The sequence below is a fragment of the Aythya fuligula genome, chromosome 9 (genome assembly GCF_009819795.1).
Source record: "Aythya fuligula isolate bAytFul2 chromosome 9, bAytFul2.pri, whole genome shotgun sequence".
NCBI classification, from domain to species: Eukaryota; Metazoa; Chordata; class Aves; order Anseriformes; family Anatidae; genus Aythya; species Aythya fuligula.
The window spans coordinates 10,189,697-10,292,042 of NC_045567.1; the positions used below are offsets into that span (position 1 = coordinate 10,189,697).

Below are 102,346 nucleotides of genomic sequence, written 5' to 3' on the forward strand. Positions count from 1 at the left end.
GAGAGCCTGGCCTAGGCTTGCAAGAATGTGGTTGTTCACATCTGCAGGTGGATATATATGAACCTTGTGTGGGACACAATGTGATGTCCTAGAAAAGTTCTGGTTGTGTCAGAGTAAAGCAAGTCCTAGCTGCCTCTGGGCATTCAAATCAGCAAAGCACTTTAAACAGCCTTGGCATTGCTTTCCAAGTCCATCAGTCGAACTCATTATTGCAAATTATAATCATCATAAATGAGTTGAACTCATTAACATTCTTGAAACACTATGAGGGTGGTCCTTGCACTGATGATACCTGGAAAAATTACACTTCTTAATTCTGCAGATGTTCGCTGAAAAAATTAGGCTTTGGGTCATATGCTGAACAGGAAAACAGAGGTGTTTGAACAACTCCCCATTCTCTGAGTGCGGTGGGGTGCTGGAGAAACTGTACAGTGTGACCTCTAGTAACGCCTCTGAAAATCTGTAAAAGGCTGGCCGCTTAATTTGCATGGGAATTTCCACTCTTCAAATTCTTTACTTTGCAATTTTAACAGTCCTTTAATGTGTGTTGGTGTTAATTATTGAATAGTAGCTAGCCTTATTGCAACATACTGTGTTCCAGCATAGACAAAATGTATTTAGGATTAATGATACCAACTGAGAAAGTTATTAAGAATCTTAATGGTTCACTATCAGCACAGCAGCAACAAACTGTATTACCAATGTAACAGCAGGGTGATTCTGTAAAGTCGCTTCTTTAAAGAGTCCAAATTTTCAGAACAATTTGTTTAAAAAATACCAAACACTACTAACCCTGGGCTTTCACCCTTTTTTTCTTCTCTTTAAGTCCAGCTCAGCATTTTTAGCATGTCCTGTTGGCACGGTTAGTGTATCGTGTTATTGCTGACACTCGAGTAGCTTGTGCTGATCCTCATTTATTTATTTATTTTCTTTGCAACAAGACCCTGTGAAAATTATTCTTTGTTGCTCTCACATGACCTACTCTTACAGAAACAGGCTGGTCAGCAAAGGAGGTTGCTGGAGTTATTGGAGAGCAGCGTGGTGTTCTAACAGCACAACCAGCCCATGGTGCGGCATCCCACAGCCTGTCACAGGGGTCACTTAGTTCCTGCTTCAAGCAAAGCTGCCTGGAGTGAGGGAGGAAAGAAATTACTAATGGAGGGAGAGAGGGCTTGCAGCTGAGAAGGATGAATGTGTCCCTGGGTTTGGTGAAGGAGTCAGCCTGAATGCTGCTTTCACAGCTGCAGCCTTAGGTGATCCCTCAGCTGCAGCCTCTTGTCTTGCACATCAAAGGACCCAGAAAGCACAGAGTGGTGTCCTGTAGCTAAGATGGAGACTGGGGCACAATAAATGCGGATACACACCACCACCTGGTAGGTTCAGCTGGGAGACTGGTCATTTGGCCATGATGCTGATGCCCTGCCAAGATGCAGAGGCTGTTTCCTCAGTCAGACCCCAGAACAACTTTTGGTCTCTCCGCAAACTGATGCGGGGGTCTGCAAGCAACCAGACTGTTCAAATGGTCACTGCAGCTAAAAGGGGGAGGGCTTGCATTTGCCTGGATGCTCCTCTCCTTTCCATATGCCTTTTCTTCCTTCTAGGACAACTTAGGCCTCTAATCCATTAAACTGTTCCTCGGGGTTAGCTGGCTTGCTGGTGGGTCCCTGAGAGCTGGCGTCCGGTAGTAGCAAGAGCATGTGGGAAGGAGGGGAGGAATAAGAGTTTGGGGGAAGAGTATCTGAGTTCAGCTGACTGCATGGTTTTTCTGAGAGGTCTCGCACCCATGTTCTAGCACAGCTTGGCACTGCGCAGCGGACCAGAGGTGAGAGGATTGCAGTCAGAAGGTTTTTTCTGAAGTGTTCAGATAGCAATAGCTCTGTATGTCTGATGTCTGTCTTACCTGCAAGAATGCAATGATGTGTCCGTATGTTTATAGCTACCTGGTGACTTACTGTTGCTCTTGCTGTTTTTAAATTTTCACACAGACTAACATCAATAGCCAGGAACTCTGGGAAGAAATGCTGTGTCTCAAAGGCCTCATTGGTAAGGGCTTGGTCAACATCTGAGGTTTCTTTTGTTCCATGTTAAAATGACTCCAGTCCTGTCAGGAATTGGTTTCTACTGGTATGCATGTTTCAGTCAAACCCTGTTTCTCTTGCCCTGAGTGGAAAGAACAAATAACACTGTAGATGCAAGACTAGCTGGAGATCAGTTTTTCTGCCTTCTGTGGGACAGTTACCATGAAACAACGGCACCACTGGAGCATGAGCCTCTGGAGTCTCCAGTCCAGCCACCCGCTTGGAGCAGGACTGTCCTGGCTCCCGAGGGTAGGGAGGTTAGAGGGATGATTAGGTAAACCTTGCGTGCTCTTCCTCTGTGCAGCAGGTCTTCCTAGAAAATCTGATACCTCCAGGGGATCAGCCATATAAATATTTCTTCTCAACTCCTCCATACCATTGTTATTAGCTTGATATTTCATAATGTGATTTCACACTCTCATCTAGCAATGGAAACCTTGAAAGAGTACGATAGTTTCTACTTCAGAGTTGAATCCATAGTCTCCTTCTAGGTGCTTTTAAGTGTCATGCCACACTGCAAACACACCTCTGGGAACAACAGCCACAAGCCGTGGCTTGAGGGGTTCAGACAGACCTTAAGCATATCTCCTTCCCTAGGAGGGTGGTGCCACAGGGGTCACTGTGGGGCACCTCAGTTCTCAGAGGCTTTCAAGTTTCTTATTATTGTACTAAAATTCTCAGAGGTTTTCAAGTTTCTAATTATTGTACTAGCAACCTTTTTGTAGTCCCCTTCCAGAAGATTACAGTGCAAAGAGGACAAGTGCACAAGCCAGCCTATTGGTCTAAAAAGGCTGATTTTGACCTTTTTCTTATACATTTTCATGCTTGTAGTTGTTGATGCGTTTCAAGCCTGGTGTGGTCCCTGCAAAGCAGTAGTGGATCTTTTCCGAAAAATAAGGAATGAAGTCAGCAGTGACCTCCTGCATTTTGCTGTGGTAAGATCCAATGTAGCACAGCTTAAAATAACCATTGCCCTGAATTTAGCAGGTAACTAAAGGCTGAAGTAATTTATCTTTCTAATATTCAGCCAGAATGGTAACAGTGCAGAAGTTCCAGCTTGTGTAAGTCTGCTGGATGCAGGCAGTCGGTTACATCAATAACAGCTTATATCATTAAGAATTTTCAGGCTTGAACATTTCTGTACTTGTCTTCTTCTCCTTTGCAGAAGCAATCTGAAAACGTGAAGGCAACTGATCATTTTTTTCCTGTTTTTCATATTTTACCACAGTCTAGCTCTTGCCTTAGCCCTGCCAATAAACTTGCTGTTTTTCTTTGGCAAGATGACACGTTTGTAGGCAGTTGTGTGTTTACTGATGTGGTGAACTTTTCATAGTAATTGCTTCTGCAGTTTGCAGCAAACTGCTTAAGCTAGACAGAATCGGTGGCATATGTATTCCTATGATGTACAGGGGAGAGTCTGAAAGAGCTGGATTTCTTCGCTTTGGAGAAGAAAAGATCTAATAGCTGTCTTCACCTGTCTAATGGAGCGTTATTAGAGAAGGCAGAGACAAATGTTTCTGAATGGTACAGAGTGAAAGAACAAGAGGCAACAAGATCACCTTGCAGCAGGGAAAATTCCAATAGATACAAGGTGAAAAAAGTATTCACAATAGGAGTGGTCAGGACACTGGGACAAGTTCCTGCAGAGGCTGTGGGGCACTGTTTCTTGGAGATGATCAAAACTCCATGTCACGCAGCCTTCAGCAACCTCCAGCTGCTGTGCAAACCACTGCTGGCAAAATCTCCCAGAGACATCTGCCTGCTTCTTGTGTCTCTGATGCTGAGCTGAGAGAACTCGCTCTGACCCCTGTCATTTTAGCCTATAAGACTGGGGCCCAGAGGTGCTTCGCTGTACATAAGGGATGAGAGTAGGCAGTTGAGGATGTTCAGGTCCAGTCTGTTGCATGTGTAGTCCTCTGAAGCAGAAACATTTTTTAGAAACAGCTGTTTTATTTTACATTCCTTTTAGGCTGAAGTTGATTCCATTGATGCTCTGGAAAAATACAGAGGAAAATGCGAGCCTGTCTTTCTGTTTTATGCAGTGAGTGACGATCTTTTTACAGTAGTTGCATAGCAATAAATATGACTTGTCAATGGGAACAACTGTCCCCTTTGAGAGCTGTCCTACCCCAGGACCTCACTCTGTCACATGCTGCTTCAGTTTGCCCTAAGACTGATCAGGAACAACAACGAAGGTTGTTCCAAAGTTTCCCTTCCTTTTGGAGCAGAGCAGCTCAGCCTGGTACACAAAGTGATATGTGATGTTCTCCTCTGATGATTTCCAGAGCTCAGAGAGCTCTGCTGTGAACTAACTTACTGACAGACTTGCTTTTCACACCTTTCAGGGAGGAGAACTGGTAGCTGTTGTAAGAGGAGCGAATGCACCGTTGCTGCAGAAGACCATTCTGGAACAGCTGGCAATGGAAAGGAAGGTTTTAGAACATGGCGGGGAGCGTGTGGTGGTAACCAAGCACTGAATCGTGCTTTTCTCCTCGTGCCGGAGGAAAGGTTCATTATCTAGTGCCAGCATAGCTCTAAAGTAGGGGTACTTCCTTGTCATCCAGCATTTTCCAAGAGAAACTATAGTGTGTTTTGTCTTGACCTGTTCACCCATCCCAAGCGTTAATTTTATTCCTTAAAGCTACCTTCTTGGCTTCTAGTTCTAGAATATCTAACAGGTCTGTTTGTGATGGCATTTCTCAGGCTGTGGTGGACGACACTTCGTTGCAGTCTTAGTCATTTCTGTTCCTTGCTGTGCAGGACCTGCAGCCTGTACGTGGATATCAGTGTGTGCAATCAGTCTGCCTTTCAGCGGCTGGTGTGGTCTGTAGTGTCTGCTGTGCAGCGCTGGGGAGTTTTGTGGCAACTTTTCTCCTCCCTCCAGCAGCAAGCTCTGGTGTCAGAGCCCAGCAAACTGCAGCGACCTCCTGCTGCGAGTGTAGTAGGGAACAGTGTTTCTGAAAAAGTGCCTCCTTTCATTTGATCTCAACTTGCTGTGCAGTGGTAACGGTGAATCCCCTTAGTTCTCATACTGACTCTTACTCCCCAGACACCTTCTCTATGTCACTGATGATTTCCTTAGATAGTTATTAAATCTTTCTTCAGCCTTGAGACCTCTGTTGTCATAAGTGTCACAACCCTGGTTTGGTTCCAGGTTCCTGCTACTGCACTGCTGCTATGGGGTGTGTGCTCGGGGCACCTAGTCCTGGATGGTCCTGGGGGCTGAAACCAGAGGCAGCCGCAGGCCCTCCCCAGCCCAGCTGGTGTGAGGGCAGCCTTCTCGTACATGCTCAAATTGGGCATTTCCAAGGAACAAACCTGACTTTCCTGCCTCTAACCTGCTTGTCTTTGGGCATCTTCAAAATACAGAAGGTGCTGTGTGGGTAACTGCCAGCTCCTTCTGGGGGGGCAGGGCTGTGGTGCTGCTGACCAGCCTGTTTCTTTGAATGATTTTCCCCTGGCTTTTGCCAGACACCTGAGGGAGAAGTGGCGGGGTGATGCTGGGCAGGCAGCTGCTCTGCTCGCACTGCTGCGGATCTGCTGCAGGTGGAGCTGGGGCCCTGCCTGGCAGACACGGCTGGCGCCTAACGAGCCCCTCAGGATGCTCCCTGCTCCTCCGTGTGCTCTTGCTGCTAGGCACAAGACGAAGCCTTCTCCAACCAGGAGGGAAAGGGGGCAGCTTTTCGGGAAGAACAAGGGGAAGGCTGGCTAAGTAAGGCAGGTGCAGCTGCAGGCTGCTCTTCTGGCCCTTGCTACGTGCTTTTGCTGAAGCTGGAACCCAAAACACCCCAGTAGCTGCTGCGGGGACACCAGGGGAACCTTTCTCCGCGTGTAACCGACCAGGCACACGTCTTAAGGAATAAATAAATTAATTAATTAATTAAAAACAAAGTTCCTGCCGGCGCCGCGGCCCCTTTAACGCCGCAGGGGGAGCCGCAGCGCCTGCGCCGCCGCGGGGCGGGGCGCGAGTGGGGCCGCGGGTTCGAGTCCCGGCGGTGCCGGCCCGCTCCCGGCCTGCCGCCGCCCCCGGCCCGCTGCCGCCCATGGACGCGGCTCAGGAGCCGGGATCCTGCCCCCCGGGAGCCGAGGCCGAGCCGGGCGGGCTGCCGGGCCCGGGGCCTCCCGCTCCGCGGCTGAGCGTGGCGGAGCTCGACCGCGAGCTGGACTCCCGCAGCGAGCTGGTGCGGCCCCAACCCTGCGGCACCGCGGTCCCCCCGCGGTCCGTACGGCCCGGTCCTGGTCCTGGTCCCGGTCCCGGTCCCGTCCCTTTCCCCGTTCCGTCCCCGCTGCCCCTGCCCTCCCCTCGGGCAGCCGCGGGGCCCGGCAGGGCGGGGGGGGGCAGCCGGTGGTGCCTCGCTGAGGAGTCCCTCGTGTGCCTTTTTCCGTGCTAAAAACCCGAAATTCCCCCTTCTAACGTCAAATTTCAGGCAGTTAGCTTCAAATCAGGAAATTGCGCATACACGCTGTGTTCGCGCAGAGGTGGATCAGAGGGGTGCGCACTTAGCTGCTTTTTCTTTAGTCAGAAACGAGCTCGGGAGGTGGTGTGGGCAACCTAAAGGCAGCCTGTGCTTTCTGCTGTCCAGATCGATGACAAAGAATTCGACATTCCTCAAGTTGACACCCCTCCGACGCTGGAAAGCATCTTAAACGAGGTGAGTGGCCTAGCAGCCGGCTGCAGCGCGAGGGTGCGCTGAGCTGAGGCACCCTCTGCTCCTTTGGCTGGCCTCGTGTTTTCTTCTGGGAAATAAAGTTGCATAACCCCATAATTTCCTGATATTAATGGCTGACGAAGCATATGTTCGTTCGAGTAATTGCTGCACTGTAAGGCAGAGCTGCATTTTTCAGTTGAAGTACTCCCAGCTGAACCATAAGGGGTTTCCATTGAAATTAACTGTGTTCAGCTGTGGAATTGGACAGAGTCACCTGGAGGCTGTGCTGTCCTTTAAGGTCAGGGGCATCAAAAAACTTTATTTTTAGCTTTAAAATAAACAAACACAACCCAACTCTGCGCAATTTCTTAAGACGTGGGAGGAGATGAGAGCTAGTTTCTTCACAACTCTGTTTACGTAGTCTGTTGCACGTGTTTAGCCCTGTGGTGGGAGTAACAAACTCTCAATGCCTGACGCTGCAGGGGAGGACTGATTTTGCCTCCACCCCAGTTCTGTTTGTGTTTTCCAGTAGCACGGTTTTTAGAAAGGTAAAAGAAGGACGTGGAAGTAAAGGCAAACTCCGAGGAAATAGGCTTTGTAGCAAGTTGAGGGAATTGGTGGTTGGACTTCCAATGAAACCAGTGTAAAGGCAAGGTGTTTGGGACAGGTTACTTCTTTCAAAAAGCTACACTAATAAAGGCATAAAATGTCCCAGACAGTTGGATATAGTCTTGGAACTAGAGGAATATTCATCAGTGACTTGCTGCCCATGCAGAAGGGGATATTGAGTGGTGGTGTGCAGGGGTGCGACCTGTTTTTGTTGATGCCTGTGCTGGTGAAGGCAGGGGGGATGTACTGGATTGGGGTGGTACCAAAGTGGGGGCTGCAGTCACATCCACGTCAGGGCAGTGGAGCTGCGGTCACCCGAAGAAAACATAGGTCAGTGCAGACAAACAGAGTTTTATCCAGTGCTGTTTATCTCAGTGCATACAGGGTGGGAATGACTGCCAAAGGATCTGCTGAAAAGGATTTTAGCGTGGAGCACAACCTGACTGAGCACCTGCTCTGATCTCTCTTTGGCAGTAGGTGGAGTACTGTTTGCGCTCTCTGGCTCCGTGCTTCAAGGGTAATGTGAACCATAAGGAATTTAGAAGACAGTGGGGACAATGGCCATTTAAAAATAACATAAAAACAATTCCAGGCTGAGTAGAGAGAGAACACCAGCAGAAGACCCCAGTCAGAGCACAGTCAGCCCTCCTGCTGGCCACGTTCTTGCTGAGGACCCTGGGCTCATAGCAGCCAGCGGTGCTGGTAGACCCTTAGCCACTGTTTGGGCAACTGCTGGAGGAGCACATGATAACAGCTTTATGCCTTCTCGTGGCAACTGGAGACACTTGAGAACAGCTTACTGAAAAGTCTGTTAAAAGTTTGAAAGAATAAATCATACATGGGGAAGAAAGATTTGTTAAAATCTTTCTATCCAGCCTACATCTGTGAGTATTGAGAGTTCCGAAAACTGGTTCTTCAACGATATCAGTTCAGTGAAATGATAGTTCTGTTTTTCTAAGGCAGACTATCTTATTATCTTCAGCTTCTATTTTTTTTCCCCATGTTATTGATGCTATTTTTCTGTTGTTTCAGTTAGGTTGTTGTGCATTTTGAACATTTACTAAGCTGTGGTGATTCTCTTCCTTCAGACTGATGATGAAGAAGAGTCTTTCATTCTGGAGGATCCCTTTCTCTTGAACATTGATAACACGGATACACATTCCTATGACACATCTTCTGTAGCAAGTTCTGACAGTGGGGACCGGACACACCTGAAAAGGTACCACAGGACTGATTGCCTGGAAGGTTAAATGAATTTTAAAGCAGCACTGCATATATCCATTAGAGTTAGCCTGTTTGAGCAATAAGTGTATTTCGTGGGAATGGAGTATTAAAATTTATTTGAATGTTAATGATGATATTAAAACACTGAACCATATTTACTTTAAAGAAAATCTTTCAAAGATTTGATGGAAGTCTGTTGACTTCCTGAGCCTTTAAGCAGCTGGTCATATTTTTAAAAGGTGAGTGAACTGCTGTTGCTCCTCTAAGTGGAATGTTAATCTTGACATCTAAAAGCAGCCTGGAATGTGGTAGTTAGCTGTAATGCTGCTGACTTGTCTCATTAATTGATGAAATGTGAGGGCTTCATCCACATCCTGAGTCACTCCTATGGCTTTCTTACATGCCATAAGAAGTTGGTGTTTGGTTTCCCTGATGTTATGATTGTTACATGAGTGATTGCATAGGATACAAGGCTATGAGGCAGTGTGTTGTGGTATATGCTGGTGAACTTTTTCAAATAAAATGGGTCCTTAGCCGTAACATAGGCTATTAACAACATGTTTTGCCAACCTACTTGCGAGCCATGCGTTTATGTGCCTCTGGAGAGATAAGAACCAAATGTTTTATGTGTTACTTCTGGAGTTTTGGAAATTTAACTTTCTGGTGGAGTGTGGCAAAAAAAATAAAAATCTAATTTTCATGGGGCATTTCTCTGTACTGTGTGCTATAGTATGCCACAGCTTTTTAGAAGGTACTTTCCCCTGTACACTTGTTCACTTGTTACTTGTTAAAGATATTTTCTCCATAAACACCACCATTTACCTTTCACATAAAATCAGCTGTGTTTGAATCGAATGTTATTCTTTAAGCATACATTTAGTTTTCCCAAGGGTCTGTATTCTGCTAGTGAGCCTTTTTCAACTTTATATTTTCCTCAGATGTTCACCTTTAGAGGCTGGAGCTTCCTGACTCACTAAAAGCTGAATTAAAGAGCAAAAGTGTTGCTTTTGGGCTTTATTAATAAATGCTAAGGTTTGCAGATAAATGCATGAAATTGAATATTTGTTTGAAGGACTTTCTTTTTCCCCAGGAGATGAGTTTAAAACAAATACTTTGCAGGTACAGTGGTACATTGTAAGCTTTGCTAATAATTTCATGTCCATTTGATTCTGGTCATGTGGGCTTCAGGAATAAGAATGCAGGGGTTATGAGTGCGTGCGGAATTTACATATTGGTTTAGCTGTGGGTTAGAAAAAGTTCTAAAGCTGTATTTGGTTTGTTTCTTGTTTTCTTAGGAAGAAAAAACTCCCAGATTCTCTTTCTCTCCATGGATCAGTTATACGACTCTCGCTTCTGAAAGGAATTTCTGCCCAGATTGTATCTGCAGCAGTAAGTGTCTTTTTCTGCTGGTTGCATTCATTAATTAAAATGGCAGCCTGCTCTGTTGTAGAGGGATGTGTGTATTCTCTTCCCTCTCCCCATTAGTTATGGATAATATTGACGTGTTTGCTACTTAAAGTACTGCTAGCAATCTCTAGCTAGGAGTGAATCAGGTATTAGCTGAGATCTTGCAGCAGCAACATAGGTCCTCTTTAACACTAGTTTGTGTTGCTAGATGTTAGTAAAGCTAATGGGAAAAAAATAATATAAAATGATAGCAGTACTATTGTTCTGCTTGCTTAAAGATGCTAGAAGCAGGTTTGCTTAATGCCTGTAGCAGGCACAGAATGCACTCATCCCAGGCTCACATGTTCCTGGGTTTGTGACTGCACTTCAGGCCTGCCTGGAGTTTTTGCTGCCAGGGGAAAACTGACTGAGGCCAGAGTTAAGGCACAGATTTATAAAGCACGTTATTTCTGCAGCACGTATGGTAGGCTTGTTAAAATAAAATACAGGTGACTCATCTGTGTTTTTAGGATGGTTGTGTGACTGGAGTCTGAACGTTAGTGTGCTGTAGCTTGTTTCGTTGAGGGAGGTATGGGTGAGCAACCCAAATGGGAAGCTAATAACGTGTGCTTAAGAGCAAAGTGGTTTTGCATTGGATATCAATGCTGTGTACGTAGAGAATACCAAAAATTGTTATTCAGGTGAGACTGTTTTGAGAACATGACAGCAACTTTCCTATGGAATTACAGGCAGTTCTACTGGCTCTCCATTTCTGTGCACTTTCTCATTCTCTCTGTTTTTTTCTAGCCAGTGGTTCTTTCTGCAGGTTCTGCCCTACTGGAACTGTTAAAATGTGACTTGTGTTGGTTTAATGTGTTCTCTAGCTCAGCTTATTAGAGAGATGCATTGAGCTGGAAGTTCTATGTCTTATTTATAACATGTCCTGTTCTTCTAGGACAAAGTGGATGCTGGCTTGCCCACTGCTATAGTAAGTACTCAAATTCCAAGCACTGTGTAGTTGTTTATAAGTTTGGTAAATTTGAAGCAGTAATTTAATACAGCTGATAAATGCATGCCTAGTCTTATCCTTGCCAAGAATTGTTAAATCAGGGTGGCAGAAGCAACATGATAGATCTAGCTTCTGGGAGCAGAGTTCAACCTTTCCTAAGTGCTCAGCTGCCCCTCTGCTGACCAAGCCCCGTGCTCTCCCCTTTTACATTTCATCACCAGTACTTGCTAGTTGATCACCTAACGTTTCCCCATGATGTAAGTGTTCATCTATGGAACAGTTTGAATTTTCCTACCCATGTCTTATTTGCCAGTCATTGCTTTGACTGCTAACAATGCTTTTAAGACATTTGAAATGAAGTGCTCATAAAGTGATGAGTTCAAAATCTCTGTTGCTCTGATGTAACTGAAATATGATCTTAATGTATAAAATTTCACTAGAAGCCTTTTGAAGGACACTCCTGCTTAGCAATTTGCACTAAATCTCTTGAAGTCAAGCATGCTAGTTAAAATATATCGAAAGTAAAGCTACTCGTAATCAGAGAAATGCTTTAAGTAGGTGAAATACTTAAATATTCCTGTCATTGTGAAATAGGTTTTAATATTTTATGAAGAAAACAAAGATGTACTTGGTCATTTTGACCGTAGTAGCAGCAATCCATAAGAAATTATACTTTTTGATTAAAAAGAAAAACTGGACACTAGGTCTAAGGGTTGCACAGCAAAATTGAAAGCCTGTGTGACTGAGGTACATGTCGGATGAAAAACTGTACTTAAGTACTCCAGACTTTTAAGCACTTTACTTTTTTCATCTGACTTACAGCATTACATCATTTCTAGATCTGCTATGAAGTTTTACTTAGGTGCAGTTTGCAGGCACGATGAAACTCTTGTAGCTGTATGTAGCTCTTCCAGAAGGGAGTTGGAGTCTTTGGGCTTGCTGCACAATGTCTCTTCAATGTCTCTTGGCTCTGCCCAGGATTATAGAAAAGTTCAGATATGGATGTAGCAGCTCAGTGAAGAAAACCCTCTGAATATTTACACTCAGCTACCACACCAAAAGAATGAGGCTGACTTTACAGAGAAGGAACTCACTGTGGGAACACTCTGAGCATTTGAATTTCAAAGAACAGAGGAAAAGGCAGCCCCCTGAACCTGAGAAAATCTGGATTATGATCATACAGGTGTAATACTTTTCCAGCTTTCACGTAGGAAATTTCTGCCACTTGTATGTTAGAAAATGGTTGTACGTAATAACCGTCTAACCTTCTTAAATCTCTCTCTGGTAAACTTTGCATGAGTGTAGTGAGACTTTTAAGTGGTGGATTTGTGGCTGACATTTCTCAATTTTCAATCTTTCTGCATGACTTTTTCAGGCAGCATCAAACCTGATAGCAGTGGGGACTTCTCATGGGTTAGCTCTGATTTTTGGTAAGTTAAAAATAAAGCTTTATTTTTTTTGCACGTTAATGATCTTAAAAACAAACAAAACAAACAATCCCCAAACTAGCTAAAGATACAATTGCAGGGTGGATTTATTTTAATGTATTGTTTGTGCTAACTATAACATTCTTTCAGCAGAGAAATAAAGTACAAGTATTATTTCATTTGTCCCTATTTGCATAGTTCTTGCTTCTGATTTGCTGGGGATTGGCATGTGGATATCAAGGAAGTTAGCTCCTTGGCTGTTGTATAAAGAACCTTTTCTCCATTTTTATATATAACTTACTAAGTTTTGATGTCAAAGAAACCAGAATCCGTATGCATCAGTCTTGTACAGTATTAATCTTCTCCCTTTTGAGATAATAGCTGCTAGGATTAGGAAAATTAAGTGTATTGCTTGAGAAGGGGAGCTTCTACCCATAGCTACCAGCAGACTTGCATCATAGGCTTCACCTTCCCTGGCTTTCTCTTGGACCTGTCACCTCTTCATCCCTTCTTTCTGTTGTTCTTTCTCTTACCACCAACCTGTCTCAAAGTCAATAAAATTAAAAATATCTGAGGTTGTGCCTCTGACTAGCCAGTTCAACAGCTAGGTAAGAGCTGTTCTTGAAGTGCTACCATATATTATGTCTGTGCAGCACCAAATCCTTAACAATTTTAGAAGTGTAATTATGTTTTCTTTCAAAGTTGGCTGAAATTATTCAAGAGACCAAAAGTTGTGGGGGGACAGGGTACAACAGACAGATGGGAAGGACTGTGACAGTGTAAGGCTCGCATCTTGGGAATCTAGAATTTAAACCATTTACTGAATTCAAAATATAAATAATTGCAGGATGTACTTAATCTGAGTGTAACTAACCTCTTTACTACAGTCAGCATATAGTCTTAGTGAGATCTTAGGAGTAGATCATCATGTTTTTTCTAAAATTTGCCCAGTATGTGGAGCTACTACAAAAGATTTTTTTTACTGGGGTTTTCTGATTGCTGGCTTTCTATGTGGACACTTGATGCAGTTGGGAAGCTTTTGAACAAGAAGTTGTTCTCTGCAGATGTCATAAGAGAGATTTTTAGCATTTTACATTCCAGAAAGGGCTCTGGGAGTCTACATAAGCATGCGAAGAGGAAGGGTCGTTCTTTACTTTGTTGTGACTATTTCTGCATCCAGTCCCACTCCAGAGGATTGATCACTGAATGTCAGAGAAGCTTAAAACGCAGTGGTATTTCAGTTTGTATATTTCATAAGGTTTTGTTTTGTTCAGCAGGTGTGTATAGCAAAGTTTTCTTTGTTACACTCTTGATTGGTTTTGGACCAACACATTTACTGTTATTTTCACCATGATCTTCGCACCTTTATATAGTTTGTAGCTTCCGAAGGCAATGTTGTGGCCTGTGGAATAGGTGGCAGAATGCTAGTTTGTTTTTCCTGATTGAAAGGTCCTTGACTGTTACTAAATGTTAATGCTCTAAAAATTTCTCTACATACTTGCAACAAGGGCTTAAAGTTTTTTGATCTATTGAAACCTGTAAAGTTATTGTTTATACAGTCACATACTGGGCTGTATTATTGTAAAGGCTTTCAGCAGGCGGAAGAAAATGATTATTTCCTTCTGCTGTGTACTTGTGTGACCACATCTGAAGACCTGTGTCCAGTGTGGGGCTCTTCAGTGCCAGAGAGGCATGGAGGTACTGGAGTGAGCCCAGCGGAGAGTCACCGAGATGGTTAGGGGACTGAAGCATGTGATGTATAAGGAGAGACCGAGAGAAGGGGCTTTCTTCTTCATGGAGAAAAAGAAGCTAAGGTGATATTGTATTGCTGTCTTCTACCAGCTAATGACAAAGTATAGAAAAGAGAGAACTGGACTTTCTCAAAGATCCATGGTGTTAGGATAAGAAGCAGTGGACTCAGCTTGCAGTATATGAAGCTCTGATTATTATCATTATCTTTTTTTACCATGTAGATGGTTAAGCACTGGAATAGGGGTTGATAGAGGTTGCAGAATCAGCTTCCTTGGGATATGCAAAACTTAGCAGGGCCCTGAGCAAGCTGATCTCATCAACCCTGCTTGGAGCAGCAGAGTTGGGCCAGGGACTGTCATACCTGTCCCTGGCCCATAATAATTTAGGCCATAACTACCTTGCAGCCTAAAATACTCTGTAAGTCTGTGCTACAATTTAAAGGTGGTGAGGAATGGTATGTCATCCAACTTTGTTTCAGACGGAGTCAGGACTGATTCCTGCACACTTCTGTTCTCTTTTTGTCTTTAATTCACTGAACTCAGTTTATAAACTCAGTTTTCCTCAGTGACTACATGCTTTTTAAACCGCTTAGTTTTAGTGCATTAGCTATACCGCAGCATCCTCCCGGGTAACTGAACAAATCAAAAGGCCAAAAGTTACCAAAAGAAAGCACCATCAGCAAAATCCAAAGGTTCTCTGAGGATTATCACATATGCTGTTCTGTACTTCTCTCCTTTCTTTTATATTGATTTCTGGCTTTTTCTTTCCTCTTTTGACCCTTTCTGTGTGGACTGAAAGGAAAAGGTACGGTAATACTGCACTGTGCATGTACCCTGCATGAACAACTCCTGTCCTGCCCGGTTTGCATGTTGATGTGCTAGGTTACTCTCTGCCAGAATTTAAGGTGCCAGATAAGCAGCAAGAAAGAAGGCAGGGCAGTACCAGTCAGTGGACATTACTTCTGGCCGGTCTGGGAACTGGTTCTTGAATGCATGTGTACCAAACGCTTCCAAATTCTCAGGGCAAGAGCAGAGGAACATGTAAATGTGCCATTTTTAATACTTCAGGGCAGGACAGGTCTGTAGCTGCTTGCAAAGGCATCGTTTCAGGGCAGGACAAAGCAGGGCTCTTCCATGAGATCACCGTCTGCCTATTTCTGCCTGACAGCCCTGTGTGGGAGCGCTGCGGATCAGGGACCTGATGCAGGGAGCCACGAGCCAGAAACTGGAACACATGCACACAGACAGCAACTTCTGGGGCACCTGCTTGAGCACCAGGTGTGCAGCTGAGGAGGGAGCAGTGGTAGTCATAGGTGCTGTGCCTTAACCCCTGCTCAGAGTAATCATTTTTATTAGCTCAAGTTGGGCAGGAGGGTTCAGCACACCCTAGTGTAGGGGACAACAGTTGTGTCACTGAGGGAGAAGGTGTCCAAAGCCTATTCCTTTAGCTCACATCTTTTGTCCTCTTGATCCCCAGGCCAAGGGGATACCTCCTGGCAGAGTTTTTTCTGGTACTGTGCTTAATAGAGGTGGGAAGAAAGCATCTCATCTTAAAATTTGTAGAATTTGAGTAATTCTGCTGGAAATAAAGCAAGTCTTTCAAACTCAGGGAAATCATGGATTAAGGAATAGATCTGGTTGAAAACCTGAGCACTCCTGAAGTGATTACTTCTCAGGTGATATGTTTATTCCTATGTCCCAGAAGGTAACTTAGATCATATTCACAAGCTTGTTTTTAATTTTCTACTTGTAGAGCTGTTTTAAAGTGCCTTAGAGCTTTAACCTCAGACTTTGAGAGCAACACCAATAGTTACTGCCAGAAATTTTTCAGATGAGGAACTGCTTTATTTAAATTTCAAAATGAAAAATATTTTCTGGTCAATCGATAGCCATCTTTGTTTCGAGCATGAGGAAAAATGCTTTTTTATCCTTTATCTGCCTTAATTCAAAACTGATAGTCTGGAAAATCATCAGATAACCTTTAATAACCTTCTGCTATCTTTATTTCATGAGTTCATTAATGGGAACTTGCTGATTCAGACACCTTGCTTTGTCTTGGAAGCGATTTAATCTGTTTAATTCGTAATTTTTAAAAATATCCTATCTAATGGGTCCTTCTTGTCTGTCATCGTTTGACTGGCTGAAACAAAGACAAGTCCTGGCATGTGTTTCTCTGGGGTTAGCTTTCCAAGGGATGATTTCTCAATTCTGAAAATGCATCTTGAGCAAGCATTGGCAATTGCTTCTTATAAAGGACTAACTTGAGTCTTACAAAGCATTTAATCTGGGGGTGAGGGTCTTGTTTATTTTGAATCGATATTGTGGTGGAGGGAAGAAGAAAACGGGTTTGGAAGTAGTACACATGTAAAGATGCAAAGCTGGATTTGAAGTAGTGATTCTGAAGCTGCTGCCCTTTTCAGAGAGAAAGCTGTGAAAGATCTTCCTTTTCCATGTTTTACAGGAAACTGTTTATTGATTGACATACCAAGTATACAATGTGCTGACTTACTGGTAGGGTAAGCTGTTGTTAAGCTGAAGTGAAAGACAAAAGAATGCAATTCACCCTTAATAGCGAAAGCTGCAATATTCACATTTTTTAAGCGTATTTTTATGGTTAGCAGATGGCCTCTTCATAAACGAACTGTATTTTCAGAGCTCTGGAAAAGGAATCTCTTTGGGCCTTGAAGGCACCATTTGGGGAATACCTCTCTGGGGAAACTTGTGTTTCAGCTGTAGCTGTTCATCTGCGCTCTCTGAGCTTCCACCAAAACCTTCCGCGAACTTCTGCCTGCTGTGATCTACGCCGCGTGCCCCCTTGCCGCAGTGATGTCAAGGTGTTTTCCAGTAGTGTGGTGGGGTTATTTTCACTTCCACCTCCTCCCAGCAAGGAGAGCTGTGTGCAGGGCAGTGGCCTTGTTTCAGAGGCAGGCTCGTGCTGTGCAGCAGTGGTGGTGGCTGAAACACCGCTTGCACCCTGCCTCTGCCCCTGCTGCAGAAGGAGCAGGGGCTCACTGTGGCCCCAGGGCAGCGGGCTGACCTTCAGAAGGCTCACCCTTGTGCTCCAGTGCAGATGGGATGAATCGCACGGTGCTTTTCTCGTTTCTTGCTTCAGCGATGCTGCTGTAGCTGTGGCTCCATGTTCCTCATGTGCGGAGTGAGGGCAGCAGGTCACAGTACGGTCGCTCAAATTGCGTGCATCCTTATTTAAACGTGAGCATCGGGGCTTGTAAAACTTCCATCTCTAAACAGTGCCTGGTGTGACTGACAGCTTGCAGAGCTGCTTCTGCACACTTTGAACCTTTGTGTTCTCTGTGGCTGTCAGAGGACTTTAAATTGAACAACATCATGCTAATTTAGAAAGTTAATGAAAAGCAATGTTTTATGCTGTTTCTGATTATTGAGCTGTGAAGAATAATCCTCCTCTACCCATAGCTTAACTGGATATCTCTTACAGCAGAGCAGTTTGTTTATGACACGTTTTGAAGCACAAACGAGCAAATGCCTGTTCTCATTTGGAAATGCGACTCTTCTGTGCTGTTTGGCCTATGCCAGACTGGAAAGAAAGAAAGGAGGGGGAGATGCTCCCTTCTTCCTGCAGCTTCCTACTGCTCTGCTGTGCCTCCCAGAGCAAACAAACTGTGTGTGAGCTGCCTGGGCTGCTGTCACATGGTGAACAGATAATGGTTTTCATAGGCACGGCCAGCTGTAGGCTCCTTTCTCTTTTCCTCCCACAGATTTCAAGAGTGGGAGCACCCACTTGATTTTGAGCACCTTTAACGTATGGTGTCCTCTTGACTACTGCTTTCACCATGTTTTAGATCAAAACTGATGTTTTTTCCCCCATTATATCTGAGCTTTTCTTGTATGTTTGCAAGACAGAGCATGACCTTCTCTCTCTCCCACAGGTCCTGTGTCATTTGGTGCGCAGAACAAGTGTTGGTTTTAACATCTTCTCTATCCCTACCCCTCTCTTACTGCTATCCAGATATTGCAAAAAAAGGATTGTTTTTTTTTTATTTTCTTTCAGGCCACTATTTAATAGAGCAGTCAAGCTTATTAAGATAGATGTAAGAAAACAAGCAATAGTGTGGAAAAAGTATTTCAATATGGCCCTAGCCTGTTTTTCCCCACGCTGACAGTGCTTTGGAATAATCCATTGGTTCAGGTGCTCTTCTCGCTAGTGTTTTTCATCCCTCCCACTTCTGTCTCTTCATGCTGGCAGAATTTGAAAGGTGACTCCCACTGTGTGCTAAGCTATCAATCTGTCTGCGTTACAGAGTACTGTTTGGAGGAAATGAGAAATACTTCCATGCTCTATTTCACATCTAGCACATCGCTAATGGTGCTGCAACTCAAATGGAGAAGTGTCCTGTGCCTTGGGCACTACTTCCAGGGGGTTTCTGTAGCCCAGCTGCTGTCTGTTCCCCCAGATCCTGTCCTTTCCCTTCCCTGCTCAAGGTGAAACGCCTGAACACGTCACTGTGGTGCTTCTGATAGATTTCAAATCTCTAGTCTTCATTCCAACAGTCTCCACAAAGCATCTTTTCTTCTTTCCCCATTCATTCAGAAGCAGCACAAAAACAGAGGGGTGTGTAAAACCAGATCCAGACCATATGTTCTCTGAGCTTGTAAGAGCAGTACACCAAAGGCAGAGGGCTATCGTTTGTAACAGCTGAAGTGCAGCATCCGTAGAAAGCAATCTGGGACCTCGTGATGGAAATGCACAAGAGCCCAGCAGGAACAGAGGTGCCAGTTGTTTGTTGTGTTCAGGGGGCAGGCCCAGGACTCGCAGGCAGCGGTACAGTCCCTGGGAGGCTGCGCAGCTACGAGCACCTCAGTTGCAGAAGCCCGTGTCTCCTGGAAGGAAGTTGTGTCACAGCATGTTGGTCATTGCTGCTTCCTTCTAAAGAACGAACTGTGTGCACTAAAGCTCACAGAGCATTTTAACTGCGCAGTTATGTGGGGACACGCAGTCATTTTCTGCCTAGCATCTGGTCTTTATCAACAAAACCAAGGAATAAAAGTTACATAAAACTGCACTTATAAAAAGTCTGTGCTGGGGATTTTTAGTTGATGTCCAAATTGCCATAAAGAAGCATGAGACCAGGAAGGTAGAATTAATTTTGTCATCTTCCTTGCTGCCACTTAAGCTCTGTTGTAGAATAGTAAAAGCAAAGAGAGATATTGCTATGACTTTTCTAATAATTTCTTACTCAGTTTGTAATGCCTCTGCATTCTTATACTCTGTGCCTGTTTTCTACTTTTTAAACAAGTTTTTGTATTTCCCTGCAAGACAGTGTTCTGCGATCTCTGTACAAACAAGTGCTCTGATCTGATCTAAACTCATCATTAGGAACTTAACTATAAGCCTATGAATCATTAATGTACCCCAAGTGAATTGTGTATGTAAATAATTGCGTGGTGTTAAGAAAGAATGGTGATTAAAATGAACTTATTAATTCTTATGCTCTAGACCAAAACCAGGCCCTTCGACTGTGTCTGGGCAGCACTGCTGTGGGGGCCCAGTATGGGGCTATCTCGGCTCTCAGCATCAACAATGACTGTTCGAGGCTCCTGTGTGGCTTTGCGAAAGGACAGGTAATTCCCCTGAGATGAGATGGTCCAGTGCCGTGTCCTTCCTCAGGCAGTTACTGCAGGGTATGGTAGGTGACAGTAGGCCCTGGGTGACAGTAGCTCCAAGCTGAGCACACTCAGTATATAGCTGTTATTTATGCAGAGAAACACCATGCATGGCTTGGCCTGTCCAGAGCTCTTCTGGCTAACCAATTCCTGCAGGCAGTGAGCTGACCTGGATCATTTGGGGTAGGTTTCTGTGTAGGAAATGGAGAATACTCAGAAGATAGTGTAGGATTTAATTAATCGTGGCAGATTGTGGCATAAATTTTCTGCTAAACAGAGATGTGCAATGGTCCACCAGGACAATCAGCTTAGTCTTTCTAGGTCACTTTTTAAGACCTGCACTTTGCAATTAAAGCTAGTTTTCTACTGTGGTGCTAACTTAAAATTATTCAAAGGTACATCTAGCCCCAAAGTTTTGTTGCTTCTGTTGTGTAACAGCAGCATGGCTTCTTGAATGCAAGGGAAAAGGGTTTGAATCTGCTGTTGTAGTTGGACGCCCATCTTTGAACCTGAAAAGAGAGAGCAATTCCTGAGCAAACATCATAGGACTAAAACAAAATAGATCAAAGTTAAGTTGGTAAAATTTAAGACCATGAGATACAAAGAAGGCTGCTTTTGTTTTTCTTTATAGTTCTACATCCCTGTGCGCCGTCAGGTTTCACTTTCATTCTAGAGAAAACATGCTCCAGTGCCTATGATAGGGCTAAATGACACTGTCCAAGACCATATGGGAATACAGATTTGAACAGCAGCCAGTTTTAAATTATACTCAAAAATATTTTAAAGCAGCAGTTTTGAAAAAGTTGGCCTATAAAGCTTTGATGAATGATTTATGGAACTATATGATGTAGTATTTCCAATAAGAAAGTTTGATTCAAATTGTAATCTCAGCTCCTCTGGGCAAAATATTCTTCAATTATGCAGAAAGTAGTTTGGGGCTTCCTGCTTCTTAGTTGAGAAATTGCCTGGTTGTAATATCCAAGAGCAAGCCAAGAAATCCAGGCTGCGTGGTTCTCTCTGACCTGTTAGCTGAGCAAATGCAGGAGGAGAGGAGTGATGATGTTTGTGGCAGGTTCCTCTCTTGTGTGAGAGAGGAGTATTTTGAACCGCTTTGAACAGTGTTGTGTGGTAGCAGACTTACTGTACAGTCTTTAATCTTGTTATCAGGCAGGTACCTGTGTGGTGAGTGAGTTTGGGCAGGTGGTGAGAGCTTGCCAAAAGGACACGGTTCAGAGTTGTGAAGTTGACAACTCAGAAGTTGTCAGTGAGCATATAAGCATGTGGGGTAAACTGCTTGTAAAAACAGGGTGGGAGCAGGGTTCCAGATTACTTTTCTTTGATACGGAGGCATACTAACTGAGGATGGTAATGAGATTATAAAAATTTACTGATGTACAGACACACAAGGTGATGCAGAGAAGCTTATGCTGAGAACAATCTGCTTGCAGATCACAATGTGGGATCTGGCCAGCGGGAAGCTGCTACGATCAATAACAGATGCGCACCCCCCAGGAACAGCTATTTTGCACATTAAGGTAACAAACATTGCATGTACTCCTCTTATACTACCTTTTTTAAAACAAACAAAAGTCAACCACACTCATGTTCAGTCAGGTTTGTTGGCTTTCTTTGCGTAGTGCTTCTAGATTTACAGGTGAGAACAGCTACCTAGGAGGTATGTGGCTGTACTATCCAGAGGTGAGAAAAGTGAGCAGAAATTATTCTTAAAAGAGTGTTTTGAGAGCTGAAATCACAGTATTGGCTGTGAGCTGCAGTATAATGGACTGCTCTAGCTGTTTATGTAAGCAACTGTTGTTTCCTGTAACTCCAATCTCCAATAACAAAAACCGTGAAGAATTGGTTGCTAAAATATATTTATCTGTATCATGCAGTGGTTTGAGCTGGAGACAGTTCAACCAACCTTAAACGTAAGCATATGAAATGTAGAAAATAGATTCTGTCAGCGCTTTTTCAGATCTTCCTCTTTGCCAAGTCCTCTGTTCTTCATGGCTTCCTTTTGTAGCTCGTGACTTGATGGCAGCATTGAGGAGCACTCAGACATTGCTGTCCACTGCTGCTTGTACTGCCAGGTTCTGGGTTACAAAGTCCCCCAGAAGGGTGCCTCAACTGTGGCTGTGGCCCTTTCTTACCTCGATTATTTGGTTTCAGTGGTAGTTATGGATATTTCTGTCTGTTGGTGTGTTCGTGACTCACAGTACATTCATCAGTTCTGGCACCAACTTAGGGTTTCGAGGCTGTGAGCTGTTCCAGTGGTAACACAGGTTTGGTATCCTGCAGTTCTGAGCTCCAATAGAAAGTAATGGGGCTTTGGTAACAAAATCCAGCAAGAACTTGCAGAAGGTATGAGGGCAAAATGTAAAACCTTGCATTTGTTACACACAAAAAAGCCACTAATTGTACTTCATATTGTACGTTAAATGTATTTCTGATAGATATAATGCATGTACTTTTGTATGCTGTTAATACTGTAGCACAGTTTTCTGTCAGTTTTTTTTTGTAATTTATTTTTTAGTGCTGCTTCTAATCCAATTATCTGCTCAGTTTACAGATGATCCAACACTTGCAATTTGCAATGATAGCGGAGGCTCCGTATTTGAACTGTCATTTAAGTAAGTCAATAACTCTTCCTCGTAGAAAGCAGCAATGCAAGCAACTAATGCTGGGTTACTTTACTCTTCTGTAAGATCCCAAGGAGTTCTTGTCTATCCCTGAGTCCCAGTTTGGGACTACGTGTGGTGCTGTTCTAAAGGAATTCCTGGAGCTGTATAAAGGGCTTTTTAAAAACAGTATTTATGAAGGACTGTGCGTAAGATTTCATGAGATTGTTAAGCTTATCTCCTCTTGGACAGCGGGCCACCAGTCTCATTTCTCTTGTTTCCAGGAGGGTTATGGGAGTGAGAACGTGTGAATCTCGATGTCTCTTCAGTGGCTCAAAGGGGGAGGTTTGCTGTATTGAACCACTACACGCAAAAGTTGAGCTGAGAGACCATCCTATCACCCAGTACTCGCTATTGGCCATGGCCTCCCTAACAAAGGTAACCTGCTGCTTGCAAAAAGCTTTGTGTGAGTTGTGTGAGAAATCACCAAGGAATAAAATTCTGCTATATTTACTATATACACAAATGTTTTACTTTGTCTTTATGTTTTTCTTGAAGATACTAGTTATTGGCCTGAAGCCATCTCTGAAAGTGTGGATGACTTTTCCCTATGGTCGTGTGAGTAATGAAGCCAAATGCTTTTTGAATTATGGCCACAAACTGTTCTTAGAGTGAAGGGGATGAGGTCAGGATCAGGTGTTGATATTACTACTTTATCGGCACTCATTAAACTCTGCGTTATGGAATTATAGTGCTCATCTGTTGGTCTGATGTGTGTAAATTGTAGGCAGAGAGAAGTGAAAAGGTTGCTTTCACCTGTACATCTGTGAAGATGCTGACTCCAGTAGTGGGAAGGGAAGAGCTCAAGAGATGCTCAGCTTCTTGTTTTTGCTGCGGAAGCTCCCAGAGATGGGACAGGATTATGGCTACAATCACCTTGCACTGGGGACATTGTACATAAAAACAAACTTAGTCATACAGTAGAACCCCTAACTGCAGGGCAGAAACAGTGTGGGGCTAGAGCACTGAACTGTCTTCTGAGCTCTTGATTATTTGCTTTCACTAGTCACTGGTACAGTTCCTTTTGGAAAAGCAGCTGTGGGGAGACATGGAGTATGTTAGATTGGGAGAACTGAGGACAAGGCTGCTAGCGAGCTGCAGCTTGCACTAGTCCTTCTGTCCACGTGGGACTGGATCTGCACTAAATAGCTAGGACACAAATGTTCAGACTGGCCATCTACTTTGCCAAGAGATGTATGTTGCCTGTAAATCATGGGGTGGAGTGAAGACGACGAGCTACTGCTCAGCTGCCAGTAGACCAGGACATTGCTTTATGGCCTGTATGTATACCTGGCAAAGTTAGTGAGTAGCATCTGAGGAACATCATGTGTTCTGCCTTAAATATCGTTTGTGCTTTTTGTCTTGTAGATGGACCCTTCTAGTGTCCCTCTTCTGGCGTGGCATTTTGTGGCTGTACAGAACTCTGTGAACCCCATGCTTGCATTTTGTCGAGGCGATGTTGTTCATTTTCTTTTGGTAAGCCTCAATGTTTTATACTGCTTTTCAGATAGTTACTTGTTGCTTAGTTGACTGAGCCAGAGTGGAAGTCTAGTATCTGTGCATGCTAGGGATGTCTGCAGCTTGCAACTGGCTTGGGAGAACAAACTGGTTGGTCATTGTTCTTCAGCAAGCAGTGGTGCCCATCCCTGAGAATCTCCTGGGCTGAGTTTTGTGTATTGCAGAAGGAAGTGTTGATCTGGACCTCATTTCGCTTCCCCTGGAGCTGAAATAATGAGTATTGTTTTCAGGAGAGCATGTGAATTTGAGATAGTATTTTATTTTTTCTTTTAAAACATGGGCCTGGAAAACTTGAATAAACTACTAAGAGACAAAAACTTTCAAGTCCTGCTGGCATATGAATTGAGGCATGCCACTGGTAAAGTTATACATGCAGATTATTTTTGTTATTGAAGATGATTTCATGGCGGATTTCGACATGAGGGCAATTCTCAGGTTTCAGAAAATTAAGTACTTTGGCTTTGGACTGCTAGGTTTGGTTCCAAGCTCTGCTGCTATCTTGGACCTTGAGCTTTGCTCAAGCACCAGATGTGATGTATGGATTAAAACCTCTTCCTCCTCTGTCTTCTCTCATGGTAAACTTTTATTTTCTCTGTGGAGAAAGAAAAGGGTGTGGATTTACAATGATCCTGTCTTGCTGGTCATGTTTGTGCATGTAGTAGCACCAGCCTGTGCATAGATACCTAGTTCAGCTATGGCCAGTGGTGCTTCTCTGCTTATAGATCATTAAATGGCAGCCAAGTCAGGTCCCTCTTGCTGCACTTCAAATTGTCAAAGTGTAAAACAAACAAAAACAAACCAAAACAACAACAAAAAACACCCTTGTTTTTCTTTGCACAATGCTTTTCTTCCTTAAATTACAGTGACTTAAAGCCTTGACTGGGAGTTGTCTTTGTAACAGCTCCCTTGAGTTCATTATTCTGGTTGGGGCTGAGCCCATTGGTCATCACTGAATGCAAATTAGTCCTTCAGTGCTCTCTGTACAAGTGCTGGAGTTTTGCACCCATTTTAGAAACTGAATTTCTTTGTACAGTACATGAAGAGGTGAGAGGTATAACCATTCCCTGAGCACATGCACTGCTGCTGGTTTATGGCATACATCTCCTGCATTGCAAACAAATGATTTAAAATTAATCCAGAAGAGGGCATTTATTTTTCTGCTCCCTACTCAGAGCCAGTCCTTTACTGTTTCCACACTTACCTGAGTGTTTTTGGAGGTGGGACGTTACTCTCCATTTCAGAACTGTGTGCACTGTTCCTGCGTGCTCAGCCTGCTTGTCCGAGGAGAGCTGCAGGCTCCTGGTGTTGGTGTGATGTACTCTGGGAATAGAGAGGTTGAGGTGAAGAATGTCTGAGTTTCTCAGCCTTGTCTGACTTCTCTTTCAGGTAAAGAGAGATGATACTGGTGCAATACATGTCACTAAGCAGAAGCAGCTCCATCTACACTATGACCTCATCAACTTCACTGTAAGTTTCAATGCTGTTTTTTTTTTTTTGTTTGTTTCTTTTCACTAGTTCTCTTGTAAATGTGCCTCAGTAGCCCTTAGTTGTATGTAGCTGAAGTACTGGCTGTATTTATCTGGATTTCAATAACTGAAAATAGTCTTAAACTCAGGACTCACTGGAAAACTAGCACATGGAAAATAGCAAGTAGTATTAAAAGGGTAAAAAAAAAAAAAAAAAAAAAAAAGGAATACAAATAAAAATAGTAGCATGTAGGCAAAAATACTGCCCTTTCTGGGGAACGGAGTAGCTTTGTTAAGAAAATACTTTCAAGAGCCAGAGAGAATCTGACAAAACTTTTATTCCTTTATAAAAGAATGCAAACTAACTACACTGTAGTTAGCTTAGTAAAATTGTAGTGTTTCTGCATATGTGTGCTTGCTAAAGCACCATGATTGTTTTATTTCAACAACAAAAATGCTCAACTGTAAAAGACATTTACAGAATACAGAACAAAACATGAGAGGTCAAAATACCAATGTGGGCATCCATACCAGCTGCAATTTCATAGAAGTTAAGTTTAGATCAGACATCAGAAAGCAATGTTTTACTGTGAGGGTGGTGAAGCACTGGAACAGGTCACCCAGAGAAGCTGTAGGTGCCCCATCTCTGGAAGTGTTTGAGGCCAGGTTGCCTTGAAGAAGCAATTTGGAATTTTTAATAAATATGTTAATGTTTAAAAAAATGTAAAAGCAAAAAAAAGAAGTCTTTTTATTTGCTGAGCTTTGATCATAAAAGTAGAGGTTGAAGAACCTGGATGACAGGCTTTGATTTAAACTTGGATGTACTATTTCTGTTTTTAATGCCTCTGGATGCTATATTTAACTCCTAAGGCATTTGAGAACAGGTGTTGTAGTAGTCATGCTTTTGAGACCTTTGGGTAGAAAGTGTGCTAGAGCATAAATATTGCACCTAGAGGACAAGCACTCTGGAGGATTGTCATTTGTCTACTGGTGTTTCTCTGCAAAAATGTCCTTGTAGTTTTTCTCAATGTTAAAGCTGATACTCTAGAAGTAGACGCCCCATCTTCACCTTTGCAGTTACGTGTGGGTGCTGTTGTGATCACGTATAACAGCGAAGTTATTGGTGGTTGTAGACATTCTGGTGTTGATACTGAGGGATATGTCCAGAGCCTGTTTAATTGGTCTCTAATTATCCGTGTGTTGCTGAAACATGCGATTTGTTGCCTTTTCAGTGGATAAACTCACGGACAGCAGTGCTTCTGGACAGTGTGGAGAAGCTGCATGTTATAGATCGTCAGACACAAGAGGAACTGGAGACCATAGAGATTCCAGAAGTTCAGCTGGTCTACAACAGCAGCCACTTCAAATCGCTGGCTACAGGAGGCAATGTCAGCGAAGCACTGGTGGGTGCAAACGGTGCTTGTGGTAGCTCTTTGAGATATGCATTAAGTGGAGGAGCCTGGAGCTTTGGAAAGAAGGATTTTTGAAACCTGATATTACCATTTTCAAGCCAGTCATGTGGCTTGAAAAACTGTTTCTGAATTGTTTTTGCTCCTTCTACACATCTTCCCAAGGAAGGAGCCCCTGTAACTTTCTTGCTACCTGAGGATAGGCACAAAGCACTGCTGGTGGGTCCTTATGACTCCTTTGTGTTTTCTGGGCAGCCAGAGCTCAGCAGCACTTTAAGCTGCATACATGAGCAGGAGGGCATGATAGAAGAGCCTTTTTCTTTACTATTGCCCAGCAGTCTGTGTTATTCTTTCCCAGTCCTCATTATGATTTCTTAATGACAAAATTCAAGTATATATATATATATGTATCTTGGGAAAATTTGCAAAAACAAAAAGCAGTTTGATTTGCATGATGTTCTTCTCTCTGTAGGCGTTGGTTGGAGAGAAAGCTTGCTATCAGTCCATCAGCAGCTGTGGTGGTCAGATCTTTTACCTGGGAACTAAGGTAAATGCAGGGAATTTTTAATGGAAATGCAAGACATTTGCTGTTGATAGTAGCTCATCTTTTGGAGAAAGGCAAGATTTTTTTTTTTTTTTTTTTTTATTCTATGGAGACACAAATCAAGGTTGGGCTCTTTTTGTACTTGCATCATTGGCTTAAAGAAATGGGCAACAGTTTGGTCTTAGCCCAAGGTATGGGCTCAGTAAGGTGGTGTCACAGTTTCACAGTACCTTGGTTCATGCTGTTTCAGGGTAGACTTAGCATGACTTTACTGACATCTCCTCTGTCCTAAGCTTCAATTTCTGTCTTAAATGTGCTAGTGAGTAAACAGAAGAAAATAAGAGGGTAGAGGAAACTCTGCATTGCATGGAACAATAGAAGGATTATCCTCTTTGCTTTTCCTGCCCTACAGTACAGAAAAGGCAGAGAGAGGTGTGCTATAGGATGGCACGTTGAAGTAGAAAAGGAAGTGAGGCTGTGCAAAGGATGATTTCTGTTAAATATAAGCATGTGATTTATCTTGCCTTGCCAAGTTTGAAGGTTGCTTTACTTAGCTTGATTTCTTTGTACCAGCATGCTGTGGTGGGTCTGTGGGATACCACAGGCTGCATGAGCAACTGTAAGTAAATATTTTTTTCTAATTGAGTATTTTTTAAGTAATAAATATATTTTTTTCTTTTTTAGTCTGTTCATGTCATGACACTGAGGAGCTGGAGAGAGGTAGGTTGAGAGAAAAACTGTACAGCTTAGTAGGTTTTAATTGCTGAAATACAGCTTAAGAGGAGGGAGGGAGCTGCAGCATTTGGGAAGCATGATCTGAGCGCTATGTTGAGTACCCCTACACACAGCCAGCACTGTAGGTACTCTGCTTTCCACAGTGGGATGCTATGGGACTGCTGTTTGCATAAACTTGCAGGCTGAATAGACACAGACCTTGTTCTCCCAAGTGAGGCATATAATGCCTTGTGATGTTTCAGCTTCTGCCACTTAGTGTGGCAGAGTTACTGCACTGAATGACTTTGCAGTGCAAGCGTTCTGTCAGCCAGATAAGGATACAGGAATGGAAAGAAATCTAATTCCCTTTATTTTGTTTCCAGCTATTGCAGAAGCTTCATCATGAAACTTATCAAAGGTTACCTAGAAAGTTCATTGGATTTTTAGATCCTTCTTTCTGTTGCTAGAAGCTGTGTTGGATCATTATTTCTCTGGCAGCTGAAATCCTATCTCTTTCCAAATTAAAGTTCGTAGTGATCTGTTTGTCTCTCTGTTGCTGTGCTGTTTTTTTCACTTGAGTTAAATAGCAGTTTTTGCCTCTCTGGGTCATCACTTCACAGTGTACTTAGTATATGCATGTTCTCCCTCAGACTTTGTTTTGCAAGGCTAAGCAAATATTTTATCACCCTCTTGTAAGACTACCTACCCAATTCTTTCTTTTTTTCATAATCACCATTCTCTGCACATCCTCTACGCTCAATTTCTCGAACATATGCAAATAAATTGATGCATATTACTCTGGGTAGGGTTTTGCCACTCCCATAGGCATCCGATTTTTCCCTGTCTGTTAGATATGTTACAACTTGTACGTCACTGGGTCTCACTTTGCTATTTGCTATTTGGCTACATCATGTCAGTGGCTTGTGGCACTCCTGAGATTCACTAGTTCGCAACAGCAAGGCTGATTACTGCTGTAAACTGCTTGTACCATCGGACTGCATTGTACTTCTATTACCTGGCTTTAGGGATTATCCTATCTTCTGTCTTTCTGGTCTGCTGTCCATATTATATGTTGAGAGCTGGTCATCAGCAAAGTTCATTAATAAATTCCGCTTGTGCTGAGTTAGTCTACCAAATCATAATGTGAACGGGGGCTTTCAGGTCACCTCTTTCTACTTTCACAATTTCTGCTCTAAGCAGTGACCATCATTTTTTTGTTTTTTTTTTTTTTTTGCTTACCTGTGTTGCACTTCATGTACTTGTCCACAATTATGAGTTCCTACATGTGACACTGTACCAGGACCTTTAACAAAATACGACCAGTTTGTCTCTATTGAACTTTTATGCAGTTGTTGCACTTAGTTATGATGATCACTCTCCTCTGCTAGTTTTCCCTCCTGCCATTCACTATCACCTCAGCTAGTGAAAAGTCTTGCTTTGAACCACGATTTTTATATACTAGAGTTTTTATGTATTAGATTTTAGTTCCTAAAATTCAAAAGTCAGTCGCAACATACATGTTGTGAACCAAGCTCATTACTATATGGTATCTGTTGTATTCCTCTTTGTTGTAGGGGAGTTACTGAAGTGCTGTCATCAAGTATGTGACATATTAGGGTGTGAAGCTGAGAGTTACTTCATGCCACAGTACAAAGTGCTGGTCTGAGATTCAGGCTCTCTTCTTTCAAACAGTACTTATTAAAATTTTGACTTAACATATCAAGAGTAGTGGTGCTTGACCATATGTATTAACGTTTCCTTAAAGTAGAAAGTACTTGTCACCTACTTCAGTCCTTGTTGATTGTGAGCTCAGAAGAAAATAAAGGGAGTAGGATGTTCATCTTTATGTTGAAAGCATGGCAGAGTTGTGTTGTGTTTAAGTGGTGAGGCAGGGATGGGGAATGGAAAGTTTTGATTCTTAGTGGTTGCAGATGCTTGCTGATGCTGTGTCTCCATCCATCAAGCAGTTGACCTAAAATGTAGCTCTCAGGTTCTCAGTGTACTGGCGCCTGACATTTCTTAGTCCCTTTCAACTGTGCAGCAGAAAACATACATGTGAGAGAATCTTTTTTGAGATACTGGCCTTTACGGCAGTGTATTGACAGCTTCTGAGGTTTCCTGACCCCTTGCTGCCAGCACTCACAACCCACTGCTGGAAAACAATGGTATCACATAGGAAGGGGCAGTCATCTTTTCTTTAATGCTAAGGTCCAATATTACTTGTTATTTTAGAGAGTTGACCACCTTCTGAAACAAGAGCGTCTCACTGATGCCCTGGCTCTTGCTTGGTCCTTTTATGAAGGCAAAGCAAAGGCTGTAGTAGGTAAGTTTGGCTTGTTGTTGCTGTGGGTTTTTTTTAATCTGTTAAAAAAAACAGGCATGTACTGAAATCATTGTTCCAGGGGAAAAAAAATAACAAGGGTAGGGAATTGAAATAAAGATGAGAAAGTAGAATGTGCTGCATTGGGTTTGGCAAAAACAGCACTCTTGATAACGGATTGATTTGGCATTTTTAGAGTCATACCTTTAGCAGCCACCTATTTTCAAATGAAAATCAGACCTGGTCTGTATTGTACCTCCTATCAGTTGTCACTTTGCCATGAAGGAGATGGATCCAAGTGTTGAATCCTAAAATATTTCTGAAGGTCAAGTGTAACCTGTAAGTAACTTTCAGTGATGCTGTCAAGTGGGTACTTTCATTGAGGTTTCCTCTGACTGTATAGCTGACTGAAAGTACTGCTGGGTTTTGGCACCAAATTTCCTATAAGGGACAATGTTTTGTGAGCACTTAGCTTGTTATGAGAAACATGTTAATTTTGCTGGAAACTGCTGCTTGTGTGGTCTGATTTGGACTGGCCACAGAGGATTTTCAGCAAGTAACTTTTGATGGTTTTAACAAATGACTCTGCAGTTCTCAGGATAAGGTCCTTCTGCTGTGAAATTGCTAGTATATGAAGATTGTTTTTGGACAAAATGTAATTAAGCAGATAGTTTTTCAGTTTTCAAAATAATTACTGTCTTCTGAGATGGCTTTTGAGATTTTTTTGTCATTACAGTGCACTAAATTCAGTTTCTTCACATCAGTGCATCCTCCAGCAATTAGTCTGTTATACAGGCTTTGACAGCCTTCCATTAATTGTTCTTTTGACGTTAAACTTGGTTTCTTCTGTCAAACAGCACTCGGATCTGGTCTTGCCATTCCTGTGCTGGAACAGTCTTTAATTTGAGAGAGTAAGACCTTAAGAAGAAGAATGGGCTAAAAGCAGATCACAAAATTGTGTGTCTAGATGCTTGCAGTTCTGTATCTCAAGGGTAGTGGTGTGGACATCTACACTGTGGGATTTACAGTCTCCTTTATGGTACCTTAGATGAGAAATGCTTTCCTCCCCACTCTCCCTCTCCCCTCATTCTTTCTAGGCTTGTCTGGGGACACGAGCAAGCGGAAAGCAGTCATTGCAGACAGGGTGAGTCACTGATCTCTTCCTAACTAGATTTTCATGTATGCTGATATGATGCTAGTTTTGTTCCTGGAAGGAGTGACTTCTGTCCTCCAGAAGTTAATCGTATTAGCTCTAGAAAGTGTGTATGTGCCATTCTTGCTATGATTGTGAGCAGGATTTTATAAGAGATGGGGAAATACCTTTTAGGTTAAGGTGGGAATAAATGCCACAGCATTAGCAAAGCAGAATATGACACTATTATCCAGGCCTTGAGATGTCAAATCCAGTCTCTTGCCCACTCACAGTGGACAGAAACCCTTTTTGCAGGTAATTTCAGAGTTTTCTGATGTTTAGTTGTCAAGTATCCATGGGTATGTAACTTGCTTACCCTCAGGGTGGAAACTTTGATCATGTATATATGGAGTAAACTTTGACAACTGAACAGAATCAGTTGAATAGGGTTGGGTTTCTGAGATGGGTTTTTAAAATAAATGATTATTGCAATATTTACTCAGTCATACTTTATTCTTAATGCACGTTGTATTTGTAGGTAAATAAATTTTGCTATTTAAGATACTGTAAGTTAAGCTTTGGGTTAAAACATGGCCCAGATGAATCCTGTGCTTCAGGATGGGTTCATCTGCCTCAGAATGTGCTGGCAGACTGGCTGTCCAGTGCCTCAGTCAGCTGAAGTTAGTGTAGACTTTCAGTATCCCAGTGAGCTGCTTCTGTGCCATCTCATGCAGTTGTGTCTTGGCAGCTGTGCCCTGAGTACAGTTATTGCCTCTTTCCTCTCTTCGTTACTTCCCACAGTAGTTCATGCCCAAACCGGAACAGAGTTTTCAGTGCTTCCAACCCCAAGTCAGGCTATTAAATGTGCTACCAAGTAGGGCCTCTAGAGTAAGATGAGAGTGAATCTTCATGTTTATTTTAATGCAGATGGTTGAAATCCTTCTCCATTATGCTGATCGGACTTTGAAGAAATGTCCTGACCAAGGAAAAATCCAGGTTATGGAGCAACATTTTCAGGTACGGTGTTCCAGAGGACTCTTGTATATATTTTCTGAAATTTTTGTTCAGACACAGCTTTGCTGTAAAAGTTACTTGTGTAACAGCCGTGACCTGTTGATGAATGCTCATGTGTTGGGTGTGAAAGTGGCAATACGTAAGTGACTTTGTTCCCCTTTCCCAGCAAACTGTGGTTGGAAAAGCTGCAACTGTGCAAGCTACCAGCTGACTCAAAAACTTCATTGATTCTGTGCTGTATTGGCCAGGCTTCATTTTGTGCTGTGCAGGATGCACTGTTTGGCAGGATCTTTGATAGTTGCTACAGCTTTTCTACGTGTGTTTTTTTTTTCCCTACAGGACATGGTGCCTGTCATAGTTGATTACTGCCTCTTACTCCAGCGCACGTAAGTCCAAGTTTGCAAGTGTTTTCTCCCAGGGTAGGCCACTGACCCATGTAGCCCTGAGTGCTGTCTCCTATAATATCGCATGGTTTAGAGAAATCGTATCACAGCACATCATCATCATGTCATATAACACATCTCCATTTAGAGGAATGCTTAAAGACTGATGCTGAAATCAGGGTATTCAGTACTCAAAACAGAAAATCCCTCTTAATTTTTTATAGAGGAAGAAAAAAATGGTTCTAAATTTCCCCCACACCACCTCCTTAACAAAGAATCTGTCTGGATAGATTTTCCTGTCATCGTCATTTCTCCTCTAACAGCGAATTTTCTGCTGCAACATCCATAGCAGGTTTATTCTGTGTAGCTGCCTATGACTTATGTCTGCATGGGAGATGAACGGGGCATTCAGCTGCTGAGCTGAAGAAAAACAGAATAGAGTATAATTTGGAGCCCTCAGAAAGTAGAAGTAATAAGATGTTAATAAGATTATTTGATAACTAAACACTTCTTTCCCCCTAGGGATCTATTATTTAATCAGATATATGATAAGATGAGTGAGAATTCTGTAGCTAAAGGCATCTTTCTGGAGTGCTTGGAGCCATATATCTTGAGTGATAAGCTGATGGGAATCACAGCTCAAGTGATGAAAGACTTGCTGCTTCACTTCCAAGACAAGAACAGGCTGGAAAATATGGAAGCTTGCATTGTGCATATGGATATCACCAGCTTAGACATACAGCAGGTGAGCTACAGTAATGAGTGCTGTATCGAGTTCTTCTGAATAAATGACAATATCCCCTAGTTGCAGAGGCACACTTCTTATGCTTTTAAGCACAAGGTAGCATGTGGAAACAAGGTGCCACCTTTTAATGGAAAACTTTTGTAGTCCAAATCTCTGGTGTCTTTTGGTCACTAACTTGTAATAGAACATAGCTCTGCCTCTCTTCAGGTTGTACTTCTGTGCTGGGAAAACCGTCTCTACGATGCCATGATTTACGTCTACAACAGTGGGATGAATGACTTCATTAGCCCCATGGAGGTAGGAAAGAAGTTCAGTGCTGGAGAGTTTTGTGTGCTTACCATGCACTGTTTGTGACAACCAGCATTTCAAACTAATACATCATCTTCTCATTCAGTGTACAGATGTTCTTGTTCTTTTTCATTCTGAGGGCGAAATCATATATGACTTACAGTTTATCCAACTAGATGCAGTAGAGAAGTAATTTGTAGTTACTGTACTTTAGAGCACAAATTTCCCTTTGGCATTGTAGATGAGGTAGGAATGCTCTGCAAAGTTAGAATGGGAAACTCAGTTGTGTTAATTAAAAAAAACAAACAACAAAAACTGCAGAAGAGAATAACACGATGAATTACAGAGATTGCATTGCAAAACTGTCTTTTAACATGTTTCCAACAGTGAGCCTGGGCAATGTGGCACAATATTCTTAGAAACAAATTTCTGCACAATGGGATTAGTGGGAGCGTAGGTGTGAGAGGTTCTTTGAACACCTCATGCTTTTTTCTTTCATACTGTTCTGCTGACACAGTAGTGTATTAATGCATGGTAAAGAATAATGGAAACAAAGGGTGAATTTATCTGTGTACAGAATTCAGAAAAAAGGCAAAGACTGCTTCTACCATGGAGCTAGGCTTTGTTCTTAGCACTTGTGTGAGGTCAATCAACGGTAAAAACAGGACTATGTAATGCTGTAACTGTTGATACTGCTGATCACGAAGATGTGCCTGATGCACCAATTGCTCTTGGAGCCTCTAGATATAATGTGAAGATGCTTCACTGTGGAAGCACTGTTGCTGTTTTCTCAATAGTGCTAAAATCAAGAGCCTTTTGCATCTGAGTGTGAAAATCTTAAATTGCCCAATTCATAGCAGTTATAATCTCATTAAATTTTCTCAGGAACAAGACTCTTTGGGTGTTCATGATTTTAAAAAGGACTTTTAGAAACCTAGTGCTAGCTGTACAAGTACAAATAACTTTTTTTTTTTGGTTTCCAGGGCTAAGTATTTACACTGGTCCTTGCTCTGTGTTCCCAGACTAAAGGCTCTCTGATGAACCTGCTAGGTAGCCTGAAAGTGGCAGAAGTCTCAGGAGCAGGAAACGGGGCTAGTCAATTATGCTCTGAATGTTACTTCTGGGACTACTGAACATTGTTTTTTTCTTTTTTTTTTTTTTTAAGGGTGGCCTGTCTTTATGGTCAGATCTGATGGTCTGAAAGCTGTTTTTTTTTTTTTTTTTGTCATAACATTAGCCAGAATAAACATCTTTTGACACATCTGGTGTCCTCTTTTCCTGTTAATTGTAAGACATCATGAGAAAGCAGAGCTGCTCTGGGGAAGATGCTCTAGTGATCTCTGCTTTAAAACAAAGCAGAATCTTTGATTTGAGCTTTTACAACTGCATGAGCACTGCTCTCTTTCTTGTTACAGAAACTGTTCAAAGTCATTGCTCCTCCGCTGAATGCTGGGAAGTCTCTCACAGGTACAGAATTATTGCCCTTTATGAGTGTCTAGTTCTGGTGTTCCAAACATCTCCGGTCACTTACAACAGAGAGATTGCGAAAGGGAAATGTGTATGTACTGTCAGGATCTTGGAGAACAGAAAAGTGCTCAAGTACTATGTGGCATTTGTAAAACTGTTCTACTTACTGTGTGTAAAACCGTGTGTGTTAGATGAGATATTTTGCTAACTTTTGTTGGGAAAAACAATTGCATCTCTGTATGTTGCCTTGTGAAGAAAAGGTGACAAATGATTTTTGTTTTGTAGATGAACAGGTGGTAATGGGCAACAAGCTGCTTGTATATATAAGGTAAGGTTGTTTAAGGATATGGGTGGTGTGGCCTAGTGGAACCAGATTTTAACTCATTATATTTGCAAAATGTTATGCTGTATTTCAAGGTCTGAGGTATTTTGTAAAATAGCAATGGCTACTTTATACGGCTGACTTAGTTACAAAGGCTTGTTGCACATCATAGAATATCCCTAGCTGGAAGGGACCTGCAGGGATCACTGAGCCCAACTCCTGGCTCCACACAGGACCACCCAAAAGTCAAGTCATATTTCCGAGAGCGTTGTCCAAACACTTCTTGAATGTTGACAAGCTTGGTGCCTTGACCACATCTCTGGGGAGCCTGTTCCAGTGCCCAACCACCCTCTTGGTGAAGAACCTTTTCCTAATATCCAGTCTGAACTTCCCCTGATGCAGCTTCATGCTGTCTGTTCCCTCGGGTCCTATCCTGTTGAAGAGACGGGTGGGATGAAATCGGATGCTTAGAGCTCAGGTTACTGCAGATGTGCCAAGACAATTCCTTTGTCTTTAGAGTTCGGTTTCTCCATTGTCCTGTGTGCAGCACTGCTCCTCAAACAAGAAGTCAGTAGCCTGAAAAGCTCTATTGTAGCCTTTTGGGATAGCTCTTTTCTGTTGCTGCTTTCTGTATTGCCTTTAATTTGCAGGAGGTCGTTCTGAGATTGCACAATAGTGATTAATGAGTGAGTTCCTCTTTCTGGAATCTATTCAAGATCATAAACTTTTGCTTCTGTGTTGCTTCTGCTTCCTAAACTGCAGATTAAAAGACTTTTTTTTTGTGAGAAATCCTGAGATTTCCTTGTTATTATTCCTGCAGTGCAATGGCAGACTTCAGATGCAAATTTGTGCAGCACATAGGCTTATTGTGTATTAATAGCAGTGCTCTTTGCTGTGCTTGGTCTCATGGCTTACAAAATAAATTTATTTGGTTTGTTTTAAGAGCATCTTGAAAACTAGCTCTGAAAATTAACTGTTTTCCTCAATCTATTTAATGTCAGTAGATATTAAGAGACGATATTAAAAAAACGCCTTTCCCCTCTTTCAATAGTTGCTGCTTGGCAGGCCGTGCGTATCCACTGGGTGATATTCCTGAAGATCTGGTACCTCTGGTTAAAAACCAGGTAAGCAACCTTTTGGAAGGACACTTTTCCATATGAGGTTTTTAGAAAAGAAACCATCGTCTTATTTCATGAGCTTCTGTTTGAAAACTGTTATCAGTCTGATAGCTGATAATGGTTTCATCGTAGATGGAGAGTTTCTACTTAAAATCACAGTGAATTTATGCAAAAGTATGACTAGATATGCAGGTCACGTGTTGTGAAAATTGGCATGGTGACTGCCAAGTAAATCTCTTTTCCTCATTTCCATCAGAGCCTTCAAGCTTGGCTATTTCTTTCTCTTTAAGCTGTGTCAGATGCTTGGCCTAAGGCAAAGCTTAACTCCTCTGGGGAGACATCTCCAAGAATTTCTTAAAATGGAAGATGCTTCTGATCATCATTTTGTACTCATAAAAATATTTCCTGAATTTCTGGTCAGTTTTACCAGTAAAAGAATTTTCTTTTTGCTCCATAGTGTTTTACTCGAATATCAAGGTTTTGAGAAGAGGCAGTGGTTTCTTTTTTGCATTTTCTATTTGCAGTACAGTGGATCAGGTAGATATTTTTGTTGCTAATCCAAAGCTTGTAGCTGTATGTGTGTGGTAGCTCTGGGTTGTTGCAAACCCTTTCCTTACAGGGTCTGCAAGCCAGTCTGCTCCTCTATGCTGGACCAAGCACTGTTGCCCTCTCCCATGGTCCTTACCAGGTTGTCTACTGCATGTGTGCTGGAGCTGGCACAGCACCAGACTGCGGCTCAAGGTCTGAGGACTAAAGGCATACCCAGCAGCAGTGCTGGGGAGGAGCCATCAATGTCTTCTTGTTACAATCTCTGATAGTGTTTGTGAGAGTCTGGCTTAAGCAACACCTTTCTGTCTTGATTCTTGAATCCAGCATTCTAGCTACAGTCTGGTTTTCTTTGTTTTCTGACCAGTTTCTAGATGGCAGGTGCGCATCAGGTTCAAGGAAACCAGGTTACACTAGGGAGGCTGTGCGTTGGAAAGTCAAGCTGCTTAACCCCTCCTGGCTTCACTGCCATTGTGCTAACAGGAAAATTAACTCCGAATAGGAGTAAATGAGAGAACGTGACATTTGCTGAAGGTGCTGTTTTTTCTCCTGAGAATGTGGGGGCAGATTGGCTGGCTCTTCCCAAGGGAACTGCTGACAAGGAGAGGAGCTGTGCCTTGGATAAGGAAGAGCTGCACAGCTTGTGGGGAGAGGTGGCAGGATGGGGAGGGGGTTAATCTAATGACAGACCCTTTGGTCTCCAAGTATGATCCTTAATTTTTGCACAATGATTGACCTCAAGTTGGTTGATGAGCCTAAGGAAGGGAATTTTTTCTCTACTAACAAGCGTCAGGAAACATTGTTCAATAACAAACACTGATGGGCTCCTAAGGTGTTTTAGAGCTTAAGTGCAAAGCAGGTAATGCTGCTGCTTTCCCATGTGCTTGCAATATCAGTTATGTGAAATCCATAGGAAATGTTTGATTTTTTTTCACTGCAGGTCTTTGAATTTCTCATCCGGCTACATTCAACTGAGGGATCTGTGGATGAAGAGGTCTACCCTCACATTCGTACCTTGCTGCACTTCGACACTCGGGAATTCCTTAATGTTCTTGCTCTGGTAAGAGACCACTGATGTCTTCCAAGAAGAAATTTCAAAACCAGTTCTTCCATCATCTTTGTTGTGGTTGCATGATCTGCAAGGTTCTTAGGTAAACCAGCATTTACTGGCTTGATGCAGGAACAGTTTTGACGTGTGTTCTGTAAGATGTCAGAGGAGATCATAATAGTCGTTTATGTCCTTAAATATAAATTGATGAACATCTGACATTACACAGTGAGCACTGCTAACAGGCCATCTAAAACTCAACTAAAACGAGAATAATGTATTTGTAAAGTGTGTTTTAGTACCTACATCTCTCTCCTGCATAGAGGGTCAGCTTTCTGTCTTGAATTTCCTCTGTCTATTTGGGCCTGTTACATTTACCTAAATAAGAAAAAAAAAGTCTTGGTAGTTACAAAAAAGGAAACTATATTGGAACCGTCTGCTTAAGTAACACACACAAAAAGGACTTAAAAACAGCTTTGTGATATGGCTGCTGCTATGTCTTGGCTTGTATTTCTGGGGCTGGCAGCAGAGAGCATTGTTCTCAAGATGTCATTGTTTTGCCTCATGCAGACTTTTGAAGACTTTAAGAATGACAAGCAAGCTGTGGAATATCAACAGCGAATTGTGGACATACTTCTGAAAGTGAGTGTGCCTAAAAATTAACCTGTCTTTACATCTGGCTGCTTATATACAGCTCTGTGCAGTAAAGTGTGTAACTTAGGGGAGGGGGTTCCAGTCCTGCACTGGATGACACCTCTGAGAAGGTGAGCTGAAACTTGGATGCGCCTCAGCAAAGGCTGAGGTTGGATATTTAGAAGTGAAGCTGTGTGACGTTAAACGTGGTGACAGAGAGGTCTCTATTCCTGTCTGTGCTTTCACCTGTGTTGTATTTTGTTGTCAAGCTCCTCCTTTCTGCACTGCTAAGTTCATTTTTATCTGCTTCTCATTTGATTCTGCTCCATCATTCTATCTGAGCAGAAATAATGTCCCAGGAATCTTATGCTTGGCAGGGTGCCAGTGCTCTTCTGCTAAAAGCCCTGCTCCTGTATCTGTAAATGCTGTGTTTGGGATGTAACGTGCCCAGAATGACAGGCCTATCTTTAGTAGATGGGAGCGAAGAGGAATGTCAGAGCTATCAGTCTGGTGCTGTAGAAATCACTTGTCATCTGCAGACTGTGTTCCTTAACAATGTTCTCATTAAAAGCTATTGCTGCCAAATGCCGTTTGGTTTCCCCTTCAAAGCTGTCAGCATTAATAATGAGTAACTCCACTTGGAAGCTGTTTATGTATAAACATATCATAAGTAGTGTTTCCCTGTCACTGTCATCATTGATGGATGAGAGCAAGGGCACCAGTGAGCGAATTCAGGGGCAGAGCTGCCGCAATAGGCTGTGTTTGGTGACCTGAGACATGCTGCTCTGGGGGAACTTCTGTGAGCCTGGCTGAGCAGGCTGTTGCTGTAGGGATGTTAGTTAGCCCTGTGCTGGGTTAGCTCATGCTTTGTGTCTGTAGCTGCTGCCAGCAGGAGGTGGCACACTGCGGCTGTGTTCTGGAGTTACTCAGGGATGTGCTCCTGCAGCACGATGTAGGCTGAGTGAAGTTGCTCACAGCCCTACTTTGTGCTGCAGGACACGTAGCAAATGAATTCCGTCCACCTGCAATAGAACTCAGCCCTGTTTCCTAGGGGAGGAAAGGAGGGCAATTGCTGGGAAGTGCTACAGGAGTGGATGCATCTGCAGGCAAACATCTTGGTCTTATGAGGACTCCATCTCCCTTGGAGAGACTGAATCTCCTCTGGAATCTGCTCTCCTTTTCAATAGATTTAAAAAATCTTGGGACTTTTTATTTAGAAAAAAACATATAAATTTATAAGAATTAAAATTTAGAAGAAGTTTATAATTGGGAAAGAAAGCACTTAAATAGCCATGCTGTTAAAACAGTTCATCTAACGTAAACTTAGCATATCTAAATTTTGTCAAATATATCATCGTTTAGAAAGTATGTGTTTGGCCTGCAGCCTCAGTAAGGTTTCTGTGTTTCAGAGGTCCAGTATTTTCACCTTCACAAAGATTGACAAGGACCGAGCTTGTGAAAAACAAAGCCAAAATGAATAAAATACTCCAATTTTTTTTTTTTGTGAACCATATTTTTAATGCTGTTAGCTAATGTCACTCTTCCAGGCTCCTGTATGAAATAGAGTTTTTAAACAGAAAATGAAGATTGAAAAAGAATGATAGCTTTAGCTGATGTTTCAAACAGCAGGACTAAATCCCTTAATGTGCCTTGCCCGTCTGTCTCCAGTTGTGTAAGATAACTGTTAGCCTCTCATGGGGATCTAGAACTCTGAGTCGCTTTGAGGAATCAATTGCATTTCCCAAGCTTATACTGAATGGAGTTATAAACTGTGAAATGCTCTGTCTCTAGCCTTTGCTAGAGCACCTCTCAGATGTTAGCTGACAGTTGTTCAGGTGATGGATTTCTTCCAGCTAAATTCCCTACTCTTAGAAGGGGGACTCTCCAAACAGGGTCATTTCGCATTCCCTTAGGTTTGGGATTTTTTATGTTTAGAAGCATGAGACATCGCGTCAAGAACATGTCACGCTTTTTTTTACATGCTAGACAGGTGATGAGCACACTCCAGAGGTTTCAAACCCCTTTTGTAGTGTTTTTTCGCTATACAGGTTTTCTGTAATTTCAAGTCAAGTCAGCACAGCCATAAGTTTCTCAAGACATTCGTTGACTAACAACTAATTTAATGTGAGAAAAGAAACTTTTCCCACGCTCATTACATAGTCATTTGATCAGCTCTTCTGCATACCACACCTGAAGTGGGGAGTGCCTGAGGCTTGAAGTCAAAATGTACTTTTTTTCCTCCTATACTTATTCATTTTGTCTTTTTTCATCATGTGATATTTCTGCTCAGAAAATCTGTCACATATCCAGTGATAAACACAGACTACAGAAATGGAGAAAAATGTAGGTTTCCTCACTGCTGTTTGGAGCCCCTTTACACCCCAAAATTTATGAACATGCAAGAAATATTCCTTTCATTATTGGGCAGAGAGGCCCAGCCTCTTCAGCCTTGGGGCAGAGGTGCTTTAGCAAGGTCACATCCTATGTGGCCTGTGTCTTCAGGCCATATAGAGTTAAATGCCGTGGAAGGTAGCTTGTTTTTTGAGCTCTAGGCTCTAGCACCAGGAGATTTCAGGCAGGAGTAGGCATGATGGTTGTACAGTGCTTTCTTGTTGCAGTCTCCTGATTGATTTTGCAGCTGCCTATAGGAAAGTAATCACTTGCATTTCTATTTCTCTCTCTCCTCCTTAATGTTTCTTAGGTGATGGTAGAGAATTCTGACTTCACCCCATCACAGGTTGGCTGTCTCTTTACTTTCCTTGCCCGTCAGCTTGCCAAACCCAACAACACATTGTTTGTGAACAGGACGCTTTTTGACCAGGTAAGCGTTCCTTTGTGTGGAGCGGAAAAAATTGTAATCAGGGTCCAATACCAAAGAAAATGTGTCCAGGTCTGTAGAGTAAAGCAATCCTAGGAGGACTGGTGCATTATAAAGCAGGTAGCATCTTGCTGGGAGTTACGTTTTCAAACAAATGGAACAGGAGAGACCACAGAAGCACAATAAGGTCTGAATTTCAGTCTGCCTGCTGGAATCATGTGAGAAATACGGTTGTAGGAGATGGAGCAACTGTAGTAACACCTCTGCTCTTTTCAATTGAATGGGAGATTCCTGTGGCCGTCAGTATTTGATTTTATGAATTATATGACTTTACTGGATCAAGTAGAGATTAGCTCATAGATGAGTATGTTCAAATCGCACCGTCGTGTTCTGATTTGCTGTTGACATTGCTGGTGCTCACAGTCTGCTCATTTTGAATGCTTCTGGACTTTGGTGCACCTTAATGATCAACTGGTTGCTTGCATGGTTTGGTTATCTATTTCTTTTGAGCATACCAAAGCTATTTTGGAGTTTAGGACAGGTGTTTGATTCTATTTGTTTACTTCTACTGCAGAAGAATTTCACAGGCTAACAGCTATGCTAACCAGGCTTATCTCACTCTGACTTTTACATCCTTGCACAGGTCCTTGAATTTCTGTGTAGTCCAGATGATGACTCCCGCCATTCAGAGAGGCAACAGGTAATTGTCTTCAAGGAAACATACGTTTAAGTGCTAGGTATGGCAATACTGGCCTCACTGGGCACGGATGCTGGCAGAAAAGCATAGGGAAGGTTATATGCCAATAGAGTTACCTAGCATAGGAATGGCAGCCAACAAGGAGTAGTTGGGTAGTGCTGTCCAGAGCAGGAGTGAAGGAGCATCCTTCCCCAGTGTTGCCTCCAGGAGGGGCTTGACAACTGTAAGAAAGAGAGGCAGGGAAAGTTCTGTGTAAATACATTACCTTTGTAGCTAATGGTACAATCAATTAAAAAAAATCTGTAAAATGTGCCCCATGTTAAACACAGTTTAATGGAGCAGGATCGGTGTACTTCTGAATGGCGCTGGCTGTTATACTACTGCTGCAATATAAATAACTGTTCTTCATTATCTACAGGTCCTTTTAGAATTGCTTCAGGCAGGAGGGATAGTACAGTTTGAAGAGAGCCGTCTTATCCAAATGGCAGAAAAAGCTGAATTGTAAGTTGTCATGCACAATATATAAATACTGTCTTTAAAACTCCTCCAAAGCCTTTTTTCCTCCACATGCCATGTTTCTAGTTTGCAGCTTTGTTTGGGATTATTTTCCCTGTGCATTCACATATGCTTCATTTAATATGTTCATATTTAATCTGTCCCAGTCTCTTTCTGCTATCTCACTGGGTGTACTTACCCCATCTTACCTTACCAATGCTTTCTGTAGACTGGTGGGAATATTTAGCATGAAACCCTGTGGGGATTGAGAAATTTTGGCACTTCCTATCCTAGAGCCCAGGCATTGCTCAAAGGTATAGTTGTATATTTGAATGATCTACCACTGACAGATGGAGATTACTTGTTGGGGTGAGGCCCACAGGTGGATTTAAAAGCACACAAGTGTCTGGAGCCACCCCCATGGTACTCATTTTAGAATTGAGTAGGAGAGACAAAATGCAGCGTCTGGAGAGGCTGAAAATTTCCACCATCTCCTTTAGCTGCTTTACCCATCCAGAAAGTGTCTGTTCATGCTTGACTGAGTCAGCCAGGGGGACATCTTCATCCAAGTCTTCAAACTGGATGCTATGTGAGTTAATCCACCATACTATAAAGGAATAGAGGGATAGATAGTGGTGGTGTATGCTACACCTGTTCTCCTGTGTCCTAGAAGGAGTTACTAGACCAAATTTTTCAGCCCTGATGAGACTGAGAAATGCATTGTCAGCACCTGAGAATCAGAACCACAATCAAGCGGATTACTGAATGTCCACATGGAGTTTTTTCTCCTTGATTGAGGGATTTTGAGGGGCCAGAATCACCAGCTCTGCCACTTACGTGAGAGCTAAAAAAAAGTATGGCATGAAGCTATTTAGCAGGCTTTTCACTTCTTTCACCTCAGTTGTACTCATTTTTATCTAAAGTCTTCCTGACTCAAAATATTAAAGGTGTTTATTAAAAACTGAAACTAGAAAGCTGTGTCATACATAACACATTGGTAACTCATATTCAGTGTATTTCTTCAAATCAGGGTTGTAGATTTGCCTAGTTTAAAGCTAACTACATTGTGGAAAAGTGATCTATGAACGGCAGAATTAGTGAAACCTGATTTCTTGTTTTAGTTATCAGATTTGTGAGTTTATGTATGAACGAGAGCTTCGCTATGACAAAATCATTGGCTGTTACCTGCGTGATCCAGTGAGAAAGGTGAGTAATTTTCTTCTCCATAGCAGTGCAGCCAGTCCTGCTGGCAATGGTGTGAAAGAGTGCAACAGTCCTGCTCTCCTGTCATAATCCTCTTATACAATGTCTTTCTTTACAGCTGAGTTTTCTTACAGTTGAGGCTAATGTGCTTATGAGCATGTGTTGCCGATTTTTTTTAAAGCTTTGGAGTTTTTGGTTTCTTTCAATTTAAGCAATACTAATATGTAAAACTTGAGTACAAGGTGTGATTTATTGCAAGTACTGCTAGTGGCAATATTTGTTTCTGTCATCAGTCCCTCCTTTTTGCCTCCCTACCCCACTCCCTGACAGGATCTTTTTGTCTCGATTACCTCTTTGCAATTACCTTCTCTGTTATTATAAGTTGCATATTTGCTGCAGTTTTTATGAGGTGTTCTCTTCCCTACTACCAGCAAAAGCTGGGAGAAGAGTCTGACAAACTTGATCTCACCAGCTCCTTATGAAAACACTATGCTGACAGTTGTGTGGGTGAAACAGTAGGAAGAGATAGGTTATAGTAGTGAGGTGGTCAAAAACGTGGTATTTGAGAGTATCTGTGCTGAGCGCTGTGCAAGAGAACCTGGGGAAGAGACTGATAAATATCAAAGAGCAATTCAAGAATATACTGGGAAAACAAAACTGACCCACCTTCTGGTTAAATATGCCTTTCTTTGCCTATTTCTTTAGTTACAGTCGTGTCCTGTCTTTTTTTCCCTGTAAGCAAGAGGTAGATATTTCTAATAGAGGAGGAACAATTCTCTTTAACCATAGTTCTTAACACTTATAGTGTCAATTCTGGTCTTCTTGGCTCTTTTTTTTTTTTTTTTTTTTTTTCTCCTGGCAGCTCCTCGGGAACTATATTTAGGGATATTTAGGGACATACAATCTCGCCTGCAGATAACTTATCCTGACTTGCTGACTAAGAGAGGACTAGCCCTGAGGTCATCCTAAGACTGTTTGAAGTGTTCTCCTTTAACAAAACCTAATACTGTTAACAGCACTGCAGAACATACTATACCATTTATTGTTTTATGCCTTACAGGAAGAAGTTTTCAACTATATTCACAACATCCTGTCCATGCCTGGCTACAGTACTGAAGAAAAGCAGTCAGTATGGGACAAAGCTTTGGAACACATAAAGGTACAGTGTATCTTACACCCATGATACCTGAGCTCCTGCTAACTCTTGCTGGATCCAGCTGGTGCTGTTCTGTAAGCAGAGGTGTCACAACGGTGAATCAGCACCAAAGGGATGTTTTGGAATTGTTACAAACACCAAGTTCAAAATAGCTACAAACTTTGCCTTGCAGTGTGATATCAAGCACTCCAGGCAGAGTGCTTGTAGCTTTCATGTCTTCATGTGGGTATGAAGGGCATTGATAGGGAAACTGATGCAAATGAAGGAAGGTTATGCCAAGTTGCTTAAAATACGGCAGGCAAAATCAGGAAGTTATGCATCAGTATTGGTCTGACTGTCTCATTGGTCTTAGCTTGGACTTATAGTTAGTGGGATCCTGGAAGTGCAAATTCACTTCCATTTCTTCTCAGCTTTTGGCTTGAACAAAGCAATTAACTCTTTAAGTTGCTTGTGTGGTTTAGCAGTGTCATACATTAATGTAAATGCGTTTCTCAGATTCAGGCTGGCTTCCTTGGTTTCCTGCTTTCAAGTGTTGCTCTTCAGGTAATGGCAATATATCAGGAGATGATGGCTCATGAGTGCTGTGTAACAGGAAAGTGATCTGTGAGCAAGCCTTTTATCTTCTGAGCGTGCAGCAGTAGGAGGTCAGGACATTGATATCGTTGACCTCACAATCTGTGGTATCAAATTCCTCAGATTACAATGATGAGGATAATCAGCTTCAATACCCTGGTATTTCTAACCTGTGGTAAGATGAGGTCATAACGTCTGCTGTAAGACACAGCTTGTTGCTTGACTTAACTCTCTCATAGCTCTTGCCATCTCTTCTGTCTCTCTTTGCTTGAGGGGATGGAGATGTCTGAAACAATTGCCCAGTCTGTAAACATGGGGAACGCATTATATCTCTAGTTATACAAGGTGCTGTCAGTCTCCTCCAGGGTGATCTGGAGATGAGCAGGGAAAATAACTCTTGCCTATAAAACAAGTGGTCATGCTTTTGCCCAGACTGCTTTAGCAGAAAATCACCACAGAAGTCTGCATCCTGCAAGGGGGGCAAAAGAGTACCAGGCACCATTTGGAAGATAGAGAATACTGCTAGTCTCTTCCAGAATTTGAAAGTAGTGGGTGACTAATGAGAAAATGGGCCAAAAGGAAGCTCATTCGGAAGACCAAGAAATGCTGTGAATCCACCTATACGACATGCAACTCACTGAGCTCACATCTACTCTCCAGATGGGCTTTCAGAGCCTATGGGAAGTGCAGGTGGTGATGGTTGTGCTGTGGAGGCCTTGCACAGTACTGTCTTACCAGAGCAAGTGTGGATCCATGCTGGGCTTTCCCAGTTGAACATCTGCTGTCCACTTTGCTGCTTCTGACTGCTTTGTTTTTCTCTCTTACTGAGTTACCCTGCTATTGGTATATACAGCCCAAATTGCTTGGCCTTAAGAGTGAGTGAGCATCCCTTTGTAAGTCTTAGTTTGTGTATCTTTCAAGTGACAAATGTGGCTCCTTGCTGGGTTGATTCAGTCTGAGGCTGTTATGGTTGCTGTTCCATGCTTGGGTGTCTTAGGACAAATCAGAAATGTCCTGGGTTGCCCTTCTTGTTTCCCATAGTGCTGTACTGGTTTTGATAAACTCGTCGTAGGCTAAGACTGCCAGCTTTTTGTCGTGAGTTGTTTGGTTTTGTTTTCTCAGTGTGGTGGAGAAAACAAATTTTATTTTATTCTTTATTATCGTACAGAGCCAGAAATGCCCAGTGCCCCCATTGTCAGAGCTGCATACTTTTTCTGAGTTTGTCAAACCACAGAAAAACACAGAAAATATTCCTCTCAGCTTGTCCATGGCTATCTTTAACAATTCCCTGCCTTAACAATTTCAACAGCCTTGCAGATTCTGTGGCTGCTCTCTTTTAATGACACTCCTTCACAGCTTCCTCCAGAAAGCTGCTGGGCAAATAACCAGTTCTGTGGGGTCACCTTTGTTGGGTGTTGCAACTGGGATCAACAACTCCTTTTTTTGACGTCTTTCTTTTTCAGCGATTGGTGAACAGTATATGCAATTTCCTGTGGCTTAACGGCTTATTGACTGCTATGGCCTTTTGCTCCTTTCCAGTGTATTAATCTTGCTCTCAAACACTCAGAAGACTTAAATAGTAAATTTTACTAGGATAGTACATTTTACTAGGGTGGTGCCATGATTTCAGGTGTTTGAACAACAGTCCTTTTTTCTTCTGAGTTATCAAAATAGCAAGCCAACACCTTCAGTTGAAGCTAGAAGCCTCTAAAGAGGCTTTCCTGTTAGTACTTCTTTCCTGCTGTGTAATAAAAAGTGGGGTTTCTGATCAGTGTCCTTCCTTATTTTTCTCCATCTTCCTACATGGCAATTGTTCATGATGTTTATCTTCAAAATAAAACCTAAGACCTCTTCAATCAGTGTTATTAGTGGCAGTCACTTTCTCTCCTTAGACCCACATGACCCGTGTCAGTATTGTCCCCTCAAGGACTGTCTGCCTAGGAAGTGCCATATTCACAAACTCGTAAACCTGGGAGAGGTTGGAAACACAAGCCTGGAGTCTGGTGCCTGGGGGAAGCTCTGAAGGTCACACTGACCCAAGAGCTGCAGTCCGTTGCTGGAAGGCTGCACCATCGGACTCCAGCCACTCAGTCCTGTACTCAGCATGCCTGGAAACTCCCAGGGAGGTTATGTACAAGAGAGAGAAACAAATTAAGGCTCTCATGCTACGTCCTTTCTGCATGCTTCTCATGGCACTGCTGTGATTAAGATCTTCTGGGTCCTTTGGATTGCTTAGGCTTCTCAGATAAGAGAGTTGTGCTTCTGAGTACTGGGTAAGCAACACAAAGCTGTGGCTTCTGGAATAAAGCTCTGAAATCACCATGGAACTGGTTTACATATAATAAAGTAGGCAAATTTTGCTTAGGAAACCTCACAAAATACATCTTCTATGATAGCTCTTTAAAGAGCTTGGGGAGAGGTCCTTCAGCTCGGAAGAATAGCAATGCTCTTCCCTTATTACTTCCTTTCTTCCTTTTACCATGGTCTGTTGCTGGCATTCACTGAATTTGCTGGCTGCTACATCTGTCTGGGGGCTAAGCTACAGCTGAGCAACTTTTTTTTCTTGCACATACACGTTTATGAAGTTTTTCTTCCATCTCCTATACCAGTTGTTTTTCTTTAATGGCGCAATGTTTTCTCATTTGTAGGCTTAGCAAGGGCTTTTGTGAAGGTTTGCCAACTACCCAATGTTGGTCTGAAGCAGTTGCTTCTCATTTGGAAGAACCAAGAGTGAAAATTCATGTTCTGGGTTCTGTAAGCTTGTATGATATGAAGTCTTTTAGATCAGGCTTGACAGGAGGCAAATCCACAAGCATCTTAAAAGTTTTTTTTCCTTTTATTCTATAAAGAATTTATTTTTTTCCATGTCTGAACAGATAGCAGGGAAATAGTTGTTGCAGGAAACCTGCTGTTAAACCTCTGATTTGGTTCAGTTCGAGCCAGTTAAACACTTGAGAAATGCCCTAGAGTCAACTTACGGCTTTGTTTCCTGTCTCTTGCTGGAACTCTTCCCAGTTGGTACTAGCTGGTCTTGCTGGCATGGAGTCAAGTGGAATTGGCGTGGAGATGGCATGGAATTTCAGAAAAATTGATGAAATCATTTTCTCACCTTAGGACTGAGATATTTTCTTAGCATGTGATGAGTTTTGCATACTTATACGGCCTGTTGTGTAGTAAAATCATCAATCTTCAAAATTGTCGTTTTATAAACTACCCTTTTTTTTTTTTTTTTTCCTTAATCTTTTTTTGTATGATAGCATTTATTTTACAGGCTTCATCTAGGCAAAGATACGGTGTGTTTGAACGGTCTCAGTGATACTGTGTAATTACATTGTTTATAAAATTAAAAGTAATAATTTTTCTTGTGTTTCTCTCTCTAAAGGAATTGCTGCAACTTAGCCCATGTAAAGCAGCTGACTTGGTAGCCATCCACTTCAGTGAGCAGATTGAGAGCATCATTACAAACCTTCAGGTAAGGTGTCAAACTTCATTGGTGTTGGCACTTTACAGCAGTGTTGCCATTCTTGTAAGAAATGATTGCCAAGAGCAATGTTTGGTTGTTGCTGTGTCATAAATGGAGGAAAAGTAGCTCAGCAGATACTCAGCTGCAGGAATTGCTACGTTTGAACTGCTGTACCTGTTAGTGATGTTCTGGCCATAGTAAGGTATGATCTCTGGGTTGCTGTTTGTATCACTTGGTAATGCAGTTTTCACTTGGGAGCGCAGCATGGCTTGTGTTCAGAGATCAGACAGACCAGTTATCAGCAAGCATTCTCAAAGAAAGTAGTACATAATTACTTACCCAAACCATCATCAGCAGTCACCAGCCATGAACAGTATTTTGTTCAATGGATATAATTCAGGAATTGCTGTTTTTATAGCAAATTACTTAAAGTAATAATGTTTTCTCTTCCTGTTGTTCAGGACCAGTTCTTACTCTTCCAGTTTCTAAGGAGTCTGCTTGATCCGAGGTAGGTAAGAAAATTGGACCATTGGCAAACTACATGGGTTAAAACACATTCCTTTGGAACACTACATCAACGTAGTCTACATCCAAGTTTAGGGCTTAGAAAAGGTGACTTGTTCTCCAAACTGCCCAAAGGTGAGAAGGATAGCACAGAAATAACACTTCTCTGGGGAGCGTCCTTTAGTAGAGCCCACGCCTGGCTTCCTAACTGGGAAGTGGTGTGGGCTCCAGTACGTGCAATGTGACGCCTCCCCAGCGTTGGTGGGAGGGCGGTCATTGCCATAACAGCTTCTTTGGGAAGGCTGTGAAATGGTTACCCTGCAAATGAACTGTCACTTCTGTTCTCAGGCACCCACTGGTTTGATTACTTGACCAAGACGCCCAAATTTAGCATAAATAGAGATGTGTTTTGATCTATTGACATTTTTCGTTTCTATCATTTTGGAATTGCTGCTATATTTCACTGCAAACTTCTCCTTAACTAGTTACTTGCTCCATCTGCTCCTGTTCTTTCAGTATTTTAGCACTGAGTGTTCTCTTTCTGTTGAATCGGTTTCAAATGCTGTAAGGCCTTGATTTTATTTATTTATTTTGTAAGACATATATATGCACAGCTCCATTTGCCTTCTAGCAATTGTTAGTGCTATTTAAGGAGAAAGTCTGTTTTTTCAATTAGTTGCAGATTATTGTGCTTTATGAGGAGGAGAAATTGGAAAAGGTAATATCTTAAATTTAGATCTTAAATTTTGATGTGGTGTCAGTGTTTCAGCTCTTGTTGAAGTGAAGTAAAAAACAGTGCTTTAGAAGGTAGCTTGGAAATGATAAATTTTGGATTTTCCTTAGGTTTTACAATCACCTTTGTATGGAAGGGATTAAATCCCATGCCTAATGTGTTACTTAGAGGTCAAAATAAAAACAAATTTTTTCCAAGAAAATATTTTGGTTTGGTTTATGAGAGAGAAATTGGATGATTTAGTTTTTCTGTTGTTGCTTTTAAATAGTAGTTAAGCAGAGATGGTACCCAGCTGGATATTAACTAAGACTTTGTTGTTTGTGCTGTGATATCACTTGCAGCAAGTGAGACCCAGCGAAGGTAGTAATTAACCTGTATTTTAATCTTTTGTGTAGAGTGACTTCCATAATCTCTGAGTAATAAACATATCTGATTTAGCTCTCCCACAGAGCTAAATACAACCGTTTTCCTGTAGTTCTATTCTAATCAAAATCAACATGTATGATATGTTAAATCCAGGTGTAGGAAACAACTTTCTGTATCTGATCCTTCAAAACATTTCTGCTTTTATCTCTGAGACCCCAAGATTCAGCAAGCCATGAAGCCGCATGACTTCTCTCATTGTGCTGTGTATGTTGTAGCAAAATTTGTGGCTGTTCCTTTTCCATCTGTTTCAAAGTCCTCTAATTCTCTGCACTACAGTGTAATGTTCAGCATCCTGAGCAAGGGAGGTAGACCTTGTACTGACTGTGATGTAGTTGCCAGAGTATTCAGTAAGCAAAAGAGAAGCAAGAAAGTTATGCAAAAAAGAACAAAATACTGCTAAATATTATGGCTTGATGTATAGCATCGACTAACCTTAAAGAAGAAAGTCTTATAAGCCCAAAGTTTAACTCATTGTTATTAAACTGTGTTGCCAGGGAGAAGCAGAGATCCTAGATTGCTGGAGGGACTTTTTTATAGCACTCAAGGTTCTGTGGTGTGTTTTCAGTGCTGTGAGGCTGTCTGCTTCAAAGACATATCAAAATGAACTGAACTGTATCAAAATGAACTGTGCCGAGGGAGGCACAGGAGGATGGAGTAATTTTACTTTGCAAGACCTAATCTGCAGATGCACCTCTGCTTTGCACTATTATCTTTACATTAAATAGTGATTAGGTTCTTTTGAAAACATCTCTCTCTCCTGTCAGTCTAAACGTTTATATGCTTTTTCTGAGCAAAATTAATATTAGAATAAAGATTCTAGAGTAGCAAAGGAGCTTTAATGTCTCAAATACGAATGATTCCTTGATCATATGGAGGACAAGACTCATCATACTAGTGTAACTATACTGAGTTGGTGGAATCGCATTAGGGATTTATTTGGCCCATTTAATTTTGCTGGAGATTTATTTTAAAGGAGCTAGAAGGGGGAAGGTAGGAAACAGGGTTAACAGAAATTGCTTAGGGAAATTAAAACCAGATGTCCTTATGGTTCGTATCTTATAAGCAGCCACAAAAACCAGAGAATGTAGTGTATATTGCTCAGTTCATCAATCACAGCCTTTGCCACCCTTCCACTTTAAACTCTTAAGTTCCCTTCTAAAAAAAATTGCAATGAAGCATGTCTGTTTGCAGCACAAATTCATGTGTTGTACCAACACATATTTAACAACACAGTGTTCTGGGTCTATTAACATACTAACAAATGCCAAAACTTGTAGGGTGTTACAGTGGTTCTGCTCACTAACCATGACTCTGGCAAGGCTCAGCTGTGCAAAGTTTTGTGAGAAATCAGCAATGATCTCTTCCTTCCAGAAGATACCATGGCAGAGAAGAGTTTTGCAGAGGAACTGTTTGGCATGGTTATACTGAAGACGAAGCAGGTTGTGTTGAGCTGAGCAGGACCTGCAAGTCTCAGGACAATTGTTTAGTTTTTTATGTTATCAAAATCTTACATTCTTGCTTCTTGTTGCTCTTTTTCCCTTTTTGTGGATTTCTTAAGTGAAATAGTTAAGGAAAAGAGTGGCTTGCTCATAAGCCATGAATAGCGGGTGCCAGAGTTATTTCCAAACTAGAAGTTTGTTCTCATACTGAAATTGTATGACATGCTAGAAATGGCATGACAGAAATCATTTTAGACAAAGTGCTTTTTTTTTTTTTTTTCTCTCTCCAGTGTAGTATCAAAAAGGGTAGAACACTCGTTCTTGCAGGTATGGACAGGGTTTATAGGCTTTGTGTTGTGGAAGGAGTGGATGGTGAGTGCAGGAGGTTATCTGTTGTTTCTTTTTTATTAGATTTTAGGATTCTTTACTTGATGTAAAGAATGATTCTTTACTTGATATCCAAACACAATAGTTTGGATACCAATTTTTGTATAATTGTGTACATATTTTGGACACCGATCCGTCGCTGCGTTAGGCTTTCATTTCTGGGCAAATGCCATTTATTAATCAAGCAGTTGACATTGTGATTACAATAAGCTTCTTTGGGCTTGATAGGGGCATGGAGGTCTTTCTTAGATGATGATAATTCTTGTAGCTCCCAGGAAATTACAGGGTCATGTGGTATGTTAGACCTTTTTCCACCCTGTGGCTGTGGGGTTTGCACATCCACATACCTTCTGATTACGAATTTCTGTTCAGAAAGGTAACAAAGCTAAATATATACCTTGACCTGTTTTCTTTCCTATCACGAGCTTCAGAACAGGCTTATTAATAAATATGCTAACAGAGGATGAACTGTAGTTTCACTGTGTAATGCATCAATCCTAGAATTGCCACGTGAAGTTTATTCCACAGTGGTGGTGAATTGCTGTTCACTTTGAAGGGTTGTAAGTGTTATGTTTGTCTCTAGGAAGGGATCATCTGTATCATTCCAGCTCTTGGAAATCTCTTGCTTCTTGTTTCTCTTTAGAAACAAGATGAGTAGAAAACAGGACACAAGGACAGTCATGGGACTGGTGTCAGGGTTCTGCTCTGTTTCCCCCACATTACAAGTTTACTCAGTAAGCCAAGGGATTGGAAAATTGGAAATTGGAAAACTACATGAACCACCACAGTGCCAACAGCTGCTGCTGGAAAGGATTTAGAGAAATTTATTTTAGAGGAACAGCTTTAATAAATGAGTTTAATTGTGATCTGAGCTTTGCCTACAGAAGTTATCGAGACTAGAATTGGATGGGAAACCCTAGTCTGGCCTTCCGAGCAGCTCAGGCCAGGCAGCATTATCCACAGTCCTAGCCAGAACAGTGCCTGACCATCCTGGCAGTGTCACTTGTGACAGTTAGAGGAGATCAGGGAGGCAGCAAAGGCAGGTAACAGCAGCAATTGGAGATTTTATCTGCTTGTGTTGATTAAACAGGTCCCACGTGGGGAGATGAGGCAGATGTTTTTCCTTCCAGTTTAATATGGTTCTCTGGGGCAGACGATTACGAAACCCTTGAGAGAAGACGCAGCCTCTGGCTTGGTGCTGAACAATGTGCAGGGTCTGGTTTGAAGTCTTACAGTTGGGAAATGTGCTCTACTGATGACTGTAGTGTGCATGGAGTTAGAGTCCATTAGAGCAAGAAAAATTCACTAGTTTTGTTTGGGTTGAGAACTACCACTAAATAAAAACAGGGATGTTTCCCTAAAAGAAGCATGAAGTTATATCTCAGTGAATTAGGAGAGGGGATTGTATTCTAGCAGATGAAACATTAAAATGTGGTAAAGTGGAGCGAAGAACAGTTTCAGAAACAGTAAGCAGAAAGCAGTATTTCTTCAAGAATATTCAGAGAGAGTCTGTAGGAAAAATAGATGATCAGCATCTAAAAAAACCTACTCAAAGACCATAAGGCTGCATCAAAGAAATTACATGACTTCTTTGCATGTCTTTGCTATAGAATTGCTGACGAAGTGTCTGTGCCGGGATCTTGTTTCACAGGGGTCTTTGATAGTCTAATTTATACTGAAGCATCAGTAGAATGCGTTGTGGAACAAATGAAATGCCTCCTAACAGATATCTAGCACTAGTAACTAGTAGAGACAGCATAATTTTTCTCTTACAGACAGATTTTTTACTTGGGTATAAAGTGTAAGAGACAACACACAACTGAGTTAAAAATTCTTTCCAGTCAAACTTCTGAACTAGAATTTGACTTGTCTCCCGTGTCTTTTATTTTCCAGAGAAGGCATCAACCAAGACTTGATTCATTTACCACCCAGCATCACAGAGCAGTTCATTGAGCTGCTGTGTCAGTACAGCCCAGATGAGGTTTTGGAGACGCTTAAAGTTGTGGAATGCTGCAGGCTGGAAGAAACCATCCAGGTAGAAAAGATGTGTAAAGACAGGGGCTAAGGGAAGCATTCATATCAGCTCCTACCGAAGTTATAGATTAGTTCTTAGATATTTGGCCCCCTGAGCTGCTAAACTGCTCTCCTGCACCACTGTTAGCTATACTTAGTCTCCTGTTTCTGAATTTAGTCTCAGGGCTAATAAGAAAAGGCTATTAGTATGCTGAATCTACCGATTAACTGCAGAATACAGATCATCTGAATTAACACTGATTACTATTGAAGGTATCTGAAATAATATAGACTGGGGATTTTGGATAGCAACACTGCCAAAATAGGTATTCCTGCTCCAGCAGGGGGATTGGACTAGATGGTCTTTCAAGATGCCTTCCAATCCCTGATATTCTGTGATTCTGTGAAAATTTGACTGATGTTGGGAGAGTGACTGTTTCTTCACTTTATGAAAATTTTAACTAAACATCTATCCTCGATCTGGATATTTATACGTGTATATATGCAGATTTAAAGATTTTAACACTGGTGGTGGCAATAGAGCAACTTCAGAAACAGCACAGTGTAGACAGGAGTGGTGGGGGCAGGCATCTGACTCAGTGCTTGGACTCGTTAATGTGCCTGTGAACACATGGAGATAAAAATCCTCTCTGACCATCCAGTTGTCCCTGTTTTGTGGAGTAAACAAATGCTGGCAGGTTTCTTGAGATAGATGTTCACTTTTTTTTTTTTTTTTTTTTTTACTTAGATAACCCAGAAACATCAGCTTCATGAAGCTTCCTCATATTTACTGGAGAAGAAGGGAGATATCCATGGTGCCTTTCTGGTTATGCTTGAGGTACTGTATGCTAAAATGCTGAATGTGACATTTTTGCCATGCTCTTGGTCAGCATGGTGTCCTTTGTTGAGGTTTGGGACAGTCATCGCTTCTCAGTTTGTTTCCCACTACAATGCATGGAAGCATTTACCTTCTGTCAAAAAACAGTATGTTGAGTTGTCTGCAGACCATCAGTTCAGTGTATTTTTCTGGCTTGTTGTGAAAGCTGTCTTTAAACATCTAGTAGATAATAGATACTGAAATTTGTTTTTGTGGTTCAAAAATAATGTTTCAGTTTCAGTTTTCCTTTCCACATTTAGAAAAATGTATACTATACTAGTTATATTGGGAAATAAAATAAGGGCGAGCCTTAGTAACCAAGCCCTTTTAAAAACACCTCCATCAAGATTCTGGAAGTTTACTGTTCTGAATTTTCTCTTTCTTTCAGCGATTACAGAGCAAGTTGCTGATGCTTACACAAGATGATGAAAGTAAGAGTTACCAAGTTAAATTCCATTTTTCTTTTGAAAAGAGATAAACATAAAAATGTAAAATTCATGTTTGACAACTGGCATAATGAGATCCTTTTTCAGGTTTCTCAGTATTGCAGTGATATTTTTTAAATTGACATTCATGTAGCTGTGGTAGTTACACTGATAGCACTTCCTTATTCTTTCACTCTAATCTCTACCAAAACTTGTAAAAAACAAACAAACAAACAAACAAAAAACACTCTGATTTTGTGTGTGGTCAGCTGTCCTGTTAACTATTTTGATTGCGACTTTAAGCAAACTTCTCAGAGAATTAAGAATGTTCTGCCTACAGAAAATGAGTATATATGCACAGGTACACTCTTCATCGGCCCCAGGATTCAAAGGTGCACCTAATCAAATGCAGTGTCTGTATTTGTTATTTAATTGTACCCTAAACTACAGCTAAAATCTTCCTTATTTGATTACATGAAAAGTCTTATATGCCCTATTTATTACTGCATTCTGAAAGCGTGCCAAAAATCAGGACCCGTCTTCATAATGCAGTAGCTCACTGTAGGGAACAGCTTTTAGATGAACAGCATGATTTTATTTTGCAGAATGATTGGGAGTTAATGTATCTAGTAATTTCTATAATTGCAATTTATTTTTCCCCAAAAATTTAGGTTCAGAACAACTCCCCTTGCTAGAAAACATTGAAGATACCTTAATGAAAACCATTGCTCTTTGCCAGAGGAATTCACACAACTTAAACCAACAACAGCAAGAGGTAAGGGAGTAAAAGCCATATCACTAAAGTCAATAAAGGCCTCTGCTTCTCCAGAAACTCTCTCTTCACGTGCTTTTTCCTTTCCCCATCTAATCCATACTGATATGTGTCAAGCAGCCATTGTTTTGCTCTGCCTTGTGTTCTTGTTGTGCTGCTTCAGGTTTTAAGCCGATGAGAGAAATCCTCACATGTGAAGCACAAAATAAAGTGTATATTAGTAGTGGAGAAGGAGATGAGATAGCATCCTTTCCCCATTTTTAGCTTTAGTTGAAATTTTGGCTTGAATGTTAATCAGGCACTAAAGAAAGCAAAGGATCATTACTTTTGTAACCTTGCATCAAGCTGTTGGCATACTTAAGTTTGTGTCATCTTTATGCCGGCAGAAAGCTGATGCTACTTCCACTGTGGCTGCAGAATATTGCTGTTCTGAATACTTGAAAAATCCTGAATTTAGTGTTAGCCTGGTCTTGAAGGGGTGGAGACAATACAGCTTGCCTGAGCTCTTGCAGAGAGAACTGGGTATGCCTTGTATTGAGGTTGTGTTTTCATTTTGCTGATGTCAGTGGCATAGAACCTATTTTTAGTCCTAATAGCATGCATAATGTAGGCAACTGAATTCAAAACTGAGATTGTTGTTCCTGTGTCTGAAGAGCTGGCATGTCTGGAAGTCAAGAATTCTCTCACTTTTTCTTAGTGCTGTCCAGTGTAGGAGGTGACCTGCTCAGTTTCTTTTGTGAAATGATTTCATTGTGCAACAGACAACTGCTGTTTTTGTTGAAGAGGTGACTACAAGTGCAGAGTGCTTATGGCCTGCCTAATGGAGTTAGTGTTTGCTCTCACGCTGGGTTCTGTTCCACACAGTGGAATTGCTTTGTTGATGCCTGATAAAGATCAGACTCTGGTCACTGGATGAAGGGCCATCTTCCCACGTACAATATCACGTAAATTCTCCCAACTGGAGAATTTATATGTCTCTATCCATTTGCCGACCTGTGACTGTGCTATCTGTTATGTAAGCAGTCTCTATGTCAGAGAGTTTGCATCTTGCATGTAGTAGCATTTGGGGACTGCGAATGAAGTAAAGTAGATTTCTTATGTTGTCAAAATATTAGGAAAGAAAGAGTGAGAAAGAAGAAGGAACAACAGGAGCCAAAGGTCTTCTCTGTGCTCAGATCCAATCAAACAGTATCTTGCTCTAAGATACAAGCAATCTAGACTGAAAGCAGATCCACAAGTACTTTCTGATTACTTTAATATATTTCAGTTCTGTTCCACTTAAGTGAAAACATAAGAATGTATTTTTGTTTTTCAGAATGTGTAAGTGAGCCTTCAGAAATGGACTTTGATACTAGTCACACCTCATTTTTCATTTTGCTATGTTCTTACTGTTTTTTTTCCTTGCATTCAATTATTTTAGGCACTCTGGTTTCCCCTGCTGGAGGCTATGATGTCCCCACAGAAACTGTCCGGTTCTTCACAGTATCGCTATGCTGAATGTAAGTATTTTGATTCTTTTGTGACTCCAAATATTAATCAAAGCCTGTGTGCTGTCTTTTGTCCTCTGCTGATTGAACAGAAGAAAATCAGTTTCATTACTTGGTTCCTCAATTCCTTGCTCTCGCAGTAGATCTGAATTGCAGTGGCTGTAGAACTGAGCTTGGCTTGGAGCTCAGTTGGGTAGGCTGCAGCTGTCAGGTAGTTTTTGTTTTTAGCTTTGAGCGGAAGACGGACCCTACTACAGCCTCTTCTAATCAGCTGGTTCCATTGAGGTGGTTCTCTATGGGAGAAAAAAAACAAAACAAAACAAAACAACAATGTGCACAGGCTTTCTAGACTGTAAGTAAGTTTGTAAACTTTGGAAACTTCTGATATAACACTGTCATCTTCCCTACCTAGCCTTTTTGTTAGGTATCTCTTCATCTGTCTATTGTATTTAAAACTAGTAGAAAATACGCTAAATTCTCTACTCCAGTTCTACCCCCTGAATCAGTTGTGGGTGTCATTAGCACATCTAAAGTAGTACTCTTGAAAGGGACTTAGATACTAGGATTTTGGGACAGAATAATGCCTTTGCTTGATTACAGCACTGTACTTCGCAGTGATTGTAATCATGCATGGTTAAGGACCCCAACATGTTACAAAAAAATATGATGGTTATCATCCTGTCTGGTCTCCCTCTATTCCTTCCCTTCCAGTGACTATTAGCTATATCTGGATTCATGGGGATAGATTGATAAGCCAAAAATAAAAATCACCCCTCTTCCCTCAACTCATCTTTTCCTCTAAATTTAGAATGCCCTCTTGATTATCCATTTTGAGAGCTGATGCCTGCAGAATAGAGATTATCTGAAGTGATACCAGAAATGGTGAGAATGTAATACACTTGGATCCCACAGAACTGTTTTTGTTTTCATTCCTAATGTGCATATCTCCCAAACTGCCCTAGCTATCTAATTATCCCCACAAAGAAGCTGAATTGCTGGTGTCTGCATATATCAGTTATTGGCTCTTACTTTAGGGAACCAGGAATCGAGGGGGGGGCAAAAGACATTTTATGCAAAGGTTAATGCTAGAAAATCCTAGAGTCAGTGGGATTATAACATGAACTAGGGATGCAGGTTGACTTCTGTTAGCAGTAAGAGTGAATGGCAGTGTTAGAAATAAAGCCTCAAGATGTGAAAGTTTACTGTAGGTAGGAAGTAGGATGGGAGGAGAGGCGTTGTGATATCAACCTTTTATATATATACTTCCTGATGCAAAAAGATGCATGTTCTTAGTAGAAAACATGCACAGAAGTGGTGAAAATGATTTTCATACTAGAAAACACAAACTGAAATAAAACTCTTAGTCTGAAAGATGCCCCTCCTTGAATCCTAATGAATGTTGGTGATATTTATGCATGATATTTCAGCATTGAAGAGTTTGACGATGCAAGTGCTGAACAACATGGCTGCATTTATCGCTCTTCCCTCAATCCTACAGAGAATTCTACAGGTGAGTTTCTGAAAAGAAGAAAAGAGTGCACAAACTTTTACCAAGCTATGCTATTCAGTTATTGGGAACAGCCGAGTGCATTCCTGATGTAACAATTTCTGGGTCACTAAATGTCAGATTGGCTGATTGCCTGGTTCAGAGTACTTCTATAAAAGTTCAGCTGTCAAGAAGTAAGTTGGAAAACTTGATAGAATGACCTGGAGAACTTGGCAATCTGAGGAGACATGGGAACACACAGATCTTTGTGAAGCTAGGTGGTTTCTGCAAACCAAGTAAAATGGTATCTCAGAAGCTGGAATTTGAAGAGAAACTAGCAACTATGGGGTGACAGCATGGTTAAGGTTGGAAGGGATTCTGGAGATCATCTAGTCCAACCCCCGTGCTCAAGCAGGGTCACCTGCAGAGCGTTGCACAGGATCACATCCAGGCAGGTTTAGAATATCTCTGGAGAAGGAGATTTCACAACCTCTCTGGGCAACCTTGTTCCTGCACTCTGTCCTCCTCACAGAAAAGTTTTTCCTCATATTCAGATGGAACTTCCTGTGTTTCAGTATGTACCCGTTGCCTCTTATCCTGTTACTGGACACCACTGAGAATAGTCTGGCCCCATCCTCTTGACACCCTCCCTTAAGTTCTTTGTGTACATTGATACGATTCCCTCTCAGCCTTCTCTTCTTCAGTCTGAAGAGGCCCATCTCTTTCAGCCTTTCCTCATAAGAGGAAACCAGTGGTCTTCTTGGCCACAGGGACACACTGCTGGCTCATGGTTAACTTGTTGTCCACCAGGACTCCCAGGTCCTTCTCTGCAGAGCTGCTTTCCAGCAGGTTTAGGCACTGCTACAGAGGTAAAGCCACTGTGAAGTTCTTAAAACTTGAAGCTAAATATGTTGACAGTCATTTAGATGAAGTGCTGGAGTGGATGGTTATGGAAATGTTAAAATTTGTAGGCTTTGGAGAGAGATATTAAGACTGGGCTATTTTGGTTGATGGTATGATGTACAATTTGGGATTTTTTTTTTAAAGTGAGTAGCAAACCTTTTACAAAAGAGCTGATATCAAATATGTGTCTGGGGTTGAATGATCACAAGCAGATTTGATTTGTTAAATTGTAAAATAGACAAAAGATGAGGTAGGGATTTAATAGCAAACCTTGAGAAATACGGAAGATGAATTAGGGAAATTGTCTGAATTGTGTGGTGGAGCAATTGAAAGGTTGAAAAGGTGCCAAATTACTCTTCAGTTTCTGTTCCAGATGGAAGCAAAAGTGGAAAAGGGGGACAGGCTTCATGGGGTGAAGCCTGTAGCAGCCTATTAGTTTGATCTTAACATTATGCACAATCTCAGGTTTTGGAAAGTCATAATTAAAGACATTGAAAGATGTAAATGAGTGGATAGAAAGGGTGATCAAATAAAATACATTTTTTTCATGGGTAGAAAGTGTCAAGCAAACTTAGTGCCTCTTCAGTAACGTTTCATTCCATTTTAACAGTAGCATTAGTTATGGTTTCCTGTTGAGCTTTGTTTGATGTTTCATGTAGGCAGGAAGTGGTACAGGAGCTGTGAGTGAGTAAGTGGGGAGGTTGGCAGGGGGCTTTCCTGGTGTGTTTTGGGAATTACCAGATTGGAGGGGGTGCAAACCAGTGGCCACTGTGAAGACAGCACAGCTGGGAGGTATCGCAGTGCGGAGGAGGGTCCTGATCCCCCTTGGGAAGACTTGGAAACTCTTGTTTTCAGGTCTTCAAATATTTCATGCCCTTTTCTGTTCTCAGAGTCTCTTCTTAAGCAGAAATAAAACTGTCTGCTAGAGGCTGGAATTCATGTCCTGGAGGCAACAGAAGAGTGAAATGTGTTTCAGTTGTACGGTGAAATGGTTGATGTGATGGCACTATTGCGAAGGGTAGCAGGATGCCTAAGGTGTGTCACGAGAAGTACTGCTACTATGGACAGAAATATCCAAGGCATTATTTAGCATAGCATGTGCAAATCTGGTGACTGGTTTTGGAGGTAGGGGGAAAATTGCTCCTGTTCATCCCATTTCCCTGGTTAGCCTTACAAATTCAGTCTGACAAAACAGGGATTTAAGAGGCAAACATTTCTGTGCAGCTGCAACAAAAAATGGGGAGAGATGATGCTTTATAAACGCATTTTGGGACAGGAACTGAATTCCTGGTAACAAATGTTATTGTAACTTCACAAAGCAGTAGCTAGTAATTAGTACCTTGTAGTTCAAAAGCAGGTTTAGGGAAAATAGTGTTACAAGCCTCAGTATAAGAGCCTGTGGAAGGGAACATGGTACTGATTTATTAGATCTCTGAGTTGATTTTGCCTCTTCTTGCTTGTTCTTTCATAGATTTTATTCACTTACATATTTGTGTATACCTGAGGTGTATGGGAATGAGTGGTCAGACCATGCTCATTTGTGGGCAGCACAGAAGGTGTCAGCTGTCTCCTCCTCACTGCACCTCTGTGGTTCCTCTGTTGATGACTGCTTAGTATTGGGCAGCCTAATGAAATCCTTTAGAAGTTGCTGGCTGTTACAAGGTGGATTTTTACCTCAGAATCTCACTTAAGCTTTTGTAAATCATGGTCTGGATTGCTGCACGTCGTGATTTCTCTGGTTTTCAGTATAGGCTTTAAAGATGTCTGTAGTCTTCTACAGGTGTGTGATATCCTGCAAACTTGTCATCCTCCTCGTGTTAGGATGTAGGGTCTCCTGATAACGTCTGCAGGACTCTGCACAGGTCTGCAGCCTTCTGAGCTTGGCCTAACACCTTCAGCTTTGCAGCTGCAAAGTGTCTTTTGTTACCAAGGCAGACCATTCACTTAAATCTTTGTTCTTGTGCTTAAAAACATGCTTTTCCATTCATGTGACATTCATACCAACCTTTATTTCTGTTAGAGATCTCTAGATGGGATTTTATGAGACTGAGAGGCCAGCGTTGCTGTAGGTCACTTTCATAGAATCAGAATCATTAAGATTGGAAAAGATCTCCAAGATCATCTGGTCCAACCATCCCCTTACTACCCACTAAACCACGTCCCTCTTTCCATAGTGCTGTAGCTGTGTTTTACTAAACTGTTGCTTCAAGGCTTGCAGTGGATGCCTTTGGGAGTTTTCCTTTAGGTGTTATTTCAGCACACAGCTTGGCCCTGGGAAGAAAGGTGCTTTGAACTCAGCTGGGAAGATGATGTGAACAGTGATGAACGTGTCTTACAGCGTGGCCATGTCTTGGGTGCTCAGATATTTTTGAACACTCACTGGGGTTGTTTGGGATCAGGAACAAGACTTCCTCAGTGTTAGACAGTTAGCACTGAATTTTTTTTGCCTCCTTGCATGGTGTGATCTGTCATCTGCTTCCTTGGATTGCTTGAGAATGCCGTTTAAGTGTGCTGCAGGGAAGGTTAACAACACGGCGTACATATATGGTGCTTCCCCGGTACAGCTTTCTGAACTAGAGGTTGTCTCCTTCTTGTTAGCCCTAGGTTGGATATTCCTTTTGCAAAGCTGCCTGGTGGCTCTTGAAGCCACGTGAAATTCTAAAGCTGGGTGCCAAACAGCGCTGCCGTGGCTCTGAGCAGTGTGTAGCTTGGTGAAAGTGTTACCGATGTGCCACCTGAACCGTGATCTTAAGTGAGTGCTTAATCTAGCTCTTCTGGGCCCTCTTTCTCAAGACGTTTCTGTGAAATCCAGAAGTACAAGGGGTGCTTGAAGTCTGAAAACACCCTCAAAAGCTGTTGCAGCAGAGGTCAGGTTTTTGTGGTGGAGCACAAATTGCTGGATCTGCTGGTGTGGAAGGTAGAACAGCTGCCCAGGAGTTACTGTGTTTTTGTAAGGTGGATGACATCAATAAACTGAGGTAGATGATCTTCCCTTTTCTGAAAAGGAATTAGATTATTCCAGTTTTAGTGGACTGTTTTTCTTCTTTTTCTGTGCTCAACTGCCTAGAGATTATACCTTATGCAAATGTTAACTTTGCAAGCAAAATGCTGCACTAAAGGGCACCTTGCAATGAGCTGGGACCAGACTCCACAGCTTTCACAGAAAATCGGTAGATTCGTAGCATCTGTAAAAATATATTGACTCAACTTCATACTATTGAAGTCATATGAAATGAAGATTAATATATTTATGTTCTTGCTCATCCTTAACAAAAACTTTATTTATTAAACAGTCTGAAATAACTGCGATAGGGGTGATGCTAGAGGAATCCTTTTGAGCATTATGAAAAAATTCCATGTCATTACAGATGTGAACGCTGTCTGATGAGGGCTGAAAGGTTGAGTGTTAATTCCCTTACAGAGCTCTAATCCTTCATAAACGTTTTGTAAGTAGATCCAGCTGTTGCATCCTACAAAATAGAGAATTAGAGAAACCAGAAATTTACATCCTACCTGTAGGAACCCCATACTGGGGAGGGAAGGAAGGAAGGAATCTCTAAAATCTGTTAGCGTGGAAGCAGAAAGATTCAAAAAGCCTTTTCTTTATTTTTATTTTTTCCCCATACCTGCTTAGGGTCCTGCCTGTCCTTTTCTTTCCAGCCCTGGAGGTGTCTGGATTAATTTTACGTACAAGAGTTGCTCTGTCCCCTTGCAAATCAGATGAAGCTTCAGCTGCATACGAATGCATTTTCTGAGTTCATAGTGCATTAGCACAGCTCTGTGAGTGCTGTCAGCAAAGAAATTTTTGTTTCCTGGTCCCAGGAAGAAAGGGAAATAGAGGAGACAGAACTGGCTCAGAGGCTGCATGAGCATCTCTGGTTTGCATACCAATACTGGCAGACTTTTCCCGACGTATGTGTTTGTGTAGCCATGCTGGCAGTGAATTTGGCTTTGGCTTACGGTGCTGAGTGGTCCCCGTGCCTGAGGAAATAACCAGCCTGGGGAAAGTAGCTGTGATCTCTTCCTGACTTGGCACAACTCACTTCTAGTAATGGGCCACCCCATACGGTGCATTCAGAGCATGTATAAATCCCAGAGACAAATTTTACAAGGTGGAATTAATGAAACATATTCCTCCATGAAAGTAATTGATCCCATCAGGCTCTTGTGGCTGTAAATTTTGTGGGGGCTGAAAGCAGCAAATTGGAAGAAAGCTTTATAACTTGCTGGGAATGTGGACTTACAGATCTGGATTTCATTCTCAAGGCAGGTAAACAGCTGCAGCCTAGGGCTGTGCAGCACTCTCTTTGATTCCTCTCGTGTTCATGTTTCCTCTTCCTCCTCCTGTACCTTTATAAAGAAAAGAAACAAGTTGCACTGAAAGTGGTGGCTTGCGGCTTGGGAAGTCTTATTTGCTCCATGTAAGTGGTTGACTCTGTACGGTTTGGGTTACCAGCTTGGCTTTCCTTGGCCATGTACTTGAGTTCTTCAGAAAAGTATCAGGTGAATACAGAAAGAACGTGCTCTGTATGCACATGCTGGGCTGGGAGTCCTGCCTTCTCTGTTGCTCTCTATAATTCATACCGTGTCTCAGTGTAGTGCACTTCCTGTGCCGTTGCTTTTAAATTATACATGCAGAAAGAAAGCTTAATGTTGTTTGAGGCCGTACTGTTCACCTAGCAAAAAAAGTAGCCTTTGCAGCATGTCAGGCTCTTCTGTGTATCCCAAATCTACAGCCGTTTTGTACTCAAGTGGTATTACTCAGTGCTTGTTTTATTTAGGCTTGCATGTTGGCATTTCTCCCCATCACATTTCCTGTGAAAGCTGTTGTCCAAAATTGCCTGCCTGCCTCTCTGTCCCTATTTTGGTGTTCTCTCTGGGTGTCTTGCAGTCTAACTTCCATGCTACTTGTCTCTTCTTTGCCAACTTTTCTGCTCTTGATTCTCCTCTCCCTTGCTCTCACTCCCAGCATGGAATATGCTTTATTCCTGCTTTTACTCATTCATCTAATCCAGAACTTGTTTATCTAGGCCCTTCGGTCCCTGTTTCCAGGATGCTTCCATCACTTTTCTACCTTGGTGTTACTTTCCTTATCACATCTTGCCAGTCCATCTCTACTTTTGCCCACGCCCTGCCCGTTCCACCAGTCAGCTGCTTCTCTGCTTTCAGCAGCCTTCCCCGTTTGCCTTTCACTGCCTCCCAGCAGTGCAAAATATTTTTTCCATGTCCAGCTCAATGACTGCCAGTCTCTGGAATTTGTATGCTCTCTGCCCTTCTTTGCTCCCTATTTACGTTAAAGACACAAAGCTCACCCCAGAACGGGAGGCGCACTCTGGGCCAGGATTCCTGTCCTGTGCTGAGTGATGCCTCAGAGGGTGCCAGAGTGGCTGGGGAGGAGGAGGAGAGGTTTGGTTTGGAGCAGGCATAAGGAAGCTGGCTGAGCTGTGCCAGGGCAGTGACTCGTAGCCCAGCCCTTCTCTTGTGCTACAGGGAAATGGAAGTGGAGCTGCTCAGAGCATGTGGAACCAGCCCCAAGTGGCATCGCAGGTGGAGTCGGTTCCTCTGCTCTTGCTGCAGGGTGCTGCTTGTTGCTTCCTCTGATATTCCTCAAGCATTCTCTAGTCAGCTCTTGCACCTCCTGAAGTTTCCAAAGTCACATCTGAAGTCTTTTGACCCAAGTGCCGTAATCAGTATTGATGATGCCATCTACTTGGTTTTGCTAGTCGCCAGTTTTCCCATCGATACGTGTGGTTACTGTGCCTGCCTTGTGTGTGTGCAGTGTCTTTAAATCTGGAGTCGTAACTTCTGTGTGTGATGGCAATCTGGAGGGGAGGAAGAAAAGGGGGGTGTGCAATAATAAATTACCATGTCCTGTGATTCAGCTGCAGATTCTCATTTCTTCACACAGGATCCAGTTTATGGAAAAGGGAAACTTGGAGAAATTCAAGGACTTGTCCTGGGAATGCTGGACACTTTTAACTATGAACAAGTAAGTTGCACATATTTCTATTCTGTCCAACCCTAAATACAGGGATTCTTTTTAGTGTCTAGCCTACTCCTCTCTCTGATTTGCTATTTTTCTCTGCAAGCAAAGTAAATGGGCACGCAAGTGATCTACATTTGTGTGATCTGGGGAAGGGGAATGAGTTTGTGTAGCTTGCAAGCATATTACAAGTGAAGGGACCGACAGGTACGTGGTGATGTGAACACCTCTGTAGTGGAGATTTATGTTAAATGTACTGGAAGCATGAACACCTGCTTTTTTTTCCAACTTATCCTGCAGTTAGGGAGTCAAAGGCACAAAAGCAATATGGTTTGTTTGTTTTTTTTTTTTTTAAACGTGATTTTAAATATGTGCCTTTTAAATTAGTCTGTTTTGCCATTTCCCAGTGGTAACACTGCACTTCCTTTGTCACCCTATTACATTTTATCTGTCTGACTCCTGCCTTTCTCTGTTCAGTTTTAAATCCCAGAGAGTCTCCAACCTTCTACGTTTTCTAAAGGTCATTTTTCCTGAAACAGAATGTGTAGTCTTCCTCCAAACTCGCTGTCTCCTGTTTTTTCTACCATAAGGCGCTACCATTGTAGCTAGTGCTCAGGCCTCCATGCAGCATCATCCAATTTAAAAATAAAATGGGGAATAGCTTTACTGTAGAGGACTAAATGTAAAGAGAGATTCTCTGAGTTTTTGAGGAAGGTCTGCTCTGAGCAGCACAGGCTCTCTGATCTGTTGTTGATAGCAGTTGTCTGGTAAAGGCTGCGTATTCATTATACGGACCAGGCCATTGCCTTTGATTTTTGTCTTTCTAAGGAACCACCAATACAACCTCTGAAGCCTTTGGTGAGTTTGTATCAGAGGGCATCAATAAGTCACAGATCAAAGCACCTATCCCTGATACCTGTTTTGTTGTTGCTTAAGGAAGCACTGGCCTCTAAAAACTAAGGGTGTTTTGCTTTTGGTTCTTAGAAATAAAGCTCTCAGTTGGGAAGAGCTAGCAGATGAGAGAGATGCAGTGTTCTTTCATATTTTAATTGTGATAGTGCATTGGACTTTGATTTTTCTCTGTACATTTCTAATAAAATAGGGGGTTGTATGCAGTAACTTAGCAGGTAGAGGGGAAAAGAAGCCTGATACAGAAGATGACAAGATGAGCTTGCTCTCCCACATCTCTTTTAATGCTCTCAGACAAAAATCAATAAAGCACTTATCTATCTATTTAGGAGTGAAAAGGTATCGTCGGCATTAACTTGTGGTAAAAAGGTAAGTATTTTGAAGACAGCAGCTACAAAATGTAAAAAGAAGCAATTTTGTGTGGTTGGGTTTGTTCTTAGCAATCTGATAAGCCACTTGTTATGAAGAACTGAACATTGTGGATTTTCTGCACTGTGAAGATGACACAATGACTTAGGTACTCTGCATATTGTCTTCCACACAGACCCTTCTAGAGACAACTACGAATCTTTTAAACCATGATCTCCACTGGTCGCTGTGTAACCTAAGAGCTTCTGTCACTAGAGGGCTTACCCCAAAGCAGGATTACTGCTGCATTTGTCTACAGCAGTACAAAAGAAGGCAAGAAACTGCTGATGAAATCATTGTTTTCAGGTAAAGTTAAGAGGATAGATTCACAGATGTGTTCATGTTAGTAGTTTAAAATAAAAAATAATTTTAAAAGCTACTGGTCTTCTCTAAGTAATGGTATGTGTTCCTGTGGGCATGTATCTCCTGTTCCCTCGCACTGTGAATGGGCTGGCCAGTCAAACTGATCAGAGCCTGATTCTTTGCATTTAGCCACCTCTGTCTTAGCTGAAAAAAAAAAAAAATTCCTTACAGTTTTCTGAGAGCAGTTCAGGAAGCTGTCAATTCATGCCAGCTCTTGTGGCAAAGCATGTGTTAGCAGAAGGTGATTCTCTGATGTACATGGACAGCACAGTCCTCATCGATACCCTAAACCACCTGTGAGCCCCTACTGAGCAATGCTGTAAAACAGAGCAGAAACTCTTTGCAGAGCTTCATAACACATAAATGGTCTGAAAACTGGATGCAGCAAGTAAAACCAGGGGCACTGTGTGTTGCTGCCAGCTGACCTACTGCTGTTCTGTGCCAAATACAGTGCTTTGTGCTGGGGAAGTCTTGGGGCCCAATGGATACCTGTTGTCCCAGAACAAATTGCAGCATTGTGGTTTTATTTGCCTGTATTTGTACATCTCAGATCTATTGCAGCCCTGATGATGTGCTCTGGCACCTGTAATATTCCTGTCTGTGGCCAAGTGGCTGTAAAACAGGATCATTATTCCTTTAGTATTGTGATCTGTAACTGCACCAGCAAATGCACATCTGCTGGTACTTTTGCAAGGCTAGAAATCCTGCAGGAGAGTGTGGAGGTATGAAGGGGGTGTACACACTGCTGGTGTATATGCAGCCAAACAGACTTGTTTTCCATTCACCAGAGATTTCCTCCACAAACTGTAGTGCCGATAGGCTGCATTACCCTGCTTTAACAGAAGTTTTCTCCTGCCTTTACAGCTGCGGCCACTTGTACCATTCTCTGTGTCTGCTGAGTAAAGAGTGTGGGGTAGTAACCAAAGGCCTGATGCGGTGGATGTGCTATAAATGCAACTCAAGCAACAAGGGAGGAAAACTGAGTGAGAACTTTTCAGAGCTGAAAAAAGGAAGTGCGACATCCTTGGCGCAGGTAAGGCTTGTAAAACGTTTTCTCTTCAAGTTAACTTCTAGACTTCAGTGCTTTGTTTTCATGCCGTACTCTGCTTCCAGACAAGCCTACAGTCAGTGTCAAACAGTATCTGCAGTTAGCTAGTCACATTTATGAATTTTGTTTTGGTGTGGGTATACAGAGCTGTGCAAGAAAAGATAATGTGTCCATCCAGAAGGTCTGGGAACCACTAGCCAGTGTGAAGGGAAGCTGGATACGTGCAGCTGATTATCTGACAGATGCATCCACTGCTTTGTCTTGTTTGTGAGAGCCTGCGATGGGCCAATGGGGACAATTCCCTTCAAAACATATTTAGCTGTGTTTTATGTAAAACTTTTAGTAAAAGCTGGTGCATTCTTGTGGTTGGACTGTAGAACCTCTGTTCTACCTTCCTAGCCTGGCTCTGGGTAAGGGATCTGGAATTGATTTGACTCGTAAAATGCTAGCACAATGTTTAAAGAAGCTTGCATGTAAACAAGACTGCTGCAGCTGTATTTAGGCAAGAGAACGGATAATTAGTTTGTATTTATTGTCAATATGTGCAAGAAGTTTCACCACGCCTACTTCAAACAGACACTCGGTCTCAATGTGCATGCTGCTGTGTTTTCCCTGGCCCAGTACTGTGGACTGGAAGCAAAAATAGCAGGTAGCTCGTTGGCATGTCTTTGAGAAATCCTGAATGGGGGTGGAGCTGATTTCTGCTGTCCCATGTTCCAGTCAGGGTCACTGATGAGGGTTTGTTCCTAAACGCCTCGAGGTACATGGGACATTGTCACCACCCAAATGGCACGCAAAGCAATGTATTTCCACTTCTGAACGCAGAGTAATTCAATCTGGGAGTACGTTTTTATAGTACTACTTCAGTTTTCTTCTAGCTGATTATTTCAATTTCTGCCAAATCAATTCTGATCAAAAGATAGCTAACAGCATTAGTCAACTTCCATCAGCTTCTGTATTAACAAAAAAAGAAGCTTCCTGTTTGAAGGGAGACTTAGGGGAAAAGCAGTCTCTGAGGAGTGCAGGGAGCACAATGCAATCTTTGCAGTCAGATTGTGTTAGTTTCTAATATGGTGACAGAAAGAAAAGCTTTCCCAGTAGAGACTGTAAATCGACTGCGATCCAGCCTGCGTACAAATGGTTGGCATTTTGTTTCCATCCTGTTCGCAGTGAGATACAGATACTGGCTCTAAAGCTGGGCAGAATCAACAGCTCTGTATTTTACCCCCTACACTTTTGCTCCAGAGGAATGCGTGCCAAGCAGGTGTGCCAGACCAGACTTAGCTTGAAAAGCTAAAGGCAAAATTAAGTGCTAAAACCACGCCAGTCATTAAAGTGCCTGGTGTTTCACAGCACTGCCTCATAACTTTATTATTGCTGGGCTTCTCATGAGCTGGTCAGAGAAGCCCTGTGTCTCCCTGTCAATACTGGCCTAGACACACCTGGGAGCAGAACGAAGCAGAAAATGCTCCAGATGACACAGGAGCGATGAGGGCAGGGAGGAGGTGATGCTGCCCTTTAACGGATCCGTTCGCGGAAGTGAGGGACTGGCCGGGGACTCAGGCCTTAAAGGGAGCCACGTGGAGAGGGACTGGATGGGGAAAAAAAAGGGTAACAGCAGAGATCATCTGATGCTAGGCTAGAAAACATCCATGCCAGGTTACCCGAGTGCTGGATGCTTCCCCGCTGTCTGTCATGTGCTCTTGGCAGGGAAACACATCCTTCCTGCTCCGCGCAGCCGGCCCGGTGCAGCTTGGCTCGGGCTCCTCAGAGCACCAGCACTGCTTCCAGCCCCCCGCCTCCTCCTCCTGATGGCCCAGATCCTCTCCAAGTTTGCGATGTTCATCATATATTTAAATTATAATATTTAACTGTAGCGCTTGCATGTGATTAAACTGTTGTGCAGTCACATCTTTAAAAAGCTGAATATATTTAGACTTGGCGAGACTGAAATCTCTAGCTTCTCCGGGAAGTTTGTTTGCTTAACAATCGCTGCTCTGTAGTGTTAATTAACCCTGTGAAGTAACGATTCAGCTGGCGGGGAGCAGTCTGAGGTACAGAGCAGACTTGTTCTGGGGAGATGCTGGGAGGGTGCAGGGGCTGCACTGAGGCCGACAGCAGCAGGCCGCAGGCAGGCCGGCACTGCGGGGCTGGGTCTCGTGCAAACTCAAATTAATTTAAGCGGAGGTTCTTAGAGAATTACACATGGGAATAGCTAAGCTCAGCAGGGCTTAATCCCCGTGCTTGTTTTGGTGTGGCACTGGTCCATGCAGAAGGCCTGGGGCTGGTGGGAAGGTGGGGCTGGTTCCCCAGCAGCCGGGTGGTGCGGGGTGCTGGAGAGAGGAGCAGACAAGCAGTTTGAGGAGCTGACCCAGAGGTTTGTGCTCATCACGCTGTGCTTGCTTCCACACCTGGCGTTTCTGCAGAGAATGACCAGGACATCCCAGGGAGGTCGCACTGACACACCTGCAGCTTTGGGCCCTGCCTCCCCGCACCCTAGAGAACCAGCTCCGAAGCTCCTGGAATGTTTTGTGTACGAGGCCATGGGGAGACTGTTTCTTTGCAGATCCTGGAAGCGCTGTCTGTCCCCTGATACGAGCTAATGCTGGTGTCTTCTGTAGTGAAATCTTCACTTTAGATACTTATTTTCTTAGTAGGCCTTGAATTAGGAGCAGATTCATACTGAGAGATGCCACCAAGCATCTGGAGTGCATTTCATAGTACCGGTTCTGCTCTGTTGAAACAAAGACTGTCAGTTTGAATTCTGCAATGTTGTAGAGATTTATATGTGAAATGACAGCCCAGCAGACAGTGTTTTCTCTGTCCCTGCTTTGCATGCATGACTTCTGTAGCAATTGCCTTAAAACTGAGGGCGGTGGAGAGGTGCCACAAACCAGCACGGAATCATTATTTAATCCGGCGACGGCTGTATTTACGTGGAGCCTCACTCTGGTAGGGGCTTCAGGCATCTTGCCCCAGCAAAGGAGAGGAATAATGAGAAAAGGCCATAGGGGCTTTCTTTCCCATTCATTTTTCTCACCAAAAGTTGGTGCTTTCTGTGTTATCCCTAACACCTTGCTGTCCTGCCAAGGGTAATCTTCAGTGTCTAAATCCCAATCATCTGTCCTGTCTGCCTTACCTTATCTCTTTCCAGAAATGAAAGTTTGTGCGTGTTGTTTTTCATAATCTCTTTTAAAACCTTCACTGTGGTGTTTTTTTTTTTTTTTTTTGTGTTGTGGTGATTGAAGTTAACTGATGCAGAAGCACAGTAGATAGTCTTTTGCCTAAATACGTAAGTGAAATAGTCTCTGTATCTTAGTCATTGGTCTTCAAAACTAATTTGCCTTGTTACGGTGAGGTAGGTAGCGTTTTCCATTTATTCTGCCGGGCTGCGCAGTAGGGATCAGGGAGAGGAGCACAGGCTTGGTTTTTGGACCATGAATTCTGCAGAAAATGCTGTGAAAGACTAAGCTGAAATGCTCTGGTGCTTCCATGTCTGAGAGCGATGTGAGTTCTGAGGGCACCATTGTTAGAGCTGTCCAGATGGCAGATATGTTTTATTCAGGAGTTTAATCCTGTGAAGTCACGCCAGGACGGACAATGAGAGTGATCCGTGGTTAATCCAGTTTGTTGGACTCTGCGTTTGGGCTCTGCTCTGCAGCCTGTCTCTGGCACCCCTCTGCAGTGCAGCTTTCCTTCCAGCATGGGGGGGTTTGACAGCACCTGAAGAGGTGTTGGTACCATGTTGTATTGCTCGTCTGAGATGTGAAATGTTCCTCTGCAGCACGTCTGTGTGCTTTCTCTTGGGTAAGAATGAGGGTTAGGACTCTTTCCCCCCCCCCCAGTACTTATTTTAGAGCTAGAAAAACGTTACATGACCTCTGTCAACCAGTAGACGGAGCCAATTTTACTGTTCTCAGTGTAATGGCGACCATCAGCCATTACCCTGATTCCAGCAATACCAGAATTTTCCAAGGACTTTTTAACTTTGGAAAGATCCACACGTGAATTTTTCCCCAGATGGCACCAGGCAGATAATGAGCACTGCGTACGGTGACAGGATGGCACGTTCTCCTCAGGGAGCCCTGTCCCTCAGCCTTGGAGATGATGTTGGTGGTGGGTTCCTCAGCTTCTACAACGCTTAGAAAGTCCATGTGAGGAAGGACGGGGAGGCGCTTGGTATTATTGGCTCCTTATCAGCAGAACATCTGTGTTTTAAGATTTCTTCTAATATATTGGAAGCAAAAATGATTTAATAAGAAGAAAACTGAGTGTAGGGGTTTAAATTAGCAGCCAGAAGAGGGCTGGCAGCAAAGTTAAAACCGAAAATAAAATACAAATTTAAAGCAACTAATTTCGGGAAAACAGGCATCCTTTAGCAGCTTCTAAATCAAAATTGACTGTTTTCTTGCACTTTCCATGTCCCTGGGTAGTTTGTTTTGTTGGGATTTTTTTTTTTTTTTAAGAGAAAATCTGACTGAATTGTGATTGCTTCCCCTGGCCTTTCAGATGTAGTAGTCTGCAGTGCAGCAGAAGTTTTTTTCTGCCTGCAACCCAAAGTCATGCCCTCTGGCACCGGAGAGAGGCTGACACCAGGCGCAGACAGCTTACTTCCAGACTGCCTAACGCAAAGACCAAAGCAGCGGGCTGCTCCCCAGGTGTTGTGTCCTCGCTAAGAGAAAGGGTGGCAAAATTTTGGCGTGTAATCTTCTTCGCTTCAAATCTCAGTTTCAGAGAAAATATTCTATGGTTCAGTGGAAATTCCCGTGTTTGAATAAAACATCTCAAATCTAGGAGGGTCTGCAAATCAGGCTCGCAGGAACGCAGTGACAGCTGCGGGGCTGCTGCAGCCTGTCGACGTTCCCACAAGCTGCACCAGTCCCTGCTGCCAGCAGCCCTGTGCAGCTCCACGCCGCTCGACAGTCGTGTGCCTGCTCCCCGAGAACCAGCACTGCTCGCTGCAGGGCTGCAGTGTGACATTGCAGGCTTTCAGCCTGTCTTTGCACATCTGCTGTGGAGCACAGGCAGGAAAGAAACGGCGTGACTTTGTCTGCTAGTGGAGGCTGCTTGTCCAGAGCCAGCGTGGTGCTCGGTGCTCCCGGTGGCTGCTGCTCCCCTGGGCTCTGTGCTCCTCCTGAGCTGAGGAATGAGAAACTGCTAGGGGACAGGAAGGCCCTACAAGACTGTCCGTTCTCCTTGATGCCCCTTCGGAGGGGAGCAAAATAAGCGGGAGCTGAGGTTTTGTTTCACTTTGCAGTCCCCAGGTGGGAGACTATGAGAGGGAATTACGGCCGGGCCAGTGGTGGTGTGGGAGCCAAGGGGTCACTGGCTGTCTTGGGCAGCCTTCAGAAGTACAGGTGGTAGACAAACATCTCTCCCTCAGCAGCAGCAGGTTAATGCACGGGTGGCAGGGGCTTTGAAGGGGACAGATAGCAGAGGTGTCTGCATTTTCATGGAGGGTTGGGGTCACGTTATCAACCAGCCCCTGACACGAGGCCTTAGCGAATCCTTCTCACCCCGGGTAGAACTTCTCTCCTCTGCACCTCGTCCTTCCCTTTCTTGCCCTGAAGTCCTGCCACTGAGAGGACACCGCACCTCTTTAGTCTTCTGTGCCCAGCTCTTGTGGAACACTGTCAAGCAGCCTCCATAGCTCATGTTTAGAAAGTGAATTATTTGTCTCGCGTGATGCTTTTACTATCTTGGGTTTGGGCACCGAACTGGGATCAGACCGAGCACAGGTAGTTGGGCAACATTTAATGTGGTGTTTATTCCACACGCTGCCGTGCTTCCCCTGGAGCCTGCTACATTATTTATAAATGCTTTGTCTGCTGGGCCACAGTGTCCAGTGAGGATGCTCATAGTGAGGCTGTGTGGTTTTTGTTTATCTAATTAATCCCGAGCAGCGTTGTTGCTCCTTTGGCTGAAGGCAGCAGCAGAAGTCCTTGGGAATATTCCAGCAGTGCCTGGCGTGAGCGTGAGCTGCTGAGCACAGGGAGAACAGGGATGCCAGTGTGCTTTCTGGATATTCCATACAGACAGCTCTCCTTCCTCCCCCCTCCTCAGTCGCTGCAGTACCTCACATGGCAGCAGCAGCGGGGCCACCAGTGCACTGCTAAGCCTCTCCTCTCCCTTGCCTCGAGTGGGAGCTCTGCTCCTGAAGTTCAGCGAAGTTCAGCTGGGACCAAGAGACACCTGCCCTCCCCGTCCTGCTCCCAAGGAGATCGGAGGAGGGCTGTGGTGAGGCAGTGCTTCAGTTCCCTGCAGCTGCTGCTCGAGCGCTGCCAGCCCCGAGGGGCTGGCGCGATGCCCATGGCTGGAGCCCTGCACGTGCTGGTGGAGGTGGGTGCCGACACTAAGCAGCACCTCGTGCTGCTGTGGTGGCCCCAGGCCGTCCTCCCAGCAAAGATGTTGCTTGCTTGCAGCACTGCCTGGCGTGGCCTGCAGGGCCGGGTGCCCCGCTCCAAGGGGATCGCCTGGGCTGCGTCTGTCCTGTACCAGGGGCGTGGATCCGCAGCGACACATCTTTGTTCTGTGAGGAGTTGCCTGAGGTTTTCTGGAGTTAACAATTCTCTAATGACTGTGGGTCAGAGCAGCAGCCTGCCTGCTTTGCTGTCCTTTCATGTGATTGTTCCATGGCTCTGGGAGCACCGTGAGAACAGCAGGTCCTAATCCTGGGCAAGAGCAGCAGATTTCCTTAGCCTTGTGTGAAGTGGCTCATCCCACATTAAAAAACTCCAGGCGGGTACCGCTCTGTAAGGCTGCTTACTGGGGGCATGGAGAAGTTCACGTCCTGTCGCTGCAGGGGAGGGCTGGCAGGAGGCAGGTTTGGTGGCCGGTGCCGATGGACTCAGCTCTTTAAAAGAGGGAGCCAGGTGTTGCTTTTATTCCTAGGAATCCTGAAACCTTCCCCAGGACTTCTGGCTGCATCTGTCCTGTGTTAGGAAGCGGCCCTCCAAGGTAATGCGGTGCAGTAACACGCTGTCAGATGGATGTAGCAATGTCTTGTGTGGGAGCTGTGGCTCCGAGAGGCAGCACTTAGATGGCTCTCTTGGTGTGACTGTTATCGGTGCCTCTGCTTACAACTGCGGCATGATCTGCTTTGCTTAGGCACGAGCTGATGATGGATTTTGTAGCTGTTAAATTAAAGATAATTGCAGGCTTAGGAGGGTGGTGTGGTGACTACCAGAGGGGGGTGGAATACGTGCATGCAAAATGTGCTACGAGAGATTAGCATTATAGTGGTGGGATCTCAGTACGACAAAAAGGCACCTTTCGGGTTGCTGGCCCAGCATCTCAGGGGGATAAAGCGAGTCTCTTGGATTCTGCATCGAGTCTGAGACCTTCCTGAGGCGGTGCGAGGGTTGGGCTGGAAAGGGCTCGGAGGAGCTGAAGCGATTCAGAGCTGATGTAGCCCATAATGAGCTGAGTGGCCCCGGGGTAGTGCTGGAGGCCGTGGCTGCGTTGGGGGGTGAGCGGAGGAGCTGAGCAGATTCCACTAACGCCTGAGTGCTGATGCTGGACTCTGAGAGCCTGCCTGTAGCTCTTGAATGGAAACATGCCTTTAGTGACACGGTTAAAAAAGGAAGAGGCCTGACAGCAGCCGTTCCCATGACAACAGCGAGAGTTGCCTGCAATATTTCAGCTCATCAGCCTGGAGAACAGCCTGATTGATAGTTACATACGCGTGGTAGAGAGATAACAGAAGAGGGGAGGCCAATTATATTGCATTTTCCTTGTCCTTGAATGCCTGTGGCCACACAGCAAATGCGGAGGGCAGTTTTTCCTTGTTCTTCTGTTGATAGTATTTTCTTTTCTTTTTTTTTTTTTTTTTTTTTTTTTTCCCCCAAGTAGGAATGACCTGCATGGCCCTTGGGAGTGCCTCTACGCCCTGTCAGCTGCAGGTGTGTGACCCTTACGGTCACAGGCTCTCTGGTTCAAAGCCTATGCCATCTGCGCAGGGACTATCAACATTTAGCTCCTTGATTGGTGGTTACAAATAGTTATTTACAATATAAATAATGTAATGTAAGGGGAAGAAATGAGTTTAAGCACAAGCTCCTAGCATGAGCGAGCTGTAGTCAGGACTTTGTTCATCTCAAACCACTTGATGAGCATCAAAGGTACAGTGTACGGGGCTTCAAGAGTAACAACCTACTTAGGTTTCAGGAAACGTGTGGCAGGTTGGGTGCATTCCCTCTGAGCACTGCCATGCCCTCCAGCTCTGCAGCATTTCCAGGACATTCATGTGGTGAAGAGGCAGGCGGATGCATGCCAAGCTTCTGCCCAGGCTGGGCTTTGCTCAGAGCTCAGTAGGAATGGGGGCACGTGAGGGAGGAGATGCCAGAAGATAGGGGCAGGTAAAGGTGCTATTGGGGAGTAAACAACCCCACCAAGGCTCTGAATGAACCATTCCCAGATGGAGTTTCCTTGATACCAGGGCCAACGTGGCTGTGGTGCTGCAGGGAGCAGCGGGCTGTTGCTGGGACCAGGAAAGCCAAGGCTGCTGCCAGTGCCTTGCTCTGACTGGTGGTCGTGTGCTCCCTGTGGTGTTTGTGCACTGAGTTTTGTCCACCGTAACTTTCCTGTGAAGCAGTTTGTTTTGGTTGATTTTCCTCGTGCAGTAGCCAGAAGGGTTCCTGCACCAGGTTGCTGTAGCGTGTGCTGTATTTCTGCACGTAGCACTGGGAGTCGTCTTCACGGAGCTTTTGAACGTGGTCCTTAAACACGCCACAGAGCATGAGAAGCATAAAGGCAGCTGGCTGCTGCAGCACTGCAACCCCGGAGGAGAAATCCTCCCTGGAGAAAGGCCTCGTGGTGGCAGGAGCAGGACGTGCCCGCCTGGCAGCCACCCTGCCGGGCTGCAGGGAGCAGCAAAGCTCCACCTGCCCTTGTGGGGCTGGTTCAGCCTTCAGCCCAGCTGGCCGTGCTCCTCGAAGTCACGCTGTGTCTTCAAATTGGGCTTGTTCTGTGGCCAAAAAGTTAAGGTAAATTCAACTTCAGTGAGCAGTCGCTTGTAGGACTGTAGCGTTTTGGGTTTATAGCCTTTGGGAAGTGTGTTTTGGGGAAAATATTTAAGAATGAATATTGAATGTTCCCTTAAAAATAGATCCCCAGAGACGACAGATGCCAGATTGCTGCTCATGAGGGAGGCTGTTCTCCCTGGCTCCTGTCGTAGCTCCTTGATGATGCTTTTGAAACAATCAAAATAGAAACATCGTGATGTGCTGAAATGGAACAAACCTTACGAGAATCCGTGATACTGTGTCATCCCTCCCTGGGACATTTAAATAATGCCTTTTAAAGCAGTTTGAGTACGCATTCCGCCCTTCCTGCCTAATAATTTGCTGCAGACTGTGGCACCTGTGTTTGCATCTCTGTTACCTTTACCCGCGGCGCTGCAGCAGCCCCCAGAGCTGCACAGGAGCAGCCCGTGCTGCTGGGGCTGCCTTCCCAAGGGCCGTGGTTGCCACTGGGGCATGAATCGCCTCCTCTCCCCACACCCTTTCTCTCCTTATTTCCTAGTTTTTAGCCCACTAGGGGAAAAGCAGACCTTAGGAGAGAGACCATTAGCAGATAATAATCATTTGAGCAGTTGTTGTTCCCAGTCGTAGCACCACACGGGCTGTGCCTGATGGCAGCGTGCCGCCGGGCCGGCCGGGAGTGAGCAGGACCTGGGGGACCACAGGGAGAGAAAGGCCTGGGGGAGCTCGGGAGAGGCTGCTCATCCTGGGAGACCCCTTACTTCTCTTCCCGGCTGGCTGCGGTCCCATCCCCTTTTCTTCCTCTCTTCCTTTTCTTTTTTCTTCCCCCAAACGTAACTTTGTCTGCAGTCAGCTACAGCCTTCCTCCGCCCGAGTCATTGTGCACACAGCAGCACCTCAGCAGCCTTTGTTCAACAGCAAGGTTTCCTTTCCAAAGTCACACGGCGCTACTCGCAGTGACTTGCAGCCAGAGGGAAGTGGCCTTATTTCCCCGACCAGGCTGCAGACTGGCTGCTCTGGGCCCAGTGTCAGGGGCAGGGATAAATTTGTGTATGTGAACTTGGCACCTTATTGTTTTTGTAACCTTCTCATTCTCTTCACCAGACAGGTTCAGAGTCTGTGTTAGATCCTCAGCAAATCCAAGCTTTCGACCAACTCTGCCGACTCAACCGAGGAACCTCCAGAGTACGTACCACCCGTTTTCCTTCCCGTTCTCAATTGGCGCGGGGCATTTTGCGTGTTGCCAGGCCTCTCATTAGAACTGGCAGCGTGGGCTTTGGCTTTTCTCTTGGGTTTCATTCAGTGCTGGCAATTTAGCATGCACAGAGCTGGCTGTTCAACATCACAAGGCATCCACACTGCCTCTGACAGCTGAGGAAATTCACTGGCAGCAAAACAGTGGAAATGCCTCTGGCTCTGAGGCTGGGCCTGAAAGAGTCCATGGGGTGACATTTCTCGGGTACTTTTCAGATCCGTGTGGCTCCTATGCACAGAGGATCCCCTCCTCCTGTCCCCTGTGTGCTGCCCTGCTCAGCCAAGCAGGGCCACTCCCTCTGTCCCTGGCTTTTTCCTTGTGCCTCCTGCCTGTTCTGGCTGCGTTTTTTGGCACTCTGAGCTCTTTCTGGGATTGTTTTCCAATGATGTAATTTAAAAATAACCCAAAGACACGTGGAAAGTTGCTCAGCTCAAGACTGTTGTGCTGCAGATTTCTGTAGGGTCACCGCGCACAGCTTTTTCTTCGCATGTTAAGGTTTCTCTAACTGCAGCAGGAGATGATCCCTGCGAGCTCTGAGCCCTTCTGCACCTTACACAAGCGCTTCAGGGGCCTCAGTTGACGCTGTCTGGGTTTTGTCTTGCAGCTCGCTCTCCTGACAGAACTGTCCCGCACCCATGGTGAAAAGCACGGGCTGCTCAGCGTGGCGCACGGGGACCCCGCCACCAGCAGCGTCTTCCAGAACGAGACCTTCCAGCTGCACCTGGCGCCGCCCCCGCTGGTGGAAGAGTAGCGCTCCTGCTCTGCAGCGAGCTTTTCTGTGACGATGCTGGAATTTCCCCGCTGCCCTTCCCACAGCCCTGTGTGCCATGCTGAGCCTTGCTGGGCATGTGAGGGTTTGCAGCAGCGGGCGAGCTCCTTGTGCCGCCGCTCACCGAACAGAGCAGCAGCTGGATGGGAAGCTGGGAAGCCTGGGGTCAAAACAGAGCATGCTGAAGCACTGCAAGCAGCGGGGCTGACCCACGCTGACCTGCAGGTTTGTGGCAGCACCCGTAACTTTGCCAAGTAACCGCGTCCTCTCCGCTCCACTGGAGCCTGTGACACAGCGTGCCCTGCTGCTGTGTGTGGGGTTTGAGGGCAAAGGATGGGCAAACCTGGGAAAGGCTGTGGAAAGCAATTCATGTGAGAAAATGAACCTGAGCACAGCATGTTCATACAAACTTCTATTAAAAAGGCCCTTGGTTGAAATTGGGTGTGTGAGCTGTGTGCCTGGGGAGTGGGTAAGAGGCTGCTGGTGTGCCAGTGCTGCTGGCTGCTGTTTTCTTGGTACAACTGCTGCTCAACTGGTAGCAAAAGGGTGCTCTGCAGAAGTGGCACAGGAGCCAAAACAAAAGCTACAAGCCCTGCTGGGCAGCTTTGGGTTCTGCTTTCTGTCTGCCTGCAGTCCTGGCTGGCCTGAAAGGGCGGTGGGATGGCTCAGTGTGGTCTGAGGCAGGTCCTCGGGTGCTGCAGGGGGAAGAAGATCGGTGTGACTCTTACCGACTGCTGAAGGTTTGTCACTACTAAGCTCAACTCTTTCTTGTTGAACACCAAGCTGGGGAGTGTCACTAGGTGAGGCTCGGCGTCTGGTGGCACTTTTATCAGTCTGCTCACAGAGTGGCAACCTAATAGCAGTGGTGTTTGTGTGGTCTCCTCTGGCTTGTGAAATGGCGTTACCGGGTTCATGATCACCACCTCCTCTCTCCCTGTGTCTGTTCTTGCACCAGCACTGGGACGTGTTGGGATAACACCCCCTTGGTGTCCCAGCCAGCACACCTCAGAGCTGCAAAGTCTTCAGATGCCTGGTACCCGAGGCTGGGCTCTGTGCCCTGCAGGAGCACCAGGCAGGTGGAGCTCCGTGCACAGAGCTCACCCAGAGCCACAGGGCTCTTCCAGGCATTTGGTACGTGTCAGGTAATGCCATCTGAAGCTGTGAGTGAGCTCTCCTTTGTTGGAAACCCTGCAGTGTTTCACTGTATTACGGGAAATACACGGTTAGGACAATCAGAACTTGAGTTGTTGAGTATTTTATTAAAGAGGAAATATACACACCTCTCCCTGGCGGAGTGGAGCAACTAGCTCAGGGCAAGTCTCTTACAGCACGTCTGCGCAATGTTTGTGCAAACAAAAGAAGTCACGTTTCTGTGAGGAGCGTTTTTCTGATCTGGGGTGCGTGATGGAGCGCAGTGAGAAACCTGCCCCTGCGCTGGCTGCTAGGACGCTTTCCAGAACTAGCCCTGTCCCACACCAGGCTGCTCCTCTCAAGTTTTGCAACAGAAGGAAGAGGCAGCTTATTGTGCTTGACATCTGAACAAATCCTGGGTAGGAGACACTCACAGCTTGTGAATATTGCTAATTACTTTACAGTTAAGAAAGAATGTATCCTGACGACAGTGATATGAACCTGCAAGACCACAGGACCGCATGGTAAGTCTTGGTCATGAACACCCAGCTCATCTCACTGCGCTCGCAGCAGGTGCCCCCAAACAGCAGCAGGACGCAGTGGCAGCCCCTCTGTGCTGGCAGAGCAGACCACGGGCGCTCTCGTGGAGCAGGAAGGGCCTGGTGGCCTCAGCAACAGCAGGTGAGGAGCACCCTGGTCTCGGGAAGGGCCCCGGACGTACCCATGCCCACCAGTCTCCCGGCCTCCCTGGGAAGGCTGAGGCAGACCAGGCACCAGAGCAAGTGTTTGCAGCTCTCCACTCAGATTACAATTGAAAGATTAAATATGAGTAAATGCTGTAGGCTTATACATAATGCTTTCTTCTACCTTACGAGATGTGCCTGAATGGTCAAAAGACACTAAAACATTGTTAGAAACCTTAGTTAACCAAGAAAGACAATCCCGCCCTCAGAAAATAATTAAAACCTTACTTAGTTTTACTACAGCCTTCGTTTAAATGCCCTCAAAAAAAGAAAACAGGATACTCAAGTGCCTTGTGAGAATGTATCTGTTCATGCAATGGCCCAACTTCCTCATTTAACAAGCATTGCACTTTTTTTTATATAATTCATCAAAACTATAAAACCTATTATTTTTTGTCTGAAAGTGTTAGTCTAAAAAGTACAGTATTACTTTATAACCATTTATGGTAAACTCCTAGCACGCGCATGTGCACATACACACACTGTTGCCTAAACGTTTTCTAAAGATACTGATTACAAAGTGTATAAAATTAGTAATACATTGTCAGGATACAGTGAGAGATGAGCCATCCTATAACACGGACTATAATCTAGTATCAATCACTAAACTGTACACGTTTATACAGCCTTATATTCACCGATGACTTTTGAAACGTAAACAGCAAGTACACAACGAAATCCAGTAACGCTGTTGAAAACAGTTATTACTGACTCCAACTGATTCAAGCTGACTGAAATCTTCTGAGAAAGGTATTTTTGTTCCGTTCAGGAGGGCTGAAACAAAACCACCAGCAGAACAGCTCTTTCTCACCAGCTATGCGAGCAAAACTTTAAAACCTGCTCTTGAACTGGGTGCAGAGGAGAGTGAGCCGAAGCTTCCTTGCTCAGCATCAGTGGCCATGGCTGCATCTGGACAAGCACACGCACTACGCGTGCCTGGGCCACCTCACGGGCACCTCCGTGCTGTCCCCGAGCTCTGCCAACACAGTGGTGTGGCTGAAGGATTTTGTGTTTTAAGCTTTGTTTTTCTTCAGGCAAATGCAGGCCCTGAGGCCTTTTGGTCCTGAGTGCGCGTGTCCGGCACCAACAGCACAGGAGGAAGCAGCAGGCAAAGCTGAGGGTGGATTTTGCGTGTTTGGAGGTAGTCGCTTCCCTTCACCTGTCGTTTTACACCCGGTCTGGAATGGTATTGGTGAGACTGCTGTGCTCCCTGCCTGCTCCCCCTCCTGCTGAGCTGCAAAAGCCAGCTCCCGGGCCAGAGATCCACGCGGAGAAGGGATGCGGGCAACTGCTTGGCCTCGGAAGCAACAGTTGCCTTTTCAGGAGATTTCAGAGCCTGACCTAACTCAGCAGATGCTCGGTGCATAGCCTGGAGAAAAGTTGGAGGCACTTTGTGCGTTCTCTAGCCTGCCATACCAACCCACTGGAAGAGTGGTGCCAACGCGTTCGGGGAGGGTCGCACCAACACTAGAGAAAAGGACGGGCACTGCGGGAGGCCAGACAGAGGCAGAACGAGCCTCCTGTTGCTGCACCTCGCATCATCTATAAGAAAGAATAAGGACAACTTGGTTTTGCTGCTCACAGACGTGCTGCACCAGCTCACCCTCTGTGCTTTGAAGGCCCACTGCAAACATCCTGACAGCTGCAAACATCTCAAGCAGCATGTCCTCGTATGAGAAGTAACATAGGATGTAACCCAGACCAAGAAAAAGGCCTTTTTCAGCGATAAGAGTCTTAGGATTTATCGCTACCTTATGTGCAGACATGGGAGGTCTGATCAGGCTGAGAACACGTTAAAATTGCTCAGGCTGCTGCTAGTTCACCACTATGCAAGTCCCACGGCCGCGCTCCCATCAGGGATCTGAAATATCAAGTGCACTGGAAAAAAGGGATTGTCAGAAAAAAAAACAAAAAACAAAAAACAACAAAATATAAATACTACAAAAGCAACATTACTGAGTGGGAACTGGACTGATCTGATACCACCTTGTCGGATCACACAGTGGTTTCTATAGTCTCAATCACTTCCATTTCACACTGTGAGGGCGACAAGAGTGGGCATTCATCTGGTTCCCAGCTGCTATCCGGGCTGTAATCTTCTTCCGAACTTAGCTCAGCCACCCCCTCCGTGTCCTCATCGCACGACTCCATGTAGTGAACCCCCACCGCGTTGATCCCGGAGTCCTCCGAGCTGGAAGGGGACGAGCAGTGATCTGTTTTTGGTGTATTGCTCTCTTTTGTGAGTAAGGCATTGCGGACAGAGACTTCCTCGGCCTTTGTCTTGTGGGGCACGGGGGGAGGCTGCCTCTGCACATAGCACATCTTCCCGTTGATGCATTTCACGCGGTAATTGTCAATGAAGAGGTCTGCGATCGTGCAGAACTGCGGGGAGGCGGGGGGCAGTGGGGGCTGGAAGACGGGCGCGAACTTCAGGAAGTGCTCGGTGAGCGAAACGGCGATCTGGATCGTGTTCGTGGCCTCCCGAGGGCGAACAGGGATCTCGGTGCTGGGAAGCTGCTCCACGGGTGTCATGGGCTGATAGACGTATTTACCTGCGGGGAAGGCAGAAGAGCAGCATGTAAAGACTTAGCTTTAAGTTAGAAAGAAGCCGATCAGGTGCTGCCTGCCTTTGGCAGTCAGTAATAACCTGCAGCTCCTGGCAGTCAGCAGCTGCTGTTTTAGTGGCTTCAAGGTGTTTTTTTTTAGTTCTCTCCTGGTGCAAGGTCTCTGATGCTTAATATTGTGCTAAGCACGGCTTCTCTAGCCTTGGTCCTGCTGCTCTCCCTCTCACTGCTCCCAAGACGTCTGTAGGAAGTCACTAACTTGACAAAATTGACTCCAGGGACCCAGCTCCCCGGCTGAGAAGTGGGGCAGACAGCAGCTCTGCCTGCACCCCTTTCTAGGGGAAAAAAAATTGCACAGATGCCCAGAAGATGCTTTTTCTTCCCCCCACCAAATGCAGAGCAGTTTCACCAGACATCTTTGCTACAATGACCTACGTTTTAGATTTTATTATTACTCTTAACGATGAGTCTCCTTGTATGCACTTCCACGTTCTTTCTTTCTGAGTGCTAACGTGTGATTTTCTGTGTTACAAACCAGAGCACTCACACATGATGACAACTGGAATATTAAGGCAGAAAATAAGGGAATTCCCATGCCATAGAAATGCCTTTAACATTTTGATTATCTGGTTAAATAATAAGAAAAACAGGATTATGTTGGCTATATAGAGCTGAACCAAGTGTGAACTGAAGAGCACAACTGAAATTCTCTACCAAAAGAAACAAATAAGAGAGCAGAAAATCAGTACTTTGTTAGGAAAAACTGAGAAACCTGAGGCTACGCCAAGACTGTGAAATGCTGCATTTTATTTGCATGAAGCCTCTGCAAGATTCATGCCTCCCCAGGGCGCTCATACGCTATGAAAGCACACGTTTCCAGAAGACTTGCAAGTAGTGGGACTCTCAGCAGAGTTTTGATGCAGGAGTTACAAATATCACAAATACTCCTTTACAAAGGCCAAGAAAGTATCAAAGCAACGAGGGGCTGCTCTGATGCTCGAAGCTCTCTGGGTAAGGAGCAGAAAGGCACCAAAGGCCTGGCTATGCTGGGACGAGGCGATGCCTCTGCCTGCCCTGCGTGTTTCTGTTGGCTCAGAGGTGGTGCAGCCTTTCCTCCTGCATTAGCTGTCGCTTTGGAAATTCGGAGCGGTGACTGTGTTTGTGTTTCTGCTCAGGGCGGCTGAGCACAGCCTGGACCAGCAACAGGCGAGGAGGGGACAGGAGAGGAGGGCTCGCTCTGCCATGCCTGCCTGGTAAGGAAGCCTGTCCTCAGCCCGGGAACCCTTCCCAGCCACACGACCAGCGCTGACTGCACCGAGCTCTCAGCCAGCGTGGCACTGGGCTGGGCGAAAGGATCCCAGCTCCTGGCTGTAGCTGTCGCTCTGCCAGCCCCAGCGAGCCAGGGCCCACACACAAGCTGTGCGCTGCCAGCCAGGCTCCGGTACGTCACCAGGGGAAACCTCGAGCGCTGAAGAAGGCTCTTCCCACCCTGCTGTGCCTGTTGGTACTGGAAGGGGGACAGCCTGCTGGAAAGCAGCCTGTGCTCCGGGGCTGGGGCTCCCGAACCCCTAGTGTCGGAGGAAAGACCCCAAAGAGGGGTGTGGGAGAGGCACAACGCGTGGCCAGCAAGGCAGAAAGTGGGCTCAGAGGAACGAGCACCAACCGTGCTGAAAAGAAACCCCCCTTGTCGTGCAGCCAGAGGGAACAGCCAGCAGCCGGGCAGAAAGCAGCGAGAGCGCTGCAGTAAGTGGGCCGGAGAAGAGAACATTTTGTGAATAGATTTGACCAGCTTCACTTGAATACCTCATCAAGCAGCTTTCTCCTAGGATCTGCGGAATGATAATTGTTAACAGAGCTGCTGGAAAAGCTCAGTGAGAATAAAACGGCATTTTTTTCTCCTACTTGATTGTGGCTGGATGGCAGTTAGGAAACACACAGCCATCCTCTCCTCCTGCCATCTTTGTAGCAGTGTGGTCTAAGCTCGCTGTGTCTCAGAGGACTTCAGGGCAAGCACCAAAGCACTGAAGGCATCAACCGAGGCAGAACAGAGCATTTCTCCTCCAGAGCCGGCTGCAGCAGCAGCACGGACGTTGCTGTTCTGGCAGCTGCTGGGGCTGCAGCCTCCTGGGCCCTCCTCAGCCCCTGCACAGCACAGCGGCGGCGGGGTGGCCGGGCAGGCCTTGCCCTCCCCACCTCACAGCAGCCTGTGCCTTCCTGCCCGCCGCTCTGCTCTGGAAATCTTTTTTTCAAATCAGTGAACATTAAACGCGCTCCTGTCTTGCAAAGCAACCCAATGAAATGACCGCTGAGCACGCTGCTGGCTGGATTGGTGGCCAGCAAATTCAGCTCACAGAACTGAAACGCAGCCTGCATGGGACCAGCGAACCCTTGCCCGAAACCACGAGGCTGTACTGAGGCAGGTATTTGGGCCGCTTCTGTGTGGGCTCCTGTTCCCTTCCATTAGCAGCCAAGGGTAAGACACACCACTGGAGAAAAAAAAAAAAAGTCTCAAGTCTTCTTTTGCCTCAATTCTGCTTGAAGTGTCCAAGGATGGCTCTGATAAAGATCGCAGTGGGATGAAGAATCAGGGTTTCTGTGCAAGGCTCTGACTGTCCGCTCAACACCGCTGCCACGTGCTGCCAGAGGGGCTGGGGGAGGAAAAGCAGAGCACTTAAGCCACGGCAGCTCACAAGCACGGCATTAAAGGAAATCGAAGATTCATCCAATTTTACTCCTTTTCCTTTAAGGAAGATGGTCAAGGAAGAAGCTCACTGACAAACCATGTTAGGCAGAGGACACGTGTGCATGCCCTGTGCTGTCTCTCGCCGCTTGTCACAGAAGCAGAAATTTGGATTTTCCCAGCCAAGCCGGTGTCTGGTAACTGCAGCACTTCAACCCCCCGGGCAGGGCTTACAGCTGTAGCCTCTGCTGGGTTTTGGAAAACAGAAACCCAATCACAAGTGTGTGGCAATGCGAGGCCCTGGCTGTGGTCACGCTTCGGCTCCGTTCGAAGCCAGGCTGAAAAGCACCAGCAGGAGGAGAGGTCGGGGAGCCGAGGCATTCCTGGGTGCGTGGCTGCCTGTCAGAGCTGCACAACAGCGCGGGGCGATTCGCTGCGTGCTTCAAAACTGCCACGCTGGCACTAATTTCAGGGTAGAAGAAAGCAGCAGCTAGTCTGTTAGCAGAAGATTTCAAGCCCGTTGGTGTGACCTGACCTTGGCTGGAAACATTTCCTCGCCGTCCAAGGACAAGTGCTGCCAGGGAAAGGCAGAAATCACCTAATGGGAAAAAGAAAATTTTCCACATAAACTGATTTTCTGCGTTTCTTCAGGATTCTGTTATGAATTTGTTATTAAGTTCCAGTGGATTTTAGGGCCAAGCCTGTTTATTTTAGACGAAACCTCTCTTTTATGAACGTGATCAGTTACCTCTGTTAAAAGGTGCTGGTACTCACAGCTGGAGCTGTCAGAGTGGATCATGGCCAGGGCTGTGGTAATAGCATCGCTTATAGCTCCCTACCCTACATAATGCATGTAAATGCATCAACCACGATGCGGATGCTATGAAAAATTTATGCAGAAATTTAAAAATAAGATCGCCCACCCACTACAGCTTGCAGGATTGGCAGCAGTGTCTTTTTTTTTTTTTTTTTTGTTACAGCAAATTACCCCCAAAGCACAAGTCCCACCTTCTTTTATGGTCTGGTAAAAGCCCCCCTGAAATAAGCAGAAATGTTTTTGCTGACTTTAAGCAGCTGGCAAAAATCCATGATAAAATAGTATTTCGAGCACCTATTCCGACACGTTCCTTTTAGTGCTCTAGCACGTAATTTATTGCAGCTTTATTTCCACCAAGTCAGTTGGAGAACTCTGAATTGAGCTCTGCTGATGAATGTTCCTGTAAATTACGGTGTTTTGCACAAATACAGATGCCAGACCAGACACCGCATCGCGAGTTGTTTCCTGGGTCAGTTGCCACTCCTGCCCACGCAGAAGAAAGCATTTCAGTGAAGGAAAAATACCGCACATGGTGCACGCGAGGGTTTTTGTCCAAAAAAATCCAACTCTAAGTTCTGTGACAAGCAGCTTGCTGCAGTTGCAGAGGTTTGGGAAGACCCTGAGCACTGTAAGGCTGCTGCAGAGCAAATGCTGCAGCTCCAGCTCTGCGTTCTGCCAGTGCAGCACAAGGGCTATGGGAAACAGCACTGGGTTTGTGTCCCGGGTGTTGAACAGGAAATGCATGAAGCCAGGAGTGCCAGGATTGCTTTCATGGTAAGTCTCAGTTATCCATGCCAGCCGTATGTTGATGGATGGTACGAAATGCAAGACAGCTGAGAGCCCAGGGAAGCAGGTACGTCAGCTGTGCTCGGCGTCCTGCGGCTCCAGGCTCACCGAGCATCGCTCTGCGTGAACACTGCGCCTTTGTCTGCTGCTAATCACACACTGGGTTGTGCACAACTGCAAGGAGTGATTGTTTTTCCATTGCTTCATTATTCAGCCAACCCTTGTGAAAGCCTAAAAGCCAAATCCCCCAGAGAATTAACCCCCAGAGGCCAGCAGGAGCTGGTTATGGCAGGGGCCAGCGGAGCTGCAAGCCCTGGTGTGGGGCACAGAGCTCAAGCAAACAGACTCGTCCCGCTTGGGAAACACTTTATCCCCGCAAAGTAGACATCCATGTACATAAAGTCTCTTTGTGGTATTGATTACCAGAGCGATGCGGTTGATTGATTGGAAGCTGTATTATGGTGTCTCCTGAATATAAAAAATAAATAAAAGCTTTTAGAAGTAAGCCATGAGGTCATTTCTTTCTGTTTTTTTGCTAATTGAGCAGTCGACATGCATCTTTACCGAACAGACACAGCAGTAATTTCCGTGGCTAATACAAAATAACTTAACCATGAAATAAGCAGAGGTGCTGCTTAAACGCTTAATTCTCCACTTCGCTTCGTCCCAGCATTCTAGTTTACCTCTGACACCGATGTGCTTGGCGTGGTAAAAAAGAAATGAAAACTTCACCTTTCAGCAGCAGGGTTTCTCATAACAAAGCCCCCACCCTCATCCTCTCAAAATGCTACCTCAAAGGATTTTTCCTTATAAACAGCAACATGAAACGTACCACACTTCAGAAAGACGATAAAAGATGGTTCTGGACCTTCTGTTGTGGGTTTCGCACATCTAAATCAGCAATACCTATGGGGTAGCAAACAGCTGTTTGCATGCAAGACGTTTAGACATATTTTAACCAAAACAAAAGCTTTTTTCATATGTATGCTTTCTCTTGCAGCTGCTTGGACAAAGATTTCTACACCTGCCAGTTCACCTCCTCTCCCCAAATCTGCAGGATTAGTGACACGCTGCCAATTGTATGCTAACTAAAAAAGCCTGGCTCAGTTCAACCGGTACAGCTCAGGAACTTCTCCCGTGACCCTGAGCTGGCTGAGCGCCGTGGTGAAAGCACGAAGCTGAGGGGTGCTGGAGGAGAACGGGCTCTGGCTGCAAAGCAGATTTCACTGCCTTTGGACATGGTGCACGATTCAGAGAGGCTGACGCCGTGGCAGCTGTGTGCTCCTGCAGTAGGGGTGAGCACTGTGGGTACCAGCGGAGAGCGGCTGGTTTGGGTCTGAAGCTTTTGCTTGATGCTGCTACACCGGCGTAACAGCGGCAGCAAGCTTGGGTTGCAAAGTCAGCCTGAAGGCTGACACATGCAGCACTGCCACTGTCGTATCTTACCTAACACCATGGCAGGTGTCAGGAACGTGAGCCAGGGAATGAGCCACCAGGGGAGAAGAAGATTTCAGGACACTGAGGCACTGTCAGCTTTACAGTACCAGCTGAAGCAGAGCTGAACTGTGCCGTCGGTGGCTGCAATGAAGCACGACTAAAATGTTTGTCAACGTTGAAGCCTCCTCTTATGTAAAGCTAGGGAACGCCTTAACACAAGTGATACTCTTGCCTTGCACTTCTTCCAAGCAAATTTGCAAAGCATGCAGAGGTTGTTCAAACAAATTTCTACTTTGGCAAATGCAAACAGAGCAAGCACTGCGCTCCCAGTACTCCTGGTATAAATGGCAGGCACAGTAAGGGATCGCAGAAGACACAGAGGAATAACTCTGCAGAGGAGCAGCGGTTACCCCAGCACCCCAAAGGAACACTGGTTACCCCAGCACCACCGTGGAAGAGGTCGCAGCAGGCCCGTGGCAGCCTGTAAGTACACTGGGCAGCGTCAGCAGGCTCTGCCCTCCCAGCCGTGTGTCCCCCAAGCAGCAGGGCAAGCAGCCTCTTCTCCCAGACACAGCTGCACCAGAGCACCAACACGTCTGTCCCGCTCCCTATCTCAGCCAGGCACAGGAAGGAACCAGCCTGGTGCTATTTCTTCAGTGGCTCCCCAGCAGCGATCTCGTACAGTTGCCAATTTTCTTCTCATATGAAGCAGAGGTGTTCCCTCTGATTGCTGTATAGTGAGAGACAGCTGTGACAGCCCTTGACTTGATGAGCCGTGAGCTTTTCACAGAAATCTGAGAAAGGGGAAAATAAGAAAGTTTTTCTTCCTCATAACGTGTATGCTAATGCCCTTTGGTCTTGATTTGTTTTAAATACAAAGAAGGATCATGATCTTCCATGCTGTGAGTCTTTCAGGGTTTTCTGCACGCTTCCACTAATAGCAAGTAACTCAAATGCAAACAGACCCAGAGCTTCGTGCTACCATCCCTGCTCTTTCCTCTCGTTTCTTGTACGGATTTACCAGCCTTAAGGAAAAAGCAACACTGGAGGATTTAGGAATGCTTCGTGCAGCTATCAGCCCTCATAAAGGGGCCACATTTGCTTACTGCCTGTTACAAGGGAACCCAACAAGGCACAGCACGTGTGGTCCAGAAGTAACATGGCAAGGGCTGTGTTCATCACAGGTACTGCTACCCACAGCCTGGCACACGGTGGCTTAGGAGGACGCAGACACAGCATCCCAGGTGCTGCAGTCCCTCTCGTTACCTGCACGAGCACAGCTGGCCGCGAGCACAGCAGCTGAGCACTGGCAGTCGGGATCTGAGCTCTGAACCCAGCATTTGCCTTCCACCATCCCTTCGTGCAGCTGCTCTGCAAAGAGGAGAGCAGCCATGTTTTGCACTTCCCTGAAAAATGTTATCCCTCTAACTTATGCTAGATATTTGTTAAATTCAGCCCAGAAAATAGCAAAAAGATGCCTTAGTGTTAAATATTTATTTTACAAAACCATCCCTGTGTACCATCTGCTCGAGATTCAGCATCCCATCACTTCCACGCAGACAGCCAGCGTGCTGATATGGTAACAGAGAAGGATAACCACGGCTCGGTGTCAGGAGCTACCTATGGAGAGTGAAGGCATGTCCTGCTACTGAGGACTCACAGGCAGTGGGGACACAAGTACCTGCCCTCCAGGGGCAGAGCACACCCTGCAGGTGGTGCGCCCGTGGGCTCCTGTGCGAGATGGGAACACTTCCCTGCGAATTCTTAAGCAAACAGAGCAGCTCGATGGTCCTTGAAGGGCAGGTCCTCTCCAAAGGGCCAGGCGCTCTGCCCCCACAGCAGAGCTGAGGCAGGAGCCTGTTCTTTGGAGCTCGGAATAGCTGCTGCTTGGCATAGATGAGTCTTTACGGCCACAGTCCCTTTTCCTGGTGGGTTGACAGGAGAAACAACAGCATATGTGCTGTGCTGTACCTGTGCTGCTGCCTTCCTGGTGTCAGAGCACGCGTCTCCTGCTGACAAGTCATCTGTGCCGGGGCCTGGCAGAGGGCCGGCCTTCTGGGCTCAACAAACAGCACGTTCATCAGCTTCATGGCTGGGGAGCGCGGCCCTACTACTGACACAAGCCACCCTTCTGACCCCATTCTGTTGGTTCTTCTGGTGACCTGCTCACGTTTCCATTCATACTTGGCTCATCCCAATCTTTGTATTTCTGTTACAAGGCTCTACAGAACCTATTTCTGAAGTGTTTAACGCTCTACTCTCCCTACTTACACCCAAAATATGCCACCGAACAGAGCTGAGGCGCACGGGTACTGGTGCTGACCCCTCCCTCAGAGGGGTTTGAGATCTCTGCAGGAGGATACGAAGCACCAGGTACTGGAGGAGGAGGAGTGCCAGCAGGTCGCACAGCGTCCCACCGTGCCACGGCAGGTCTAGAGGCAGAAGGCAGGAAAAGCAAGGAAAAAGGGGTCTCCTCACGCAAGAGGGCTGCAGGAGCCCATCAGTGCGAGCTGGCAGTGTCTGAGCCCCTCAGCAGGGACAAGCAGCACTCCCCAAGTGAAGCGCAGGCACCTAAAATACGGCTCCAAGGCAGTAAAGGCCCCAAAATCCCACCACTGCTGGCAGCCACACAGCGAGAAGCACGAAGCAGCCCAGCTTGATGGCTGAGATGGCCGCAGGTGTGCTCCGGTGTGGGCATCGTGCACGAGGGCAGGCGGCAGAGCTGCTGTGACCGCGCTGCGGGGCCGGGTGCGAGCAGCCAAGTAAAGCAGCGCTTCTGCCAGCACGCGTGTGGGCTCCCAAGCTCTGCAGCCACCGGTGAGAACAGGAATACAAATGCATGCTCCTGTTAAAACTGTTTTACAACACAGGTTATATATAAATTCCAACTGTTACGTTGCTTAAATTAAAGTCTGAGTATATTAAAAACAAGGTACAGTTGCCAAGCGATCAGACTTTACTTTTCCAGTAGGTCTCTGACCTCCATCGATGTGAATGTACTGAACTACTGGTAAAAACGTCTCCCAACTGCAGCAACTGCACTTCTTGAATTCTGTGATCGGGCACTATCCAAAAATTGCTTCCTGGGAGAATGCAAGGCATTCTGAAAACATGCTCCGTATCTTATGGACAGATACATTCACATAGGTTCTGGAGTAAAAACCGCACCACACTGAAACAGGGTCACTTTCTATACACTGAGGGAGAGACAGACTACCTGGATGCCAACCTACCACCAACCAGCTTTCTGCATTACTCTGAGCTGATGCCATCCACCGACGGCTAAGCCCACACTGTCACAGCTCTCACTCGGAGCATCTCAGAACGTGAGCGAAGCATTTCAGATCTTGTCCTTTACAGAGACAAAAATTCCCAGCATAGACTTACCAATGTGCAGAACGAAGTTAACAAGGCTTGAAGTGACTCACGAGGTGTAAGGCAGCTTTGGGTAAATTGCGAGGCATTGCAGAAAAACACCCCAAGATGCCCATTCTGTACGAGCCCGGCTCTGCTGGCTTCATCACCACATGCAGAGGGAGAACGGACGTGCTCCTGATGAGCACCCAGGTGCTGCCAGGGGACTCAGGGTCCTGTGCCAAGCACCTGAAAGCACTCGTCAGTGCTCCCAGCAAACCTGAGCACAAGCTCAGCTCTGCAGACCTGCAGGACAGGAACCATGAAGATGACAATCTCGTGATTCAGGTATAGGGCAATGCGAGGATATGACCACGGGCTGTAGTGAAGATACATGAAACATCCATCAGCAACCACAGGAGTAAAAGTAGCACGTTAGAGGGCACCGGAGCCGTACACTTTTGCATTGAGACACCCGAATTAAATATGCTCACAGAATCAAACAGGAAAATCGACTTCCTCACTTGCAGAGTCCAGGAAGGAAGCCGCACGTTTGCCAGGGGCACTGGAGCTCCAGCACACATTTCATCTGTGAGCTGTTACTCTGCAGTGAGAAAAGTGCCTCGAGCGTTTTCCCAGAACGAGGACCTCGGAGCAGGAGCAGAGGCTCAGCCTTCATCACAAACCCTTTCAGGAACATCCTGAATTCACAGCCAACCACGCCAGCTGACGGGACAAAACATTAATGAATTCTCCCTCCAAGCTGCTTGCTTCTGGAATAAGACAGCCGCAGCCTCCTCATTTCAGGCTGGTCCTGAGCAAGCTTCATGAAAACAGCAGGTTAACCCTTCAAGCAGTTACAGAAGAGAGGTCTCCTTTATCCACAGCTCTCAGCAGCTTTTTGCAGCAGCTCACGGAGTTTTGGGCAAGCAGACATAATGTTTTGTGAATCATGCTCCTCAGATGGACGGACAGATTATGAAACACAGCCTCATTGTCATGCATGGCAACCAGGAGGTTTTGGCTAGCAGAAAGCAGTTTGGTACACAAGGCTCCTTTTTGTCAGGACTTCTGGAGAAAGAAGTGCAACGATTTCTATTCGATCCTGTATGAGGCACAGAATTAGTCCTGCAAGATGTACTTAGTGCATGTAACTTGAATTCAAAGCTTTTCTCGTGGTCTACTCCTGTTAAGAGTTTCTGTTGGTAATGATGATGATAATAAAAAAGGATCAGGCACGTCTCTAGACATAACTGTGCATCCCAGCAAGGATTTCAAAATGAATGCCAGCAGGTTCTTTCAAAGGCACTGATGTTTCCACAGGGTTTGATGAAATCTACATGTTTGGGTTCTCTCCCTGAGACACAGCATTAACAGTCTATTCACGCTGCGATTTGGGGATTATAACTAAAACCACAGCAACAAACCACAGCAATCCAGGGCCAGAAAGGTGCACCCGTGAAAACCGGCAGAGCGCCGCTTACCCTTTAAGTTACACGTCAGGATGCATTGAGCTGACATTCCTTCTTTCGCTGTGTACAGCTCAGCGAAACGAAGCCAGAATATCATAGGTCTTCAGAATACAGGTGAGGAGAAGATGTTGCACAGCCACAGGCAGCGAACGCTCGTTAAGCATGTTTCCCCGCCACAAGCTGACAAATCCACCTCTGGGCGAGCCTCGCCTGGTGCTCAGCACAGTGCCTTGCTTGTGCACAAGCATTATGTCCAGATACACAGACTTACACTAGATGGATGTTCAAATCCTTTTCACAGCAAACACAAAAGGAAAGCGGGTATTTCTTCTGGGCTTTGTAGTCATCCTCCCGCCAAGACAAGCCATTCCTCACAGAACCCCCAGCCCTGAGTTCCTGGCCCAGCTGCTCCAGTTCTCCTTAGGCAGAGCTCTTCCACAGCTAAAAGGTGCGAGCTACCCCCAGTATTCAGCCTCATAATTTAAAACATAACCATGTTACAACTCCTTTTCCACATTTACCCACCAAGTCAGTCCTCAGGACAGGGTTTTGTCCTGTGGAACAGCACCGCTGCAGATTCAAGCCACCCCCAGTGGTGTCTGGCCGGGACAGGCCGGCCCACGCCGCCTGCTGGAGGAGAGCCCACCGCCAGGTACACGAGGTGCCGTCACCCTGCTGCCCGCACAAGCCACCGAAACCAAGGCAAAGGAAACCCCCCAGAAGAAAAGCGAGTCTTTTGGAGGCCTACAGCACATGCAGCGCCATAGAGCGCCCCAGGGCTGTAGCTGCTTCCCAAATGTGGAGAGATCAACAGAAGCTGGCTGGCAGGCAGAGCCAATTCTCTTTAAACCCACAAGCTCTGTCACGGTGCACTTGAAAACCTTCAATAGACACTTTAGCTCACTTACCAGTGCTCTGTTACAGGAAACAAAGGCTGCCTTGCTGATTCCCTGCTTACAGTTCTCACAGGCAGGCTGGGGTCTGAATAATTGCACGGGTTTCAAAGATTGTCGGAGCCCTGCTGGCGGCTGCTGTCACTTCAGAGATGGGGGAGACACCACGGAAATAGCACTTGGGATGTGCACTTGGTGTGCAGCACCCAGCTGCCTGCGTACTGCATGCCTCACTGCAGAGCGGGGCCAAGGACCAGCACCCAGGGCCGGGATGTGTCCGCTGCCAGGAGCGGTGGGAGAAAAGAGCGGTTTTGCAGGGTGGAAAATTAATGTTTTTAGCTAAGAATGTTGTAAAGTAAGAACACCGGTGTGTCAAGTAGAGAAGGCTGTCAGAAGCAAAGCTCAGAGTACTCCCAGGTGCAGTGAGTGTACTGACTGGCTTCGCTCCGTGGCAGCAGCTGTGGGAGACCAACCATCACCTCTGGCTGCCCTGCAAGAACGACTGCACACAGACCCCAAATCACGGCCAGCTTGTCAGCCCCATGGCAGCCCCAGGTGCCCACAAGCAGGCAATGAGGAAGCGATGCAGCTGGCTCTGAGAGCAAGAACCCCTGGCCTCCCTGTCACTGTGGGCAGCCAGGCACACGATTTAAGTATGCTTGGTTTCTTCGTCCCTGCAGGGTGCACTGGCACGGCCAAAATCAGGTGAGCCCTCCCCCCTCAGCTGCCCGGAAAACATATGCCCGTCTTGGCATGCCACCTGCCACGTAAGCCCATCTCCTCCTGTTGGCCGAGGAACGCCAGGGCTTCTTGCCAAGCTGCCTGACCTGGTGCAGACCCCACCAGGTCAGGACGCAGCTTGGGGCACAGCGGTCCCGTAAGGACGTGAGGTGCACCACAGCGCAGGGAGCCATCGCGGGGCGCAAGGGCAGGGGAGCATTTGTACCTCTGAAAACCTACACTGCCCCCACAATCTGTTCAGAGGTCTGAGCCCAGCGACTGTTTTTCCTTTCTGACCACCCAAAGGAGGCTCACGGCTCTCAGTCGTGCTCAGTTTGCTTTCCTGTAGTCGTCGAGAACAGCTGGATCTGGAGAAGCAGCGGAACACAAAATTTATTTGCTGCATCAGTTTTTCAGTGTGAGATATGCAAGAGGCTTTAAGTAATAAAGGTCTGCTTTTTGAACCTGGGTAAAATAATAAGCCACAGAGAGACTAATATACGGTAGCAGTTCCTGTCTGCTGATACGACTGCTGTGAAATGAGTGTTGTGGAAGCGTTATTCGTGACGGATTTTTGATAATTGCAACACAGCGTACTGAGAGTTTTGCAAGGTGTTTAACGTACTGCAAAACGTTCAGATGGAAAATAAACCCTTGCAAAGGAGTTACAACAGAATGCCCTATCTTTGCACTGTCCAGGAACGAAGCCAATCCTGAAATCCTACCGAGTGCAATGCCTTCTCTGATGAGCTAGTTTTTAGGCAGTGAGATGAGAAACCACAGCCCAAGTCTAGCTGTCAGGACGGAGGTAACCCCTGGCACCTGCCCCCTTCTGACAGAAGCAGCGACACCATGCAGGCAGCAACCTGCTGATGGGCATCGCAGACAGCACCAGCACGAATCAGACCCGCAGTGGAAACCCAGAGGCGAGGAAAGGAAGGCAAGCACCTTGCCGCACACCCACCTCTGTTGTGTGTCGTCTTTTTGGACAAACTGAGCAATTTAAGGCTCTCACCCTGCAGCTAATGAACAAAATCCCACAGGGCTGCCAGAGGGACAGAAGAAGGGGAGCAGGGGGAGCCCCCCTGGCAAGGGGAACGTGCACAAGCTGGAAGGTGCAAGCAGGAGCAGCGTGTAACAGGACAAGTGTGGGTCAGACGTTTTTTAAACCAAAAAAAAAATCCTCCTTGGGCAGCACTTTCCTCCCTGTTGCATGGCCCCAGCGGGGAGGGCATCACAATGCCTGCTGCAGCCAGCTACAAGGTGCTCTCATCCTCCAGGGCCCCCCGTTGCACCCTCTGTGCTCCCACCCCAGGAGCTTACAGAGGTTTTATTTGGCCCACTAGCGAGCCAGCTCCCCCCTCACCCAGAAACCTGCTCCCCACCAAGCACCAAACAGTGACAGTGATCTGAAATAAACTGCCAGGCCCAGACACAGAAGTCACAGACACAGCACCTGAGGGTTTTGGAAATGTTTGGACATACCGACCAGTCTCTGCGATCCTGCCTGCCAGCTACCATTGCCATTTTACGGAGGGAAACATCAGAGGTAAAGAGAAAGCCTAAAGGAGTGCTTACTGCAGAGCGTGCCACCAAAAATGGCTTTGGGGAATTCAGGCTAGGTTCTTTCTCAATTATTACTTCTATAGCCAAGTGGCTCAGCAACGCTGAATTGTGTCTGTCACTGAAGTAAGCAGATGTGATGCTGAATGCACATGAGGAGGCAATCTACTGCCTGGAGCGGCGGTGAGTTTGTGTCATTTTTCAGTGCAGGTGCACTTCAATCGAGCTGACATCCTCCAGGACCATGGACACCAATGGAAAATAACACTGCACGGGCCATTTTAATTGACGTTGGGATTCCTGTACCCCTGTGCAGCTTTTAGGAGTCACAGCGCAGCACTTTCAAGAGCCCTCTGAGGATTCCTGAGGCAGTATTACAGCACTGTCTTTATGGAAGATAACTTCCAACACTGCTTAATTACATCGCTGACCTCTATACCATCTTCCATTATAGGCCCCATTCTTACCCCCTTTTAAGTCCAACTCCACTCATTTTGCAAGAGCGGGATACAAAGAGATCCGCAGCTCAGACATTTGCATTAGGAAATAAGGGGGCAAGAAGGGAGCGTTCTTGTTCCTAGCTTTCAGATTAACCAAGAACACGAGGTTTGTGACTTCTTTCATTTAAAATGACAGCTTTGTAGGACAAACACATCTGAAAGTTTCCTTAGCTGTAAAGGGAGAAATTAAGAAAAAAGTTTGTACTTTTTACAAAAGCTACAGTTATTTTTAGTTCCTGTGATTGCCACAAGGAAGCTAAGGGTTGGATGGCATCTCAAGAAGATGTCCTTCCAGGAAGGAATCAGCTCTGTGTCACTCCAGGAGACACTGGTCTAAGCCCTCCTTAAAGGCCTCCAGTGAACGTGACTCCTCACTGTCTGAAGCACTCTGTTCCCTTGCTTCATTTCTCTTGTTTTTTAACATGTTTTTTACTACCAAGCCTAAACTTCCCTTGCCACAGGTAAGTGATAACTGGTTATCTTCCAAGTCTGCGTGGAGAAGGACTAGAACACAACTTCCTTTCCCTTTATCCTTTGCAAAGCTCATCTCCTCTCCCTCCCTCGGTGCTTTTACAGCCCAAGCAACGGCTTTGCTTTTGCACCCCCCTGTAAATCCTATTTTCTGCACCGAGCGCTGTGACCTCCTACAGAACCTCCCCAGTTCTCCTACAGTTTTTTTGAAGTGCAATGCTCAAAACTAAACCCATCAGTCTGGTTTCATCATTACTGAGCTGAAGAGACTAATTAAATTGCATGCTTGCAATGTTCCTGTTAATGCATCCCCAGTGAAGTGAAGGCTCGGGTTCTGTTTTTGGATTTTCTACCACAAAGGCCTCCTGCTGATGACGCATATCCAGTTTGTGATCCATCTTAATCCCCAGATCCTTCTCTGCAACGTCACTTCTCCAGGTGTTCCCAGCTCTGCGATTGACTTCCCCATCCCAGGACTATCCCTGCTGATTTCCGACAACATCTCCAGTTTACAAACACCATTTTGAGCTCTGATCTTGTCCTACGGAGTGCTTAGGAGCTCAAATAACTGAAGTCACAGCAATTCTGGAAAATAAAAATATATCTAGGTCGTAACTGGAGGGCCTTTGTGTCACTGCCGAAACGCCACTCGTGAGACATCCCTTTCCCTGCGCAACAGGCGACTGTGACACCTCCTCACGTAGCCAGTTGTCACCACACAGCACTCATTGCAGGGTGCTGACAAAACACAGCTGCTCCGAACTGCTTTCAAATGAGCCCCAAATTAGGGGAACAGTCCTAATCCATGCATTTAATTCAAACACATGCTCTCGTCCAAATAAAAGGAGCCTTTTTAGGCAGACTCTTTTTCCATTAATCCAAATTTGCAAAAACCGCACGAATGGGAAACCCACGTAGGAGTTTAAATTACAAAGAAATGCAGTGACAGACCGAAATGGGGAACAGGGTGTCAGGAGTCAAGGGACATCCTCGGCAGCACCCAGCAGCCCTCACGCCGAGGTTCAGCTCTAACCCCGTCCCTTCAAGCTTTAAGATCTCCACAGCACAACATGAGCCAAGTCCCTAGCTCCATCACCATTTTCTGACCTCAGACAGACAAACTGGTTGGAAAGCCTGCTCGTCAGGGATGTATGTGATTAATTATTCATTGAACTGCCTTTGGCCGTCCCAGCCATGATTGCCCACATCGGTATCTCCAAGGCAGACATCAAAGTTGTCGGGCACCTTTCCGGCAGAATTGGCTCTGCACTACGTTTTGAGGCAGTAACTATCTGCTGTATCCTGCAGGGGTTATTTCTCTACTCAGAGCATTTTAAGTCACGCATTCCTGCAAGAATAAGCAGGATTGCAAAGCGTAGGAATGGGAAGGAAGCCCCCAGCCACAAGGACAACCCCAGAGGACGAAGCAGCGTGCAGAGGCTTTCCCTGATGCTTCAGCACCGGCAGCGGGGCCACGGCACGGGGCTGCCTGCAGCAGGCCTCTGGGCAGCCCCCTGGCTGCTGCCACGGCTCCTTGGGAAGGGACCAGTGGGATGGGATGGGATGGAATGGGACACAAGGGGACAGGATGGGATGGAATGGCATGGGAAGGGACAGGAGGGGATGGAACAGGAGGGGATGGGATGGGATAGGATATGGGAAGGGGCAGGAGGGGATGGGATGGGATGGGATGGGATGGGATGGGATGGGATGGGATGGGATAGGATAGGATAGGATAGGATAGGATAGGATAGGATAGGATAGGATAGGATAGGAGGGGACGGAATGTGGGATAGGAAGGGACAGGAGGGGACAGGATGGGACGGGATGGGATATGAGGGGACAGGATGGAATGGGATGGGATAGGATAGGATGAGGTGGGATGGGACAGGACGGGATGTGGGATGGGAAAGGACAGGAGGGGAGGGGATGGGATGGGATGGGATGGGAAATGACAGGAGGGGATGGGACAGGAGGGGATGGGACGGGACAGCACAAGATGGGACCGGACGGGACGGGTCAGGACGGCAGACCCCTGGGCAGCGCGGAGCCGCTCCCCCCCCCTCTCCCCTCGCCCCCTCGGTTTTGGGGCCGTTTTGGGGCCGCGGGCTCGCTCGCTCACTCACAGTGGCACCATCCCAGGTGGCAGCACCAGTGCAGGCGGAAGCAGCGGCCGTGGCTGTGCGTGGCGCAGAGCGAGAGCCCGTCGCAGGGCTGAAAGTCGGGTCTGCCCGCGCAGCTGCGGGCCAGCGCCTGAGCCTCGTCCAGCTTCTCGCTCTTCGCCGCCGCCCCGCTCATGGCGCCGCCGCTCCGCCCGCAGCCCCCGCGCCGCAGCGGCCAGGAGGAGGAGGTGGAGGAGGAGGAGGAGGAGGAGGAAGAGGAGGGGAGCAGCCGCACGGCAGCAGCAGGAGGAGCAGGAGGCGCCGAGCCGCAGCGGGGACCGCCCGCGCCACGGGGGCAGCGCCGCGGGCAGGGCCCGGCCCCAGCCCCAGCCCCGACGGCTCCGCCCCGCCCCGCCCCGCGG

The 102,346-nt window shown here is 45.0% G+C and overlaps 2 protein-coding genes across 3 annotated transcripts; one reads left to right on the top strand and one right to left on the bottom strand.

The window, feature by feature from the left end:
• The first annotated feature begins 6,070 nt into the window (after positions 1–6,070).
• VPS8 (VPS8 subunit of CORVET complex) lies at positions 6,071–81,128 on the top strand. Of its 2 annotated transcripts, XM_032192880.1 has the most exons (46): positions 6,071–6,259; positions 6,662–6,730; positions 8,425–8,555; positions 9,856–9,949; positions 10,902–10,934; positions 12,331–12,385; positions 14,933–14,938; positions 19,607–19,731; positions 21,222–21,308; positions 22,336–22,403; positions 22,676–22,829; positions 22,950–23,009; positions 23,820–23,927; positions 25,356–25,436; positions 26,668–26,838; positions 27,317–27,391; positions 28,073–28,108; positions 30,335–30,425; positions 31,520–31,566; positions 32,482–32,571; positions 32,908–32,954; positions 33,474–33,696; positions 33,904–33,993; positions 35,400–35,451; positions 35,737–35,779; positions 36,825–36,897; positions 38,378–38,497; positions 39,056–39,127; positions 41,820–41,939; positions 42,580–42,636; positions 43,052–43,134; positions 44,250–44,334; positions 45,392–45,490; positions 49,443–49,532; positions 49,985–50,031; positions 54,906–55,047; positions 55,774–55,863; positions 56,291–56,333; positions 56,999–57,102; positions 58,520–58,598; positions 60,014–60,096; positions 66,884–66,964; positions 68,412–68,581; positions 69,503–69,671; positions 79,772–79,852; positions 80,527–81,128. In XM_032192880.1, the coding sequence occupies exons 1-46, from the start codon at positions 6,122–6,124 to the stop codon at positions 80,671–80,673; spliced, it is 4,209 nt and encodes a 1,402-aa protein (XP_032048771.1). In that variant the 5' UTR covers positions 6,071–6,121; the 3' UTR covers positions 80,674–81,128. The 2 variants fall into 2 exon arrangements, with proteins under 2 accessions (XP_032048771.1, XP_032048772.1); XM_032192881.1 differs by lacking the exon at positions 14,933–14,938.
• A 3,338-nt stretch (positions 81,129–84,466) lies between these two features.
• On the bottom strand, positions 84,467–102,134 carry C9H3orf70 (chromosome 9 C3orf70 homolog). Its single transcript, XM_032193343.1, has 2 exons — positions 101,949–102,134; positions 84,467–85,117 (listed from the first exon to the last, which is right to left on the bottom strand). Exons 1-2 carry the CDS (start codon positions 102,118–102,120, stop codon positions 84,561–84,563), a joined length of 729 nt encoding a protein of 242 aa, XP_032049234.1. The 5' UTR covers positions 102,121–102,134; the 3' UTR covers positions 84,467–84,560.
• Positions 102,135–102,346: the final 212 nt, after the last annotated feature.

What these genes read in the sequence shown, in the direction of transcription:
- C9H3orf70 (XM_032193343.1), bottom strand. Translation starts at nt 102,120, where the DNA reads ATGAGCGGGGCGGCGGCGAAGAGCGAGAAGCTGGACGAGGCTCAGGCG. An exon ending in CCACCTGGGATGGTGCCACT is followed by an intron (nt 85,118 to 101,948) that starts GTGAGTGAGCGA and finishes CCTTCCCCGCAG; the next exon opens with GTAAATACGTCTATCAGCCC.
- VPS8 (XM_032192880.1), top strand. Translation starts at nt 6,122, where the DNA reads ATGGACGCGGCTCAGGAGCCGGGATCCTGCCCCCCGGGAGCCGAGGCC. An exon ending in GCAATGTCAGCGAAGCACTG is followed by an intron (nt 26,839 to 27,316) that starts GTGGGTGCAAAC and finishes TTCTCTCTGTAG; the next exon opens with GCGTTGGTTGGAGAGAAAGC. An exon ending in TACCTCTGGTTAAAAACCAG is followed by an intron (nt 36,898 to 38,377) that starts GTAAGCAACCTT and finishes TTTTCACTGCAG; the next exon opens with GTCTTTGAATTTCTCATCCG.